Genomic DNA, 138,866 nt, shown 5'->3' with positions numbered 1-138,866 from the left:
TCATCGTCCACTTTGTCAGTCGTCCCGACGTGTCCGGTCGGTGCAATATCGCCCTCAGGGGCTGGTTGGTGAGAACCACTATGGCATGAGCCTGGAAGTATGGACGGAGTCGTTGTGCGGAGACGGTCAGGGTGAAAATCATCTTTTCCGTCTCCGAATATCGGACTTCGGCGTCGTGGAGTACCTTGCTGGTATAGTAGATAGGCTGATGGGTTCGGCTCTCGTTTTCTCGGACGAGCACCGAACTGACCGCCTCAGAGGATGTGGCCAAATAGAGATACAAGGTCTCCCCAACCTGCGGCTTCACGAGCAGCGGTGGGGAAGCCAAGTACTTCTTCAGATCTTCGAAAGCCCGTTGGCACTCATCCGACCAAGAAAAACCATTTGCCTGCCGCAAAGTTTTGAAAAACGGGAGGCACCTTTCAGCTGATCGAGAAATGAACCGGCTGAGAGCGACGACTTTTTTGTTCAGCTGTTGGACCTCCTTCTTGGTGTTCGGATGACGCATGTTGATGATCGCCTTTATTTTCTCAGGGTTTGCCTCGATCCCTCTCTGAGAAACGAGGAATCCGAGGAACTTCTCCGAAGTTACCCCAAAAGCGCACTTGGTCGGATTGAGCTTCATTCGATGTCGTCGTAGAGTGCGGAAGGTCTCCTCGAGATCCCGAACATGATCCGGGATCTGCGCACTTTTCACCAGCATGTCGTCCACGTATACCTCCATGTTGCGCCCGATCTGATCTTTGAAGACCTTATTGACAAGTCGCTGGTAGGTGGCACCGGCGTTCTTCAGCCCGAAGGGCATCACCCGATAACAGTAGAGGCCCTTAGGGGTCACGAAGGCAGTGTGCTCCTCGTCTTCAGGCGCCATCCGGATCTGGTTGTATCCGACGAAGACGTCCATGAAGCTGAGCAGTCGAAATCCGGACGTCGCATCCACCAGCTGGTCGATCTTTGGAAGTGGAAAGCTATCTTTTGGGCAGGCCCGATTCAGGTCGGTATAGTCGATGCAGATCCTCCACTTCCCGTTGGCTTTTTTGACCATGACAACATTGGCGAGCCAATCGGGATACGTGGATTCTCGGATGAAGCCCGCCTCGAGCAGCTTGTCTACTTCTTCGTCGATGGCCCTCTGTCTCTCTGGAGCGAAGGACCTTTTCTTCTGCCTCACCGGCCTCATCGTCGGGTCGACGTTGAGTCGGTGGGTTATTGTCTCTGGGGGGATGCCCGACATATCCGCTGCCGACCAAGCGAATACGTCGGTATTGGTTCTCAGCAGCTCCACCAGCCGTCGTCGGTCTGGGTCGGGTAGTTGAGAACCGACCCATACCTTTCGGTCGGGATCCCCGGCCATCGGGATGGGGACGAGCCGCTCAGCCGGTTCGCCCCGTTCTCCCTCCTCCCGTGGGTCCAGCTTGTCGATCGCCAGGGAGCCCTTCGACTTGTCGTTTTGGGCGAAGATCTGGAAGCATCGTCGGGCGAGCTGTTGATCCCCGCGCATCTCCCCGACCCCATTTTTGGTCGGGAATCGAACGAGGAGATGGTACGTCGAGACGATTGCCTTGAGGACGTTAAGTCCGGGTCTCCCAAGTATGGCGTTGTAGGCCGAAGGCACTGGACGATCGCAAAAGTTAAGGGGACCGTGCTTTGTCGTGATTCGGTGCCGGCCGTCACGGGCAGGGTAATTTCTCCTTCCATCGCGACAGCGTCCCCGACAAAGCCGATCAAGGGCATAGAGACCCTCTTAAGTCGGTCGGTTGATAGTTGCATCCGGGAGAAGGTCGAGTAAAACAAAACATTTGTCGAACTCCCATTATCTACAAAAAAAATTTTACATCATAGTTTGCTATTGTTGCCGAAACAACAACAGCATCGTCGTGGGAAGTTTGGATGCCCCGAACGTCTTCCTCTGTAAAAGTGATCAGGTTGTCCGGGCGCGGCTTTTTCGTTGGCTCCCCTCCCGCAGATGTCTCCGGGCCCAGTCGCTTGGAGATCATATTGATGACCCCGACCGTCGGCTGATTAGTCATCGCTTCTTCGGTCGGCTGGGGTCGTCGGTCGGCAACTGGTTGGGTCGGTGGGTTCTTCCGAAATTTACCGAGATACCCCCGACGGATGAGGGCTTCGATCTCATCCTTAAGCTGGTGCATTGCTCGGTGTTGTGGCGTGGCCTCGATGGAATCGACAGTACTTCCGTCGGTCGAGGCCTTTTGCCTTCAGAGGCGGAGGCCGTCGCAGGTATTCTTTCCCCTCGATCTCCATCAAAATCTGCGCACGGGGGGTAGAGAGAGGAGTGTAGGAATCATACCTGGAGCGTGTCGGCCTTGGAGTCTGCCGCTGGGGTGACTTTTGGTTCTGTCGCGGTGTTGATACCCGACTATCGATCGGGGGCCTGCTGGGTGCAGCGGGTTCCCGACCCTTCCTCCGCTTCTCCTTCGGGCCCCTGGGTTCGGCCAAACGTCGGTCGGAAGCTCCTTCATCAGCGCGCATGTACTTGTATGCGCGCTCCAGCAGCTCGGCGTACATCCGGGGGAGGGTCTTGTCCAGGGAGTAGGTAAATCGGGACGCCCTCAGCCCCCGTTTCATGGCTGAGATAGCCATGTCTTCGTTGAGGTCCCGGACCTCAAGCGTGGCCGTATTGAATTGCGCCACGAAGTGTCGGAGCGTCTCATTTTCTCTCTGTTTGAGGGAGAAAAGGCTATCCGATATTCGCGGCGGCTTCCGGCTGGTGCTGAAGTGAGCCACGAAAGAGTGCTCGAGCTGTCCGAAGGAGTGGATACTTCCCGATCGAAGATCGGAGTACCAGGCCCTGGCAGCCTTACGGAGTGTGGTGGGGAAGCCGATGCAAAAGAGAGCGTCGGTTGCCCCCTGAATCGTCATGAGAGCTTTGTAGCTCTCGAGGTGGTCGATTGGGTCGGTGGAACCGTCGTAGGGCTCCACATGCGGCATCTTGAACCGACTTGGGATCAGTTCGTCGAGAACGAGTCGGGAGAGAGGCTGGGCGGTCTGGAAGTCGACGTCGTTCGAAGACTTCTGGCCGTCCACCTGCAACTGTGCAAGCCGACGGTCGATTTCCTCGAACCTGCGTTCGTAGTCGTCCGCCCGTCGGTGCTGGGAGACCCCAGGAGTGGAGTCTCCGGAAGATTCCGAGAGGGAGGCGGACGGCATTCGCGGTCGCTTCTCCTTCCTCGCCCGTTCCAGCAGGGAAGGAGAGAGCTGCTGGGACTGTCGGGCATCGCGCCGTGGCCGTCCCTCCTCCTCTCCGTGGGAGCGCTGTTGCGGGCGCTCGCACGGAGACGACGGGATCAGCACGGGCGTCGGCGGCTGCTCCTGGAGGGCATCGGACGGGCCGCCGGTTGTTGCTGGAGGCTCTTGACTGCGTCCGTCAGTACGGTCATTTGCCGTACGATGGCCGCGATCTGCGCCTCCGTGGTCACCGCGGGGTGTGGAGAGCTGGGCTCCGCCGCCGAGGGTGGCGGGGAGGCCTCTTCCCGGCGGGAAGAGCGTCTCGCCGACCCGGTGACCCTCGATCTTTGGGCTCTTGTCTTTGTCATTAATATCTTCTGCTTGGGGAGGCTTGGTGCCGTGTCGCTGCCCCCCTTCCTGGTGCGCCAATCTGTTGCGGCCAATCCCCTCGTCGTCTGATCGTCGGGAGACGAGCGCCTGCAAAAAAGGAAGTCCACACTGACCGAAGGCGACTCCGGCGGGGACCCTCCGACGGTCAAGTCAGAGAGGTGACTGGGCAACAGTGAAATGAAGACAGAGAGCTCGATCGAGAGAGAGAGAGGGAGCCAGCCTGTGGTTTCGAAGTCGAAGTCGAGGTCGAAGTCCAGCCCCTTTGCACTGTTGCCTTCTCCGATTTATATAGTGGAGCGTGGTATGGCGCCGTCATTAATGGCGCGGACAATTGAGGAATTGTCAACTCACTGTAGACTGCCAGAGTCGCCGTAAAAGTGTCACATCACCGTGGGGCTGTCAAATCACTAGGGTTGACAATGCCCCTAGGCGGCAGTGCCGCATGTCGTTGTCAGAGCTGACAGTTTGTGGCAGTCGTACGGCGATCGGAAGAGTCGACCGACCCTAGGTCAGTGGCCAGCTGTGTGGCATCGGGTGGAGATTGGGGTTCCTCCAAAGGCCAGTCGGACGTGTTGCGAGAGTCGGCCATCAGACTTCCAGGTTCAGTCGGTCGGGAGAACGAAAAAAGTATGCCCGACCGACACATCCTCGTCGGTTAAGGGCCGTTAATTGGCCGGTGATGGCGTTCGGTCGGTCGGTCGAACGGTCGGTCGGTCGGTCGGTCAGTCGGTCGGCCGGCCGTCGGTTCGATTATAAGTCGATACGGGCGGGGTCGGTCGGTATTCCCCAACAAGAAAATATATAGTTGCCAAGAATACACCAAAGTATACCTATTATGAAATTCATATACATACAAATTGATGAAAAATATGTATATCTAAATCTTATAGATCCAGAAAATGTTTCATGTATAAATCAAATAGCACTGCCATATACATATCATGCAATATGAGCATGAATGCTCTAGTTCAAAATACCTATAAACCAATTAGCATTTCCTATATATGTGCGAGCGCGCGTGCACACACACGTATCACTTGAATCACCAGAGCAACAGTTCCATCCAACAATAATCTTGATTAGATTATTCATTATCATCTAATTAACATAGGTTGGCTTTGACATCTTATTTCCAATATCTTGACTAGCCACAGCCACATTTCAGCCGTGCCACACTTCAGCCTATAGTTGGCAACCAAAGTGCCATCTTTCAGCTCATGACCAACAACCGTAATGAAAGTGCTACACTCCAACTCATGACTAACAACCCTCATCATGGTAAGTATAGATTCTTACCTTTCTCCATCTCATTATTTTATCATAATTATCTTAATTATATTTTGACATTGGACTTGATCATGCAGGGGCGGCTGAAGGGCAAGGCCACCGAAGCTCTTGCCTTAGGCCTCCGCCCCCAGGAGGCCCCCCGCTCGCGTGCATCCGGCATCGCGGCCCAGTCTCCGCCTCCCGCCTCCGGCGTCCTGGTCCACCCCCCGACCTCCACCGGTAAGTTTCTTCATTTTTTTTTGTTTTTCGACACTCCCCCTCCGCCCCGGTTGTGTGCCGGGCCGACGGCCCGCCGGTCCGCCTTCGTTTCTCGAAAGCCGGAGTCCGGAAGAAGGCCCCTCCCTGGCCCCGCCTTCGTTTTTAGCTTTAGGCCTCCAAAGATGTTGAGCCGCCCCTGTGATCATGGCCACCCTCCAGCTCATGGCATATAGTTCTTAGTTCTCACGTCACCCATGCTACAATTAGTTTGTGGCTGGTTGTCATATTTTGGTCCATTACTGGCAACCGTAAGATTGTCATGCTTCAGCCTGGAACCCTCATTGCTATAGGTCTAATGGCCCCACCCTATTTTAATTATAATTTATTTACCATTATGTATTCAAAACATGCACACATAATTAATGTATAATGAACTTTATGTGGAGATAAAATATATTATATCGATCAGCATATAAAATATATATAACCACGAGAGCTATTATATACCAACTCTCACTTCAACCAGTGGTGAAACTAGTTGGACATGCTAATCTTGGTCCATAGGCATGCCTGTTCGGTTTGACGTCTCGAATTCGACCTTGATTGGTTAATAGAAGTCCAAGACTCAAGGATATGTGGAGAAATCACAAGACTGAGCTCAATTGGATACGAATCGAAGGTGAACTGACTAATTTGAAGGTGAACCGATGAAGAATCAACAATAAACTGGCTGAACCATTAAAGAACTGGCTAAAAACCAACTAAACCAACCCTTAATCGGGCTGAACCAGCTCGAATTGATACTGAACCGGTCGCTGGATCAATTATGGCACCTTGAATAAACTGCTGGACCAACATTTATGGTGGGAGGCTTCTGGACTGTCTGATTGATGCGATCGAACGACTAGCAATTAGAGTGCGCTAGGGCTACTGTGGAGACATGGATTCAATGTGCAAACCAGCAGAAAAAATGCTGCGATCAACGGTGCATCAGAATGGCGATCAGATGGTGGAGAGTTATTTCGGTTCAAATGAGCGTAACTTAGTAGTTTCTTATCCATTTTAGGTGTTCTTAGGCTCTATAAAAAGCTTGCGACGAGCTCTATGAGTTGGTGGTAGAGTTTGTAGTTACCAAAGTATTTATTTAAGGATTTTGAGAGTTTTTGTAAGAGATGTGTACTTCTTATTGAGAGATTGGTGTATAAGAGTTGAGAGTTTGTGATGCCCTTTTGTATTTGTGGATTTCTCTCGTAGTGAGATTTGCATGCTTTATGGAGGTAGGCTTTGAGCCAATCCATGTGATTTGATTGTGTTTTATACTTCTTTCTTCATCCTTCCTCTTGTGGTATCGACATCATCATTGGTGTTGCGTTCTTGGGTAGGGATCTATATTCTGCACTCGTGAGAGATTTCTCAACAAGTGATATCAGAACACGGGGTTGTCTGAATTGTAACGATATTGATCGAGATTAGAGAAGATGAAGAAGATAAGCTCAATCAAGATAGAGATCAATTGATTTGATGGGAAGAGTAATTTCTCCCTATGATAAGTGAGAGTGAAGGATGTGCCCATCCAATAAAAATTGATTGATGCTCTCTTGTGCGAAGAGAAGCCGACTATCATGGAAGAGAAAGATTGAAAACGGCTCTAAATGCGGGCAGTGAATACGATCCGCTTTTACTTGATGGATGATGCGGTGATTCATGTGCTTAGTGTGACTTCTCTGATGACGATGTGGTCGAAGCTTCAAGACATGTACATAGCGAAGACTCTCACCCACATTCTCTTCCTTTGGAAGCCGTTCTATCAGCTACGGATGAGTGAGAGGCAGACCATATAGGAGTATCTCAGTAACTTTCAGAAGATCCTCACTGATCTCCTCAGTGTTGGTGAGAAAGTTGAGGAGAATATCAGAGCGTTGGTTTTGCTTTCGTCACTTCCCCCTTCATTTGAGTCTTTGGTGACTACTCTTCTTATAAAAAAAGGTACTATCAAAATGGATGAGGTCACTTTTGTATTTCTCCAGAATGAGGTTCTCAAGCGAAAGAATCAAGTCTCGAGTTCAGGCAATGACTTGACTTTAGCGTGACTAAAGGTGATGGTGGCAGAGGATGAAGTGGCAAAAGATCGCATGGTGGGCGGTCCAAATCCAAGTCAAGGAATTCGAGTAAGATCAAATGCTATCGGTGTGATGAATTGGAGCATCGAGTCAAAGATTGTCCATAGCTCAAAGATCAGATGAAGGCTACCATAATGGTGGTTCATGATAGCAATACTGATGAGACTGATGATTTATATATGATCTCTGATGAGTATCTACTTTTTCTCTTTAGTGAATTTTAGATTTGGCTTGCTCGCATCATGTTTGTTGTAGAGAAGAACTGTTTGACTCTCTAAAAAGTAGTGAGAATACTATTTATTTATCGGATGGATCGAGCTGTGCAATCAAGAGCATTGGGATAGTTAGCTTGCAAACATATGATAGAGCAATGAGGAAGTTGGATGAGGTCTGATACATACATAGTTTTAGGAGTAATCTGATTTCATTGAGTAGACTAAATTCAAGTAGCTACAGATGGAGAGCTGATGTTGGAATCCTGAAGGTTGTGCATGGCAATAGGGTTGTCTTGAAGGAAAAAAAATGTTGAGGATACTATCTCTTGGTAAGGAGCTCAGTGAAAGGTGGAGCTCCAGGTATAGGTGGATCGAGCACGAGATGGAAGACTCAAAAGAATGACAGATGACGTTATAGAGTGAAGTTCTTATTGCCGTACGAGGCTATCCGAAATAGGTCTTAGGTTAGGCAAGTCACAGCACATGATGGAAATGAGATTGAACGGCCTAGCTCAACTTTCATGTCTGTCCATCTATAAGCAGCCAGGCATTTGTCCTAAGGCATGGGAGTGAGATCATTTACAAGCTCTCAAATCTGTATGGAGGCCAAAAATTGAGTTGAGGTAGAGAATTGTTGGGTTTGATACCTCAAATTCGATCTTGATTGGTTAATAGAAGCCCAAGACTCAAAATGGAGTAATCACAAAATTGAGCTCAATTGAGTTTGAACCAAAGGTGAACCAACCAATTTGGAGGTGAACCAGTGAAGAACCAGTAGTAAACTAGCTTAACTAGTAGAGAACTGGTTGAAAACCAATTGAACCGACCCTGAACTAGGCTGAATCGGGCTGAACTAGCCTGAATTGGTGCTAAACCAGCCACTGGATCGGTTATGGCGCCTTGAACCGATCGCTGGACCAACATTTATGGTGGAAGGCTTCTGGACCGCCCGATCGATGCAATCGGACAGCTGGTGATTGGAGCACGCTAGAGCTACTATGGAGACATGGATCTAATGCATGGGCCAGTGGAAAAAAATGCGGCGATCAATGGTATCTGTGCATCAGAACAAGGATCAGATGGTTGAGATTTATTTTGGTTCAAATGAGCGTAATTTCGTGGTTTCTTATCTGTTTTAGGTGTCTTAGGCTCTATAAAAAGCTTGCGACGAGCTCTACGACTTGATAGTGGGATTTATGATAACTGAAGTATCTCTTTGAGGATTTTGAGAGTTTTTATGAGGAATGTGTGCTTCTTATTAAGAGATTAGTATATGAGAATTGAGAGTTTATGATCTCTTCTTGTATTTATGGATTTCTCTCATAGTAAAGTTTGCATGCCCCGTGAAGATAGACCTTAAGCCAATCCATGTTATTTGGTTATATTTTATATTTCTTTATTCATCCTTTCTCTTGTGGTATCAACATCGTCATCGATATTGCATTCTTGGATGGAGATCCGTATTCCGCACTCTTGAGGAATTCCCCAACAATACCTAAAGAATCGAGTTAATTTAAAATCAATATTGGCAAATCAAGATCCAAAAAGTAATCTCCTTGCTAATTTTAAATAATTGATCATAAATTTTTAATTTTTTAAATTTCAAAATCTAGCTTTTCAACCCTAATTCTAGTTCTAGGCTTTTTATGGCCCACACAAATAATTATTTTTTATTCAAAAAAATGAAGGATTAGAATTTTATCTCGATTATCGAGCTGGGATAGCTCCTATGTTGGTCCTCTTCCAAGTCTAAGCTACTGATCACCTATACAAGTTTATATCAAATTCAATTAGCGAGATGACTTAAGATGAAAGTGGGGGTCCAAGGATGTTGGTCACAAATCAAGGGTGGCGATCATGGTCCCATATGCTGAGGGTTAGGCTGGATGGGCAAGTGTGAGCTGGATTCTATCCAATTCAAAGGTTAGAGAGAGAACTAGAGAGAGAAAAAAAAAGATGCGGGGAGAGAGGGAGGAGAGAGATTTGGAAAGAGAATGAAAGGCAGAGAGAGAGATTGAGGATGAGAGAAAGGGATCTGGATAGAGAAGGAGAGAGAAATAAAGAGATATAGAGAGGATGAGAGAGGGGTCTATAGAGAAAATAAGAGAAAGAGAGGGGAAGAGAAAGATCTAGATCTAGAGAGAATGAGAGAAACATAGAGAGAAATAAAAGTGAGGAGAGATAGCGGAAGGGGGAAAATAGGGCCTTGGGCCAATCTGCATGGGGAAAGAGAGAGTAGGGGTGCAAATAAGTGGAATCAGACTGGGATATGTAACCGCAATCCAATCTACTTTCTTATTCAGATACTAATGTTAGACCTAGATCTAACCTATTAAAAGAATAGGTTGGGTCAGATTGGATCTGTGATTAAAATTTTTGATCCGGTGAGTCATTTGAGTTGGGTCAAATCTATGTATAACCCAATCTCAACCCAAAAGGCTTGGATCTAGATCAGTCCACACCAGGTTCAGGTCAGGACCAACTTTTTTATAATCCATAAATCATGAATTGTAATATTTTCTATTTTAACCAGCTAAAAGAAAAATCAGATCATTCTAACATGGAACATGAAGAACCAGTTTTCTTTGTAGCCGGACGTAGCGTTGCCACGTCTAGGGAGGCCACGTGGAAGCACATGACCAAGTATGTTAATATACAGGTGTTGAGAAAACAAATTTCCAAATTACTGCCACTAGATTCTATAGGATCTTTTTGCACCAACTGTTTAATTCCTTATAGTGGCTATAACAATTTTCTATTATCAAGTGCCAATAGCTTCCAAATCTATCTCCATGCAAGGTCATCAATGGAGAACCATAAATTAAAAAGGTCTAGCATCATCCCTTTTGTTTGGAAATGCGTAAATAAGCCTGCTACTCTATGAGATCATGGAAGCAATAAATTCATCTAATGACAAATCCCTTATGATGAAAATAAACTAGTTTATAATAGACCAGTTCCATCGCATCACTAAATGCATTCTTCTCTTTAACAGTTTGGGAAGACGGTATACCAATCCATAAATCTATTATGATACCATATTTCTTGCAAACTACTGAGTTTTTTTAATGAACACAAACTTAGTGGTCCTACAGGCTCCTCAATCTTAAAAGCTTAGTGTGATGGCCCAAACCCAGGGCCCAACTATCAAGAATCCCAGCCCATGTAACAAAGCCCAAAAAAAAAAAAAAAAAAATAGAAAACAGGGGAGAAGACTCCCGAAGGGAGTCTTCTTCCTCCTCTCGCCGGCTCCCAATCGGAGTCGAGACGAGCTCCCTCTGGCCCTATTTAAGGAGGAGATCCCTCCTCTCTTCTTTCCACCGAAAATTTTAAGCTCAATCGACGGCAATCGCCGGAAAAATCCTGCGGAAGACCGTCCCTGTGCCATCCAATTTCTCACTGGAAAAGCTTCGCCGGCGACGGAGGTAAGCCTCCTCCCCTTCCTCTCTTCTCCCCCTTCCTTCCCGTGCCGATGTGCATGCTCACCGACGACCGGAGTCACCGGATTTTATTGCGGAAGTAACCTTCATTTTTACCGTTTCTTTTTGATTCCGACGCCGGTGGTCACCGCCGACCACCGGGTTCGGCCTCCTCTTGCCGCCAGGTCGCCTCTCCTCCTACCGACGGCCGCCCCATGCCGGCTGCGCCGCCGGCCGGCCAACCAATGAGGGGACCTCACGGTCCCCTGTTTTGGCCCAAAAGAAACCCACGGGAAAGAAGAAAAGAAGAAGAAGGAAAAGAAAAAAAGAAAAAGAAAAGAAGAAGAAGGAAAAGAAAAGAAAAAGAAAAGAAAAAGAAGAAAAAGATAAAAAAAAGAAAAATAAAAAGAAAAATAAAATAATAATAATATAATAATATTAAATAGGATTTTCTCCTCTCTCTTCCGTGAAGAAAAAGAAAAAGAGAGAGAGAGAAAAGAAAAGAAAAAAAAATTATTAAATTAATTAATAAAAAATTATATAAATAATAAAATATGAGAAAGAGAGTTTCTCTCTCTTCCCTCTCTCCCTTCAACTTGAACTAGTATTTTATCTCTCTAGAATTGGACTTCTCTCTCTACTTTCTCTCTCTAGAATCCTTTCTCTAGATTATTTCTCTCTCCTAAGATTTCTAAAATTTTGAGAAGAATGATGATGAATTTAAATGATCATAATGATGAATTTTTGATCTGTGATCGTCGGACGGTATGTCGACATCCACTTTGATCAGATCAGGTATTTTTAGATTTTATTTCTCATGATTTTATTAAATTATCCACATGATAATCTTAGCATGATTTGATCTGATCAATCAGATTTGTTGAATCATATTGTCTGAAAAATTCAAGATGAATTTTCTCTCTCTAGAATTTTCTCTCTCTAAAATTTTCTCTCTCTAAAATATTCTCTCTCTTGATTGATTCTCTCTCTAAAAAGATTAGTAAATGAAGAAATTTCTTTTAATAGTCCTGATCTGATTCTAATAAAGAATCCTGATCCATGATTGTCAGACAGCGTACTGACACCCACCTTGATCAGACCATGAATCTTTAGATTTGATCATCCATGATTTCAATCTAGCCATGACTTGATTTGATCGTGTTGATTTCACCAATTGAAATATTGGACCAATCGTAATGTTGGATTGTGTCACCTGATCAATTCGAATTGTACCTCATGAATTCTCTCTCCTCTGATTTTCTCTCTCTACTTTATTTTATGAAATCGATGAAGAAACCTCGGTCCTATCACTTCTTATTCGACTTGATCTGATAGTCAAACTTTAGATCGTTTAGGTCCTAATTAGATTTTGATTAGATAAAATTAGATGATCGGACCCAATCTAAACCGTTGAAATATTGTGTTCGTATTCTTTCTAATTATTGAAATTGATTCTGTATAGGATTGTGGATGTTTGATCATGGGATATCGCGATATGATCTACGAATAGAATTTTTGGAAGAAAATTTATAGAATTATATGGATTTATTGGAATGCGTTCGAGGTAAGTAATGTTTCACTTTTTCTAGATTTATTGGTAAATTATAATGTATTTTTCTGACATGATTGGTGAAACGATGTATGAATTGGATGAAAGATATTTTGTTATGAAAATATCTTATTTGAAATGTTATGATGAAGTATGATTGAACATATTGATTCCATGATGCATTATATTGATTTATTTTGATACTACATGATTATATGTTTTATTATCGAAATTAGAATATGAAATATGATTTATGAAGAATTATGATATAAGAAACATTATGAATTGACAACCTGACTATGTAAAGGACCCTGCCAATGGGGGCATATACGTTGGCAATTGATTGTCCTGAGGGTTTATGTCGCCAGTGAAACCAACGACATGTCGCCAGAGAGATCAGTGACAAACCGCCAGTGAGACCAGCGGTTCCAAAGGACATGGCTGCCAGATGATTCGCAGCCTACCGCAAGCAGATACGCGGTATTATGACCCTGCCACAGAAAAAATATGGTCATAGCTCATGGTTGACGAAAAGAATTGAAGAACAAAAGAAATTGAAATCTGGAAAGAAACTTGAATTTTCGAAAAAGAAATGAATTTGGCATGAATTATATTGCATAATTGAAATTGATTTCGAATTGATGAACTCTATATGCTTATTTTCTATAAATGATTATTTACTTAAATGCCTGATGAAATCTGTTGAAAAGTGATCATTGCTTATTGGGCTGTCTAGCTCATTACCTCCTATTTTACTGTTTTTACAGATGTTGAGAAATTAAGATGATACAAAATATGAATGGAAGAGTGATCAGAAGCAGAATCTTCATACTTTTATTTTAGGTTGAAAGGCTTATTGAATTTGATGTAAAGTCTATGAATCGTTGTTGAATTTGTTGAGATATTAAAGAAAAAAAATTTAGATCGTTATATTTTGAATTTGAATTATTGACTAATTATTCCGCTGTTGTTTTAAAATAGCATGATAAGATGCCTTGCATGCTTATAGGAAGAGTTTTCTATGAGTATGCGGCGGTTGCCATGACCCTCGATTTACAATCTCGGATCGGGAGCGTGACACTTAGTACAATAGATTAGCCCCATTGTAGACTTCAATCTCAAAGACTAAGACCTAGTTAAGTCCACTTCCCCATGCTGGATATCCATTAGGTCGATAAGCATAATATGGCCAGCACTACAGCTATATTATTCTATGTCTGCAAAATCTATAAGAGAATGCTTGATTATAGGGAATGGAGGTCTAGAACGATGGAGGTCTAGAATGAGAATCGGAATGGATGACTTTCATTCCAGCTGCTTAATTAGAGGAAATCTCATTTCAATTTCGATTCTAAGATGGCATGAGAACAGCTCAATCTATTTAAAATTCAATCTCTATTCTTTCTTATGGATTCAAATTTTCATTCTGATTTCGATTGCAATCATAAACCAAGCACGTCAGGGGATTTGGTCATTCCGATTCTCATTTCAATCCATTCGCTGACTTCGATTCCTGTCGCAAACTAAGCCCTCCCTAAATGCAAGAAAAATACACTAAATGAAAAATAATTGAGTTAGATTGGATTAGATCGGGTAAGAGGTTAGAAGATCCAAATTAGACACAAATATCAATCAAGTTGGATCAGGTCGTGCCCAATGTAGAATAGGGAAAAAAGAGGGCGAAGCCTCGGCCATCGATTGGCGATGTCCGGATGACTTTGGTGGTGGCTGGGACAGGGATGGAGATGAGCGGAGTTGGCAGGGCTCACCAGCAAGCCTGAATCTACATTGGTTGATTCATGTTGGGTCCAATTCATGTTTGTTCCAACGCATGTGCACGAAGGGCCTAAAAAATTGGGTACAACATGAATCCAGTATAGGCCTAGGTTAAGCCCAATTTATAAGTTATATCACCAAGCTTCTTGAAACCCTCTCCCTCGATTTTTCTTCTGATAGATACCAAGAAGAATATCCCATCACATACGAGGCGTGCACCTTACTAAAATCAGCTCTTCCATTGACAAACCTCCCTCCTCCCTCAACTAGTCCACTACCCTTTAGCTCATGCACTCCCACGTAGCCCTTCCATTGGCACACCAGTTTACTATTGTACAAATGTGCTCCTCCTCCAATGCCTTTATGTCTTCCATTAATCCCTACACATTCTTCAAGCAAAAAGGTTGGGTATCCTCTTAAGAAACACCGCCTGCAACTCTTCGAGGTAAATTATTTCCCCCAGGGGTAGTTGGTGTGGTCCATCATTTCCTACTTCCTTGCTACCTTCTACTTCCATTGCCACTTGATATTGGCTAATTAAGTGGCAGACCATCACCCACCACACTTGTGTGCACTATAAGATGCTTCCCATCTTTAAGAGCAGGAAAGGCATTCATAAAATTGCAATCAAAACAGCCATAAATTATTGCAACAGGCATTTCTCACTACGTTCCCTATCTTAATACCTTGATTCAACTACCACTTGAAAAAAATGTTGGATCCGTGTCTAGAATCCCATTCTTCCATCTACCAAAATGATAATTCATGTTCTTTACATAACCACTATGTTACGTTCCCTATCTTAATACCTTGATTCAACTACCACTTGAAAAAAATGTTGGATCCGTGTCTAGAATCCCATTCTTCCATCTACCAAAATGATAATTCATGTTCTTTACATAACCACTATGTCCCTGATCCGCAACCCACCAAGCTGTCCTTCAGTACTACACATACCAAATTCACATAGCACGACCATACAACGCTACTACTATATATGAGATTCGAGCAAACCCATTTTTAGTGTCGCTCAACTAAACTACCAAGCAGACATGGGACAAAGCTTTAAAATTGACATAGAGGTGTTGAACTGCGGAGCATTCTTGGAAAGAATCTATGTTATAACACGAAGAAAGCTGCGGAGCATTCTTGAAAAAAATCTATGTTATAGCACGAAAGTGCGCAAGAACATTGCAATTGATCTGAAGGTCGAATTGCTTATGGACACTTGAGGTGTCATCTGTACTCAGTACAACAGTGTTGCCACGTAAAGACATAGTGGTGCAAACTTGACTGTGTGGTTGGATTACTGTGTACTTATTGATATATCCGAAAAAAAAACTCAAGAGGACTGGCCTTGGTGTGTGGCATGTTGAGTTAGAAAACACTCACCCCGTGAGAGTTTTTTACTTGCTCAACATACCGGCATATTTCAAAATCAGCCTTTTCTCTAAATCAGTGGCAGTCTATTCGTTGAAGGATCAGAAACCATAGACAGTAGGGTATACAACATACCAGCACATTTCAAAGCACATTTCAAAGTCAGCCTTTTCTCTAAATCAGTGGCAGTCTATTCGTTGAAGGATCAGACACCATATACAATAGGGTATAAAACATGGTCTGATTCACTACATTGGAAACCTACACCACACTGAATTTGATTCAATAATTGGCAAGTTTAAACATCTGACTTAAAAATTGAGACTCAAGTTTGATGCTTGAAGTGTGGTTTAAGATTAGACATATTGCTCTAGGCGTCAAACTTTACATAAACTTGGCTACAATTCTCTAATTACAGCTGACCAAGCTTATCATAAACACTCTTCTGGTTACAATTAGCTTAAATTGGTGGATCAGCCATAAAAGAAAAGCATATAATCCTATGAAGCAACACATCACATAGGACGAGAGATTAGCATGAACACAGAAACTAGCATAAAAGAAAAGAACAACCGAAGAAAATACATGACACTGAAGAACTAAGAATACATTTCAACCACTCAAGAAGTTCAGTAAAGTCATCACAAAAAGTGATTCTAATAACACATCCTCTGTCCGAGTTTGGAATGCATCCAAAATAAATAAATATATAAATAATAAAGTTTTAGTCACTAAAGCTAGCTATTGGAAACTAAAATACAAGACACAGAATATAAAAACTAAATTAACATTTTTATATAATTCTAACTTGGCATAGACTATAACTAACATCCTAATTACTAAAGGGAGCTATTAACTTCTGAAGCCAGGTAATACAGAGTAAACAAATAATTTGAAAAAAAAAAAGAATATACTACGACGAACGTTTTGCCATAATGTGACACCAGAACCACCTCCTCTCTTCAAATATAAAGCATAACATCTTTAATACCAAAGATAGCTGACACAGAGAAGCACAAATATATAAGTTTACAAATAGATTGCAAATAACAATGACAAGATAGAAGGCTCAGCATCCTAATTACATTTTCAGTGCCGAAGAAGCAAGCAATGTACAAATATAATATCTTAAATGAGGCAAAAAGAGACCAAATGTTATGATAGCCATTTCCCACTGCCCCACTTGAGTCCCACAGACAATCAATCCTTCATTGAGCTCTGAGATTCCAAGCACGAGAAAGAGGAAAAGTTGTGGTTTCAAGCATTTAGAGGAGATGGTGAGGGTTCAGAGGGATCCCCAACACACACACACACACACACAGAGAAGGCATTCTGGGGTTCAAGATTTCTAGTTCATCAATGAAGTTTGAGTTCGAGAATTATTTAAAAAGAAAAAAGAAATAGACGAGCAGGAATTACTGGTTATAGATCAATGGTGACATGTAGTTGTAAAAATACCCTTGACCAAAGAAAACTCAATAGCTAACAAGGATGTTCCAATTATCTGACACAATAAATTCCCATTAACAGCAATATCAATCAATTTCGATAACATCAAGTTATAAGCCTGATGACAAAAAAATTATCCACAGTAAGATGAGAGGAACATATGAAACTATCATCTTTTGGGGTTTAACTTTGAAGTTAGCCATAACTCAAGATAAATCTATGCAAATGGTCTACAAAACTTTGAAAAACCACATTGAAATTGTCCCTGCAGGTGTGATAAATGCAGTTTGAAATGGTGAAGCTCAAAACTGCCAACTAGATAACTTATCAGTGTCATGACATAATTGAAAGGGGAATCACTATATCTAAGCTACGCTACTATACAATAGTCTTTTAAGCTTACTAAATTGTCAACCACCTAAATATTTCCAAACATTCGATCCACATCCTACATCACCAGGGCTCACCATTAAATATCCCATTCTCTGCAAATTCTTCAGCAATTTGATCCAACTCTGGCAGATCTACGCTTTGAGGCAAGTCTGCTCTAGAATTCAGGCTGTTGCCACTCATAGCAGGACTGCCGGCAACAGATTTGAAACTGTTGCTCCAGCTCTGTGCTGGTGCCAAGGCATTACTGGACATTTTGGCAGGGGCACTGCCCAAACCAATTCCATTTTTGACTGACCCAGTGTTCATCCTGACCGGCAAACTTCCCATGCCACCAATGCTACTGCCAACACCTCCAGTCAGCATGTTTCCATTTGCATCAGGGACACTAGGAGCCTGTTGTAGTGCTCCTCCATTATTAATAAACTCTTGCAACAACTGCTGAATTACACGTTGCTGCACGTGCTGGCTCACCTGTGAAGGCTGTAGATTACTCTGCTGATACAAGGTATCATTCAACACAGATTGCTGTTGATGCGAACCAGGTACACCACTCACAGATGCATTTGTCAGAAGCGAGGAAACAGAGCCCTGAAATTGCCCACACTTTGCATGGTTGGGGCCACTTATGGTACTTAATGCTTCCTGCTGAAATACATTTAGATTTGCATTCCCATGATTCTTCAGTAAGTTCTGATGGTTATTCACCGCCACAGCACTCTGTGGGACATTACTAAGGACTTGGCTAGCTGCAACGTTATTGCTCGTGTTGCTTCTTATTCCAGGATGAATGCCCATGGTTTTATTCAAGGCTGTCTGACCAGCTGGCAGACCATGAGCAGTAATCGGTTGCTTCTGTTCCTGCATCTTATGGTTTTCTAGCTTCCCAGCAGCATGTTGAGGATAATTCTTCAAGCTCTCTGCAAATAGAACTCAATCTCAATCTCAAGCTATTTTCTTGATCCGAGAGATATATATATATATATATATATAAGGAGTGCAGTTCATGAAAACTGTAAATTAATATTGGAATCCCCAGGGCTACTAGATCTGCTTTATGATTTGGAGTGTCAAAAAATAAAAAAGCCAGAACAAACGTGTTGAAAGTTTTCACATGTAACATATAATATCCAGGCTCATTACAACATATATCAATGTGCCAGAACTGTGTTGATAACTTCAGAATCCAGTATACTTCAGAATATAAATGCCCTACCAAACATCAACAAAAACAGACATGCTTTGGTGTCAAACAGTTGCATGGAGCACCATATGTAACTACTGAGTAATAGAGAGAAACATCATTACTTTTAATGACAAGATCAAGATCATATGGTGGAGATATCTTCCCCAGTCTATAATCATTTAAGCATTTAAACATGACTTATAACCTCTACTATGGGAATGCAAAATTGCAAACCCTTTTTCTCCCGCCCCACCTCCCTCTCCCCCCTGCAAACCCCAACAACCTGCCCCTCCCCCCGCCCTCCTCCACTGCCAGAAAAACAAAAAGGGAAGCAAACCAATCCAAAAATGGAAGCGCGTTTATCAAGTGTTATATATAATAATAATAGTAAAAATTTTTAAGCAAATAGATGGTTGTAGCCATTCATACTTCTTTAATGTGCATCCTATGTACCTAAAAAACAACCTGAATGACATTGTAATGTAGCGCATGCACCATTGTTCAGTCAACAAAAAGCCATTGGAACTTCAGATGTAGCTTAGCTGTGTACAACAAGCACTTTGTTTATATCCCAGAGTTCTAATGACATTTTACATGGTTATGAAGAGCTGAAGGGAACCAGCATACATCAGAGTAACAGCACTGGAGTAAAAGCATTATTCTTCAATTCTTTTGTGCTTACATAAAATTTAGGTTAGATTTTACAATAGACATTTCACATGCAAAGATATATCTATAGGTTAGGTCCTCTATAAGAAAGAAAAAGGAAGCATATCTGACACCATTTATACGAGTATGAGAACATTAGCTAAAAATTACTTAACAAACATTTTTAAAGACAATATCTCAAACAAGAACCTAGCTTATTCCATGCTAATCAAGTGAAAGGAAAGGAAATCATTTAAATATATTCAGCGAATGATAGAAAAGGAAGGAAGAAAAAGTGTACTCTTGGAAAGATAAACTGCAAGAGAAGAGGTTCAAAAAAGTCTATAAAGGGTAATTTAGATTTTCCATTACAATAATTTGATATCTATTAAATTTTAGTACAGCTCTTTCACATGACTTGCAATATGCTTGTTACTTTACATTCATTTTGTTTAGATAAGTGGTTCATATGGTAATTTAGAGCTTCGGAGTAAGGTTAAGTGAGTCTGAATACATGAGCCATAATGGATGTACTCATCAACCATACACTCACTATGAAACATGATTAGTAAATCCCTTCTATCTTCCTCTTAAAAGCATAAATACCCTCACTTTTTGAACCTGAAAATTCACATGTTCAGGATTAGCTCCCTCAGACCTGAACCCGTCTATGCATAACTTAATCTGTAGGGTCACATCCTAACCACTGAATGTGAAAGAGAAACAGTTTTTCATGCTTTACTCTTCATTGCACCCTTAGCATCATGCCGTGCTTCATATTCTGTTAGAACAAACTCTGCAGTCTTTTTACAGGACTAATAAGAAAAAAAAACATGTACTTTGAAATTCACTCTTCAAGTTTCCATTACAACATTTTCAGCTCCTCATAATCAGAAAATTACTTTAACCTATTAGATTTATGTGCAATATGATTCCCAAACAAAATCCCTAACATCTCTTGGCATTCTTGACCTTAGCCAACTTCTGTCTCAATTGTCTGTTTACGATTTATGAACCATAGTTGATCCAAAGGCCTGTCCACTCCATCTTGCAAGGCATACAACATCTATCAACACTAGAATAAAGCATTGGTACAAGTACTACATGTTCTCAAAAAAAATCATGCACTCTTAAGAAAGAAAAGCAATCCATTTCTCATCAACTCAGGATATGAATTATAGATCCTAGCCAGCATGAAAAACTCAGGAGCATCTTATGTTCAACTATATCCACTAACTCTTCTGAGCTCCCTCCCTCCTTTTCTTCAGTCTCACCTGGACACATGGCATGGGTGCAAGTGTTGGCACAGCAGCCTCCAAAAATCTAGGCACATGGATGCAGGATATACACAAACTTACACGCACACATACACACATATTATCTGTGTGTATATGTAACGTAGAATCACCATTTGATGCTTACCCAAAAAAGAGAAACTGAAAAGGAGAAGAAGAGAGATAAATGGTCTAACAAACAAAGTAACAGAATAGCCATGAGTTTGCAAGCTGAAAATAAGATCTTGTAGGTAATATTTAAGATTCCTTCATGCCTTAAGATACTTAAGTTGATAGACAACCACGACACCTTTATACCAAAATCATAATGACACTTAAAATATCCAACACTGAAAATAATATTCCTAGCATGACACTCCAAAAGAAAGTGTCTAGCATTTGCACTTTTTGCTGATGTGATGCAGCGATCATGAAGACTAGCTGCTAAGCCTAGGAATAATGGCTGCAGAAATCAACTCTAAGAACAATCAGAGTGCTGTTCCAACCAGTGTTTGCCGTAATGCCCGGTATGGGACATACTGTATCATACCGGTACTGTACCAAATGACATATCGATACTATAATAGGATGGTACCAGTATAGGATCTAGTATCGAGACAGCGAACTTTGGTTCAGGCCCACAAAGGGCTGAGATTGTGAGATTTCATGGCAATCGAGACATCTTAGGGCCTCATCCTGCTGAAATGGATAAGCATAAAACAGTTACAAAAATATCCTCCTCCAATGGCCACAAATATGTAGCTGACTGATTTTTATTTTTGTTTAATAGTGTCTTCAAATTAACTTTGATTGACAACAAGAGGCCCATTGACATTCATTTTACTGTCGCACGAACAGTATATGCCACAGTAGCCAGACATTCTAGGAGTTCCAAAAAGAGCTAATGGGATATGTTTCTAGAACACTCAAAAGAAAAACTAGAAACTTCCTAGGAGATTGGTCGAGTCTAAAGAGAATCCAGAAAGGCTGGCTGAAAGGTATGTACATGCTGCATATTTTTTATGAGGAAATAAAGAGAGCTTTTGGCCAAGGTTTGGCCCTCTACCTTCGTTCTTTCTTGCAGCTTATTCTTCTCATCTTTCTCTTGATATTATTCTGCTTTATATCATAAATTTGCTGCTCATATCTACTTTTCTGTGAATTGATCATATTGCTGCCTTGAACAGTTTTTCGATAAAAGCTTTTAAGGTTCAAGTTGCTTGCAATATCACTTGGAAATCAATTTTAAACATCAAGGAATCATCAAATCTTGTTTATTTCCCTCTTCTCCCTGAAGATCAGAAATCAGGACACCATTCACAACAACCAGTCATCAAACAGTGAGTCTTGACTTCCAGCTGGCACCTTCTTTCAATTCCCTGTTATTATCCTTTATTGCACATGTGATAGCTCATATAGTTGATCTCCCAAGTCTGTCTTACATGAAAAATTCCAATTCTATTATGGAATTTTGCAAATCATTTCACAATTAAATTTTATTTAGCATTCATTGCACATGTAATTAGCTCAGACTTTGAATCAGTGGATTGCCATAAAACTTTTATTTGGGGTTTCAAGAATCAAGCTAGATTCCTCTAACAATTATTGCAGGCTTTAACTCAGCTTTTAATAGCAAGAAAACCTTAATCGACAGAGTCTGTCTTGTTTTCTGAAACTGGACAGCCAGCACATATAGGAACATAAACCTTAGGATTTCTCCACTTTTAGGTCCTCCATGTATTGCAGGCCTTTCCTATCAGGTCCTGCAGCACGATGTCAGCAGGAGGCTTCGAGGTGAATTCTCCATCAGTGTTGTGACATGTCATGTCCCACCATCCCCAGGTGCTATAAAATGCTGACAAGTCTAGAAATGTAAAAAACGGAGTCTCAAATTAACACAACTTTCTGACTGTTTCAACTAAGTAATAAGATGCTCCTCCTAGAAACCATCTATGTACGTTGCATGTGCGATCATCTCAAGCTTGTTTATATTCTGTTTTGTTCATTATTTATTATCCTAAAAGCCTTAACACGTCAACCTCAAAATTGTCATTTTTACAACATAACAAGTTGTAAAAAGCTAATGTTAAAACAATTTTAAGAATCACTAAAAAAAAAAAAAAAGGAAATAGACATAATCACTTAGCCGACTTGATAAATGGACCATAGCATGTCTTCATGACATTTAGGTATCTCCCACACTGAGGATAAACACTTGCCCTCAAAAGACAGATCTCCTTGGCATATTACATCCAGGCCGCATTAGCAAGTAATTGAACATTTAGATCATGGTTCAGTGAGAAATGGACATGAGACTAAAATTAAGGTCTTGAGGTCAAAGATATGCTTCGACCCTGATACCTTACATGTCTACAATTTGTGCATCAAATCAGTCTCCTCTAACCAAAAGATATTACGGTCCACAAGAACCACTGAAACTGCGAAGTGTTTTCTCCGCTAGACATAATTTTCAAGGAACTAAGATCTGAAATGCTTATAATGACAATGGTGATATTATCCACAGAGAGCAAATCTGTGAGATAACCTACCAAAATGACTAGACTTATTTATATTCATCAACTTTCTTCCATGGACAAGTTGCACCTTTTTGTCCTCTCCATCTTCAGACATCACGAATCTACTGGTATTGAGCCCACTGATGATCAAGAAAGGAAAACTGTGTATTCCTCATGCTATGGTGTCACTTGTTTGTAGTTGTAAAATATCAATCATGATATTATTTTGTAGTTTCATGCACAAACCATGCTACGGTTAACATACATTATCAATACCTATATCATCTTGAACCAATAACATATGACAACAACAGTTTTCAAATTTTTTTATTCAAAACATAGTATTAAGTTATAATTTGAAGACTCTACAGTCTACCATAAGTGTTTAAAATATCTTGTGATAATATTTTTATCTCAATTAACAATGATTTAAGCAACTTTTTTATGACAAAAGCAATTTCATGGGTTTTATCTTGGGCTGAAATCTTGTTTTCATTCTTCCCAAACCATTTCAATCCCTAATCTGAAACTGAATCTAGATTTCCATGTAACTTCTTGTAGAAAGAAAGCATTTCTGAACTTTTTAGCTTTCTATGCCAAAATTGGCTATACTATTTTTGAGGGGAGGAAAAAGCTTGGAACTTAAAAGGCAAATTTAATTAAGCATTCTGAATTCCAAAACTCCAACACTAGGATGCTTTAAATTGTTTTTTAACTAGATTTATGGAATCGAAACTTAATTTTCTCCAATCATAAACTTATGTAAGCATGGTGTGCGTAGGCCGTAGATTCTATCTTCTGTTGTTCTACCAAAAAGCAGAGACTCTCCCATCTTCTATGGAATACCAGAATAGAATCAGCGTGTCTTTTATAAGATCTAGTACCTGCATTAATCCCATGCACTGCCAGTTCAAAGGAGTCCAGGGAACAGGGGAAAAAAAATCATAACTTAAAAAATTTGACACCTAAAATCCTATCTTGTAAGTTTGTGGTTTATGTCAATGTTCTAGATCTTTGACGCATACTGGTAGAACATAATACTGATGATCCATTAATCACCAGCAAAATTATAAAGTTTAAATTTTAAAGAGGTTTCACTCATGATACCTTAGCATGAGGCTTATCGTATGTCACAAACTACACATTACTGTTCAGAAAGCAAGTTTCATCCAAGATATGCGACAACCGAAATAGCACCAGAAACATATTACATGAAGCAAAGCAAAGAAAACATCCCAAACTTTTTATGTCTAAACTTGTAAGGATCATACCTATGGGTCCAATCTTGTGCTTCTGGCTAAAATCAATTAAGTCCTTCATGCTATTTACCACCTCAGATATCTGTTGACAATGGACAAGAGTACAATAAATGAACATGCATGCATATGAGCATACTGGACCATAATGCATTTCTCGATAATGAAACAAACTGCCAGAACTACATGTTACCTACCTGCAAGCATCGCACAAATCTTTTTGAAAATCCTAAATCATTTAAGGACTGTAATTCCAGCTTTTTTGCCAGCTGACAACTTGTTTGAACAATTCTACAAAAAAGAACGGATCAGAAGAGGAAGCCCACAATGCAACTCAGAATAATCATTGCCCAACAACGCAAACAAGTCTATAGATATATATCTTGTAACGAAAAAAGCATTAAAAAATTGTATAATGTTCATCTGCTAATGTAACATCTGAATGAGCGCACAAGCTACATATTGTAATGAGAAAGTGGTAAGAGGCCATAACATATTTTGCTGATATGTGCCTAACATGGAGTACCCATTCTTGATTTGAATATCGGTTGTTGCTGAACCTATGGGTCAATTGCAAGCACATTTTAACCTAGCGCATAACCTGTGCAATGCGCAGGATACAAATTTTTTATCTTTTTCCAAACTGTTATTTTAATGTCACATAGTAGTGCCAAAATTATATTTAAAATATTATGTAGCTCTATGAAAACCATCATGGTGCTATTACAACATTGAAACAGATGTTAGAAAACATCTGTTTTCTAACATATTTTGAGAAATAAAGAACCCTATTAAATAAGAGCCCTACTTATAACTGATAAACTGAGCCTCATTGAGTATTAATGCTGATTGCTGTCAGTATACTAAACTAATAATGATTATCCATTAAGCTCATTGACTATATCATAAAATCTATATCACAATATGGACATGACTATGATAATTTAATATTAATAAGTGTTTTTCACCCAATAATTAATATTATTAATATTGTTGTACACTAAGCTTTGAACTTGTTTCATGTTATTTATCATCTTAACTTGCATATAATAAGAATTATAAAAGTATTGCATTTAGGGGATATTTAAATACAATATAGTGGGGTCATTAGTGATTGTACTTTCACTTTTACATATGATCATGATCACAAAAATCCAATAAAAATTAATAAAATATTAGCATAATCCAATGAGCCATGTAGGATATGGATAGGGTACAGTACTAATAAAAAGTGTTATTCATTAATATGCACAAACATTAAGCAAATATGGTAATTAATAATGTCATTAATTTCTATATTAATTTAGTAATACTAAAGAAAAGTTCCTCATTGAATATGTTTTAATAAGCTCATAAGCTTCTTAAATGATATTATATTGTTATATTTTGATAAAGAATTGTATTATACAAGAGCCCTACTTATTATCCCAAATAAAGAGCTTTGTTAATTGTTGGGTGTAAAACCTCCCCCAGCCGAAGTTCGTGTTCGAAGGGACCCCTCGGGGATACTACAGGCAAGCTTCGTCCGGACCCCGTCTTCTACTTCGACTGCAGACAAGCTTCGTCCGGACTCCTACGGGAGCTGGACTCCGTCTTCTACTCCGACCGCAGACAAGCTTCGTCCGGACTCCTACGGGAGCCGGACTCCGTCTTCTACTTCGACTGCAGACAAGCTTCGTCCGGACTCCTACGGGAGCCAGACTCTGTCTTCCACTTCGACTGCAGACAAGCTTCGTCTGGACTCCTACGGGAGCCGGACTCCGTCTTCTACTCCGACTGCAGACAAGCTTCGTCCGGACTCCGTCTTCTACTTCGACTGCAGACAAGCTTCATCCGGGCTCCTACGGGAGCCGGACTCCGTCTTCTACTCCGACTGCAGACAGGCTTCGTCCGGACTCCTACGGGAGCCGGACTCCGTCTTCTACTCCGACTGCAGACAAGCTTCGTCCGGACTCCTTCGGGAGCCGGACTCCATCTTCTACTTCGACTGCAGACAAGCTTCATCCGGACTCCTACAGGAGCCGGACTCCGTCTTCTACTCCGACTGCAGACAAGCTTCGTCCGGACTCCTACGGGAGCCGGACTCCGTCTTCTACTTCGACTGCAGACAGGCTTCGTCCGGACACCTACGGGAGCCGGACTCCATCTTCTACTTCGACTGCAGACAAGCTTCGTCCGGACTCCTACGGGAGCCGGACTCCGTCTTCTACTCCGACTGCAGACAAGCTTCGTCCGGACTCCTTCGGGAGCAGGACTCCGTCTTCTACTTCGACTACAGACAAGCTTCATCCGGACTCCTACGGGAGCCGGACTCCGTTTTCTACTTCGACCGCAGACAGGCTTCGTCCGGACTCCTACGGAAGCCGGACTTCGTCCCCAACCTCAATTGCTGGAAGGCTTCGCCCGGACTCCGGTGGGAGCCGGGCTCCGTCCTCGACCTCGACTGCTGGTAAGCTTCGTCCGGACTTCTACGGAAGCCGGACTTCGCCCTCGACTTTGATCGAATGAAGTCTCCGTCCGGACTCCTACAGGAGCCGGACTTCGTCCTCGACCTCGAACGATGGTAAGTTCCGTCCGGACTCCTACAAGAGCCGGATTTCGTCTCCAACCCCAGCTACGGACAAACTTCGTCCGAGCTCCTACGGGAGCCGGACTTCGTCTCCAACTTCGACTGCAGGAAGACCTCGTCCGAGCTCCTACAGGTGCCGAACTTCGCTTCCGACTCCAGCTACAGACTCCAACCAAACTTCGACCGACAAGTCTGGACCCCCTGGCAGGCCGCAGTAACGGACAACACTGCTCCACTTCCTGCGACGGATTCCACGTGGCTCCATCACTCCCTGGCAGGCTACAATAATGGCCACGATTCTGCTCCACTCCCTGCGGCGGACCCTACGCGGCTCCATTACTCCCTGGTAGGCCGTAATAACGGCCACAATTCTGCTCCACTCCCTGCGGCGGATCCTGTGCGGTCCCACCACTCCCTGGCGAGTCACGACAACAGACGCCGCTCCACTCCCCGCAACTGATTCCACGTGGCGAGCCATGGTGGCAGCCACGACTCCACCCCATTACTCTTCATGATAAATTCCTCCTGGCCCCGTATGGCTCACGACGAGGCGATCATAAACAGTCGCTATCAATCCGCTGCTCCCCCCGTCTATAAAAGAAGACCCCAGATACGTTATTCTCTATACTCTCATTTTTACTTAGAAACTCTGCTAAAATTTTCGTTCGAGCACTCCATTCTTGTTGAGGTAGAGAACTGACTTGAGCGTCGGAGGGTCTTGCCGGAGCAACCCCACCTCCGGTTTAGACTTCTTTTGCAGGTCCCGGCGGCGACCGCGACCCCCACAACTCCAGCTTCTCCGGTGCAGGCGGATTTTTGCATCAACAGGATTGGCGCTAGAGGAAGGGGGCGTGTCTTCGCAGTACCCTTGTTCTTAAAGGAGCGCTCAACGGAATCGCCCCCGGGCATCTTTTTCGACGTCCTCTCCTCCCTCCATTAGATCCTCACCCGATGCCTTCTCGCGAAGCATCCACACGGCGACCCACGGCCTCCGCGGCCGGATCTCAGGCTCCGACCTCGCCTCCAGTTTCCTAGGCCCCGCATCCTCCGGCAACGGTGGCCGACATGGAGCGGTCGGACAATCGGCCTCCGACGGATTTCGCCAACACCATCTCGGGAGGATCCCGGCAGGAAGCAACCAACGTACTAGCCGTACCCCCCAAGCGACAAAAGATTGAGGAGCCCATAACCTTTACTGAAGAAGATGCTCAAGGAATCCAATTTCCTCATAACGACGTGGTTGTAGTTTCCTTGAATATAGCAAATTACGACGTCCGCCGCATTCTCGTCGACAATGGAAGTTCGGCCGACATTTTGTTCTACGACGCCTTCTCAAGAATGTCCATCCTTGACGGCCATTTAAGGCTGATTAGCTCCCCTCTAGTAGGATTTACCGACGACGCTGTACCGATGGAGGGAATGATAACTTTGACTGTGGCCGCAGGTCGATATCCGAGGCAATCCAGGACTCTGGTGAATTTCCTGGTGGTGAAGGCGCCGTCAGCCTACAACGCAATCCTCGGCCGACCTGGCCTCAATGCTCTCCGAGCCATCGTGTCAACCTACCATTTGAAGTTGAAATTCCCCACCAACCAGGGGATCGGAGAGGTCCGAGGAGACCAAGCCCTGGCCAGACACTGCTACAACATAGCCTTGCAAAGAAGCGACCAATTCGACCCCTGTCCAGTTGATGGGCTGGATGCTCGCGACGACCTCGCTGAAGAGAGGGGCGGCCCAATCGAAGATCTGATACCTATCCCTTTGAATGACGGGAATGCTGAGCATGTGGCGATGATCGGCTCCAATCTGGGGGAAGAGGGTCATGCCTTTCGGTCTCAAAAATGCAGGTGCAACCTACCAGCGGTTGGTGAACAAAATCTTCAAGGAGCAGATCGGCCGCAACATGGAGGTCTACGTGGACGACATGCTCGTAAAAAGCAAATCTTCCATGGACCACGTCGCCGACCTCGAGGAGACCTTCGACGCCCTCCGAAAATATAAAATGAAGCTGAACCCGACTAAATGCACTTTCGGAGTGACCTCGGGAAAGTTCCTGGGCTTCATGGTGTCGGGGCGCGGGATCGAGGCCAATCCAGAGAAAATTCGTGCCATCCAGGAAATGGCCGCCCCAAAGTCGATAAAAGAGGTTCAGCACCTTACAGGGAGGGTAGCAGCCCTGAATCGCTTCGTCGCGAGGTCGGCCGAACGGTGCTTACCCTTCTTTCAAACCCTCAAGCAGCTGAAGAACTTCTGTTGGACCCCTGAGTGCCAACAGACGTTCGAAGAACTAAGGAGCTACCTCGGCTCACCCCCGCTGTTGGCAAAGCCAGAGCCTGGGGAGGAACTGTTTTTATACCTGGCGGTCTCTCCCATGGCTCTCACGGCAGTCCTTGTTAAAAAAGCGAAAGTCCAACGGCCGATCTACTACGTCAGTCGCACGTTGAGAGACGCCGAGACCAGGTATATCAAATTAGAAAAACTGACTTACGCCCTGTTGATTGCAGTCCGGAGGCTCCGACCCTACTTTCAAGGGCACACCGTAACGCTGCTCACCGACCAACCGATCAAGACGATTCTACACCGGGCAGATGCCTCCGGGAGGATGGCAAAATGGGCGATCGAGCTCACAGAATTCGACATCAACTATCGACCCAGGCCAGCAGTGAAAGCCCAGATATTGGCAGATTTCATAATGGAGTGTACTATCCCAGAGGAGGCCAAACCTAAATAAGGTGAAATTGACGGCCTGGAGTCCCGACCGAACTCCCCCGAAGAAGAAGCAGGTCCCTCTGGTTGCTTTTGGACCCTCTACGTGGATGGGTCTTCCAACATGTCAGGCGCAGGCGCGGGCCTGACCTTGATCAGTCCAGAAGGAGTCGGCGCGGAGTACGCTCTGCGCTTCGAGTTCTCCGCAACAAACAATAGAGTAGAATATAAAGCTCTGATCGCAGGACTGAGGATCGCCAAAGAGCTAGGGATAGATCGGCTCCAGATCCACAGCGACTCTCAACTAGTAGTTGGACAAGTCAACGAAAACTACGAAGCGCGGGAGGACAGCATGGCTAAATACCTTGAAAAGGTAAGGGAGCTCGTCCCCGCCTGCAGCAGCTTCAACATCAGACAGATTCCGAGGTTGGAAAATACCAGGGCCGACCTTCTCTCCAAGTTGGCAATGCTGGCTCCAGCCGAATTGCCCAAGGGCGTTCTCTTTGAAGTTCTAAAATGCCCGAGTATGGAAGAATCGTGGCCCGTGATGAAAATTGACCACGAACCCAGCTGGATCAATCCACTGATAACCTATCTCAGAGACGGGGTTCTCCCCCAGGACGCAAAAGAGGCTCGGAAGCTCAGAAATCAAGCCTCCCGATACATCCTTTATGAGGGCAAGTAGTACAAGAGATCATACTCTTTGCCCCTTTTAAAATATCTCCGGCCTTCGGAAGCTGACTACGCCCTGTGGGAGGTGCATGAAGGAATCTGTGGAAGCCATCTGGGGGCTAGATCTTTATCTCACAAGTTGCTCCGCCAAGGATATTACTGGCCGACGATGCATCATGACTCGATTGAATACGTCAGAAAGTGTGACCGATGTTAGAGATATGCCAACATCTAGAGACAGCCCGCCACCGAGCTTACACCCTTGAGCGCCCCATGGCCTTTTGCGCAATGGGGGATGGACATCCTTGGACCCTTTTCCATGGCGTCGGGGCAGAGGAAGTTCCTCCTGGTAGCGATTGATTACTTCACCAAATGGGTCGAAGCCGAACCACTGGCGAAAATCACAGAAGCTAAAGTGCAAAATTTCGTCTGGAAGTCAATCGTTTGCAGGTTCGGTCTGCCAAGGACCCTAATCACTGATAACGGACAGCAGTTCGCGGGAGCAAGATTCGCCAAATTCTGTGAAGATTTAAACATCTCCCACAACTTCACATCAGTAGCCCATCCTCAGGCGAACGACGAAGCTGAAGTGACCAACAGGACCCTTCTGCAGAGGATCAAGACAAGACTTGAAAAGACGAAGGAAACTTGGGCAGACGAACTTTATCATGTGTTGTGGGCATATCGAACTACCCAAAACTACCCACAGGGGAGACCCCCTTTGCTTTAGCCTTCGAAACGGAGGCCGTCATCCCAATTGAGCTTAAACTCCTGTCGGCACGAGTCGTGGCATTCAACGAACATCAAAATTCGCAAGGTCTTAAAGCCAACCTTGACTTGCTGGAAGAAAAGCGGGAGGTAGCTCAAGTTCGGATGGCAGCCTACAGACAGAAAGTCGCCCGCTATTACAATTCCCGGGTCAAGAATAAAGCCTTTAGAGCAGGAGATCTAGTGCTTCGACGAGCCGCTGTCTCGCAACCTCAGGATTGAGGGAAGCTCGCCCCAAACTGGGAAGGCCCGTATGAGATCAAAGAAGTAGTCCGACCCGAAACTTATTACCTCAAGGAGCTCGGAGGAGCAGACCTCCCGCGACCATGGAGCTCGAAAAACTTACGAATGTATTACCGATAACTCTATCTTAAATAAAAGTTGCATATCTACATATCTCCCCTCTTGGCGCTAGCTTATATCGACAGGACAATCAAAACAAACTGTGTCGGAAGCAGGAGGGGAACTTCGTCTCGACAAAGTCGAAGGCACGGTTCTCTTTAGACCGGATGGGGGGAGAGGCCCTGCAACGCCCATATGCGCCCCCACAGCCCTGTTAGGGACAGGAGGAGAACCTCGCCCTAACTTGAGCAAAGTCGAAGGCCCGGTTCTCTTTAGACCGGATGGGGGAAGAGACCTTGCAACGCCCATATGTGCCCCCACAGCCCTGTTAGGAACAGGAGGAGAACCTCGTCCTAACTTGAGCAAAGTCGAAGGCCCGGTTCTCTTTAGACCGGATGGAGGGAAAGGCCTTGCAACGCCCATATGCGCCCCCACAGCCCTGTTAGGGACAGGAGGAGAACCTCGCCCTAACTTGAGCAAAGTCGAAGGCCCGATTCTCTTTAGACCGGATGGGGGGAGAGGCCTTACAACACCCATATGCGCCCCCACAGCCCTGTTAGGGACAGGAGGAGAACCTCGCCCTAACTTGAGCAAAGTCGAAGGTCCGGTTCTCTTTAGACCGGATGGGGGGAGAGGCCCTGCAACGCCTATATGCACCCCCACAGCCCTGTTAGGGACAGGAGGAGAACTTCGCCTTAACTTGAGCATAGTCGAAGGTCCGGTTCTCTTTAGACCGGACAGAGGGAAGGGGCCCAGCAACGCCCATATGTGCCCCTACAGCCGCGTTAAAGACAAGAGGCGAACCTCGTCCTAACCAGAGCTGAAACTTGTTACGACAGAAATAGGGAAAGAACCTCGCCCCGACATCAATTAAGGTCTGATCATTCAAGACCAGATGAGAAAAAGGGGGACTTTCTCCAGCGGCCCCTTCACAATAAAACTTCGTCCGGACTCCTACGAGAGCCGGACTTCGCCCTCGACTTTGATCGAAGGAAGACTCCGTCTCCAACTTCAACTGCAGACAAGCTCCGTCCGGACTCCTACGGGAGCCGGACTCTGTCTCCAACTTCAACTGCAGACAAGCTTCGTCCGGACTCCTACGGGAGCCGGACTCTGTCTCCAACTTCAACTGCAGACAAGCTTCGTCCGGACTCCTACGGGAGCCGGACTCCGTCTCCAACTTCAACTACAGGTAAACTTCATCCGGACTCCTACGGGAGCCGGACTTCGTCCCCAACTTCGACTGCTGGTAAGCTCCGCCCGGACTCCTACGGGAGCCAAATTTCGTCTCTGACTTCAATTGCAGGTAGACTCCGTTCGGACTCCCACGGGAGCCGGACCTCGCCCCGACTTCACCTACGGGAGTCGGACTCCCGCAGCCCCACCAAGAGCGAAGGAAAAAATCCCACTCGAAAAAGAAAAAGGGGAGAGGAGTTAAAAGGAAAAGCGATGGACTACGTCAGCGACGAATGAAAAACAAACAGCGTCAAAGATGCAGAGAACCCCGTCTCAGCAAGGGTTGGAGTTCTTATCAAGAACCCCAGCTTTCAAGGAAGCTTGCAACGCAAGCCCGAGATGAGATGACTTCCTCAGGGTGACGGAAGCTCAGACCTCCGAGCTCGAGCCCTGATGGGGGGCGCCAAACCCGAGCGGCTCCAAACGAATCTGCGGCCACGGATGAAAAAGACGAGTCGATATGATGGCAATCGGGTACCTCCGAACGACGCAAAGATCGAAAAGAAGCTCGGCAAGCGACAATTCAACACATGAGTAAAAGAGGTAGCAGAAAATTCCCTTCTCATATTATTCATCAAATATACATCATAGAGCCATTGAGGTTGAGGGAGGACAACTGAAAGGCGAGCCGACATGACAACTACCGGCAACCTACGGACGACGTCAAAAAAAAAAAAAAAGAGAGAGAAAGAAGAAGAAAAGGAAGAAAAGAAGAGAAGTAGAGAGAAGGAAATACAACAACAACAATGGTAAAGGAAAGAAGTTCAGCAGACAATAATTTAACGCAAAGTGCGGACGAAGTAACAAAATCTCCTTCTCATTTTTCGATTAACAAGATGTACGTTACAAGACCCGGAGGGCCAGAAAAGAAAACATTATTACAAGGCTCGGAAGGGATACACCGGATGCCACTTCAAGCTGTAGACTTCTCTTCCCGGTTCTGTCCTTCCCAACCGCATTTTTCAGTACGTGTGATAAACCTCTCGGCTCTCTCCCCCCGCCTCGTTCCGCTCCATCTCCGAAATCCCAATCCTATGGGGAAAAGGATGGGATAGAATTCAGGGGGCAGCAAAGGCAACGGCAACGACGACCTGTTTCAAGAAGAACCGGAGTTACCCCGGAGGCAGCGATGGCGCCAGAGACATGCGCCACCACCGTGTGCTCCACGACAACCACCGTCCTAGGTGTTCCGGTAAGGTCGGCATGCGCTACTTCCACCATCCCTGCAACAAGTTCTACTGCCCCACCGTCGGCGCCGACCGCTTCTGATCCCTCGGCCTCGACGACATCAAGGATCCCGCCACGACTTGTGACGAAAGCTCTGCCCCCTTGACCGGTGTCGTCCCGTTCAGCTACTCCGAAATTCTCAGGCGGAACGCCTTCACCGATTGTCTCCGTTATTAAACCCCTGTTAGTGAAGGAATTCTCCCTCGAGCCCCCTTTAAGGCGACGGAAACCCTCAGCGGCAGTTTGACAACCGGAGAACTCACAGACTGCTGTTCTCCTCCTCGCACTCTTCCTAGTCCGAGGCATCCTCTTGAGATTGGCCTCCGGGGCGGAGGCCCCGGCGGGGGAACCCCTCGGAGAGACTCGGGGGACTGGAGACGGCGGAGAGCCGGCGAAGATGGCAAAGACTGGCGCGAGGGACGCTCGGAGTTGGAAGGGACACCGATGAAGTGGCTGAGTGGCTAAGCTCTCAGGCGAAAGAAAGGCGTCGACCCTCAGGCGAAGTGAAGCCCCTGGAGGAAAGGTGGGGGCTTAAATAGGCAACGGAGCCTGGCGCAGTAATGGTGGCGGATGTCCCTAGGCCAATCAGTGCCCACCACGTGTCCCCCTCACCGCGGCATAGGGTTGACCGTTCGCGGATTTTTATGGCGTGACGCTTAGGATCATGTCCTGGTGGAAATTCCGAAAAGACTTTTCGAGTCGCCCTAATTGGAAAAATGCTCCAGCATGCGCGCATTAAATGCCAAGATTTCCGAGGACGGTCGTGGGCAGACTTCAAGGAAACGACTTCGACTGTGAAAATTTTCTGTACTTCCTCCGATCGAAACTCGAACTCGAAAGTAGGGGGACTGGTGTTGGGTGTAAAACCTCCCCCAGCCGAAGTTCGTGTTCGAAGGGACCCCTCGGAGATACTACAGGCAAGCTTTGTCCGGACCCCGTCTTCTACTTCGACTGCAGACAAGCTTCGTCCGGACTCCTACGGGAGCCGGACTATGGGAGCCGGACTCCATCTTCTACTCCGACTGCAGACAGGCTTCGTCCGGACTCCTACGGGAGCCGGACTCCGTCTTCTACTCCGACTGCAGACAGGCTTCGTCCGGACTCCTACGGAAGCTGGACTCCGTCTTCTACTTCGACTGCAGACAAGCTTCGTCCGGACTCCTACGGAAGCCAGACTCCATCTTCTACTCCGACTGCAGACAGGCTTCGTCCGGACTCCTACGGAAGCCGGACTCCGTCTTCTACTTCGACTGCAGACAAGCTTCGTCCGGAAGACAAGCTTCGTCCGGACTCCTACGGGAGCCGGACTCCATCTTCTACTCCGACTGCAGACAAGCTTCGTCCAGACTCCTTCGGGAGCCGGACTCCATCTTCTACTTCGACTGCGGACAAGCTTCGTCCGGACTCCTACGGGAGCCGGACGCCTACGGGAGCCGGACTCCGTCTTCTACTTCGACTGCAGACAGGCTTCGTCCGGACTCCTACGGGAGCCGGACTCCGTCTTCTACTTCGACTGCAGACAAGCTTCGTCCGGACTCCTACGGGAGCCGGACTCCGTTTTCTACTCCGACTACAGACAAGCTTCGTCCGGACTCCTTCGGGAGCCGGACTCCGTCTTCTACTTCGACTGCAGACAAGCTTCATCCGGACTCCTACGGGAGCCGGACTCCGTCTTCTACTGCGACTGCAGACAGGCTTCGTCCGGACTCCTACGGGAGCCGGATTCCGTCTTCTGCTCCGACTGCAGACAGGCTTCGTCCGGACTCCTACGGGAGCCGGATTCCGTCTTCTGCTCCGACTGCAGACAAGCTTCGTCCGGACTCCTACGGGAGTCGGACTCCGTCTTCTACTCCGACTGCAGACAAGCTTCGTCCGGACTCCTTCGGGAGCCGGACTCCGTCTTCTACTTCGACTGCAGACAAGCTTCATCCGGACTCCTACGGGAGCCGGACTCCGTCTTCTACTTCGACCGCAGACAGGCTTCGTCCGGATTCCTACGGAAGCCGGACTTCGTCCCCAACCTCAATTGCTGGAAGGCTTCGCCCGGACTCCCGTAGGAGCCGGACTCCGTCCTCGACCTCGACTGCTGGTAAGCTTCGTCCGGACTCCTACGGAAGCCGGACTTCGCCCTCGACTTTGATCGAATGAAGACTCCGTCCGGACTCCTACAGGAGCCAGACTTCGTCCTTAACCTCGAACGATGGTAAGTTCCGTCCGGACTCCTACAAGAGCCGGATTCCGTCTCCAACCCCGACTACGGACAAACTTCGTCCGAGCTCCTACGAGAGCCGGACTTCCGTCTCCAACTTCGACTGCAGGAAGACCTCGTCCGAGCTCCTACAGGTGCCGGATTTCGCTTCCGACTCCAGCTACAAACTCCAACCGAACTTCGGCCGACAAGTCTGGACCCCCTGGCAGGCCGCAGTAACGGACAGCACTGCTTCACTTCCTGCGACGGATTCCACGCGGCTCCATCACTCCCTGGCAGGCCACAATAATGGCCACGATTCTGCTCCACTCCCTGCGGCGGATCCTACGCGGCTCCATTACTCCCTGGCAGGCCGTAATAACGGCCACGATTCTGCTCCACTCTCTGCGGCGGATCCTGTGCGGTCCCACCACTCCCTGACGAGTCACGACAATGGACGCCGCTCCACTCCCCGCAACTGATTCCACGTGGCGAGCCATGATGGCAGCCATGACTCCACCCCATTACTCTTCATGATAAATTCCTCCTGGCCCCGTACGGCCCACGACGAGGCGATCATAAACAGTCGCTATCAATCCGCTGCTCCCCCCGTCTATAAAAGAAGACCCCAGATACGTTATTCTCTAAGCTCTCATTTTTACCTAGAAACTCTGCTAAAATTTTCGTTCGAGCACTCCATTCTTGTTGAGGCAGAGAACTGACTTGAGCGTCGGAGGGTCTTGCCGGAGCAACCCCACCTCCGGTTTAGACTTCTTTTGCAGGTCCCGGCGGCGACCGCGACCCCCACAACTCTAGCTTCTCCGGCGCAGGCGGATTTTTGCACCAAATAGCTCTATGAAAACCATCATGGTGCTATTACAACATTGAAACAGATGTTAGAAAACATCTGTTTTCTAACATATTTTGAGAAATAAAGAACCCTATTAAATAAGAGCCCTACTTATAACTGATAAACTGAGCCTCCTTGAGTATTAATGCTGATTGCTGTCAGTATACTAAACTAATAATGATTATCCATTAAGCTCATTGACTATATCATAAAATCTATATCACAATATGGACATGACTATGATAATTTAATATTAATAAGTGTTTTTCACCCAATAATTAATATTATTAATATTGTTGTACACTAAGCTTTGAACTTGTTTCATGTTATTTATCATCTTAACTTGCATATAATAAGAATTATAAAAGTATTGCATTTAGGGGATATTTAAATACAATATAGTGGGGTCATTAGTGATTGTACTTTCACTTTTACATATGATCATGATCACAAAAATCCAATAAAAATTAATAAAATATTAGCATAATGCAATGAGCCATGTAGGATATGGATAGGGTACAGTACTAATAAAAAGTGTTATTCATTAATATGCACAAACATTAAGCAAATATGGTAATTAATAATGTCATTAATTTCTATATTAATTTAGTAATACTAAAGAAAAGTTCCTTATTGAATATGTTTTAATAAGCTCATAAGCTTCTTAAATGATATTATATTGTTATATTTTGATAAAGAATTGTATTATACAAGAGCCCTACTTATTATCCCAAATAAAGAGCTTTGTTAATAATGTTATTAATGTGGGAATCCACATGAAGAATAGAGAGATCTGCACAAGCAAAGCCTCCATTTTATTATGTATATATTAGACATCTTTATTTTTGTCTGTCACCTAAGAACATCCTTAACCATGCTTTACAAACACAACTAAAGCTCCTCTAGTTATATGACATTCTTGTTATTGTTTATACTTTATAATATGCAGGCATGTGGTTATCACATAACGCTCGCAAGATAGTGTGTTCTTTCTGTGTTTATAACACTACAATCCTACGTTCCAATGATACAAATTCTCAAACAAATGATTTAACAAATTTTCTTGTAATTTCTATCTATAAAACATCAAAACGTTCAGAAACCTGTAATTTCTATCTATTAAACATCAAAACTATCAAAGAGATCTTACAAGTAGAATTGCCAATTATTAGGCTGAACTCTTAGTATTGCATGAAGATTATTCCACTAATAGAAGCTAGGTGGTGGAGCAGAAATGAGATTGGATGGAGATAACAATGAACTCTATTGGAAACAAATCTAAGTGGCTGATATAGGTGTTGTAGCATGATCAAGTATGGGCTCAATATATATATTAGTGATCTCTGCTTTTGAAGTTTTGCCTACTTAAATAATGGATTTACTGAAACAAATAAGACTCTTTCAGATTATTTTTCAGGCCTTGGGAGGATGCCTTCTAGGCATTATATGGACTTGATTGAATCTTAAGACCTTACTTGTTCATCATAAGGTTGATCTTCGATCATACGCCCAGAGGCCAAATGTCCCACTAAGTACCTGTTTGGGAAAATCCTGCCAGATCTGGCAAGTTGGGTGGGATAGAGGGAAGGGGGACAGTGCAATGGTGGGAGCGAAGTGTGGGAAGGCGGCGGTTTCTAGACTCCACGGGAAGTAAAAAAAGACCTTGCAAGGTCTTTTCCTCTTTCCTAGAGGTTACAGGTTGAGGGAAGATGGGTTCATGCCGGCCAGGCCAAAATGGTTGTCCAATCCATGATCCAGTGGAATTGGTCGGGCTATTCCCCCTGGTTACTGAAATAGGTCCTAAAAGAAATTTTAATGCTTGTGGAGCAAGTCCAGTCTAATATGGCAATCATTTGGCTTAAACTAAACTTAAAAGGAGCAGTACCATGACAAAATAAACAAAAATGAACTAAGATGCATTCAATATTTAGTTGTTTTCCATGCTTGTTAAGATAAGCAAGCAAAACATGGTAGTCAAATCACATGTTACATAAACTTTTAACCAACATGTAAGTCATCCAGTCATTGAATTACATTGCATAGTTTCCATTCTAATGTGGAACTCAACATCTTCATCCACACAGATGAGAAAATTAAGTTCCATTTTAAAGATATTGTGCATGACATCAGTAAGCACCTACATGTTGCATGCAGCTTGCAAATCTTGGTGTGAGACTCCAGCAGAACCACTGTCAGTTACAGCAGTTGGATATTTCTGTGCAATGTGTAACAACTGGCTCACCTGGAAAAATAAAAATGTGTCACTCAACTACCAGATATGAATCTGACCAACAAATTTAGAGCAATTATGTAGCTTCGTTCAGCAATATATACATTTGACTATTTGAACAATTGAAAGCAATGGTGGAAGATGTCAGGCAAGCATGTTTAGAAAGAAATTTAATTGGTTAAACATTTAGTTTGGAAATTAAAAGTCACAGTTGGTATAGAATGCCACACCAAAAAAAAAAAAAAAACAGAAGCAAAGTTAAGCAAAGTTGGGTATAGATTACCAAATTGATGAAGATATTGGTGACAGTCAGCCATTGAGTGAACAAAAATCTAGATGACAAGTACTTCAGCAAATTTTCAAACACAAGGGCCAAATATGAGAAATATTCCAAAAAGCAGCTAAGGGGCTGAACAAAGTTGAAGCTTTAAGATCATATTAAATGTGCAGATGATAGCTAGAAATCAAGTGCGAGGACATATTAACATTTACAGGCCTATCCTGATCCATACTTGCCTTTTTGAATACTACCATACCTTCATCCATCCACTATGGGACTGGACCCTTGCATTTAAGCAGCATAAGCATTAACCATGATCTGGTTTACTTGGGAATTGGGACAAGGTTTGATCGTTATATTACCAATATGGCATGAACATCTGGATGGGTTGCAGACTGAAAAACAAATGAACCACTATAGCATCCGATCTCATTTATATTTGTGTGGGGTCAAATATTTCTAACTTGTTAGACTGCAGAGGCCATCCAGGTACTACAGCAGCTAGGCTAGCCTTCATAGAGTCTTAGCCAGACTAGAAATAGTTGAAAAGATAAAGAAGGATTAGGTGGCTACTAAATAAGTTTGTATGGTTATTTAGTCCCTTTTTTGCCAATTTGGAGGATATCTTTTCAGCAATACACAAGGTTAAATAAATGGCAATTTAGCTACCTAATAGTAAAGCCAGATTGTGTGAAACAGTTATATTTTACTCTATCTACAATTCTACATTCATTTATCCTTTTCTGATTACTGCACTATTGTGGTTTTAGAGTGGAAAACAGCAAGTTTCTGGAGAAATCAAGCAATCAATGAAATCAAAGTAGCAGAACCCTTGGTATAGTCTCATTGAAATGTAAAGACTCCGAGTTTTAGCTCCAAGTTAACTTGATATTAAGTTCTTAATTATCTTATCAACCCATGATTCCTTTCACTCTGCTGTGGTAGCAAACAACATTAAAAGTATTTTTAGTCTGCTGCTGACAGAGAAACAACAGCAGAAACTCGGATCTGTTTAACAGAGATGTTCAGTTTTATCACAGCAAGCAAAAAACTCAACTGAGAAGTAGTAGTAGTAGTATGGGAATAAGAGGAATTAGAAGGAAGAAACAGGAGGGGCAAGAATTGATAGGCTTAGCCAGTTAAATGTGGTATTGCTACTATAATCAGGACATTTTGTTAAGGAAATAAATCTAAGACAAATCAGCAACTAAAACCAGTTGTTAACATAACCAATCAGCTATTCCTGCCACTTTTAGACATCCTAATATAGAAAGTAGCTGTCAATTCCATCTAATAAGTGATCTGTCATCCTCTCAAAACCCTACTTCCACCACTTAGGACTCTCCATTTGGGCAAATATCACTGCAGTTTTCAAACCTACAAACAGGTAATCTTTTGGACCTAAATTCTGAAATAAAACAAAATCAAGATAAGGCCTCTAAGAGCATCTAAAGCCAAGAAAAAAAATGCCAGTCAAGTCATTAAGTGTTTCATTCAGGCACCTTCTCTTGCACATAGCAGCACCAATCCTACTAATTACGAATAAGCTAAGATTGAAAAGATAAGAATTTAATTTTATATGCAAATTTTATAAGAAAACTTGATAATGGAAAAGAACCTTGTGCATTAACTAAGCTTGTGAACCATAAAAGATACCTCTCTCTAAGTTGAGTTCATCCATGTTAATGTTCCAACAGTGAATATCTATAACAAAAAATTCCGTACCGGCCCGAACTGGCCGGCACACCCCATGCCGAGCCAGACTGATGGGGAACTAGAATGGTTCGGCGGGAGAAAGCGATATACTGAAGGAGGGAGAGGGAAAGAGAGGAAGAGGAAGAGAGAGAGGAGGAGAGGGAGAGAGAGTAGATGCCGCCGGAGGCCAACAATGGCCCGCTGAGGCCACCGGAGGGCCGCGGAAGCCTCCGTGGCTTGATTGTCACCCGATAAGGCTTTTAAAAGAGCAAGAAAGAGAAAGGGGGGAGCGATGTACCGGAAGGAGTCACAGCCAGCGGAGGGGCCGTCGGAGTTTGTCGGGTGGCCTTTGTGGCCACCGAGGGGCGGAAACCACGCGGGCGGAGACGCGGCCATGAGATAGGGGCTAAACCCCTGTTCCTTCATTGCATTTTTTAAAAACGGCAATAAATAGTGAAGCCAACAATCGGTTTGCCGACTTCACTTTTTGAATTTTTAAAAAAAATCAAAAACAGTGAAGCCAGCAAAAACAGTGAAGCCGGCAAACCAATTGCTGACTTCATGCTTTTCCATATTTAAAAAAAAAAATACCTATGAAATAGGGGCATCACCCCTATTTCATGCCCGCAACGCCGCACGCGTGGAGTGCACCGTCCGGTGGCCATCACAGCCAGCCAAAGGCTGTCCAACGGCCTCTCCAATGGCTTCCCCTCCCTCCTTTTCTTTCTTCCCCCCTCTCTCTATTTCTCTCTCTTTTCCTCCTCCCGATTCACTTCCTTTGCTTGTGTCAGTTCACGCCAGTCTGATCCAGTACGGTACGGACCCATACTGGCCCCTACTACCAACCGGCTAGCACAAGTTCCGGTATCGAGTCCACGAACCTTGATCTATAAATTTCCATAGTAAATATAAAAATGACAGTATTAGAATAACGGAATATCCTCCCTTGATTCTGTCGGTTGTTTTTCACATCAAAAATTCCCCAGCACATTTTTATGACATATAACTTGTTCCCCTCTTATTAGTTCTGGATGTCAAGAAAGAAAAACTAGGGAAAAAATTTGGATTGATTTGACCTACCTAATAAAAAATATGGAGTCTCCCAAGTCAAATCATATTTAGGGATAACTACTTTTTGAAACAAATTTTGGAAAAACATTCTCAACGAAAATATAAAAGATTTTGAAGTGCTTCTAGAAATAAAATTTGATAATTTAAAAAAAAAAACTCCAAAAGCAAACCCCATTTACTGATAATTATTGTTAAAATATTGTATTAATTATCTCAATAAATCTTTTAGTTTATATATTAATATTTATTTTTATTTTTTCTCAAAGGTGCATTCCACACACTTAGTTGCCAACATATTAAAAAATGGGGAATATATCAAATAGATTCCATTTACCAAAATTTATTGCCATATTACCTTTATTTTCTCATAAAAACTTATTACATATATTTTTTCTAAAGGACTATTATGTAAATGTTCAAGAAAAAAAAAAAGCCTTCCCCATTCTATCTCAAAGCATAATCTCTCCTAAAATTTTAAAATGGGAACCACAAAATCTCTCCCCATAACCACATGTTTTCACCTATAGGGCCAGTTTGGATACACCAAGTTTCTATAGTATTACATGGAACTAGGCATTTTATGGGGATTTTCAAATCACAAGAGGCTAAATTCCCAAGTACATCTTTGAATAGAATTTCAACAGATCATAGTACCCAAAAAATCAGCTATGCCAGCAAAGAAAGAAAATAACTAATTCTGAATTTTTGTCCCGCACTTTGCTTGAGAAACATCAGTTATGATGTCACCTCAAAAATACTTAGCACGCTCATTCCGTTTCTTATCATAGCAGCAACTTTTTTTCACTGTCTTGGGCTTCTCCAGCCAACAGTTCCAAGCTCCACCTTTTCCTTCTACAGCAGATCTTGAACTCTAACCCAATTACACAAATTATTAACCAGGCAGCCACCATTCCAAACTTGCTGTCTGTACCTTCAAGCCCACCATGACCATGTCCCTCTGTCCCTCTCTTCTTGTTTTGCATCCAAGCAAATGCTAAACTCAATCCCAGACCCCCATGGTCGCTTGAGTATAGACATGGAATTGAAATCAAAACTGTGTGATAGAGAGAGAAGGGAGAATTTATTTTTTAATAAAATACTGTAGAATTTTTCTTAATTTTCTTATTACTTGGGTACTTTTGGTTTTGTTGCAGCTAAACAGTAAATATCAGAAAAATCCCAGAAATAAATTTTGCCCATAGAATTCTATCGCAATTTGCAACACTGTTCCATATACAGTTTTTGTTGCAATTCTTTTGCAATTTTCCTCTAAACGTCCAAACATCCCCTAAATCTCGATAACTTTCACATAACCATGGATTTTTTTGTCAAGAGTCTTAACCCCCACAAACCCCCCACCCCCCAGGCAACAACCCCTCCCCCCCAACCCCAAAGAAAAAAAAAGAAACACGCATCTCCACCCATCCCGCAAAGCTGATGCTTCCTTTCTCTAGAAATTTTCCCTAATTTCTCTCTATGAGCTCGAGTTGGAGTACACAGCACTGATGATTGGGGTTGTAAATTGGGGATCTAAAGAGAGATCTCTTTCTCAATATTCACACCCACCCTCCCTCTCTCTAAATCCCAATATGTTCTCTCAGCCCATCCCCTTTCGCTGCCTTCATAGACCACCAATGTCTCAGCCCTTCTCCTTTGGCATCCCACCGCTGATGTTTTATTGATTGTTTATATTCTCTTGAATATTTTGCAATTTTTTCTTAATCATGTCTATATTTTTTCCCATCTTATTTTCTATATTCTCATTTCATATTCTTCTGGTGCTTTTAATTGATTCATAGTTTAATGCACAGCTTCTAAAATTTGATTTTGATTTTAAAATATATTTTTCATATTCAATTTATTTTTATTCCTGTTTGACTTTTTATCTAACATTTGTATTCTTATTTCATAATTTTTTGTACTTTGGTATACAGTTTTCTTAACATTTTTCTATTTTGTTTACTGATTTTATATTTACATTTGCTTCGTAATTTTTTTATTTACTTCTTTTTGAAGTTAATATATCTCCATGACATAATTGTGTTCTTATTTTTTTACCACTTCTTTCTCAAATATACATTATACATATCCTGATTTTCTCTGATTCAGCCATCTTATATCTTGGTTTTTTATTGTTTATGGTTTTGTTCTTTCTGGTTTTTACGAAGAATTTGTTATAAGTATTTTATCCAGGATTTCTTATTTTACTTGCGCTTTTTATTTTCTATTTATATTTCAATTTAATTTTTTTTTTGTTTCCGTGTATACAATTTATTTCCTTTTTATATTTGATTTCTTATACAAATGGGATAAAGGACAAATCCGGGACAGGCTGGACAATGAAAACCATACGAAAGGAACAGGGGTACAGGTATGGATGAAGGAAAGAACCATGAAAAGCAGACCTGTACAAAAGTGGACCTGAGGAAGTCTAAAAGTGGCATATATATAGGATAGCATGTCAAGGAATTCAAAAATCATGGACAAACATGTGGTCTGCAATGTCTGTAATAATTTTATTGAGATGACAAAAGTATCTTAATTACTAGATGTACTAGGAAAAAAGAGGACTAGCAACGGAATATGGAAGTTCTCTAAAACAAAAGCCTGAAGGTGAACTTAACAGTATAGATAAGATCCTACGATAAGTTAATGTTAAGTGATCCAGCGTCCAGGCCCACATTCACCAACATACTAAACTTTATACTTTTTTCATCAAAGAACCAATGAATTCACTTGCTCCAAATAACACAACTTGGACCAAATAAGACTACATTGAAGACTATGAAGGATGAGAAATAGTGAAGCAGAAGGAAAATCACAGTTTTGACTGGTACTGAAAGAAAGCCAAGAATAAATACTATAAGGTTCATTGTGACGACTGGCACCAAATTACACTAGAGTATGTATATAATAAGAAACTCCACACTTTTATGTGGTAAGCAAGAATCCAATTTACTTAAATCATACAATAGAAAACATTCTCAAAATACTTTCATGCATAAGAATTTTTGTGGGCCTTTGAAGGCATCATGGGCATCATCTCTCTTGGGACTCCTTTTTCATGGCAGGTTCTGCCACACGTGCAACATCTTAATTCAGATGCCATCAGTTAAAGTTTAAAAAGCTAAATGAATGCCAGTAAGAATGATGACATTATGTGTGATGAACACAAGTGTCTTAGGTCAGAGAACCTCTATATATTGGATCTCTCCATAATAGCTTTAAGGCTGCATTTGGTTTCGCATAAGTGGAATAAGGACCCAGTTTAGCCCACATTAAACCTCCAAACAATCTTTAGCAACCAATTTTGTTCCAAGCACAAGTAAATATTTACGAAAGATTGGCAGAGCTACATGTTTTCTAACGTAACCCAAAACAAACTATTTCACCCTATAGGGAGGTGTAGTAGTTTCCTTCAAATGAAAGTGGGTTTTGGAGCAACCCATTTACTCCAGGCTAACTTACAATGCTACCCCAGAAGGCCTAAGTATTAATCTAATATGAACAAAAAATGATATAGACCCCTATTAAGTTTATATTGTCACTTGTCCTGAAATAAGTGACACCATGGACATGCTATAATTTTCTCATTTCGAGGTATTTATAGTAAATAAAAACAGCATGCATGTAGACATACATGTGCATACAAGTGAAAATAGATACCTGAGGTGCTAATAGTCTACGAGGGGCAAACTCTTCATGATGCCGTACACAAAACTCCCAATACAAAATCTGAAACATAGAATAACTGAAATAAGTTAAATGCATGTGCACTAATTGCTATATAAAGGTGAAAAACAACATTGTAAAATCTAAGACCGTGGGCAACTTTCCAGTGCCAACGGGGGCATATTAGTTGCATACTTTTAATTCCGGTGTGAATATGATTCGTAGTTGTCCCTCACGAACAACACGTAGATGTTCATAAACACTCTCTTGAACAGCCTTCGCATATTCGAAGACCATTTCTCCTGAGGATAACTGACATTCATGAGGCATGTTGAGAAATAGTAGCTCATCAATAACCCCACGATCAAATTTAATTTGATAAAGCCTTGGAAGTATTTCGAAAGTTGCCTCTGTGGGAAACCCATACAACAAACAAAAAAAAAATCATATCAGAAAGAAATAACACAAAATATCCATTAAAAGAAAAAAGAAACTAGGCGCTAAAAATCATAGAGAAGTAGGGCAGAGATAATGAATTGAACATCTTTTTACAAATACTTCACAATCAGATCACAATGAAATAAAACACAATTTACAAAAACCACTTTCTAATCTACTGAAAGCAAACTTGTATGGATGTTGGTCAGTTATACAATATCTAAGATTTTAAATGTGCACTTTTTTTTTTTTGGTAATCTACAGTCGCAAGCAATGTTTAAAGTCTCAATACTGGACTGCCTACAGGAAAATTATGCATACAGCCACTGTTATCAAATTGCCTAGGTCCTAGGTAAATTATTACTAAAAACGTAATAATAGTTGTTATGGTTCATAAAGAGCACATTATAGTTCATCATATTGATACAGCAAGGTTAATCTTTGATTTAATTTATTCCTGATTTTTTTTTTCTATTAAGTGATTTGAAGTATTTAAAGCTACTTAAAAGCAGAAAATGTTTTGAGTATCAACTAATGTCGAAGTGAACACTTTAATTAACGGACATAACTTTCTCCCTTGAAGTAAATACAAATAAATAACAAAGGCAATCACCAAAGACAAAGATGGCCCCTAAGCTCCTAGCCACCCATCCAAGCGCTTGAAAGACCACCTTACTTGAAGGCCTAGAAAGCACCAGACTCCTAGGCAGTTCAGTAAGCCAAGTGCCTATTGAGGGACTGGCTAGGCACCTTGGCAGCAGACTGTAACAAACCTTGACTACAGAATGGCATCATACTAACCAATACATGGTAGTATATGTCGTAGTAGAAAAAAGAGGGGAGAGGGGGCATGCAAGGAGCATATTGATCCCCATATACTCCTGTTGGTACTCTATCGGGTCAGCACAATACACCCAGTATGATATGATACTTAAAATGTTGGTGGTAAGTGTCAACAAGAAAACAACTTATATAAAGTAACACTGACGTCTAGATTTAGAGAATGAAAGAGTACAAATCTCACCACAGTGATGCAAGTAATCTAGTAGTTGAACAGACAATGGACTGTAGTTGAACATATTTCATAATCAAAAATTGTTGATGGGGATACGAACAGATGGAAGAAACAGATAGATCACATACTATATAAAGTTGTTGAATGAGGATTTCATATGCTTCACGAGGCTCTAAAGATAGAAGAAAAAAATTCTAACATCCAAAAAGAGAAAGTTCTTAGAAACAGATTGTGGTTTGAAGTTTGAACTTTGAAGTTTCCAGCTGAAATGCCTCTTGAACTCTATTGGTGAAATGAGCCTCGCATGAAACATCTTATATATATATATATATATATATATATATATATATATATATATAGCAATTGGATATGCTTCAGCTATAACTTCCATGATATCATGAATCTCAGATGATCAAGACTTGCTCAAGACATATCTAACATGGTGAGGCTTGGTGGAACACTAAAGTCACTCTATTGTGACCAGAGGTCATGAGATTGAAATATGGAAATAGCCTCTTCACATGCAGAAGGCTACATACATCTGACCCTTCCCAAACCTTGCAATGGTGGGCTATATACATTTGACCCTCCCCAAACCCAACAATGGTGGATGCCTCATGAACTGGGATGCACTTTTATAGCTTTCATTGGTTCATTCCAACAAACAAAATCACGTAATAAGTCAAATGCACAGTAAATATTTAGCATTTTTAAGTCAGAGAAATCAGGAAGTGATTGTTCACAAGAAATTCTAAAGTCCAAAAAATATGCGATCTTAATAACTGTTTGCATATGTAATCATCTGCAATACATGCATGCTTGGTATATCAAAATCCTTTTATATTAGGCCAAAAAATACAAAAAAATATCATATCACATTTTCTTTTTCTACTTTCATCTTATTTCCTCTAATTTCACAAGAATAGAAAAGATTCCTCAATGAAATTCATTTTAAAAATAATGAGAAGATCCAAGTAACAACGTACATTAATCAAAGGCCTCCAACTGAATGTGCACAAAGACTAAGGCCCTATTTGACAAAATTTTTGGAGTGCTATAAAGTACTTTCTGTCCCTCTAAAAGCACTTGAGGATAGTTAAATCCCAAACCTTGAATTATACCATCCACATAAATATAAACCCTAAAAGAACTACAAGGGGCCTACATGATCAATCCTTCTTTATAAAATCTTTTTTGGGGCTTTATTACTATAAAGTTCTTTCTTGCAGACTTTAAATAAATCCTATGTTACACGGTCTCAATCTGTCGCAAGCATCTATTTTAAGTATTGGATCCTACCAATATCTAAGAATTTCTTATATGGACTTGAATGCAAGTGTCACAAAAACCCATGCCTACGTATTGGTAGCAAATACTTAAATGTAAACTAAAGGATCCAGGTAATATTAGCTTAAATTATATAATCTTTCTTCATCCCTCAAAGCAAGTCCAAAAGCTTAGTACCGGATCCCCAAATTACATGATTTTTTTTTTTTTGATGGTAAGAAGTTTTGAAATAGTAGATCACACCCAATGGCTGGAATCATCAATGCTAGGCCCCTGCTTAGGACTAGAAAGTGAGGGGCATCCTTCTACCTATGAGAAAGTATCACTATATGATATGCGATAATCTCTGCATTTAAATTGGCTCCCCCCCCAACAAAACTCCCCCTTCTCCTTTTCATTATTTTACTTACAAGTTCCTCTTGTGTCAATTCGGTACACAAATTAATAAGAAATGACATGTCCATATTGTCTACAATATGCATTTTCTCCCATCATTTTAACCATTGGACATCCTAAACCTAGATACAATATATTAATTTTATCCCTTTTTCATTTTTATAGTAATCAGCTACTTTGTGTTTGATCCGAAAGCAAATGCCTCCACGTTTTATCAATAACATATTTTGTATTACCATATTGAATTATCTAAATTCTTTCAAAGCACATCAATCCACAACTCAAAAAGACTTATTTACTTCAAAAATTGCTCCTGTACACCATCTTAAAGTCATTTGTCATTGTATCATATTATAACTTACGCAATTACAAAACTCTACAAATGTTAATTAATATTTCATAATTCAAATAGAAGTGATTTTGATGAGGCACCTTAGGGAAAGAACTATTCTACAAGTAAAAGCAAAGATTAAACATTCACTCCCTCATGTGAAAATACTGAGAGATATCAAAAGATATATCCACTTTGGAACCAAATATTTGGGTAGGAAGCAATGGTAAAGTAAGATTCATAAAACACAACCTGAAACAGACAGGTTGGGTTAATCATTACTCATGAAATTTCCACTTATATTCCCTTTTATCTAAATTTCTTGTGACAACATTAGACATAAACTTCAGTTTGTTTCAAATAAACAATGCTAAGTTTACATTGGCTACGACAGGAGTTTCACTATAAGCAAGCAACAGTACCATGTAGCATCTGAAGTCCATGTGTTTATTGGTGCATAATAAAGTCACTAAAAGGAAACAAGCAATAATAGACATGCAAAAGCTAAGTGTACAAATATGGACATGTATAGGAATTGAAAGAATTTCCATAATCAGCAAGATGATGACCATTTCAGTGTTAACTACCCTGCTAACAGAATTTAACAGTAATGAATCTACTAACCAAATCCTTTTCCTGCTCTAGAACCACAGATGTTGCATTGCCATGGATCCTGCAACAAGTTTAATTATATGGGTTTGCAAAACAGATAGATAGATATATCAGCATATATTTAACAAGGATACCTTTAAGCATTTCTACCTTCGAACATGATACTACTCCATAGTGAAACTTCACTTACAAACAAGGACAATGACGACAATGGTGGAATCAAAGATCCAAATTCTAAGTGATAATGACCTAACTAATGTGGTGGCCATATCGTAGATTTGAGTGAAATAAGCATCACAATTATTGGATTAGCATAACATTATATCTGAGTTAGTGGAGAAGTAAAAACTCTTATTTTAAGTGGGAATTTTCTTCACGAGACTTATTTTAGGTCTGCTTTAGATCAGGGTTATTGGGAAATGGGTTAACATTCTCACAAGAGTTTCCAAGGAAACCACGTCCAGAAATGGATTCAAAGCACTAGAGGTACGCTCTCCAAAGTGCCCTTTAAAATTTTATGGAAACATCGATAAAGAAAAAGTTTATGCAAATGTAGGAATTTTAGAAAGAAAAAGTCTGGAAGACCCAGGTTCCTAGTAGAAGAGGAGTTTGATTTGGTTAATATACTTGATAAAATCACCCACCAATGTGGCATACCAAAGACAGAATACATATACAAATTATGAAAGAGAGGTTTCCATATATGGTTTTTTTTTGTGAAAGATTGATGGTGATCATTAAATCAACTCATGTTTGAGAAATTGATGATAATTCCATGAAAACTTTTTTTAACTGATTTTTCCATAACTATTTTATATTTTTCACATATTTTTAATATTCTTACTTGTTTTGGAATAAATTAGATACTATTTTTTTTACCATCATTTCAAGTTCCACACTCTATTAATGTCGATTACCCTTATGGCAATTATGCTTTAGATTAGGCAAACTCTAGCTAACAGAGATTATTGTAATTCTGTTGATGATAATTTACAGTGAACTAGGATATCAAAATTATTTTCTTCGTTTGGGGAAAGCACAAGTTGACGAGTCTCACTAGTGGTCGAGAGCTTGATACAAAGGGCTGGAAAAGTGTCATCTTAATTATTGACTTCTACTTCAGCCAGCAGGCTGCTTAAAATGTTGCACCTTCCAAAACCCTAATTTCCATTAGAACTCCATCTTTGAAGTAGGAAGGCATTTCACAGGCTAAGTCAGAAACAATTGCAGATTTTATGAAGCAAAAAAAAAATATAAAGAAGAAGAAGAAATAAAGAAAGAGATAAGAGTCAAATGATATGGACCAGTGTTTGTCGTACTCCCCCCCAAACTGCCCAGTTTGGGGCATACGAACCAGTACCGGACCAAAACCAGCATGAAAACACCATTCAGGTTAGTAGAGGGCCTAGAGTCCCCAAACCAGCCCGTACCCAATTGAACCATAACGTACTGCCTGATACTGCCTAAAACTGGGGCATACCACACTGCACCTACACAAACAGCCCAGTTATGAGCCAACCAGTGATAAAAGTGAGAAAAAGGGGTCAGGCAGTACCGAGATTTAGAGTAGTTTTTCAAAAGTTAATACCATTTGGAACTGTTATTTTAATTTTGTATAAGGCATAATTCTATCTTTTATGTTAATCTTCCCCTGCACCTGCATTTCATGCATACCTTTACTAGTTTTAGCACAGGTTCTAGATGTTTCTTTAAAGTACAAAAACATCGACAAACTCTTACCATATATCATTCAAAACATGGAATTAAAACATAAGAAAAAGAAAAAAAAATGGATGCAAAAATAGACTATATGGTGCACATCATACACATCCTTGGACAATACAAGTTAAAACTGAACATTTTTTTAACTTTGCTTCTTATAAACTACATGGTTTTCCATTCAACTTCTCAAATTTTTTCACAAATTATTTGAGAAATTTTGTCATATATCGTAATCAGTTTTTCGCCATGTAATCTCCCCAATAAGATCCGCATACGTCATGATGCATACAAAGTGGAGAGCATGAAAAGTTAAAAACACTATTAAAAAGGTCAAAAGCATTTAATATATCAACGTCAGGCCTCACCGACATATTTATGCAAAGGAAATTTAAAAAAACTCAAAGTTCAAATATAAAAATAATGACTTACTATGTGTGCACAAACATAAAAATAATGACTTAATAGGCTTCACCCAAATAACAAAGAATTTGCATTTTTCATAAATAACATCGAATATAGAAAATGCTCTCTCTGCTCTTTCTTGCAAGAATAATTACCTAGCAACACTTACAAGGTACAACGGTGAGAGAAAACTCATTTTGTCTATTAGAAACATTGGAGAAATCACTCAAATAAAAGAAACATGGGATAAACTAGAAGAAAGGTGAGGAGGAGGATGTCCTCCCATGTATCCATAGTCTTTCTCACTCTGTTTTTTCCTTAGCTCCCTATGCCTTGACTGCATCCACCTTTCTCTCTATCACCCAAAGATAGCAACCTCATGATTGTCTAGGGATAAATCCTAGGACTACTCCTTTATGTTAGTTCGTAAGAAGGCACATTGCAAGGAATGACCATGTGTATTAAGTAATATTATATTGTTTCCTAGATTTTCAGAGGGGCATGCTAAGCGGGCACCCAACCTTCCCCATAAAAAATAAAAATAAAAATAATAAAAAAAAGCCCCTGCTGGTTCTACCCCTTGAATAGAAGAATGAAGTAAAGAAGAAGGTTAGAATTTATTAGAAAATCACAATGTTGTAGAAGATTATATGCGAGAAAGAGAAGGCAAAGAGGACTCCAAGAATTCGGCTGCATCAACCCTCCACCCTTCCATATTCTTAAAGCTCTAAATCCAATTTGCTCTAGTTCAAGCACACATCAGTAGAAAAATGCAGATATAGACATCAAAATATCTTTTATAAAATGATGCCACCCTTAGAACACACCATAGACACATGTTGTGATATCATCATGTTTAAACACATGCATTGGGAAGAAATGTGCATGGATACTCACCATGCATCGTATGCTGTTCATGTGGTTGAGGGTTTCAGCTATAATTCAGCATGCAGGATATATCAGGTGCAACAGGTATTGCAAGGATATGCATGAAGGCGATAAAATAAGAAATACAGGAAACAATAGTTTGACAGCGCAGACACTAACCGTAGTAGCTTGTGGGAAAACACCTAAGGCATGGTTGCTTATATTGTCATGCAAAGACAAGCACCATCTTTTCTTAGCTCGTGGTGCAAAATACTCTGCCACAAATTTCTTCCAGTATTTTATAGAATTATCCTGCAATTGGAACATATACTGTTAGACAAGCTTGATATTAGAATAACAGCATCACAAGCATCAACCCAACAAACATGTCACATTAGCAGCGGATATGAAAGAATCAACTAACAGGCGGACGATGACGCTGATGATACAAGTATTGCATAAGACGGCGAGCACATATCCCATTATCCAGGGGCCATTTAGCAGGGGTACTTGGCTGCATAGTCTGCTGCTGCATATAGTGTCTCAAGTTCTGTTGTTGTTGGTGCGCTATCTGGGCTCGCTGCATCTGTGGAAAGGATTGCAGCAATTGCTGCTGTTGAGCTTGACGCTGTGCTAACCTCTGCTGTTGTATTAAAGCCTGTAGCTGTGGACTCTGATGCCTCTGCAGAAGCTGCTGGATCACCTGATTCTGAGAAGCATTATCTGGCCTCATATCAACCGGTGGTTTCTTCTGGGGATTTGATGAATCACCCAGCTCCTGTGCTGTCAGCTGAGACGTGGCACTGGAGGCCACTTGCTTCTGCACCTGGTCATGATGCGGGCTCTGCTGCACAATGGAGGAACCATCCATCACTGAGGAACCAGACACATTGTTGGATGAGAAGGACATAGGTGAAGCAGGCAGACGCATGTAGGACTCAGTGTTGATGCTGGTGCTGCGCTGTAGTTGATGCCCTCCGGAGAGCGCCGAATTGGCATCTGTAACCAGCGAGCTTGCGCCAACACTAGGCCCGGAGGAGTTTGCAGCACTGCTGAGGATCCCACGGTTCATGTCACCGGAGGCTGGACTGAGACCAGCTCGCCCAGTGACTGACATGGAGTTTACTTGGGCTGGGTTTTGGCCGTCGCCTTGGAAGAAGATGCCAGAGGCTGAGGAAGACTGGGACTGACCTCCACCACCAGCGACTCGTGACGGGGCCACCAAGGGGGTGGCTCCCAGCTGGCGGCTGGAATCCAGGTCGCTATCCAGCACTAGCGCTCCCTAAAATACCCCCTCCACTGAAAGAATTCAACCCCTAATCTTGGCGCATTCAACAAAATTCACGTCTTTCCTCTGCCAATTCCATCAGAAATTGAGGTAAGATCAAACCCAAACAAAATTAACTGCCAGTGCCAATCAACCAACGAAGTGAGCAAATGTAACAACACCTGGCAATCTTAGCAAGAAAAATCGACCCCGAATCACCTGAAAACCCGCTATTTCTAGCTGCTAAAAGGTGAGACAGGACAAAATAACAATGGAAAAAAAAAAAACTAAACAATTACATGCAGCAATCACCAAAAACAAGAAAGAAAAACCCTGATCTACCTCCAATTCATATTTTTTATAGAAATTAACAGAACCAATTATCTCGGGTAGGGTTTTATAGAACAAAACAAAGTTCATCGAACAAAATCCCTCAATCACAATAATAAGAAACAGCAACAGTTAAGTATCTTCAATTTCAGAAACTCACAAAAAGATACGAAGTATAGCTCAAACAATCTAAGCGATCGAAGTTTTTACTGCTCGACGTGATCAAAAAACAGATTTTTTTTAAAAAAAATCTTAAACAATATATCTACAAAATTAAAGAACTAATTCCTATGCTTACCGTTCGAATTCGAGCCAGAACTGGCCACAAAAGAAGACCGAAAAGAGAAAAATTAGAGAGATGCCACGCCTCTTCTTTCGCTCTTCTCGCCCCTCTCCGTGACCCAGCACCGACGAGCTGTCCTTTATATGGCGTCGGGCAGTGAAGCGAACCGGGGACGAGGTGACCGCCTGACCGGCTGCGACTGCCTCACCTTCCTATGGCCAGGCTGTCACGGATCACCCCGCTGCACACGTGCGGAGAACTCATGACGTCAGCCCGCGATGACAAGTGCACCATGGATTGGACACCTGGACTTTAATAGTTGGATAAAAGTGGAAAACCGGCGAGTGAGAAACACCTGAGCGCGGTATGCTGCACTGACACTCGCTTTGTGACTTGGTTAACAACTCTGGAGCTGAACTGCGGGGCCCACATTAGCGGGGGTAGTAGTGGAAGTTCGAGGGTGCAAATTTGGGGACGTTTCCTTGCGTCTTTTTGATTACGTATTTCTCCGCACTTGGAGATGTAGTTTCATTTTTAAATACTGGGAGTTTGGATATTAGCTGTTTCATTATATTATATTTATTGTCCTCGGGATATGCTTCGGTAGGATGGTTGGAGGATATCTTAATTTATTTTGTTCAGTAAATAATGGTTTGTGTGAACAGAGGATGATAACAGGCCTTTAAAATAACTATCTTTTATCCCTTCATATGATGGAAAATTTTAATATTTAAAGGACTAAACAGCTGCTTATAAAAGCCTTTCCTTTTAAATTCTTTTTTTTTTTTTTATTATTTGGAGGGACCCATTTTGTGGCCCATTGGAACTTTCTGCTACATAAAGCAAGTATTAATCTGTTCCATCTTTAAAATAGGATGTCATTAGAAAACGCATTGATGCTTTCCTGGGCTATCATCAGACATGATGACCGATAAATTCAGTAACGCTTTTATCTTCCAAAGGATATGCTATATTTTTCTGGTGTGTGTTTAGGAAGTGCCCTTTGTGATATCTCTTCCCCAGAATATCCTACAAAACACAGCAACTGGGTGCTACAAAATGGAAGTACTACTAAGATTTAATTGTTATTAATGATGAGGGCATATTGGAAAGAAATGCATGTTCATCAAACATGAGTTAAAATTTAGGGATTGTTTCAATAAAATTTCGAAAGATGCCACTTTCACTGGACCAAGCATTTTTTTTTTTCATCTTTGCCCTCATTTTCATGATCAAAAAAAATTAAAAGACCAGCCAGTCTCTACCTAGTTAATTAGGTAAGCAACTAGATTAACCCAAAAGCTAAATCCTAGAAACTAGAATTCCAGATAATAAAGATAGCTTGAGAGCAAATGTTAGTGCCTGCTTCCATCAACATCCTATGGTCAAGAGACCACAAGATTGAGCATGACTAGTAGATGTGTAGGCTTATCACCAATATTTGAGTAATCAAAAAGAGGATAATCAAAGAAAAAATAATGAAAGTAGCATGGATCCAAGGATCTTGAACTTTAAGAATTTTTACTATTATCATACCACCATTCGAAAGATGAATAAGATTAAATTGGATCTAGTTGGAGCTATAGCAAAAGAAAACTACATTACAACTATTACTATTAGAAAGTCCCGTCAACAATCTAAGTTCAGGATAAAATAAAGATAAAAATAAAAATAATTAAAATAAAATAAGATTGTTTGATATATTGAAGATTCATTTTCAGTATTACAATTCAATATTTATAAATGACTCTTCAAAAGATGCCGTTGCTCTTTTGGGACACTTATTTTTGTTATTATTTGTCATATGATCCATTACATAAGTAGTGCTATTCTTCCTCTCACATCCTAGATAGTAGGAAGATAAGTGTAACAATCCTATCCCTCCCATATTAAGAATAGTGAGAAGATAATATAATTACCCTCCTTGAATTCCACTCTATTAAATCCTTATTATAGATAGATAACTCTTAATCCATTGAATCTACACCATATTCATTCTGTTTGCACTCTTAACATTTCGGCCTACATCTCTCTTGCTATGATTGTAAAAAATAGATAAATGAAAAAAATGATTTCCCCACTCTCACTTCTGTAAGCTCGCTCATCTGCACAGCATCATGATTAGACAAATCACTATGAACATGCAGAAATTCCGTGAATTAGTACAAAATATTGCTGAGAGAGGAGGAAGCATTCTATGCGGGCCTCGTTTTCTCATCTAGTTGATATAGGATTTAAACTTGGGAGGGCTGCCAGAATAAAACAATTTCCCCTTATCCATTATATATATATATATATTTATATGTTATGCAAGGGCAAATAAATCTCAAGAAATTCTCATGAAATTATCAAAACTTTCAAAAGTTTAATCAATGCCCTACAAAGCGCTCAAATATAGAAGTACAATTTAAGGTAATTTATACTGCACATAAGGTAATTTATGCTGCGTATTTAGAATAAATGTCTTTCAGACTTGAATCTATGCTTAAAATTGACTGCATCCATTTGAAAGATCCACAATAAACTCGGCCTAGAACAAAGTTCTACAAATAAATTTCTACAAGCAACGATGAAAATATGGGCTAGCATTGTCACGTTGCGTTTGGTTGGGGAATAAGAAGAAATAAATGCCTTTTAACCCTCTTATTTCATTCATTTTCCGCCAAACACTAACTTAAGCCCCTAGCTAAATCACTTTCTACACAAGAATAATTTACTTATTCTCGCAAGAACAATTTACTTCTACAAGAAGGTAGAATAGTTTAAGCCGCTCTTCTCCCCTCCAGTTTACTCCACTTGACCCATTTGATCCGAATTCTGTATTCTTAAACCAAATGTTACCCATGCATTTGCACAACAAATTTCATATAGGCGAGTCCTTCAAGGACTACAAATTATGAGCACCACCATCATACTGATGGGAAAGGGACTTCTCCAAAATTAATGCTCTACCAAGTTACATGTTGTTGGCTTGTCCCTGGCATCGAACCCTTCATGCAATCCCTCGTCATAAGGGATGAATCATACCACAAATGACTCCCTTATAGACCACCCCTCGATGATCCATCGAACCCAGCCCCAAGTGTAACATCAAGTTAGTTCATAATTTTTTCTCATGACCATCACTATCTAATGATTTTGCATCTCCTAAAACTAGAATTTTTAATATCTGATACTTTGCACAACAAATCCAGATTTAGCTTGACATGTTTGCAGTCGCGATTTCCAAACTTTATCCAAGCTATCTATATATATGTTGCATTTTTATCAGGCATTTGAACTAATTAACTTGTCAGAATTTCAAAATATCAAGCACTAGGACTAACTAGCTTGCATAAGATTTTTCTAGTATCAAGGCAGAGATGCAATAAAAACATATTGCTAGCTTCTATTTCTGTAATTAATTGTCTTCTCTCTCCTTCAGACTCCTCAATCCACAGCCAAGAGAACAAGGCCCTCACATCAGTCACCCATTGGAACAACAAAGAAAGACCAAGGAGAGATGATCTGAGATCTGGATTAGATAGAACAAGGAAATTACTGTCCTCATCTCTAAAGGTACTCTAGTTCATTGCCGTGCACCATCATTTGATCTCCGGTAAGGCATATAGCGATGATCTTTAGATGCATTCTTCTTCCTCCTCTTCTCAATGTAGGAGTCAAGCTTTCCTTCTGCCTGTAGAGCAAATAGAGGAATGAAGAAAATAATAAATAGACTATCCTCATGAGGTACAAATCACAATGTTTCATGGGCTGATGCAAACCTTTAGTTCATCATACTTCTTTATCAGCTTCCTTTTTCGAATTTCCGCTGTCCAACCAAAATTAAGTTAAATTTTGCATACGCACAAGATGGGTATGACAATGCAGTTTGCTTGGGCGCATGCATGTGTTTTTTTGTGCAAGTGCTTGTGCCTTTTTGTGTGTCAAGATGTAAAGAAGGGAGTATGCAGACAGACATTTTTTGAGATAATATGGCCGTTTGCCTCGCTTTGCTGCTTCTCTTTCTTTCTTTATATGATCCGACAGAATTTCAGATTCAGCAGTCTTTTGGGGGCCTGACTTTAGCTGCTTATCCTGAAGACATAAAATTGTGTTAACAAAAGATGATCAGCATATTGTAGTACATCAAAGCACAAGATACGATGTATACAAGACAAACAATTTAACAAACTTCATCAGTTTCAAGTTGAAGTATCCATCAAATAACTATAAGACAATAATCCTACTCAAATTAGCATTTCTAAAGCATCCCTTAACATAGTCGCAGAATTGAATGCAACATCAAATCCAAAAATACTAATAGATCCAATGAACATTCTTGCATCACAAGTGCTCCTGAAGGTTAACTACTTGTGCAATGTTTTCTACATCCAATTGTGATGGTAACAGTCATTAATCTTCAAATGTTCAGTGTACAAATAGTCAAGCCTATCTTGATGCAGGACCAAATAGTCTGCATCAATGTTTGCTGCATCACTATTCCAAAGCACCTCATTTTACTTCCCACTCATATTGGTTAGAACTTTTAAACGGCTTATGAGCTTTGGTCAATGCATCAGTTTCTAGAGTTTTCATTAATTTTGATGGACCAACTTATTTTATTCATGCCCATGAACAATTACAAATCTGGCATCATTTAAAACACCTTGTTTAAATAAATCGTATGCTGTGTTTAGCAAGATCTGCTCTAGTTAATTGACAATCGAATAAGAATTGAACAGATGCAGCATCATTATAGCTTGATCTTCTAGCTTGAAATACAATATCTATGGAATCCAGTCACTGCTAATATAACTGAATCCAGATTGAACAAATATTATAAGCCAAGATCAGCGGCATGTCCAGAGCCATCTGATCCAGATGCCTAACTTCATTCACAGAACAAACAAGACAAACAGGCAGGCTTCTTCGCCTCAAACAAGCTTGCTCCAGGAAAAGACAGATGGTCATCACAACGAAGATTGCCTAAATAGATCTTTGTAAGCCCATATTGGACCAAACATGCTTATTCCATGCTGATAAGTCAATTTGGAGATATCTTCCAAAGTTTAAGCAGCAGAGCTATGGGGAAGGATCTGACAAACATCCATGAAACATATAATCCCATATTGGACCAAACGTGCTCATTCCATGCTGATAAGTCCATTTGGAGATATCTTCCAAAGTTTAAGCAGTAGAGCTATGGGGAAGGATCAGACAAACATCCATGCAAACATAAATACCATATATCTATATGTGTATATGTACATATGCAGATGCATATGCATGGTATATATGTTTGCTTGTTCGCACACATAAATATGTAGACATGATTGCAAAATTAGACTTGTCTGGTCAAAAAATAATGGGAATGTCTAGATGAAGCAGTTGCAGTTACAAAATATACTACAAGATGCATGCATCAAAAGCACTATATTTAAGAGGAATATTATTTGTACAAAGAAGAACCATGTTCTAATTTATTTGCCACATACAAATTGTTTATAGGAGAGAGAGGGGAGAATATAGTAATGTATTATAATATTAAAATGTAGCCGCTACACCATCATAGTGCCAGTGATTTAAAAAGATGCCTCAAATCAATGAGACAAGATTGAGCTTCATTTTTACGGACAAAAAAGTGGAAGGCAAATGATTGAAAAGATAAGAGGACCAAAATCTAATAATCAACCAATTCCTCTCTAAGTGTTTCAACTTTCAACTAAAACAAGGGATATGAAACACAAACATATTAACCAAGACCTTGCCTAGTGGTTGAAGAAAGAAAAATCGGGCCTATTTGGTCAACCACATATCAATCTCACCCTGGTGAGACTCACACTGCCCAAGATCATATCTCAATCTCTCTATACATGACATGATGGTAATGGTGCACCATTTTCTCCAAAAAGAAAGAAACAAAAGGGTCTCAGAGGGCAGCCATGTAAACACTGCATCACAACCACTTTTCTTCTTGACTTCTGGGTCACATGCCCCATATGATGCAGGTCTGGACAGCCATGTTTGTCTTTCTTTTTGTCCTATCATCCATTCTCTTCCTCCTCTGATCATGGTCATCCATTAAATATTCCCCCTCTAGTCATGGCCATTCATCAAATATTCTTCCTTTAGGTGTCCATGTGCATCATGCATGCTGAATTCTAGTTAGTACATACATATATAAATGTGCATAGTTCAGTACATGCAGCATAGTGCCCTGTCTTGTTTAAGAAAAGTGATGATTTATGCCCGATACAGAACAGCAGTGTGCAACAATTATAGGTTAAGCTCAACATAGTCGTTCAATAACATCATTAAAAGGTAAACTGTGAGAGATCTAGCAAATTCTGTGGCTACCTCCGCCATTGGAGGTCTTCATGCAGCCATTTTAGTTGTCATGCCTTGGCCTCACTTGCCCATAAGATATTCAAATCTGATCACCTTTAGGTAACTATGTTTGCCTCCTAACATCTACTTCAGTCATTCGTGAGATCACTGGGATTTGGTCCCCTGCCAAACTCATAAAAGCCTAATTTGGTAATTGTGGCCCCAAACTATTCATTCTGATTTAAGGATCATTGGTTCACCTCCATGTTGCTTTCAGATTCCTGTTACATTCTCCCTACAAAAGTACCGCTGTAAGTGCTAGTTCCATTTTCTTTGGATTTTGGAGGACTTTGATTGCCTTACATATCCTCCAACAACTTTCTAAGTAAATTTCTTTCACCAAGCATATTAGATCTGATTTGAGTTACTACTCGCTTTAATTTTATTCATTTTGGGGACTTCCATTCTTCCTCCTATAGGACCACCAAATGTTCAGTACACCTCATTGCAGCTTTCTATAATTCTTTCGTAAAGAATCATTCTTTCAAATCACTTGGTTGACCATTCATTTGTGAAATATTGGGATCTGGGGTGATTATGCATTTTGAAACCAAAATTTAAGCCGTCTCCTAATGTTTACACATTGGTAAGGGTACTCTATGATTCTACATATCTGAGCATGTCTCATGCATTTTTGCAACTCCTGCTCCTAAGACTTTGTACAGTTAAGAAACAAAATCGTCAACCTGCAGACATTGTAGGTGCAGAATAGAAAAGTGCATACATCTAAAGACCTCATAAACCATTGGGCAGATATTGAAGAGAAAAACCTAACAATATGTTTCCTTTCAGCACCCTAAACTGAATAATTTCCACTTCAGCATTTGATCATATATGCAATTATAGACAATGCTCTAATAGCTAGTAAGATTGCTAATCAAGGAACACCGAACTAATCTGAACCTGGTTGTTCAGCTTGTACCGAATTGTACCAACATTGGCCTAGGATGGTTCAGCTGGTTGAGTCAATTCATTTAAAAAACCCTCTGGAAGGCTTCAAACTCACTTCGCAATGTTTGGAGCAAGATCTGCGGAACCGGTACCGGTGGCCGGATCGGCCGACCGATGGTACGGTTCAGCACGCCTCCGTTCCGTTCCGAACCGAGGCGAACCGACGAAGAAAAACGAAGCCGAATCGGAGAAGAAAAAGAGAGAGAAATAGAGAGAGAGAAGAAGAAAGAAAAAGAGGGAGGGCGGTCCACCGGAGGGGCCGTCGGAGGGCCTCCGGCAGGCCGTCGTGGCCCACAGGGGATGTTTACGGCCCCTGCGACTTAGCGGCGTGAAACAGGGGCGATCTGCCCCTGTTTCCATGTTTTTTTTTAAAAAGATTTTTTAAAATGAAGCCGGCATTGGGTTTGCCGGCATCACTTAAGTGAAGCCGGCAAACCCCATGCCGACTTCATTTAAAAAAATATTTTTTAAAAAAATACGGAAAACAGGGGCCGATCGCCCCTATTTCACGCCGCGGAGCCGCGGGAGGCGTTTACGCCACCCAACGGCACGCCCCCTGTGGCTTCGCGGCATGAAACAGGGGCGATCCGCCCCTGTTTCTGTGTTTTTTTTTTAAAAAAAAATTTAAATGAAGCCGGCACTGGGTTTGCCGACATCACTGGCTTCATTTTAAAAAAATCTTTTTTAAAAAAAATACGAAAATAGGGGCAGATCGCCCCTGTTTCACGCCGTGGAGCCGCGGGAGGCATTTACGCCGCCCGACGGCCGCGACGGCCCACCGACGGCCCCTCCGACAGACCCCCCTCCCTCTTTTTCTTCCTCTCTCTTTCTCTTCCTCTCTTTTCCTCTCTTTTCTTCCCCGGCACCGGCATGTGCCGTTTTCCATGCCGGAACCATCTCGATTTCCCGTTGGGATAGTTCGGCAAGCCCTGTATCGGGCGGTTCGGCCCGGTACGGCATTCTTTGGTTTGGAGGCAAACTTTTTTCATCTTTTTAACACCTTTGTGGGCATTTTGGAGCATTTCCGATGCTTTCCTAGAGGTGGTGGTGGCAACAACTTTCTCAAATGCGGCTTCATCTAAGCCTCGATAAATGATGCAGAGGGCCTTTTTGTCCTTCTTTCTTAAGTCTCTTAAAACCTCCCTTTGATTTACCGTTAGAATGGTCTCATCTTCAGGCTCCACAAAGCCTCTATCAACCACCTCTCAAATGTCTTGTGAGCCAAACAATACCTTTATTTGGATACTTCAATTCTCAAAGTTGTTGGTAAGACAAGGGATTGGAAAACTTCCGCTTGCCATTTTCTTGAGTTCTTATATGGCTTTGATAGCACTATGTTGGTAACAGCGGAAGCACAATAGAATATAAGATCACTCCCTTTTATAGTTAAGATAGAAATTAGAGGTGATAAAAGAGAACACTGATATTTTTCATTTATCACTTGATCATGCCAAAATAGTGGAGTATAAAGGTTTATATAGATACATATGAACCTTCAAATATCCTTACATGAGTTACATATGATTTGGCAATTTTCCTACACTATTTCCTTCATAAAATATGAAGTTGTCACCTCTTACTAGGGGTCAAAGAATCAATCTAAGAATTAACTTCCTTACACCTCTTAGGAATTGAATCCATATATATATTTCATTTATTGTGACTTAATTCTCTTATCACACCAAAATATAACTTATGAAATTAAGTGTAGCTATTCAACACCCCCCCAAAAAAAAACTTAATTTTCTTCTATCAATCCCTCGAATAAGAGTCTTGAGCTTGTAGAAGTGATTCACCTTGAGAGATTTGGTGAAGATATTAGCCACCTAATCATGAGACTTGACATATACAACTTCAATTTCCTTTTCCCTCATATATTCCCCCATAAAATGACAGCAAATATCAATATACTTGTTTCTTTCATGGTAGACTGGATTCTTAGCCAAATTAATAATAGACTTGTTAACAATATAAATCTAAGTAGCTTCATATCGTGGAACTTGAATCTCTTTGAGTAGCTTTTTTAGTCAAATAGAATGAGCAACACAAGATGATCCTGCCACATACTCAACTTCACAAGTAGAGAGAACAACAATTGATTGCTTTTTAGAATATCATGTGAATGTCATATCTCTTATATAAAAATAAAATCCCGTGGTGCTCTTTGTATCAACCAAATCTACTCCTCAATCACTATCCGAATAACCAACAAGATGAAAGTTATTCAAAGATGTATAAAATAAACCATGATTAATTGAACCTTGGATGTAATGGAGAATTCTTTTGCAGCCTTCTAATGAGTAGATTTTGGTTCTTGTATAGAGCGGCTCACAAGCCCAACTCTATAAAAAATATTTGGCCTTATGTATGTCAAGTATCTTAAACTTCCAATCAAGCTCTTGTAGAGAGTAGAGTTGACCATTGTTCCTTCATCATACTTAGATAATTTGATGCCACAATCTATTGGTGCACCGATCACCTTGGAATCTTCATTTTTCAAGAAGCTTATGTAAAGGAGGTTCTCAAAAAATCTTCCAATCCCTCATCTCACCAACAATTTTGAAAATTAGAGTATCCACATGAAAGCATCGCTTGCATCACAGGACATTTGGGAGACGGTTGATAGAGGCTTTGTGGACCCTCAAGGTGAGACTGCTCAAACGACAAACCAAAGAGAGGCATTAAGAGACCCAAAGAAGAAGGGCGAGAAGGCCCTCTACATCATTTACCAAGGCTTATATGAAGCCACATTTGAGAAAGTTGCTACCACCACCACCTCCACGCAAACATAGGATATGCTCCAAAATGCCTACAAAGGTGTTGAGAAGGTGAAAAAAATTCACCTCCAAACATTGCGAGGTGTTTGAAGCCTTGCGAATGAAGGACTTGGAGTCTATCTCAATGTACTTCATAAGGGTATTAGTTATTGTAAACCAATTGAGAAGAAATGGTGAGACAGTGAATGATACTCGAGTTGTAAAGAAAATTATATGCTTCTTATATGCCAAGTTTGATTATACTTTGGTGGCCATTGAAGAGTCGAAGATCGTGCATAAACTCATGGGATCTCTCTAAGCTCATAAGCAAAGACTTCATAAAAAGAAGCAAGACCTGGTAGAGCATGTCCTTCAAAGCAAATTCTCTTTAAAAGAAGGACAAGAAGTCACAAGAGGTAAAAAGAGCAATAGAGGCTGTGGCCGAAGTCATGGTTGAGGTGGAGCTCAGGCCCTAGTCGAGTACAAGGTGGATATAATAACTATGATGATGAAGATGACTCCAAAAGAGATCGAGGAAGAGGTTCTTTTAAAAGATATGACAACTCTAAAGTTCGTTGCTACAATTGCAAGAAGTTTAGTCACTTTGTATTGGAATGTTATATGATGATTCTAACCAAGAGAGTTAGCTGAGTTATGAAAAATAAAGAAAAAGAGCCATTTCTTTTGCTAGCACACGCTGAGAATGAGTCCGGCGAGCAAGATGTATGGTTCCTAGACACCGGTGCAAGCAACCACATGCATGGTAAAAGAAACATGCTCATAGAGCTAGATGAAATAGTGGGCAGCCAAGTTACTTCCGAAGACATCAAAAGTTCCCATAAAAGAAAAAGGTAAAATCCAAATTCGCTTGAAGAATGGAAACCACCAATTTATCTGTAATGTCTTATGTGCTGGATATGAAAATAATATTTTGAAAATGGGACAACTATTAAAAAAAATATGCTATAATGTACATATGAAAAATCATAGTCTTTTGATAAGAAATCAAAGAAACAAATTGATTGCAAATATTGACATGGCAAAATTAGAATGTTTATGCTAAACATCAAGCATGAAGTCACTATGTGCTTAAATGCATGCATGAAAGATATTAGTTGGCTTTGACATTTGAGATTTGGACATCTCAATTTTGGTAGTCTCAAGTTGTTATCAAGTAAGAAGAGGGTGAAAGGCTTGCCCTATATAGATCATTTGGAACATTTTTGCAAAGGTTGTGTTCTTAGCAAATATCCACGAAGAAGCTTTCCAAAGGAGGCATCTTGTCGTGCAAAGAGGCCACTTGAACTTACCCATACTGATATGTGTGGACCTACCATGCCTTCTTCTTTTGGTAAGCACCACTATTTCCTTATCTTTATTGATGATTATCCTAGAAAGACATGAGTCTACTTTTTAAAGGAAAAGTTCACGGTGTTTGGTGCTTTCAAAACGTTCAAAACAACATAGAGAACCAAAGTGACGGCTCCATCAAAGCCATGAGATCTAATCAAGGTGGCGAGTTCACATCCAAAGCCTTTGAAGATTTTTGTGAAGAGCATGGTCTCTAGCATCTCTTGACAACTCATTATCCCCTCAACCAAACTGGTGCCACCAAGAGGAAGAACAAAACTCTACTTGATATGGTCCAAAGTATGTTGAAGAGTACAAAATTACCTAAAGCATTATAGGCTGAGGCAGTGGATTGGATGCCTCACAAGAAGCTTAGAAAAGAAGACTCCACAATATGAGGCAACCAAGATTTATGCTGATAACAAGTCCACTATTGATTTGGCTAAGAATTTAGTTTGCTATGAAAGGAGTAAGCATATTGATGTTCGCTTTCATTCTATGCGAGAACATGTGAAGAAAAAAGAATTTAAAATTGTACATATAAACTCTCATGATCAGGTGACTGATGTCTTCATCAAATCTCTCAAGGTGGATCACTTCTACAAACTCAACACTCTCCTTAGAGTGATTGATGAAAAAATTTAAGTTTGAGGCGGGGGGGGGTAGTTTGAATTAAGTCACAATAAATGAAATAAATATATGGAGTCAATTCTCATAAGGTGTGAGAAAGTTAATCCTTGGATGGATACTTTAACCCCGAGTAAAAGGTGCCATAACTTCATATTTTATGAAGGAAATAGTGGAGAGAAATTGCTAAATCATATGTAACTCATGTAAGGATATTTGGAGGGTCATATGTATCTATATGAATCCTTGTACTCCACCATTTTGGTATGGCCAAGAGATGAATGAAAAATATTAGTGTTCTCTTTACCACCTCTTATTTTCACCTCAAATATGAAGTAAAGTGATCTAGTATTCTATTGCGCTTCCATTGTTACCAACACCCACTAGGTTTATAAAAGTCCTGCTCGTTAGGTCAATGTCAAACCAGCATTCTCTCTATCTCTCTCTCTCATGTTTGAGAGAGTTCAATGCTTCTCTTGCCTCCGTTCCTTTGACATCATCCACACCTCTCTCCCCTCTTCAATGTTGGTGCCTCTCTCCCCTCTTCGATGTTGGTCAATGGAGTGCTTAGAGGCCTTGCCCTCCCTTCTCAGCTAAGGTTTCTTCATCTGTCATCGATAAGCCCTCCTCTCTCTTCCTCCCTCTATACCTCTCCCTATCCCTCCCTCCTCCTCTCTCTTCCTCCCTCTCCTTCTCCCCCTTCCTCCCTCCCCCTCCTTTCCTCCCCCCCTCTCTATTCCTCCCTCTCCCTCTCTCCTTTCCTCTCTCCCCTTCTCTCTCTCCCCCTCCCTCTCTCTCTCTACTCCTTGGAATGGTACCATATGAACACGTACTATACCGAACCAACCACCATCCAATACAGCCTCCAGCACCAGTTTGACGAACTTTGCTGCTAATATAATAAAGAGAAAATATACCATAAAATGCCCATCATTGTTTAGTAAACAAGCACTCAGCTTACCAATCCATGTATCATAACATGCATTTATGCATTCATTTAGTTCTTGCCAATTGTACCAATCATCAATGAAACATAAGGCAATAATAAGGAAACCAATAAAACAAACTTTCTATAGGAAAGATTTCTAAATGTAAGACTTACTATCCAAGAAATATGGTTCTTCAACTCCTCAACAACAGTTGGGTCTTTCGACTTCTTAATCAATTTATGAAGCTTCTGTAGACATCTAACATTGTCAGTGCAGCTAAAATTTATAATAATTCAAAACTTCCTCTTAGTTAAGGCATCTAACATAATCACATGAATACTAAAAGAAGAATCACCTCTTTTTCTGCAGGAAGTTCAACCTCAAATAGGAAATTGTATCTCTTTCTAAACCTGGCTTCCAACCAAAACAAGCAAAGCATAATAACATTAGCACATGTTCCAGGAGGAAACAAATGCCATATTAAATCACATGAAGAAGAAAATGCACCAACATAACCGAAAACTTTATCTGTTTAAAGATTAAGTTATACAAGTAGCCCAAAAAGAACACCAAAAAGGGAGGCCCAACTTGCAGATGCAAGGCCTAACTGTATTACAGTGCTTGAACCAACTACAGCATCCCCTCTTTTTGAGCTAAGTTCATGGGATGTCATTCTTTGTAAAAAAAAAAAAAAAAAGGCAGATGGCTTTATAATGACCAATGGGCAGAAAATGTAAGATGAAATTGAAACAAAAAATATTATCATAAAGCAAAAATAAAAGAGAACTTTTCATTGAGTGCAGAAAATATTAGGTTTAACGGCTGTTCATTTCTCAGTTGTGTCCTGTCAGTTACTTGATTCAATATATTGATGGTGGCAAAATTTAGAGCAAAAATATATCCAGACTGCAGAGCCTTATAACAGCAAACAGGGTGAGCTTTATGAATCATACTCCATCCAAATCGTTGACATTGGAAGCAAGGAAGAACTTTATGATTGACCGGCCTAATTGAGTTCAAAGATCAAATATGAGAAACAAAGTCAGGGGAAAAAGGACATGAAAATGTGGAAAATAGAATAATATGTACTACTTCAACAAGAAAGAGGCATAAGAAAATAATGTGGACGTTCAAATACTGTTCAGAAAGGTGCAAACAGAGATAGCATCTAACATGTGGCATAAAGTTAGATTATAGAAGATGATCACTTCTCATAACCACCAACTATTGATTTTCTACCAGATGATCAAACACAAGGCAGAAAATCCAAAGCTAAATTTTAAAAAGAAAGGCAACAATAATCACACTAACATCAGACAAACAGCTGGTTGCAGAAACAATGGACAAAATTATGATGAGCTCAAAGGGAGAAGAGTCTAACCCTCAATAGTTCATTATTCAGAGCTATACTGATTTTCAAGACCGGAGCTATCAACCACTCGGCCATACTGGACAGGTTTAAAATCACTACATGTATCTTACTAGTGGGATTTTTTTAACATCCACTGCTTCAGCTACTTATACAAGTTCTTAAGTAGCTCTACAGCAGCCATCTGGTAGCATTTTCTGCACTATCCAAAAAGAAGAGAGTTGGGGCGGGGGCGGGGGTTGCAAAACCTTAAGCATCATATGTGGATACCCCACTCATTATATTTTTTCAAACAAACAAAGTGGACCTTTTTTCTTTTAATCTCTTTACTAATTCCGGTTTCATTAGAATGGATGCTGAACAGTGAGAGATAAATGCATACAGATGCAGATAAAAGTTCTTTGCCTGGTGGCTGCACAACTTGATTAAATAATGAGCCTTGGACAACCCTAAATAACTTTTCGAGCTATGCATCAAAAGCAATAGAAGCATATGTCATTTAGCATCTGATGTAAAAGCCACATATACAACAAAAACAGAAGCAACTAAGAGACAAAGCTTACCCGTCTGTATCAAGAGTTCCACATAATGATTCAAAACGTGGATCTCTGACAACCTGGAAGAGAGAGTTGGAACAAAGAAAGAGTGTAAATGTGGAGACAATAGTGCTGCTGTGAATATTCAAGTAAATTATATGCACTATTGACCAAGTGGATTCTTATATATAAAAAAATAAGAAAATGTTATTTTCACTCACAATGATTTATCACTAGCATATATCCATATCTAAGATATGTTTTCCATAAAATCATGATCTAAATATATTTCCAATGCATTAGAAGAGAAATAATTCTTAATGTAGCATCCTTGATCATGTGCAAAGCAACACACAAAACTAAAAATCATCACCAACATAATCTGCACTAAAGGCTATTAACTGAAAAAAAAAATATAATAAAAAAAAACATTGTCTCATGTGATGGATGGAAGACATGGCATTAAAAGTTATTCTAGACAATTTGCACAACGTGGTTGTAGACAATGAAAAGAACACCAAATTATAAAATTAGAAATTTAGAATGTTAGATCAAATAGTCAAGGACTTAAATTCGTGCAGATCTGTAAGTTCTTAAAAAAAGAAGCCTGACCAAAATTAAGAAAAGGGCACAAGGGTGTCATAACATCAATCACTAACGAATGCATCCTTGCCCATTTACAAAGACATCAATTAAGTTGCTAACTTCTTGATTGATATGTTGGAGGAAACTACAAAGTTCAGCAGAAACTTAGAAACCATAGCCAAGGAAGGCCACTAATAGGAGAGATATGTCACAACATTACCAGTATGGGAGCCTATCAAGGCCTATACACATGCACCACCTAAGAAAGGCCCATTAGCTAGAGGAAGACTGTTGCCCAACAAGACTGTGTATGATGCAAATTGGTTCTAAGCAAGATTGGAGAATGGTGAGTGGAAATAACAATAGAGGCCCAAGAACAAGCTTGCAGCATACCTTACCACCCTCGTGAAGTTGAAAGCTTAAGACCAAGGTTGCAGTCTGCCTTACCACCCACATGAAGTTGAAAGCTCACAAATGAGGTGTTTATCCCCAAGTGTCAGAATAAGTTGAACCAATGCATCAATAATGCAAATAACACCTTATTTTTGGAATTAATATCCCAGATAAAATTCATAGTCACGTCTGCAAGTGCTTAATAACCTTTACAAAATTCAATCAAATCAATCAAGAATCTCACCATCTGTTTGGTGGGCAATCAACCAGGAAGATAGATTTTGCAGCAACAAATAGCTATTATTAGCAAAAGCACCACTACTGGCAACCTCAAAACATCTTGTAAAGCAGGATTTCAATTTGACAAATAATGAGGTCTCATGCCATCTTGGTTGCTTCTTTTGGTTGGTCTAGCAAAGATGCATTAGCTAAGGTCAATTAATTAGCTAATCCAAGGACATGCCACTAGCATGAAAAGCACAAAAGGACAATGTTAAGGGAAACATATAAGATCAAAGAAACATATGAAGTAGAGTGGGATTGGGCTATCAGCAACAAGGCATCTTCATCTTAATCATGTGGAACCTACTTAGTTGCTACAGGAGCATCAAGTATGCAATCACTTTGCCCGTCAAAGTTAGCAAACATCCTCTAGTTCTGCTTGCAGTTTGCAATCACAAAAATAATTAACCGCCCAAAAATGTGAATCCGCAACTATATCCTTCAAATAGCCTAGAAAGCTATCGAAGGTGCCTGACAAAACCACCTCCTTCAGAAAATAAAGAAAGAATATTATAAGCTAACAAGAAAAATAAAAACACAGCCATAAGCTAAAAAGAACGATTCCCCCTAAAATTATTTTTTTTATTTATTGCTAGGAAACCAAAGTTCCATCCCATACCAATGACACAATCGTATATCTCAAATTTAGTATCAGATACAAGAACACACCCATCTCCTCATGCTCTCTTAAAATCATACAGTTTCTTAATTCATTGGTTAGCTAACACGGTAAACTTAATCTCAAACCAATCCACCAATCATACATCTACGATTCATTATCAAATACAAGATACCCAGAAACCATATCAACACCCAGATCAAACATCCATACCAGAAAGCATAATTTTTTCTCCTTTCAATCTACCTCTAAAGGAGATCAAGAATACATATATAACAACAAGCAGATTAATCCAACATCAAAAAAAAAAAAAAAAAACTCACCCTTTTGGGCGCCTGGATGACCTCCCTAAACCTCCCCACACGCACCTTGCTGCTCATCTCCATCGGCCTTCCGGACCATAAACCACAACAACAACCCTCATCAACAAGAAGAAAATAAACCACAAGAAGCTTTAAATCAGCAAAAAAAAAAAAAAAATCAAAAAATCTTGGAAACCTGTTCTTGTTGGCGCGGCCGGGCTTCGATTTGGGGGCGGACCTGGGGGCGCGGGATACGTGGGAGCCATCGGCCCGGGCCTTCTGGAGCTCCTCGAAGGGCACGTCGGCGAGCTCCCGTTCCAACTCCTCCTCCTCCTCCTGGCCATAAAAAAAGAAGAGGATTAGAAGATTTGGAGAGGAAATAGTTCGAGGGGTTGTAGAGAAACCGGGCTCCGACGGTGGGTTTTCTCCCCAGACCTCTTCCGAGGAGAGATCTATCTCCTCGTCGCTCTCGGCGGCGGCGGCGGCGGCGCTTCCGCTGGGTTTGCTGCTTGCCATGCTATCGAACACACCGGAGGAGAGGAGCCCAGAGCTTTGGTCGTTGAGTCCAGAGTTTGAGGCGAAGACAGAAAGGTCTAGAGGCCCGGCCAAGACCCGAACACTCAGGACAATCGGATTTATCCAAGCCAAACAGATCCAGGGCCAACCCAACCACGCTAGAATTTCCCAGACCAAACACTTGAGTGCACCTAGAGTTGTGCCAATCAAATCCGATCAAATAAGATACGGATCAAAAGGGATATGCAATCTTAAGACTCGTTTGATTCATGAAAAAAAAAAAAAAAATCCATGAGATAATTTTTTGAAAATATAATTTTAATATATTTAATTAATTATAAAAAAATAATTAATTACAGAATAACTTATATTTGATTTATTATTTTTTTAAAAAAACTATATAAAATAACTATTATATTTTTACTAAATATAAGATCATATATTTTTCTCCCAAACTTTATATAATTAATAATATTATACTATATTAACATAATTTATTATATTAATATAATACTAATATATATATATTAATATTATATTAATATCATATTAGTATCTTAACATAACAAATTCAGTACTATCAATATAAATATAATATTATATTAATATATTAAGATAAATACTATATTAACATTAATAAAATATTATATTAGTATAAATATCAAAATAATATTAATATATTATAAATATTATAATATATTAAAATAAATATTATATTATATTAATATATATTAGGATAGTATTAATACAATATTATATTAATTTACATGGAGGAAAAAATGAAAACCTTAGCATACGTCATTATTTAGTATTTCATTTTAACCATTCATTGATATTTTCGAGAATTTCAGCTGTAAGTCTCAAAAAGATATTTTGGAAAGAAAAAAGGGTCATCAATTTTCATCTTATGTGAAGTCTCAAAATCCATCTCTCCCATGAATTTTTACTTCTCATGAAATATGAAAAATATTTTTTAATAATTTTTTTTTCATTTTCTCTTTTTTTTAAATTCTAATCAAACAAAAAAACTCACCTCTACTTCTCAGAAATTATCTTTTTCCTCTCCATTTTCTGTAAACCAAATAAGCCCTTGTTTTTGTGCAGTGCCTTTGTTTATTTTGCATAATCCTACAAAAGAGTTAAAGGTATTTATGGGGGCATCCTTCGGATGGGAGGGGTCTGCAACGTGGGAATGGGCTTCTTACCTAAAGCTGGGGGAGGGTTGGGTTTATAGTCTTCAGTCCAGTGTAGATATTAGTGTTTAGGTAAATTGGATGCATAGATTGTTTTAGAAACTAGCTCTTTATGGGCACAGCTTTTTATGGCCGGGATCATGGGAAAATTATATCAAGCCAAAAATTTGGAGTAAAATATGTATATAAGGTTGATTAGTTCGATTTCAATTTCAACGCATAGTAGGTACAGGTGAATCTATTAATGTTTTCTTAGATCCTTGGATTCAATTATTCTTTTATATGTTTGGGCTACTTTTATTAAAATGGATTCAGAAGTGTTTGATCTACAAGTGCCCAACTTATTTCTAGCCAAAGAATATGGAAGGTTGACCATTTGCAATGACCATCATTGGGAGAGGTAAGCAGGAGCTCTTACTCGACCAGCCCTTGATTTGATCCTAACTAGCCCCGAAGATTGGAATGACCCTAAATGAGCTCCTTGGCTCAGGGAAGATGAAGTAGGCTGGTTATTTTCTGACGAATTGGTAGCTAACATTTATGTCATGGCTATTGGATAACGTAGATGGCTTGATTTGGTTGGGCCAATACTCAAACTTCCTCACGCGTCCTGTTATGATATGTTTTTTTTTTTTTTTTTAACATGCAGCCTCATCATTCTATCTCAAATTTTAGATGAATCTCGACTTTGAAGATCCCACCTTGGCTAAGAATTTTTTAGCGGTGGTTAATATTAAGATTTGACGCCTCGAGATTCAGCCCATATTGAGCCAACAGCGAGATTCGCGGTGAAAAACGGAGTCCAACGAGACCAAGATCACCTGAAACGGAGCTCGGATGGAGGAGATACGAGTTTTTGAAGTCGGCACGAGATTCGAGACGGCGGAGGACCGCCGGCGATCGGCGGTTGGCGGCAGCGGCGCGGCCGCAGGCGGCAGCGTGCGGGACGCGTGACCCAGGCTCGCGCGGGACGCGCGACCCACGCGGGCGGGCGGCCCAGGCGGGCGCGCGGCCCAGGCGCGCGCAGGCCCGCGTGCGGGAGCGGGCCGGCCCAGGCGGCCTGCTGGCCCCTTTGCCCCGGTCCACCATGGATCGGGCGGTCCACGGTTGGGCCTGTGGACCGCGTGGGCGTTTCCCATGCGTTTCATGCGGTCCACGGCACTATTCCATGGATCGGTCGCGATCGGACGGTCTAGGGAGTTTCCGGTGACGATCCGACGGTTCAGAAGGTTGATTTGGTTTGTTTAAGACTCTTAAACCTAATCTAATTAGGTTTAAACTTTGTTTAACCCTTTAAAAGAGCCCTGTGACGAACAGAGGAAGTAGTGGATCAGTTTTTCGCACCGTACGAAGCCCGTACGGAACCCAAAAGAAGAGAGAGGCGGAAGCGCTGAGAGAGAAGGAGCAGGAGGCTCCTGGACAGCGGTCACCAGGCACTTCAGGGGTTCAGGGGGATCTTCAAGAGAGAGAGAGCTTTTGTGAGGGAAACTTCTAGTGAGAGAGAATTGGGTGTACAAAGATTGAGGGTGAGATCTCCTCTTGTCAAATTTTTTTTCATAGTGAAGTTTGCATGCCCCGTGGAGGCGAGTCGTGTTGGGTATAAAATACCCACGGCCGAAGTTCTCAGCGGGATTGACCCTTGTGGGCTCTGTCCACGATGCCAAGGAAGACTCCGCCCGGACTCCTACGGGAGCCGGGCTCTGTCCACGATGCCAAGGGAGACTCCGCCCGGACTCCTACGGGAGCCGGGCTCCATCCATGACGCCAAGGAAGACTCCGCCCGGACTCCTACGGGAGCCGGGCTCCGTCCACGACTCCAACGAAGACTCCGCCCGGACTCCTACGGGAGCCGGGCTCCGTCCATGACGCCAAGGAAGACTCCGCACGGACTCCTACGGGAGTCGGGCTCCGTCCACGACTCCAAAGGAGACTCCGCCCGGACTCCTACGGGAGACGAACTCCGTCCACGACCCCAAGGGGGACTCCGCTCAGACTCCTACGGGAGCCGGGCTCCGTCCACGACCCCAAGGGGGACTCCGCCCGGGCTCCTACGGGAGCCGGGCTCCACTCACGACTTCAACCGCAAGGAGGACTCCGCCCGGACTCCTATGGGAGCCGGGCTCCGTCGCCAACTTCAACTGCCGGTAAGCCCCGTCCGGACTCCTACGGGAGTCGGACTTCGCACTTAACCTTAATTGCAGGAAGACTCCGTCCGGACTCTGACGGGAGCCGGGCTCCGTCCACGACTCCAAAGGAGACCCCGCTCGGACTCCTACGGGGGCCGGGCTCCGTCCACGACCCCAAGGGGGACTCCGCCCGAACTCCTACGGGAGCCGGGCTCCACCCACGACTTCAACCGCAAGGAAGACTCCGCCCGGACTCCTACGGGAGCCGGGCTCCGTCGCCAACTTCAACTGCCGGTAAGCCCCGTCCGGACTCCTACGGGAGCCAAACTTCGCACCTAACTTTAATTGCAGGAAGACTCCGCCCAGACTCCTACGGAAGCCGAACTCCATCCACGACGCCAAGGGAGACACCGTTCGGACTCCTACGGGAGCCGGGCTCCGTCCACGACTCCAAGGGGGACTCCGTCCGGACTCCTACGGGAACCGGGCTCCACCCACGACTTCAACCGCAAGGAGGACTCTGCCCGGACTCCTACGGGAGCCGGGCTTCGTCGCCAACTTCAACTGCCGGTAAGCCCCGTCCGGACTCCTACGGAAGCCGGACTTCGCACCTAACTTTAATTGCAGGAAGACTCCGCCTGGACTCCTACGGGAGCCGGGCTCCATCCACGACGCCAAGGAAGACCCCGCCCGGGCTCCTACGGGAGCCGGACTCCATCCACGACTCCAAGGGGGACTCCACCCGGACTCCTACGGGAGTCGGGCTCCACCCACGACTTCAACCGCAAGGAGGACTCCGCCCGGACTCCTACGGGAGCCGGGCTCTGTCGCCAACTTCAACTGCCGGTAAGCCCCATCCGGACTCCTACGGGAGCCGGACTTCGCACCTAATTTTAATTGCAGGAAGACTCCGCCCGAACTCCTACGGGAGTCGGGCTCCATCCACGACGCCAAGGGAGACCCCGCCCGGACTCCTACGGGAGCCGGACTCCATCCACGACTCCAAGGGAGACTCCGCCCGGACTCCTACGGGAACCGGGCTCCACCCATGACTTCAACCGCAAGGAGGACTCCGCCCGGACTCCTACGGGAGCCGGGCTCCATCGCCAACTTCAACTGCCGGTAAGCCCCGTCCGGACTCCTATGGGAGCCGGACTTCGCACCTAACTTTAATTGCAGGAAGACTCCGCCCGGACTCCTACGGGAGCCGGACTCCGTCCACGACGCCAAGGGAGACCCCGCCCGGACTCCTATGGGAGCCGGGCTCCGTCCATGACTCCAAAGGAGACTCCGCCCGGACTCCTACGGGAGCCGGGCTCCACCCACGACTTCAACCGCAAGGAGGACTCCGCCCGGACTCCTACGGGAGCCGGGCTCCGTCGCCAACTTCAACTGCCGGTAAGCTCCGTCCGGACTCCTACGGGAGCCGGACTTCGCACCTAACTACAGGAAAATTCCGCACGGACTCCTACGGGAGCCGGGCTCCGTCCCTGGCTGTGACTAAAGGAAGACTCCGTCCGAACCCCTGCGAAAGCCGGATTTCGAGCTCTTCTTGCCAGACACTCCAGCCGGACTTCAGCCGACAGACCTCCGCCCCCTGGCGCGCTGCAGTAACAACCGTGATTCTGCTCCATTCCCTACGACAGATCCCATGTAGCTTCATCACTCCACGACTCTGCCCCACTCCCTGCGGCAGATCCCACGCAGCTCTATCACTCCACGACTCTGCCCCACTCCCTGCGGCAGATCCCACGCGGCTCCAGCATTTCACGACCCTGCTCCACCTCCTGCGATGGATTCTGTGAGGCTCCATCTCTCCTTGGCAGGCTGCAATAATGGCCACGGTCCTGCTCCACTTCCTGCGATGGATACCGCGCGATTCTCCTATCCTCTGGCAAGTCACGACAACGGACGCCGCTCCGCTTCTCGTGGTCGACTCCACGTGGCACGCCCCGGTAATGGCCACGGATCCACCCCACTACCCTTCGCAATAAATTTCTCCTGACTCTGGACGGCCCACTACCAGACGGTTACAGGCGTCGCTATCAATTTGTTGCCCCCTCCGTCTATAAAAGGGGAACCCCAGATACGTTATTCTATAAGCTCTTGTTTTTACCTAAAAACTCTGCTAAAATTTCTGTTCGAGCACTCCATTCTTGTTGAGGCAAAGAACTGACTTGAGCGTCGGAGGATCTTGCCGGAGCAACCCCACCTCCGGTTTAGACTTCTTTTGCAGGTCCCGACGGTGACCGCAACTCCCTCGACTCCAGCTTCTCCGGCGCAAGCGGATTTTTACACTAATAGGATTGGCGCTAGAGGAAGGGCCTGTGTCTTCGCAGTATCCTTGTTCTTAAAGGAGCGCTCAACGGGACCGCCCCCGGATATCTCTTCCGACGTCCCCTCCCCCCTCCTTTCTCCACTTTGTCCTTGCTCGATGCCTCCCCGCAAGGCGTCCACGCGACGATCCACGGCCTCTGCGGCCATATCTCAGGCTCCGACCTCCCCTCCTGTTTCTCAACCTCCTCCTCCTCCTCCGGCGACGGCGGTCGGTGCGGAGCAGTTTGATCTGCTAGCGCAGCGGGTCAGAGGCCTCACAGAAGCTGTGCAGGCTATGCAGCAGCAGCAGCCGCAGGCATCAGTGCGCCTGGAAAGGGTGTCCCCGGAACACCAGAATCCGGTGGCGGGGCGGGCCACTTGGGCCAGCCGCCCCATCCTTCCTGGGAAAACGAATCCGAGGGTGGAGAGCCCTCAATCGGACCACGACTCCACCCCTGGAAGATTCCTGCCCCCATTCTGCCAGAGGACCCTCGAGACTCGAAGTCGGGAGGATTTTCTAGACCGGAGACTCCAAGAGATGAACCGGCGGATCGAAGAACTCCGCCATGCTCCCCCCGCTTATGGTGAGGATATTTGTACTGACCCTCCCTTCTCTCAAATGATCATGCAGGAACCGATCCCGCCAAACTTCAAGCTCCCCCAGTTCGAAAGCTACGACGGGACTTCGGACCCGGTTGATCATCTGGAAGCCTTCCGGATGATGATGCTGCTTCACGGCGCTCCTGACGCCATTCTATGCCGGGCCTTCCCATCCACCTTAAAGGGAGCGACGAGAAACTGATACTCGACTCTGAAATTGGGTACCATCTTTTCCTTCGATCAAATGAGCTACCAATTTGTGGCCCATTTTGTCAGCAGCCGGCGCCCCTGGAAGGGTTCGGAGTCCCTCATCAATATCAAGCAGAGGGAAGGGGAGTCCATTCGGGCCTACATTAACCGTTTCAACGTCGCGGCGTTGGAGGTCTGGAACTTGGACCAATCAGTCGCAATGGCCGCTCTGAAGGGCGGCCTCAGAAGAATGACCTTTTGTTCTCCCTGGAGAAGAAGTACCCCAGGGATTTTGCTGATTTGTTGGCTCGGGCTGAAGGATACGCCCGAGCAGAAGAAGCCTTCAAAATGAAGGATGAAGAGATAGCGAGAGAGCGGCAGGCGAGAGACTCGAGTAAGTCCGCAGTCGAAAAAAGGTCGAGAGAAGCCCGGCCGCGTTCTCGATCCCCTCCTGGGCACAAGCATGCCCATACTCCACCCCGGGTGCGCAGGCAGAGAAGTCCGGATCACGGGGTTCGGCGGGGTTCTCCACCGAGAAGGTTCCGCAACTACGTCCCCCTCAATGCCTCGAAGACCCAGGTACTGATGGAGGTCAGGGAGCAGCTCCTTAGGCCGGAGAGGATGCGCACACACCCCAGGAAGCGCAACCCCAACAAGTTCTGTCTCTACCACCGCGACCACGGCCACGACACGGAGGAATGCATCTAGCTCCGAGACGAGATCGAGGAGCTCATCCGGCGAGGTCGACTCGACAGGTTCATCCGACGCCGGTCTGAGGGTAGAGGAGATCGGCCAAGGGCCCTTCCGCAACCTGAACCGCCAAGAAGGGAGGAGCAGCCCAGAGATCGGCCTCTCATCGGGACCATCGACTCCATCACCGGAGGGCCTCAAGGAGGAGCAAACCTCCCGCAATCGTGGAACTCGGGAAACCTGTAAATGTATCGCTTACGATTTCACCTTGAATCTAAACTCCTCTCTACTTGACATGCCCTTCCCATTTGGCATGGATTTGTCACGACTGGATATAACCCCTTCAAACGCCTAAAACAAAGTTATGTTAGGAACGGAAGGAGAACCTCATCCTAACATACCTAAAATGAAAGTCCGATTATCTCGAGATCGGATTGGGGGAGAGGCCTTACAACGCCCTAATGCGCCCCCACAGCCATGTCGGGAACAGGAGGAGAACCTCGTCCTGGCATAAGCAAAGTCAAAGGCCCGGTTCTTTTAGGCCGGATGGGGGGAGAGGCCTTACAGCGCCCCAATGTGCCCCCACAGCCATGTCAGGAACAGGAGGAGGACCTCGTCCTGGCATGAGCAAAGTCAAAGGCCCGATTCTTTTAGACCGGATGGGGGAGAGGCCTTACAGCACCCTAATGTGCCCCCACAGCCGTGTCAGGAACAGGAGGAGGACCTCGTCCTGACATGAGCAAAGTTGAAGGTCCGGTTCTTTTAGACCGGATGGGGGGAGAGGCCTTACAGCGCCCTAATGTGCCCCCACAGCCGTGTCAGGAACAGGAGGAGGACCTCGTCCTGACATGAGCAAAGTCAAAGGCCCGATTCTTTTAGATCAGATGGGGGGAGAGGCCTTACAGCGCCCTAACGTGCCCCCACAGCTATGTCAGGAACAGGAGGAGAACCTTATCCTGATATGAGCAAAGTCAAAGGCCCGATTCTTTTAGACTGGATGGGGGGAGAGGCCTTACAGCGCCCTAACGTGCCCCCACAGCCATGTCAGGAACAGGAGGAGAACCTCATCCTGACATGAGCAAAGTCGAAGGTCCGGTTCTTAGACCGGATTGGGGGGAGAGACCCTGGCGATGGCCCTTACGTGCCCCCGCGGGAATGGGAGGAGAACCTCGTCCTGATGGTGACGAAACCCGACCGCCCGACAAGATCGGGTGAAGGGAAAAGGCCCCTCAGCGGCACCTCCACACTCCTATGCAACCCCGCAAAAAGTGAGGGGAGGGCCCTCACTCTGGAAAGAGGAGAAAAATTAAAGAGGACGAGCGACGAGCTACGACGGAAATAGATAAAGGACGAACCACACCAAAGACCTAAAGAACCTCGTCTCAACAAAGATGGGGAGTTTCCACCAAACCCCCCCGACCTCTAAGAAGGCTCTCGACACAGGTCAAGAAGACAGCGACGTCCCCAAAGTAATGCGGAGTTCGGACCGCCAAGCTCGAGCTTACGGCTATGAACGACGAAGAAGGCAAGCCAACGTATCGACGACTGGGCGCCTCCCAACGACGTCAACATCAGACAAGTCGAACGACAAGAAAAATTCAGTGGACGATAATTTAATACAATGCGTGGACGAGGTAACACAAAATTCTCTTTTTCATTCCATTTTCGAAATACACACTACAAAGCCCGGAAGGCCAAGGAAAGAAAAGCAAAACGACAAAAGCGGGACGAAACAACAAAAGGGAAAAATATATACATGAAAGGACAGAAGGACAAAAAGAGCCCTAGGGAAGCTCTGCTCCCTCCGACCTAGAATTATCTGCTCCACCCCTCATCCAGGACTGCCTTAGATTCTCAATTTCTTCTTCTAGCTCTCTCCTTCTCTGCAGCGCGTCCTGGAGCACCCGATGAAGTCGCTGGCTCTCGGTCTCCGCCTCTCGACGCCTCTTTCTCAGGACCTCAGATTCCACCTCTGCATCCACAACGGACTGCTGCTCGTATGCCAGCTGGATCTTCAATTGCTGCAGCTCAGCCGTCCTTTTCCTGAGGGCAACAGAAAGCCCTTCGACGGTTCCTCTCAGGGACTGGAGTTCATTGGAATCCCGGGCAGAAGTCAGCTGAGCCCTGTCAGCCAGCTGTCTCTGAAGACGGGCGACTTCGTCGGTCGCCGCCCTGAGTCTCCCTTTATATTCCTCTACCTGCCTGCGCCAACCGGCCCGATGCACGTCGTAGCTCACCTCGGCGTCCTGAAGCTGCTGCTGAAGGTCGGAGACCTTCTTCGACCACTCCCGATCGCCATCGGCCCGAGCCAAGAGCCAGGACGAACTTCCTCCCAGCTGGCCGATCTTCTCCATCGCAGCCGACAGTTCCACCTTGAGGGCGCTAATCTTGGCGGCTTGAGCCCAAATTCGGTCGCTGGCGCTCTTCTTGCATTCCTCAAGCTCCTTCGTAAAATCCGCCTTCCTCCGGCTATACTCCATGATCTCCTTCACGTGGAGATTCTGAAAGAGGGTGGCCTCCACGGTGGCTTCAGAATGACCTTCTCTCAATCTGCGAAGCTCGCCTTCCATCTTCTTTGATTTTTTTGTCAAGTGAAGGACTTCCTTCTTCAGCCGCTGGATCGTCGACTTCAGCGGGATCCCCAGGGGCAGGGGAAGTGCTTCTGCAGGACACTGCCATCGAAAGGCAAAAGCGTCAAAACACGACTCATCACAGGAAGAAAAGCAGAGAGAAGAAGGGGAGGAGGGAGAAGCCACCCACGACAAGAAATTCAACTTTATTGATTGGATGATTCTTGAAGACAAAAAGGAAAAGAAAAATTGCGATGAAATAAAAATACAAGGTCGGAGGTCTCAGACCTCAGGGGCAGGGGTTGGAGAACTCGGCGTCCCCGGCAAGGGGGCTGCGATAGCAGTGGTAGCGGGCGAGGGACCGGCCTCGTCTTCAGACTCCTCACCTAGGAAGCTAAGGTCTAGCTCCAAAAATTTTCTGGCCACCTTCTCTTGGCAGAGCTCGAACCCCTTGATGAACGCCTCCTGGCCGAATTGGACACTCAGATCCCTCATCTCCGTAGAGGTCTTGAATTCCTCTACCGCAAGGACCCTGGCCTCCGAGACCAGGACTGGAATCTGCTCAGCCAAATTGGCGACCTCGGCCTCCGCCTTTCTCGCTGACTCCTCCAAGGTCTGCTTCTCCTCCTCTCGGGCTTGTTTCTCTCTTTTCAGGGCCTCTTGGAGGGCGACTACTTCCGCTGCCTTTTCTTTAAGGCAGGCGACCTCGGCCCGGCAGTGCTCCTCCACCTGGACGGCGTCTCTCCTCGCTCGATTTGTCGCCTCGATATTGGCGAGGAGCTGGTGCCCAATCTGCAAGGGCGACAAAGGGGTCAGAACAGGGGTCGAATAGTCGGTTAAATAGAGATTTGTTTACCTCGAGGAAGGACCCTAGGGAGTCTCAGACCCGCTGCTCAGGATCGGCACGGTCGATCCTCTCGACGACCTCCGGCAGGATGCAGCCGTCGATTAACTGCCTGATCAAGTTCCTGTCATTGAAGGGATTCTCCGGCTCCTCCTCGGAATAGAGGGACTCGTCAGCGGTGGCTCAGCGGTTACTCACCCTGCGGGCCACCGACTTCCTTCTCTTCCCCCTCTCGGCTACGGACACCTCCATGGGGCGGACCCCCGAAGCGGGAGCCCCAGTCGGTGGACTCCTCGAAGAGGCCCGGGGGGCAGTAGGTTCGGCGTCCGAGGGAATGTCGATCGCTGGAGCCGTCTGGACGAGCGCGGCCAAGCTCGACTCCTCCGCCCTGGCCCTCTTTGCCGATCCGACGGCCGCAGCACCTTTTCTTTTGTGGGCCTTGAGGCCCCTGGCAAGCATCCGTGCTGCTTCAGCGTCCATCCCTTAAAAAAAAAAAAAAAGAGAAAAGAAAAAAAGAAAGAGGAGAGAAATCAGAGATCAAAAAAAAAAAAGAAGAAAGAAAAAAAAAGAGAAAAAGAAAAAGAGAGAAGAAAGAAGAAGGACAGAAGAAAAGAAGAGAAAGAAAAAGATGAAGTACTCGCAGGATTCTGGGGGCTCAGGCCAATGTTGAACAGAAATTGCTCCCTCAGAAGATTGGGAAGGGAAGGAGCAGAATAGGCGAGAAGCTTTTCGGGCAGCCTGGAGGTCATCCTATCCCAGGCTGGGGGCCCGACGGACAGAATCCCTCAGAGAGCCCTAAGGGGGCAGGCCCAGCCTCAGGGTCGGGCAGTGGACGAAGAGGTATTTTCCCTTCCAATTGTGGATTGAAGAAGGGGCACCTTTCAGCAACCCCTTCTTGCCGAACTGAGGAGAGAAGTACCACCAATCCTTCGCCGAAAGATGACGCTTGAAGGTATAGAAGTGCCTAAATAGGGAGAGAAACGGTTGGATCTCGACTACGTGGCAAAGGGAGAGAAACCCTATCAAAAATCTAAAAGAATTCGGAGCAACAGAAGCCAAGGAGATGTCTAGGAAGCAGAAGAGGGCGACAACAAAGGACGGAAGCGGAAGCCAGAGTCCGGCACGGAACGCCTCCTGATACAGGCAAAAATGATCGGGTGGGGGAGTGCTAGCTCGATCAGAGGGGCCAGACAGCTCCAGGTCGTACTCTGGAGGAACTCCATACTGAATCCTTATCAGAAGGAGTTTCTCCAGAGTCAGGGAACATGGAATGGCACCCGACGCAAAAATCGGGCGGAGCCCAGCTCCAGATGCGGGTTCATCTACAGAGCGAGGGACCTGGAGGTTTGAGGCGGAAGAACTCCCGGAACCATTGGGAGCGGAAGAGCCGGACGACATTTCGAATAACTTCGAATGAGGACTCTAAAGATCCCGAAGAAGACGGACAGGATAAGGGGTGAGAGGTCACAGGAAACTAACTCGGAGGAATACAAAAAAATAATGGCGAAGAAGAGGCCCCTAAGTGGCGGGAAGAAAGATGAAGGTGCTGGGACTAACCTAGATCGCTCTGAGGGATGTAGAGGGGCGAGGACAGGGACGACTTGAAGGGCGCCTATGGCCCGAGAAGACGTCAACAGAAACAGGACTCTCGAAGGAAGGACAGATACTGGTAGAATTCTGGAACGGAATAGGGCCCCTAAAGGTGGAAGGACGGGTTTAAATAGACACTGGGATCCAGTGTCATAATGATCGCGAATCCCCCCAGGCCAGCCCGTGCCCGACACGTGTCCCACTCCCCCCGGCAGGCGGTTAAAAGCGGCTGACGGATTGGCAGGGCCATTATGGCACCGTACCTGGGCCAGTGTACCGGCGGGAATTTCGAAGGGTCCCTTCGTATCGCCCCGATTCGAAAAGACTCCAGCACGCGCACATTTAATGCCAAAATATCTGGGGGCGATCGTGAACAGGATTCGAGGAGATAACTTCGGCTATGCCAATCTCTCTGTACTTCCTTCATTCGAAATTCAAACTCGAAAGTAGGGGGACTGGTGTTGGGTATAAAATACCCACGGCCGAAGTTCTCAGCAGGATTGACCCTTGCGGGCTCTGTCCACGACGCCAAGGAAGACTCCGCCCGGACTCCTACGGGAGCCGGGCTCCGTCCACAACGCCAAGGGAGACTCCGCCCGGACTCCTACGGGAGCCGGGCTCCGTCCACGACGCCAAGGAAGACTCTGCCCGGACTCCTACGGGAGCCGGACTCCGTCCACGATGCCAAGGAAGACTCCGTCCGGACTCCTACGGGAGCCGGGCTCCGTCCATGACTCCAAGGGAGACTCCGCCCGGACTCCTACGGGAGTCGGACTCCGTCCACGACCCCAAGGGGGGCTCCGCTCGGACTCCTACGGGAGCCGGGCTCCGTCCACGACCCTAAGGGGGACTCCGCCCGGGCTCCTACGGGAGCCGGGCTCCACCCACGACTTCAACCGCAAGGAGGACTCCGCCCGAACTCCTACGGGAGCCGGGCTCCGTCGCCAACTTCAACTGCCGGTAAGCCCTGTCCGGACTCCTACAGGAGCCGGACTTCGCACCTAACCTTAATTGCAGGAAGACTCCGCCCGGACTCCTACGGGAGCCGGGCTCCACCCACGACTTCAACCGCAAGGAGGACTCCGTTCGGACTCCTACGGGAGTCGGGCTCCGTCGCCAACTTCAACTGCCGGTCAGCCCCGTCTGGACTTTTACGGGAGCTGGACTTTGCACCTAACTTTAATTGCAGGAAGACTCCGCCCGGACTCCTACGGGAGCCGGACTCCGTCCACGATGCCAAGGGAGACCCCGCCCGGACTCCTACGGGAGCCGGGCTCCGTCCACGACTCCAAGGGGGACTCCGCCCGGACTCCTACGGGAATCGGGCTCCACCCACGACTTCAACCACAAGGAGGACTCCGCCCGGACTCCTACGGGAGCCGGGCTCCGTCGCCAACTTCAGTTGCCGGTAAGCCCCGTCCGGACTCCTACGGGAGCCGGACTTCGCACCTAACTTTAATTGCAGGAAGACTTCGCACGGACTCCTATGGGAGCTGGGCTCCGTCCACGACGCCAAGGGAGACCCCGCCCGGGCTCCTACGGGAGCCGGGCTCCGTCCACGACTCCAAGGGGGACTCCGCCCGGACTCCTACGGGAGCCGGGCTCCACCCACAACTTCAACCGCAAGGAGGACTCCGCCCGAACTCCTACGGGAGCCGGGCTCCGTCGCCAACTTCAACTGCCGGTAAGCCCCGTCTGGACTCCTACGGAAGCCGGACTTTGCACCTAACTTTAATTGCAGGAAGACTCCGTCCGGACTCCTACGGGAGCCGGGCTCCGTCCACGACGCCAAGGAAGACCCCGCCCGGACTCCTACGGGAGCCGGACTCCGTCCACGACTCCAAGGGGGACTCCGCCCGGACTCTTACGGAAACCGGGCTCCACCTACGACTTCAATCGCAAGGAGGACTCCGCCCAGACTCCTACGGGAGCCGGGCTCCGTCGCCAACTTCAACTGCCGGTAAGCCTCGTCCGGACTCCTACGGGAGCCGGACTTCGTACCTAACTTTAATTGCAGGAAGACTCCGCCCAGACTCCTACGGGAGCCGGGCTCCGTCCACGACGCCAAGGGAGACCCCGCCCGGACTCCTATGGGAGCCGGACTCCGTCCACGACTCCAAGGGAGACTCCGCCCGGACTCCTACGGGAGCCAGGTTCCACCCACGACTTCAACCGCAAGGAGGACTCCGCCCGGACTCCTACGGGAGCCGGGCTCCGTCGCCAACTTCAACTGCCGGTAAGCTCTGTCCGGACTCCTACGGGAGTCGGACTTCGCACCTAACTACAGAAAGATTCCGCTCGGACTCCTACAAGAGCCGGGCTCCGTCCCCGGCTGTGACTAAAGGAAGACTCCATCCGAACCCCTGCGAAAGCCGGATTCCGAGCTCCTCTTGCCAGACACTCCAGCCGGACTTCAGCCGACAGACCTCCGCCCCCTGGCGCGCTGCAGTAACAGCCGCGATTCTGCTCCATTCCCTGCGACAGATCTCACGCAGCTCCATCACTCCACGACTCTGCCCCACTCCCTGCGGCAGATCCCATGCAGCTCCATCACTCCACGACTCTGCCCCACTCCCTGCGGCAGATCCCACGCGGCTCCAGCATTCCACGACCCTGCTCCACCTCCTACGACGGATTCCGCGAGGCTCCATCTCTCCTTGGCAGGCCGCAATAATGGCCACGGTCCTGCTCTACTTCCTGCGACGGATACCGCGCGATTCTCCTATCCTCTGGCAAGTCGCGACAACGGACGCCGCTCCGCTTCTCGTGGTCGACTCCACATGGCACGCCCCGGTAATGGCCACGGATCCACCCCACTACCCTCCGCAATAAATTTCTCCTGACTCTGGGCGGCCCACTACCAAACGGTTACAGGCGTCGCTATCAATTTGTTGTCTCCTCCGTCTATAAAAGGGGAACCCCAGATACGTTATTCTATAAGCTCTCGTTTTTACCTAAAAACTCTGCTAAAATTTTCGTTCGAGCACTCCATTCTTGTTGAGGCAGAGAACTGACTTGAGCGTCGGAGAGTCTTGCCGGAGCAACCCCACCTCCGGTTTAGACTTCTTTTGCAGGTTCCGGCGGCGACCGCAACTCCCTCGACTCCAGTTTCTCTGGCGCAAGCGGATTTTTGCACTAACAAGTCCTTTTGTGGCTGATTCACGTATTTTGATTGTTTTTCTTTTGTTTTGTTTCTTCTTTCTTCCTGCTGCATCGCGTGGTACTGAAAGGATCTTGGGACGTGGTGTCCTGGCCAGACATCGACCCAACAGTTAAGATGGGAAAGGATTCCTTCTAAGGCAATGCATGCGCACCAAGACATCGTTGCAGCAGCGACGCAGGCTTGTGATTTCTGTTCACAAGAACCGAAAGATTGTGCTCATATTATTAACTAGATTGTTATCATATTATTATTAAAGATCTCTTTGCCAAGGCTTGTCGGCAACAGTTAGGTCATATACACCAGGTGCATTTATGTCCAGATTCTTTGCCGGTATTGCTCGAATTCTTACCAGATACTTTGGTTGAGGACATGCAGAGAAAGCATTTGTGGCATAGGTAGCCTAGTTGCTTTGGCAAACCCGTAATGAAAGGATCTTTGATCGAGTCAGTTCCACCCCGTTTCAACTTATTAAATGACTGCAGATGCTGTTTGACTATTTCATCTAAGGTGCAGTTGGTTGGTGCCCTGTCTAGGTACCCGGGTGGTTCTATCATTCTTCTCTCTTTGGAGTCCTTAAAATCAATTTTGATGCTCATGTTTTGTCAAATCACGTGATTGCTGGGTATGTGATTACGGACCATAATACTACAATCCTACAAGTTGGAGGTGAATTGTTGCTATTGTCACTTGTCTTTTTTGCAGAACTGATAGCTGTCTGGTTTGGAGCATGGCTAATGTGCATGAGCTCAAGGTCGCTAATGTTTGGTTAGAAGGTGATTCCTCCATCGTTATTTTCTAGATTTCTAATCCGTACATGAGAGGATTTGTTGCACGTTAAGGATTTCTAGAGATGGATGGCTTCTTTTGTATATTTTAAAGTTTCTCTTGCTCCTCATGAAGCAAATCAGGTGGCCAATTAAATAGCAACCATGGCCTTGCAAGGTCACTTTAAGTGGACTACTCTGGATGGTGCAACTTCTTCAGCTTCTTCAAGTAGATGAGTATGGACTTAAGTTTTTGTGCCACTAATATAATAATTATTCGATCAAGAGGTTCGATGGTCGCATTGGACTTCTTCTCCTTTAGGTTATATTTAGTAGCTGGCAATATATTCAGATTATCAGTAATTTAAAGTGGATCTACTGGATTCTATATTTGGTATACTTTTTGAGTGGCAATCCAAATTATCTTGATAATCTACATTGCTTTCCATAAGGCAATCTAGATTGCTTTGGGAAAAGGTGGCTATCTAGATTATCACTTCTTTGGCAATATTGTAATAAAAATTTTGGACAAAATTATCTCCAAAAAAATCATACAAAACTCATCACCCAACCCTCCCCCTCACCCCCAACCCCCTCCCCTGGCGCCACCCACAACTCCTCCACATGCACCCCTCGCCCATGGCTCTTCCATCTTCCCACCTACTGTGGCTCCCCCCCCACCCCCCTCCCTTCGACGTGCCCGCGGCTCCTTCGCCCTACTGCATATCTGTGGCTCCTCCACACTCATCCCCACCATCCTCACACTCGCCCCTACCACCCCTACGGCTCCTTTGCGCATGCATGCCCCCTCGGGACCCGCAGCTACTCTGTCCTCCTGCCCCACCACCGTGTGGCTCTTCCATGCTCGTCCCTACTACCTCCGTGCTCATCCCCACCACTCCTATGGCTCCCCTACGCACGTCGCCCTTGCCGCCCCCCCTCCGCAACTCATGGTTCCTCTGCCCTCATCCCCCACCACCCTCCCGACTCCTCCATGCTCATCCCACCACCCCCATGGCTCCTTCTTGCGTGCCCACCCCCTCCCCTCTGTGCCTGTGGTTCCCCACACCTCTAATTCGCCGCATCACCACACCTACACCACTCCCACCGCTCTTCCTCAGGGAGAAAGAAGAGCATCAAAATAAAATTATTGGAGATATTTTAGAAATTTAATTTCATATTACTGGTAATCTGATTGTCATATCAAATATATCAGTCAAGATTCTCAATAATTTTACTGTAATATTATCTATATATATCAAACATAATAATCAATATTATTGACAATTTAATGATGTCAATCTATCTTAAAGGCAATCCATATTATCTTCTAAAATTGTCTGGCGATGAACCAAATGCAACTTTAGCGCCATCCTATCTTGTATATACATTTTACTTTACATCTTGATGACATGTTTGGAAGAATGCCTAAGTTTGTTATTTATATTTTTTTTCTGATGTTGTTTCTTACGGCACAAATCTTCTATTATCTTCTTCAGTCATGTAAATTCAGTAGCTACAAATTCTGTGGTCTTATCCAATATCAAACTTTATAGAGTACTTACTGTTGTAAGGACACCATTTGACCTCAACCTTTTCTTTTCGAATTACCACTAAACACCCACTTCGGTCCCCGAAATGAAAATCGGATGGCTATAGGGGAATTAACAAATTTCCTTGATCGTAACCTGACGACTTGCTCAAGCTCATATTGATCTCATGATCAGATCTGAGCGGACAACTTACAGAGAACTTTGAGATGTTGGACTATTTCAGGGGAGAATGTGGGTTGATTGGAACTCCCTCAAATCTAAGGTGGTTACAAAGAAATATGGCATGTAAGTTAATATCACTTATTACCCATTACCCATAATTAATATAATTATGGGTCCTAATTCTCTATGGTGGTTAGAGATTAATGAGGTAACATACTGCTTTCCCCTTTCTATAGAAGAGGATATAAAGGACCCACTGGTGAGCTCTTTGGGACTATCAAAAAATCATAAACACCTATTCACTCATTCTTTCTTTAAGTACCGTTCTCAAAGCTCTGTCTAACTTAAGCATCGGAAGATCTTTCATCGAAAAATTTTTGATGACCGAACTTCTTTTTCAGGGTTTAGAAGCCATCATCCATCCTTGGATCTCCATGGATCATCGAGCCCTGGAACGGACAGGCACCGACCACAGCCACTCTCTTCTCGTACAGGAGCCTTGCGGCAATACTTTAGTTGGGTTTCATTCTTTTGTACTCTCTCAGATTCTGTTGTTTCCTCCATTGGTTTACATGGATATTGTTCATACTCTGTTATTATGGTGTACACCGGTTCAATCAATTTTTCTTTCCTTATTGCATTTGATCCCCACCGGTATGTTACCATTTTATGCTGGAGGACTGTATGTGGGCCATTTATTTCATGTATCAGGGCATTGTTAATTATATTTCAATTTCGAGGAAGATTTAACTGTGTTTTGGCATTAGCTGGCTTCCCGGCTCATCTACTTCTATGCTTTTGCTCAGAGTGCTGGGCTCTGACTTCCTCCAGACTAATACATTCCACTAGTTGCTGTTATCTGATGCTTTTTCTTGTTTTCTTGGGACTATGGTGCATGCTTCTTTATAGGTTCTATGGACTTCTCATTCTATCTTGTGCTTTCAGCTGACAATTTGTATTTTAACCAAGTTTAGAGTTATGTTTGTCCATGGGGACTTCCAATGCAAGTTATCATAGTGGATTTCATGGTTTTATCTCATTTGCTGTAGCATATGGGTTAACAGCTATCCATTTCATCAGATTCCCCACTGCTTTCTTATGCATCTTATAGATTTCACAGCAGTTATATTTCGATATAACAATTACAACTTTTGGACATACAACAATACTGTTGGCAACCATGTTCTTATATTTGCTGAATTGCTATGACTAAATCTTATTTGATACATGTATCATGGGAGGTAGTTATTGTGAACACAAACTTGCTGTGTTTGTTAGAATCTTCACATTGTTTGCACTGTTTCACTCTGGATCTCTGTTATTACTACTGCCCGGTGCTACTCTATGCTCTTTATATAATGCTCTTAGCTAGTCTGAGGCTACAAGGTTCAAGTATGCTATATAATGGCTTGATCAACAGCAAATTACTCTCATGGTTTCAACCTCTAGTGGCTTCTTATCACTATATGGAACTTCATGGTTTTATTATTCAAACTGTTGGTACATGTAATTTAATCTCATCATTTGAACATGTGGTAATAGATTATTATCTGAATCATAAATATTCTTTTAGATCACATCTACCGTTTACCGATCTGTTTCTTCAGTCTAACATTTGACCAACTTAATTCACTCAGAGCTATTCTTAAAGTATGATACTCAATTTGGCTTGTGGCCAATCTTCGGTGAATTATGTCAGTTTTTGATCGATGTGATTATTAAGTACTAAAGGGATACATGATACTCAGTGCAGCCGGCTGTTGATCTAATCTTTGTCACATCGATATAATGCCGATGTACTCCCATAATGTTGATGGTTATCTGGCAGCTGTCATCCAGTTCGGCATTAGCTATTTTCTAGCTATATTACAGACAATTACCACATGGGCAAAAGTCCCACGATCTTTATACAGCTGGCCATTCTGTTATAACAAACTAACAGTCTAACAAACTCTCTTAATGGTCTAATAATCTGAACAGATCTCCTAATCCTTTCTATATAAAGAGGAGCGAGATACTTTCCAGAAAGTAAGTCTGGATTGATAGAGCTGAGATTCTACTGAATTATTTTTAGCTCTCCCACTGAAAGAAACGAGTCCTCTCTCTATTTATCTACGATTTCTTCTTTCATCTTTCTATTCTCTCATTTCCATAATCTGTTCTCAAGACTTTATCTGACTTAACCATCGAATGATCTTGAACCGGAGGATATCCCATGGGTTTCGGGACTTTCTTTGTAGGAATCATCGTAGAGTTTGTCAGATTCAACCAAGAAGCCATATAGTTTGGTCCAAGACCGATCTCGTTATCTATCTTCTGAAGCTTTGTGGCAACACAAACAATTGCTGTTTGGTTATTATTAATTACTGTAAATCTGTTGTTTCACCACTTCAAAGTGGTTTACTCTTTGAGAGAGTTTCATATATTATTTCTTCTCTATGGTTCTACTTTTCGTCTTATTGGATTCTCTTTGGTTCTGTATGATTTGGCAACTTCCATGGCATTCTCTCTATAACTTCTTCTCAATGGTTCTCTATGGTTCCAGGGAGTTCTATCTGCAATTTCTTTGCAATGGCTCTATAGTTCTATTATTCTTATTATTTCAATTCTTCTTGCTGCCTCTATGGTTCTGCATCAATAAGGAAAGTAAACTCTATTACTTAACTACTGTTTCTATTCTTCAAGATATCATCACTGTTTATAAGCTCCTTACCGTGCTTCTTGCTTTAAGCTCTTCAACTTCTGCATCCTATCTCTCCATATGCTGCTCTAACCTACTTTATTTATTTTACAACATGCATTCATCATGTTTCATGTGTTATTTAGGTGCAATTTTTTCTTTTTTTTTTGATTCAATGGGAGGCAAGTATCACCCCTGGCATTAAATAAAAGGAGAGTACAAAGTGGTCACACTGTAGCGACCTCAATTACAGTAACGCCTTGGACTAGCGGAGACTGCCCTTAGCCTTGGGAGTACATCAAAGTTCGGACTCTAGGATGCCAGCCCATTCAAATACCGTGCAAGGTGGGTTACATAGGTGGATAGAAGAAGTGGGCCCCCTCATTTAAAAACTATGAATATCGTAGGGTGTAAACGAGTTATGCTTCATTAGTTCCTCTTCATTGTTGACATTTTTTTTTAGCTTTGTCTATCACAGTTCTCAGACCAACATCCTTCCCGGGTACCGACCATCTCAGTTGTAATTTTCAGCTTTCAGTAGTGATATAGCTTTGGTCAGATTTTGTTTGTGAGGGCCTTGGCAACCAAGCATCCGCTCTTGGGTTGTAGATATGAAGTGGTTGTATGTGGCATTGGGGAGGAAGGCTTCAAAATGGAATATCCGTCTATTCCTCTCCTTCCATAAGGCCCAGCAAAGAGATCCTATAATGAAATTTCATGCTTTTGGTGTGATTAGATTTGAAAGGGATTTTCTTTGTTCTTATTGAAGTTTTACGATTTCATATATGCAAAAATTTCAAAAAGAGTATGCAGCGAAATTTAAAATTTTTAAATTAAATCAAATTTAATCTAAGCATGCATAAGATCAAATCTTAAAATCATAAATAGGATCGACATATGTGAGATAGGATTCAGATACAGAAATTAAATAGAAAAAAATAAATAAGAAACATACTTTGACACGGATCAATCTTCACCATGAACTGATAAATATGGATGTCTTCTGAAGGTCCCTTGAAGCCACATTAGTATCCGACCTCTACGGGTATCCATACGAGACTTCGATTTGATCAGAAGTATATTGATCTTACCGGAGTGCTAGCTCTCTTGTAGAGATCGCATCTTGACGGTTGAAATTTTTTTTTTCTCTCAAAACACTCTTAGAGAAGAAGAAGTAGGAGGATATTGATCTCTACACAAAAGATCATGAGAAGAACCATTTCTTCTCTTTTCTTCCTATAACCCATGCACCAAATCTCTACACTAGAGATGTAAGAATTTTATCCAACTTTTGGACAAAGAAGAGAGGAGAAACCCATGTCCAAATATGGACAAAAGAAAGAGAGGAGAGTCTCCAACAACCAACCTTTGGTTGTTGGTAAGAAAGAAGGGATATCACCTCACCTACCTCACACCATGAAGCACCATGCTGTCCCCTTCTCTCTCTTGATTTTTCACGCACATATCTGCTCTCCTTTTGGTATCAAAATCTAATCCATATCAAGTCACAAGCCGTCCCTCGTGTCCCATGTTTAAATAGGCTAAGAGAAGATTGAATTTGGGTAGGAGATTAGAGTCCAACTCTACTTGGACTCTATCTTTTTATGCTACCCAACCCAACTCCTTTTGCGCCCAGGTTTCCCATGGTAAAGAAGGGATTAAAAGAGGTTATTACATGCACAAGAAAAGAGAGGGGACATGAAAAAATTGGCATCCAAAATTTAGTTGGCGTGGGACTTGGTTGTGGCGCATGGAAGGGAGGAGTTTTAGGAACATTGGACTCTTCTTAAAGATGGCTGATTTAAACCAATTTAAATTCTAATCAATCTTAATCATATTAATAATTGATTAAATCTAAATAGATAAAAATTTAAATCTGATTTAAAGTCCAAACTATTTAGATTAGGTGTCACCTAATTAGAGAAGGAGTCTTAATCCTTTTAGACTGTCTTTTGGTGCTTGAGTCAAACTCAATTTAATCCTAATCCAATTAGGATTTGATACACCCATGAAAATGAGAATTCTTAGTCCAAATAAAAATTCAAACATTCTTTTTTAGATCCAAGTCTAATTAGAGATTAAGTCAAATCCAAATCCTAATTCAATTAGGAACCATTCTTTCATGCAATTTGGTTATCTCATAACCCAATCAGATTTGATCAAATCAAATCCATATCAAGTCAAATTAAATTTAATTTAATTAAACTTGATGCAAGCCCCATAGCTCAATCAAATTGAGCCAATTAGCAATCCAATTGCTTATTAATCCTCCTATAACTCACTAACTCTTCAGTGAGTTACTTAATGCAACTTTTGCATTGGATCAATCATCAATCAAATTGATAATCAAATCCTGTCATGATTCATAATCATAATTCAATCATCTGATCAATCAAAAGTCTCTTTGTGTGTAACCCCATAGGTTCTATTCTATTTGGTAGTAAGATATATTGTGATCTCTACCACAATATCATTGAAACTCTTTTTAATGGGTTGGAACCATTCCAACTCTGTCCATCAATGATCATCGATTATCAAGATGATGCTTGTGGGTCTCACAATCCATCAGTGACACCTAACAGTATGTAGTGGTAATCCAGCAGAATAAAAGGTGATGAACCTCTAAGTGCAGTTAACGTATGATGCAGTCCCTCTATTGTGAGTCCCGACCAGATGGTAGGTCATGGATGAATCGTCAAACCTGATCATCGGTCATATGATAAATTCAATCAGCTCGAGTCTATATATAATTCTCATGAAAATTCTTTTCCATTAATCACACTGCTATGGTCATAGACTTAAGGACTCAGCTTCTTAAATCCTATAGGACTAAGCTTCTTAAATCCTATAGGACTACTCCCTTCTGCTAGAATCGATAGATTTCATCTAAGTGTACATCCTACTCCTACAGTGGACCAACTATCGTCAACATCCACTACAAAGGCTCATTGAGATTCATGTTTATGTGTAGTCAAACTCCAGCAGTCTCACTGCGAGCAGCTGTAGTACTGCAGGTCAAAGTACCAGTCATACAACTGCAATATCGAGAAAGTCACTAACGAGTGAGCAGACATCTATGTGACTTATCGTGTTGGTCATGCTCAGTGCTAGTTGTTCTCTAACAACCACCTACACTCTCGCTCCAGTGTCACTATACCGTAGATTTGAGACCTATCTGTCTGAAGAAAATGATCCATGCACTGATCTATCTGGATCAATCACCATTCCCATGATGATCTTATGACCAGAAGTAATTTAAAAATGAACCATCAATGACACATGTCTCAAATTTTCAACTCTTTGAGAATATGTGTCATCATCTTTTAATCCCTTGAAAGATTTATGGACACATAAAACATGAATGGTAATATAAATATCCATAAAGTACAAAATTATGTCCTAAAAATATAATATGCGTTAGTCAAGATTGACTTCTAGAACATACATCCAACAGTTCTCTTTAGAGCTCAGATATCATTCTAGAGTTAAAGTGAATATGGAGCCTGCAAGTGATTTGATTCCATAAAAATTTTGTATAGCTACATGTGATGAAGAGGTGATTTGTTGTTTCCTCTTGATCTACATAGAGTGGGCATTTGGTCTGCACCCTTATCCTTCTTTTTTCTAGATTCTTTGCAGTCAATAGTCTATCATGAACTAGAAGCCAGCAAAATATTTTAACTTTGGTCGGTAATGGTGAAGAACATATTAAAGCTGAAAAGTCTGATATTACTCCTCCATGTGAAAGCAGGTTGTAGCAATTCTTTGTTGAGAAATTTTCTTTATCATCTCATTTTTAGATGAGCTTATCTGGAATATCCAATATCTTGATGTTATCAACAAGGTTCAGCAAAAGAGCAAACCTGACTTCCCTATTTCTGTTTAAAGCTTCTCTAAAAAGAGATCTCTTATCTCTATTTTTACAGAAGCTTGCTACAGAGATGTTCGGTTTCCGCGAGAGGATGAAGAGGTCAGGGAAAAGATCCATAAGTGGTGAAGCAACCAGCCATTGATCCCTCCAAAATGAGATTGATGTGCCATTGCCAACCTCAAACCGACAACTTTGATGGAAGAATTCTCGCACTTTCATAATACTCCACATTGCAGAGCCGCGTGAACTACTTCAGAATTCCAGACTGTTTGGTAGGTTACCATTAAAGTATAGTTTTAATATCAGGTCCCTCAAAGGATTTGCACCAGTTGTGTATAAGCGCCACCATTTTTTTGTCAATAGGCACTGATTAAAAATTTTTAAATTGATGATTCCAAGCCTCCCAAGGTATTTAGGCTGGCAAACCTTCTCCCAACTCATCAAATAGTAGGTACCAAAGTAAGGCTTCTCACCTCTCCAAAGAAATTATCTTGCTTTTCTATCTATCTTTTGGATCACCTCTTGGGGTAGTATGAATGAGAACATCCAATATATTGGAATTGAGCTTAGTACGGCATTGATTAATGTCAGCCTTCCACCCATGGAAAGCAATCTCCCTTTCCAAGATTGGAGTTTTTTATCAATCTTATCCATTAGAAAAGCCTAGTCAGAATTCTTAGGCTTAAAGTAGTGAAGTGAGAGGCCAAGATAGGTCGGTGGGAAGGTAGAGGGCAGGCATCCAAGAAGTTTTGCAAGAGAAGGATAGTGGTGTTCTTGCAAATTAATGCCAATCAGCAAGCTCTTTTCAAAGTTAATCTTCAGCCCTATGATGAATTCATAAGAGTAAAGAATAAATTTAATGATAGAGATGTGTACCTTTGAAGCTTTACTAAGAATGTGGATGCATCTAGAGCTTTGAGGGGGACCAATCCTAGAAATGAGTGCATTAGATGCGGCTGTTCGGAGAATTCATGCAAACACATCTGAGACTAGGATGAATAGAAATGGAGAAAGATGATCTCCTTGCTTCAGACCTCGTTTAGCTTTAATCTAGTTCAGTGGAGCACCATTAACAAATGGGGCAACTTTGCTTGTTAGAAGAATTTTTTTGATCTGTCAGCACCAATTGGATCCAAAACCTCTTTCTTTTAGCATTGATAGAAGAAAATCCCATCTTATATTATTAAATGCCTTCTCAAAATCTATCTTCAAAATGACTCCATTTTATTTAGATTTTTTTCAATAGTTCATCAGTTCTAAAGCTAAGGTGAAACTATCAGAGATTTGTCTTCTCTGAATGGAAGCAGATTGAGAGTCTGAAATTAGGGATGAAATATGTTTAGATAGCCTTTTGGCAAGAACTTTCGTCAAGATTTTCATCACTCCATTAACTAGGCTTATTGGTCCAAAGTCCCTTACGATTGTGCAATTGTGCTTCTTCAGGATCAAAACCATGTAGGTACAGTTAAGCTTATCAAGGTTAGTAGAATTTGAGTGTAACGAGCTCAAACAGTCTGCACAAGTCCCCTTTGATGATGAACCAGAATTTTTGGAAGAAGGGAGAGGGAAAGCCATCTGGACCTGGTGATTTATTTTTCAGTAGGTCAAAGACCGCTTCCCTGATCCCTATTCCGAAAATGGAGATTCTAGGTCACTTAGATCAATGTTTCCTTCTTGATAGATTTTCCTCCAGTCGATATCCAGTTTGCTTTCAGAAGAAGTTCCTAAGATATCTGTATAATAATCAGAAAAAGCTTGTTTTATGATATTAGGGTCATACGTTAATTTTCCTTGGTACTCAAGGTAAGTGATTGTATTTTTTCTTTTTCTCATACTTGCCATGACATGGAAGAATCTAGTGTTTTGATCTCCATGCTTCAATCAAGAGATTCTAGATATTTATTTCTAGATGATTTCTTCTTGGAATAGAATGTCATGAAGTTGGGTTTTTAGTCTGGTTCTTTTTTTAATCTCTGTTGTTTGGAGGGGCGTAGCTTCTTCTCTACTATCCAGATGTTGAACTCCATGTTTGATCTCTTCTTTTTTTTTTTTTTAATTATATTGCCATTTACTGCTTTGTTCCACTGTTTGAGCTTTTGTCTCAAGAAATGAAGTTTTGCGACAAGATTTTTTGCAGCATCCTTATCGGATGGTGCTTTTTTCCACTAGCTAGCAACCTGATCCGAGAAGCCATTCACTATGAACCAGAAGTCCTCGAATCGAAAAGGCTTACTAGTATTTTTTTGCATGATGGTCTCGAGCAGTACGGGGCGATAATCCGAGGTGGTCTTTGTAAGAGATCTCAACATATGAGATGGGAAGGCTGCTACCCACTTCATCGAGACTAAGCATCTATCCAACTTAACTAGGATAGGATTTTCTCTATGATTAGACCAGGTAAATGAGAACTAATTAAGCTTTATATCCATAAGCTATAGATCATCGATAAGGTCATTTAGTTCTGCAGACGGTATGCTACTTTCTGCCAAGTCTTTTCTTTCAGAACAAAAATGGGTTAGATTGAAGTCTCCTATGATAACCCACAGATCCTTCCATTTTTTTTTGATGCAGTGAATTTTTTGTAAAAAGTTTTGATGAAACTTTTTATCATTTGGTCCGTAAACATTGGTAAGCAGCCAGGTTGTGTTGGAAATAGGTAGTTCAAGCATATATATTTTTAAAATTTTTATAATGAAAGTAGTAGATTAAACTATTTAATCTCCTATATACATTTTAGATCAGATCTAAACTACCTTCTTAAGGATTTATGACATAAAAATATTGTACAAAAAAAATTTGATCTGAAAGAAAATATTGCATCGATCATATCGATGATCTAACGATTAGATCTGATCCGATGAGTTCAGAACCCATTATCTGATCTTGGGTTGACGATCACCACTGTTGATAGATGTGATAGGAGATCCTTTCTGATGTTGAGCAGTCGCACAGCGGGTCGAGTCTCTACAGGTGATCTACTCAAAGCCCCAATAGATCATCCTTCTCGGGAGTACTAGCTCACGACGAAGGTTCTGTATGGCTGATGGAGACTCTTTTCTTCAGATCAAATGGATACCTCCAGATCAGAAAGAAGAGCTTTTTAAGGAGGAGATGGTGTAGAAAAAGAAAAATAATATTTTTTTTTATGTTTCTCTCTCACAAAATTGAAACTAAGAAACCCTGGAACTAGAAAATCCTAGAACCCCCATCCTGAATCTCACACCCCAAAGAGGATCTTCTTTCTCTTTTTCTCATGCATGGATGCCCACCCCTCTCTCTCAGATTTCTCATGCACTCTCTAAGGTTTTCTCCAAATCTAAAGTAGTTTGGCACACAAAAAATCACCTTTCTTAAAGATGGCGTCCCATGTAGAGTTTGGATAATCTGGTCCAGCTTTAAAATAGCCTTTGATCTTATCATAGATTCAAATCAAATTTGAACTCCTTTTTAAACTAAATTTAATCCACACATAAGGGACTTAGAAAGGAGGGTGACACAACTCAGATTGGTATAAAAACCATCATGCAAAAAATCATTTGTGCATGAGAAAGAAGGCTGGTCGGCAGCAATGAAGAGTCCCACAAAATTTAGACTCTTGATTTAAGTTTGATTTCAAATCAATTTGAACTCAAACTTAATCCAACGAAATTCTAATCTAAAGAAGATCAGAAGAAGGCATCACACACCTTTTAAGCACAAAAAATTCCATGTGAAAACCATTCTCATGCGTGAAGAAAGGATGGGCGCAGGTAGAGGTGGCGCAAGGGGTGTTTTGATTCCATTTGAATTTGAACTTGTGTTCTTATCTAATTAGGTTCTTGATCAAATCAAATTAGATTAGATCCAATTAAATTATGTAATCTAATTAGATAACAAGTGATCTTGATTAAATCTTAATCAGATTAAAAATTAATCAAGCTCAAATCAGGAATCGAATACCTTTAGCGATTAAGTTATCTCATAACCTAATCGGATCAAACTAAATTGAATCCTATTTAATTAGATTTAATCCAAACTTTAATGCTCAATCAAATTGAGTTAATTAGCAATCTAATCACTAATCAATCTTTTTATAATTTTTTAATAATTAATAAATTAATTTATTATAATTTTTATACAAAGTTAATCATCAATCGAATTGATGATTAAATCTTAGAACGATTCTCAATCGTTAATCAGTCACATGAGTAGTCAAAATTTTTTTTTGAGTATGACCCTATAGGTTTGAGTCTAAGTCAGTAGTACAGAAATCATTTTCTGTACTAACTGAAGTGACCGTCTAGTAATGATTTTGGACGTCCGGATAGGTTGAAAGATTGCAAAGCATCATTCATGAATCTATTGGCATATGGTTACCGTATAATTCATCTCTTTAACCTTAATGCTCAAGATGACCTAGAGTTTAACTGTCAAAACTGGATATGTCAACCACATTATGTTTCAACCTTTCAAATCCATCATACGAATTACCTTGACCAAGGTATTACTAAATTGAAATATACTGATGCATTAACTCCTACTTATTCGGAGGGATTAATTTTATCTGGACTCACACACCAACTTCATAAGTACTTGACTGTGCTCAAAAATCTTTCATCACTGAATTAAAAATTCAGATAGTCTAATATCAAAGTACAGTAAATTACTTGCAAGTCACCGTGATGATCTCAGATCGGAGGGATACTTATACCCATATTCTTTGCGAGCTACTCTTGACAGCAGAATGCCCAGTAGTTGGTCAAGTTTAATGAGATGTACTTCTACATCTCACTTGTATATCATATCAATATTTTCACACCACTTGGTTACGAGGACAACCGACGCATATGACACACAATGACCTATATTCGATAAATCTTATCGTTCTACTAATAGCGTATCATTTGATCGTGAACTTATTTTAAGGACTAAATGATATATCCTCCTATATCGATTAGGATGGTCCTAAGGACTTTCATCACAACAATTGGAGTTCATTAAGAAGATGTACATTACTTGTGATGAAAAAGTCAAATAATAATTTTATTAATTTATCAATTCATATACATTTGCATAATTTAGCACAATCGTCAACAACTAATGATTGACTTTGGAACACAATTCCCAATAGGTTAATTGTCTGTCCTTATCTAGAAAACTATGTAAGGTCGATATAGAGAACATGCCCTCGATAAAGAGGTCGTCTGAGATAAAATTTGAGTTCCAACATATCAAAATGCCACCTGAAGCCCCTATGGAGTTTTTTATTTTTCAGGAGTCAAAGGCATGCCCATAAATTTCTGAAATGTCTTTCTGAATTACTTGCTGAAGTTTTGTTTCTTGCAGGTAGATTATTTGACACTGGGAGGATAAGATTGTGTTGCGAACTATCCTTTTCTTTTTCCTAAGTCCTAGCCCTTTAACATTCCACGAGAGAGTTGTCATCTTTTTATCTTTTCACAACCTATTTTTGAAAATGAAGCCTCTCTGCTATTAAGAAAAAGTGTGACTGAAGTTGTCTCGAGTGCCCCATAGCTGCTACTAACTACATCAAAAGCATCCCAGTTGCAGATGACAACTATTTTATTTAATACAGAGAGTTCTACATTTCTATGGCTCTGTGGCTTTAGAAGAGCCAGATACAAGAGTTCCATAGAATCCATTCAACTTCTAGACTTGGCAAAATAAACTAAAATCTTGATACAACAGTAATTTAACCTTCACGAACGAGACCCAACTTCGAACCACGGCGGGCCTTTTTCATATCCTTCAGTTTGTTGATATCAATGTCATCAGAAGTTGGGAATAAGATTTCACATTTGTGCCCGAGGTTGCACATGTCCTCAGCAGTAAGTGAGTTCAGAAAAAGTGCAATTTTATTTGCAACCTTTTTCTCTCTTACTGTTTGCTTCATCACAAGGGGGCATTTTTTGATATCTGTAATTGTTTTCTTATAGAACCTGTTGTAATACCTTGGGATTCCTCTTTCTGAGTATATGTCACTCTACGTAGTCTTCTAGTAGTTGGACCCTTATATTGTTACTGGGTCCTATAGTAGTTTTGGCTGTAAGCATAAATATATTTGTATACACTTTATATTGTTATATTAATCTAACTTTCTTTTTACCCAATAAAAAAAGCCACAAATGATTAGCCTCTCTAAGGACCCACCGTATGGGCGAGCCCTTGCTAAACTAATTAATGATGGAGTCTCTTTGTAGTTTCGATTATTTTGTATCCTAAATGTGTGGTTTTTGAGGTCCAGGCCATCAATCTCTCTCTTCAATCTGTTCTTCTATCCTTTGTTGGTCCTTGCCCTCTCTTCTTTTTGAGGTGTTGATCTTTCTGGTCCCGAGCTTTTTTTATCCCTCTTGGGTTTTAATTTCTTGTCGGAATATTTCTTCTTTTTTCTATTGTATTTTCAATATTTTCTTGTGATTTTAGATCGTAATTGGAGGTCTTGGAAGGTGAGATGCAGGTACTTTGATTTGGTTAATTCCTAGCTTACACATGAATAACTTCTATAGAAGCTCCTAGGGCAAATGATTTGATCATGTATCCATGATTCATGTTGAAAGTTGCCATTTTGCATAGCTTAAAGAAAAAGAGAGAAAAGAGTTGCTACTTGCTGCTGCCAAAATCCAATTTGAAGGGGTGAGATTGGATCAAGCACCAAGTTAATGAGGTCAGGCATAATCCAAGGTGAAAAGATGAGTTGAAGGGCGATTGTGGCTGAGCTCGAATAGAGTCTAGCACTAGCAATCCAACCTGAAACTAAAAAAAGAAAGTTTATTTGCTGGAGTTTATCCGATTGGAGGTTCTTCGATGCCTAAATCAGACAAGGATTTAAAAAAAAATAATGGAGGTTTGAGAGTGTTGTAATTGATGGAGTTTGTCCGACTAAAAATCCTCCGATGTCTAAGTCAGACAAGAATTTGGGGAGAAACAATGGACATCCGATAGCATTGTAGAGTGGGAGAAAAATATTAGAAGCAAAGCGGAAGATCCTTCTGGACACTGTTTATGTAGAGTAAGAGTTCATTCATTATTGGGTTAGATGGTAGTAGGCTTCAAGAAAAGAACTATTTTTCTATGAATAACAATACCATCATGCAATAACCATTCAACCATACAGGATGAGCTGTAGCCCTTCCACAATGTGCCCCATGAAAGGCAAAATCATAATCATATTTTTAACAGGCTTTAATTACCTTTAATATACTTTGAATTGGAGACATATGGCTCGGCAGTGGTCGGCCAATCTGCTCAGATTAGTAACTCCACCGATGTCGAGATCGTCATGGTCGTTTGCCAAGATCAAACTAACAAATATACACCATTTCACATATCCCCCTTCTGAGTCTAACGAGCTCAAACACAAGGAGAAAAGAGAGGAAGAAATAATACCCAACTAATTGACTGACATAAAGCTTCAACATAATGCCATGGAGGGGCTCTTGCTCATACGTACATCCACATATATCTCTTCTACATCAAGTCCATGCATGATTTCAGATGCTTGAAACAATTTAAAAATGTTCTAACTTATACAAACGAGAGATGGGGCCTTATTCCCTTTTTTTTTTTTTTGTAAACCACGTTTTCATCAATTTTATCAAAGAAAATCGAGCATTGGACATTTGGAGGACAAAGTGCTTTATTAATTTAAGCCAATTTGAAGCTTGCAAGATGAATCTAAGCATTTTAGGAATCCATGAAAGTTGGATTGTAAGCAAGAAAAAAAATGTAACCTTCATTTAGAAATAACGAATAAAATTGCCGAAGTCATACATGAAGAAACCATGAAAGTTGATCTTGAGTGAGAAGAACTGTCTCAACATTCCAAATAAATAATGAAAACAATCAGCCAGCTCATACATTGAAGGGTATTTAATTTCATTTTTCCTTTTAAAGGATGCATCTTCTAAAATTTGAATGTAGAACCTTGATCATTCAATTAATTGAAAAGTAGCAGCAGTTAGTGCTTGGTTATTGTCATGATAGATGAGATTCTTTTTATACTTTGAAAGACATACATTCCCTATCAAGAAAAAAAAAGGCATACATTAATTTTAACTAATTTAGCGAAGGCATGGCCATCTGTATCTCTTGCATATAGCTATTGCTGTCAATGCTATAAGGAAATGGAGGAGGAAACTCTCCTATCAATTACCCATAGTTGCTCTGGTTGGACTTTAATCGATAGATACACAACCTACCATTGATAGGATGTTTTTTCTGAGGGGACCATGAATAAGATCTTTCTTGTACAACCAATCAACCTTTAGTTAGCCTCAAACTACCCATGAGTAACAATAACCACTAAGCAGTCCAACATCAATTTATATATGTCCATCAACCAAGCAATAAAGTTTGAACAATTAAGGTCCAACCCCATGCAACTAGATGTTTTGCTGTTATATAGCATTTAAGACTCATTTGGCTCACAAGAATAAATTTTTCTTATTGGAATATTTTTTCCAGCTAGAAAGCTAATGCTTGAATATATAATACATAGAAAAAATAGATTTTGCATATTTGATTGACCATAAAAAAGTGATATATTTCAAAATAGCTTATCTTTGGTAAAACATTAATTTTTCTGAAAATTATGTAAAATATCTATTATACCCTTAATACATGGAAAGATCTAATCCCATTCTATCTAAATGCCTAAGGACATATTTGAAAAAAAAATATAAATTTTCAATTGGTGGAAATTAGACTTTTTCATGTCCCATATGAGTTTTTTTTTTCATAAAATATGAGAATTTTATTCTTGCAAAAATGCTACATCTTCATTTCTCACCTTTGAAAACTCCAACTACATATGAGGGTTTTTTTACCGAAATAATGTCAACTTTAAAAAAAAGTTATCAAAAGAATATCTTTCCAAAATTATTTATAAAAATACTGTCCAAAATAAAGTCATTTTATGATAGAATGATTTTTTATGCTGACTCATCAATCTTGCCGCCAGCTGGAGAATAGGTGGTTATAGTATGAGTCCCTCTGCCATAGGATGCTTATATTGGTCGCCTTATTATAGGACGACTTTATAAGTTACCCTACGATAGGACGACTCTATAAGTCGCTCTATTATAGGGTAACTTTGAAACATCCTTCACAGACCTTTTTGTTCTAGCATGTGGCACAGCATCGACTTGGCATGGGTCGACCCATGAGTCGACCGCTACCATGCTACAAATCAAAACAAAAAAAATTATTTTCACAGGTATAGCAAAGGTCGACTCATGGGTCGCCCTCCGGCATAGGGGTTGTCCCATGGGTCGTTTCCTTTTGCATGACAGTCCGAAAACTCTATGCCAACACCCCATCCAAAAAGGGACGACCTAGTAGACATGGCCAATGGGTCGGGCTGAGCCAGGCTGGGCCCGTTTATTCATGGGTTGGGCCTGGCCCGACCCATTTAGTAAAATACCCTTCTAGGCCCGGCCTAACGCCCTAATTTAGGCCCAACCTGGGCCCGTCTAGGCCCGTGCGGGCCTGGGCTGTGTTAAGCCCGTCAGGCCCATTTTTATTTTTTATTTAATATTAAATTTAAAAAAAAAGATTTTTAACTTTTAAGGTTAATGTTTAATTTTTTAGCCTTTAGTTTTGAAAAAAAATAAAAAAAAGGTTTATTATTGAAATATACATATAGAAAAATTATGAAAAAATATCTCAAAATTTTTATTGATAATTGAATTGCTTATTGTTCAAATTACAGAGAATGTAAAGTTTCCAAAAAGAATAATTAAAAAAATACATCATAATTTTTATTCATATTGAAAAATGAAACTTGATATATTTACAAATTACAATTATTAAAATTCTATCTCGATAATAGAGGTTATGGATTCATTGGTGGTGGTTGTGTTTGTATCATCTTCAGAATTTGTTAGATGTTCACCAATGTCTTAGAGTCGGCTCTCCACATCTAGCCAATCCTTGAAGCAAACACACATCTCTATAGATTCTTTGTTCATTCTGCTTCTTTTCTCGTCCAAGACTCATCCACCAGTGCTGAATGCAGATGCTGAAGTGATAGTAGACATTAGCATGGTCAAAATATCTCGTGCCCTAGTAGCAAGCATCGAAAAAATATTTTGCTATGATTTTCACCATTGCAGTACATCAAAATTATCTAGCTGATTGAGATTGAGGACAGCGGTGATATCATTGGTGAGGTAAAAGTTTAATTCTGATGATAGGGACGATAAAGATGAACTACCACCTAATTGTAGTTGCTGTTAGACTATCTGCTATAATATGTTGTGCTTCCCACTGCTCCTTGTACTTGCTTGTTTAGATGTGATTACACCAGCTCTACTACCTCCAAACTTGGCATCATACAAACTATACATGGCATGCAAATAATGTTCAACTATTTCTTTATCATCAATTGAATCGGTCAGCATATACTCATGATATTCATCAAGTAAATAAAGAATACCATTTAATTTAATTCTAGAACCAAAAATAGTAGCAATGGAGTGTATAATACTTAATCTAGGCCAATATTCTCTCCACTTGGCCTCCATTGCATGAACTAGAGGGGCCAAAGTTTCATCATTTCTATATAAATTTTTTTTTCGACATTCTAAATAATATATATCAAAAATTCATAGAAGGTAGAATAATATATACCAAAAAAAATTTATTGTATTCAAAAATATTCTTCAAAAATTTTGTAAAATTTTGGCAACATGCCAATCCTTAGAAGTTAGAGGTTCCTCAAAAGACAATCGAGAATTTATAAAAATATTTATCAACTCAAAATATTAAAATACACTACTTAACATAAGATATGTGGAATTCTACCTATACACAACATCAAGTTTAAATTTTTTGTATGTCTTACCATGGGAGTTATATAGTTGCTTGAAATCTTATTTTCTCGAAGGAGAATGCTCGATAAATCGGATGACATTTCTAATGCGAGTGATCAAATGATTTAAAATATCTAATCTATCTTGCATACATAAGTTAAGTATATGGCATACACATCTAATATGTAAACACTCACCATCCAAAATTGGATTTAATGATTGTTTCAATAAAGAAATAGCAGCAATATTATTAGATGCATTATCAAAAGTAATAGATAATATCTTATTTTGAATACCATAATATATTGTAGTTGCCATTATAGCATTCAAAATTACAAGTGCAGTGTGTGAAAATTCAAGTAGTTTAAAACTTATAATTCTTTTATTTATGTTCCATTCATCGTCTATAAAATGTACAGTGCAATAAATATAACTAACAAATTAGTAATTAGCAGTCCAAATATCATAGGTCATTGATACTCTACAATTTAAAGATTCTAATAATTTTTGAAGCTTAATTCTCATTTCAATATATTGCTTCATTGCTTCTCTATAAATTATTTTCTTATTAATTCGTTTATATTGGGGCTGTAGACCCCATTGGATATATCGCTCTAATTTTTCTGACTCAACTCTTATAAATAGTTCTTTCTCATGAATTATCCATCTAGCAAGCTCTCTACATTGTATTTCTTGACTATATTTTTCAGAACTAAGACCACCCCCAGCTAAATTCAATTGGGCTTGGATTTTTGCATCATGTGTCCTATGTTGTTTTATGTGGCATTTCAAGTGGCCAGTGCCACTAGAGGATTTAGCGATCAGGATGGTTTTGTATTTCTTGCAAACTACCGTAAGTTCATCCTGGGCATTTGTAGATTTATCAAAATTTCTTCATACCTCATTAGTTCTCTTCCTAATCCTACGTACTTAGTACTAATGGTTTCTTCAAGAGTATTCGTCTCCTTATTGAGGGTCATACTAGGATGGCTATCATAATAAGAATCTATTTATGCTAATAAAAAGAAATAAAAATAAAAAGATTATGTTGAGAACAATGTACTCTTCATCGAAGATAGAGGATGAGAGAGCTTAGTAGTCGATGCTAGTAGCTCGATCCTTCAACTTTGAGAAAATTCAAGGACGTTTGAGTAGAACTGATTGTAAGCAAGTAAATAGGAAAAGCTTGTAGAGAGAAGAAGATTGAGAGTGAAAAAAGATTGAGAGAATGAATTAGATTTGGTGTGATAGAAATGGTGAGAATGAACCTCTATTTATAGTTATTAGAAATTTTCATGCTTCCTAAAATAGTTTCACAAACTAGTCATTTTTGATTGTTGATAGAGGGTATATTGGTCTTTTGAAAATTTTTTTTATCAAAAAGTTATGTAAATTATCAAATGACCTCCCTACCCTCAAATATAGCTGTTATATGGCTGTTGGAGAGGATAAAAGTAATATTTTTCTAAAATTTTATCATTTTAAATTAAAAAAAAAATTTACTCGTTATGTTACCGTTACCGTAATGGCTCTAATTGTGCCAGGCCCGATAGGCTGGGCCTAGCCTAGCCTGTCGTGGGCAGTCAAGTGGGCCGGGCCTAGCTCGGCTTGCCATGGGTGGCCTATCGTGCCGGGTTGGGCACAGGCCGTGGGTCGGGTCGGGCGTAGTCCTTATCGGGCTCATGCCGAGCTCGGGCCTGGGCTCGTGAACCCCAAACTTAGCCCGGCTTGGAGGAACGAGCTAGGCAGGTCCAGCCCATTACTATTTATTGGTGCAAAAATCCATCGGCGTCGGAGAAGCTGGAGTCGAGGGAGTCGCATTCGCCATCGGGACCTGCAAAGAAAGTCTAAACTGGAGTTGGGGGTGCTCCGGTAAGATCTTCCGACGCTCAAGTCAGTTTTCTGCCTCAACAAGAATGGAGTGCTCGAACGAAAATTTTAGCAGAGTTTTGAGATAGAGATTAGAGCTTAGAGAATAATATATCTGGGGGTCCCCTTTTTATAAGCAGAGGGCATAACAGATTGACAGCGACATCTGTAACCGCCTGGGGGTGGGCTGTTCGGGGCCATAAGGAGTTTGTTACGAAGAGTAGTGGAGTGGCGTCGTGGCCATCGCCGTGGCCTGCCACATAGATCCTGTTGTGGAGAGTGGAGTGATGTTCGTTGTCGTGACTTGCCAGAGCATGATGGAGCCGTGTGGGATCTATCATAGGAAGTGGAGTAGAGTCGCGGCCATTACTGTGGCCTGCCAGGGAGTCCAGGCCTATCAGCCGAAGCTCAGTTGGGGGGTCTGGTGGAGAGGGGTAGCTCTCCGTCTAAGAGGAGCTCGGGTGTTGCTGGCGAGCCTTCCACCGTTGGGTGCCCTGGGCATTAGTACTGCGGGCGAAGGTCATCTACTGTAGAAGCTCGGTCAGGGGCTTTCTGTGGATGAAGTTCGATTTCATGCAGAATTCGACAGAAGGTCGACCGACAGTGGATGTCGGATGTCGCTGGAGAGGTTCACCTGCTGGAGGGGTCCGACTGCTGGAGCCCGTGTGTCGTAGGAGTTCGTCCGGAATCTATCCGCTACAGAAGTTCGGTCGGAGTCTGGTTCCTGTAGAAGTCCGGATGGGGATCATTTGTTGAGGAAGCTCAGTCGAAGCCTACCTGCAATAGAAGTTCGGAAGAAATTCGTTCACAATAGAAGCTCAGGTGGAGGCTTATAGTAGAAATCCGACGCGGACCGCTCGTAGTAGAAATTTGAAGTAGACCGCTAGTAGTAGTGGCTCAGAGTAGATCGCTTGTAGCAGAAGCTCGGAGTAGATCGCTTATGGTGAGGGCTCGGAGTCCGGCCCTTGTAAGAATTCGGATGAGGTCTACCTGCAATGGGAGCCCAGGGCTGATGTCTGGCTCCCGTAGGAGCTCGGGTAAAATCTAGAAGGCGGTCGACCGCCATAGAAACTTGGATGGAGTCCGCCCGTCATGGAGATCTACTGTTGAAAAAGTTCGGCCACTGACGAACTGACGAAGTTCTGGAAGAAATTTGGATTGGAGTCGATCGAATCCTGTTGGAAAAGATCTGGAAGAGGTCCGGGGAGCGGTTGACCCTTGTAGAAGGTTGGCCGATAGTAGAATCCAGAGAGCACTTGGAGCAGCCTGATGGACGATCGAAGAAGCTTATCGCTGGAGAAGCCCAGGAGATGCGGCAGGAGTTCGTCCGTCGGGAGAACCCGATCGACACTTGTGGAAGAAGCTGTGGGAGTTTATCCGTCGATAGAACTTGAGAATATTGTGGAAGCTCGGCCGCCGGAGAGGTTCGGAAAGATGACGCCCAAGGTTGGACGTCAGCAGAGTCTCGGGAGGGTCACTCCTAGTACAAACTTCGGCTGGGGGGTATTTTGTACCCAACACCAGTCTCCCTACTTTCGAGTTCGAGTTTCGAATGAAGGAAGTATAGAGAAATTTTCACAGCCGAAGTTGCCCCCTTGAATTCTGCGTGCGACTGCCCTCAGATATCCTGGCATTTAATGCACGCATGCTGGAGTCTTTTCAAATCGGGGCGATCCGAAGAGACTTTTCAAAATTCTCGCTGGAGCGTGGCTTCAGGTACGGTGCAATGATGGCTCTGCCAGCTGTCAGCCATTTTTAGCCGCCTGCTGTGGCGAGTGGGACACATGGTGAATATGGGTCGGCCTGGGAAGATCCACAATCATTATTACGTCGGATCCCAGGGTCTATTTAAACCCACCCTTCCTCCTCCGGGAGTTTCATTCTGCCTGAAAGTTCTGTTGGTGCACGCCTTCTTTCTGAGAGCTCTGACCTTCCTCGGCGTCCGTTTTGGCCCTAGGTGTTCTTCGAGTCATCCCTGTCCCTGCACCTCTGCATCCTTCGGAGTGACTTAGGTTAGTTCCAGAACTTTCGTTCCTTCTCTTGCCATCTAGGTGTTCCTTCTTCTTCATTTTTCTTCTGTCGTATTTCACTTGTTTGGTTCCCTACGAACCTTTCGTCTCTTATTTCTCTTGATTTCTCTGGGTGTTTTAGGGTTCTTGCTTGAAATGTCTTCTGGCACCTCCACCTCTAGCGGTTCCAGGAGTTCGTCTGCCTCAGTCCCTCAGAATCCTCATACTGTAGACGAACCCATATCTAGGACTGGGCCTCGTCCGATTTTTGTGCCGGATGCCATTCCCTGTTCTCTGACTCCGGACGAACTTCTACTGATAAAGGTTCAGTATGGAGTTCCTCCGGAGTACGATCTGGAGCTTTCTGATCCCATCGATCGGGCTAGCACCCCCCCACCAGGCCGTTTCTGCCTGTACCAGGAGGCCTTCCGTGCTGGGCTCCGGCTCCCACTTCCGTCCTTCGTCATCGCTCTTTTTCATTTTCTAGATATTTCTTTAGCTTCAGTCACGCCGAACTCCTTTAGGTTTTTGATAGAGTTCCTCTCCCTTTGCCACGTAGTCGAAGTTCAGCAATCTCTTCCTTTGTTTAGGTATTTTTACACCTTCAACTGCCACCCCTCGGCAAAGGACTGGTGGTACTTCTCCCTCCAGTTCGGCAAGAAGGGGTTGCTGAAAGGTGCTCCCTCTTGTATCCATAACTGGAAGGAGAAGTACCTCTACGTCCAATGTCCGATCTTAAAGCTGGGATTGCCCCCTTGGGGCTCCCTGAGGGACTCCGTCCGCCTGGCTTCTAGCCTGGGGGAGAACGATCTTTGAGCCGCCTGAAAACTTCTTAGTTATCCAACTCCTTCCCTTCCCAACCTTTTGAAGGAGCAATTTCTGTTCAACATCAGCTTGAGTCCCCTGGATCCTGCGAGTATTCCATCTTTCCTTTCTTCTTCTTTTCTTCTTCTCTTCTTCTTCTTCTCTTCCCCCCCCTCCTTTTTTTTTTTAACTATGTGTCACCTCTTCCTTCTTTCACTCCGTTGCTGATCTCTTTTTCTCTCTCTTTTTTTTCTTTCTCATTTCTTTTTTTTTTTTAGGAATGGACGCCGAAGCAGCACGGATGCTTGTCAGGGGCCTCAAGGTTCACAAAAGAAAAGGCGCTGCGGCCTCCGGGTCGGCAAAGAAGGCCAGAACGGAGGAGACGAGCTCAGCCATGCCTGCCCAGGCAGTCCTCACTGTCGATGTTCCTTCAGATGCCGAGCCCCCGGTTCCCCGAGCCTCTTCGAGGAGTTCTCCCGTCGAGGTTTCCGCTTCGGGGGCCCGCTCCGAGGAGGTGCCAGGGGTTGAGAGAGGGAGGAGAAAGAAGACGGTGGCCCGTAGGGTCAGCGGCCATCGAGCCACCATTGAAGAATCCCACGACTCCGAGGAAGAGCCGGTGGAGAATCTCTTTAATGACAGGGACCTGATAAAGTGACTGATCAACGGGTGCATCCTGTCCGAAGTCGTCCAGAGGATCATTCGCACCGATCTCGAACAGTGGGTTTGGGACTCTCTAGGGTCCTTTCTCGAGGTAAGCAGATTCACTTTCCTCCTTCCCCTCGCTCCTTCATTCAATTAACTTCTCAGCTTTTATTCTGACTTTCCGACCGCCCTTGCAGATCGGACACCAGCTCCTTGCCAACATCGAGGCGATGAACAAGACGAGGAGGGATGCTATCCAGGCAGAGGAAGGTCGTCGGACTGAGGCTGTCCGCCTCAAGGAAAAGGCTGTCGAGGTAGCCAACCTCCAAGAGGCACTCAAGAAAGAAAAGCAAGCCTCGGAGGAGATGGTGAGGAAGGCGGAGGCCGAGGTCGCTAATTTGATGGAGCAGATTCTGATCCTGATCTCGGAGGCCAGGGGCCAAGCGGTGGAGGAGTTCAAGGCCTCCACTGAAATGAGGGACCTGAATGTCAAGTTCGGCCAAGATGCATTCATCAAAGGATTCGAGCTCTGCCAAGAGAAGATGGTCAAGAAATTTTCCGAGCTCGACTTCAGCTTCTTGGATGAGGCGTCTAAAGATGAAGCCGGGCCCTCTCCTACTGCCGCTGCCACCGCAGCCCCCCTTCCAAGAACACCGGGCTCCCCAACTCCTGCTTCGGAGGTCTCAGACCTCTGACTTTGTATTTTTCTTTTACTGTGATTTTTCTTTTTTCTTTTGTCTTTAAGAGACATTCAATCAATAAAATTGGGCTCCTCCTTATGGAAAACTTCTCTTCTCTTTTCTTTTTCCTTTCTGCAATGAGCCGCGCCTTGACACTTTTGTCTCCCGATGGTAGTGCCCTGTCGAAGTGCTTCCCTTGCCACAGGGAGTTTCACTGAGGTCCACGATCTGACATCTGAGGAAAAAAGTCTGTCATTTAACAGAAAAGTTAAGGGAGATGGAGGACGAGCTTCGCAGGCTGAGGGAGAGCCACTTAGAGGCCACTGCGGAGGCCACCTACTTCCGAAACCTCCATGTGAAAGGGATCATGGATTACAGCCAGAGGAAGGCAAACTTCGAGAAGGAGCTCGAGGAACATAAGAAGTGCGCCAGCGACCGATCTTGGGCTCAGGCTTCCAAGATCAGCTCTCTTGGAGCGGAGCTGTCAGCTGCACGGGAGAAGATCGGCCAGCTGGAAGGAAGCTCGTCCTGGCTTTCGACCCGGGCCGACCACGATCGAGAATGGTCGAGGAAGTTCTCCGATCTTCAGCAACAGCTCCAGGATGCTGAGGTGAACTACAATGCATACCGGGCCGGCTGGTGCGAGTAGATGGACGACTACAGGAGGAAGCTCAGGATGGCGACCGACGAGATTGCCCGCCTTCAAAGGCAGTTATCTGAAGGAGCCCAGTTCGTCCCTGTTCGAGACCCCGACGAACTCCAATCCCTGAGAAAAATCATAGAAGAGCTATCCGTCACCCTTGGGGAGGGAAAGGCCGAGCTGCAGCAGTTGAAGATCCAGCTGGTATACGAGCAGCAGGCGGTCAAGGATGCGGAGGCAGAATTCGAGGTCCTAAGAAAAAGGCTCTGAGAGGCGGAGAACGAAAGCCAATGGTTTCATCAGAGGTATATGGAGATGCTAATGAGGGAGAAAGAATTGGAAGAAGAAGTCGAAAGCTTAAGGCACTCCCTGATGAGGGTCGAAGCCGAAAGTTCAAAGTCGGAAGAAGTGGGGCCCCCTTAGGGTTCTTTTTGCCTTCTGTCCTTCTATGTGTCTTCTTTTTCTGTTCTTGTCATTTTTCTTTTTTTTTTTTGGGCCTTCTGGGCTCTGTAACGTATACCTTGCTAACGAAATGAAAAAGAGATTTTTGTTACCTTGTCCGCGCGTTGTGTTGAATTATCGTCCGCCGGACTTCTTTCATTTTTTGTCTCGTTCGATGTCGATGTTGTCCGAAGGTTCCTTATTCATTTTTGTATTAGGTCGTTGTTACCGAATTTCTTGTGTCTTTTGATTTGTTCGACATCGACATCATTTGAAGGTTCCCAGCCATTGTCGTGTTGATTTGCCTTTTTGTTTATGACTGTAGATCTCTCTTTCTCCTTCTTCGTGGAGACGAGGTCCTTTGTGTCTTTGGTATAGTTTGGCTTCCATTTTTCACTAGTGTAGTCCGTCGCTTTTCCTTCACATCTCCCTCCTCTTTTTAAGTAAGGGTTCTCCCTAACTTTTTACGGGGTCGCGGGAGCGTAGAGGGGCCGTCGAGAAGGTTCTCTTTTTTCTTATCAGATCTTGAATGATCGGATCTTAGTCGGCATTAGGATGAGGTTCTCCTTTTATTCCTGATGTAGTCGATTTCAGCTCAGATTAGGACGAGATTCTCCTCCTGTTCCTAACAGGACTATGGGGGCACATATGGGCATTGCAGGACCTCTCCCCCCATCCGGTCTAAAAGTAATCGGGCCTTCGACTTTGCTCATGTTAGGGCGAGGTTCTCCTTCTGTCCCTAACAGGGCTGTGGGGGCACATATGGACTTTGCAGGACCTCTCCCCCCATCCGGTCTAAGGAGAACCGGGCCTTCGACTTTGCTCATGTTAGGGCGAGGTTCTCCTCCTGTCCCTAATAGGGCTGTGGGGGCACATATGGGCGTTGCAGGGCCTCTCCCCCCATCGGTCTAAGGAGAATCGGGCCTTCGACTTTGCTCATGTTAGGGCGAGGTTCTCCTCCTGTCCCTAACAGGGCTGTGGGGGCACATATAGGCATTGCAGGGCCTCTTCCCCCATCCGATCTAAGGAGAATCGGGCCTTCGACTTTGCTCATGTTAGGGCGAGGTTCTCCTCCTGTCCCTAACAGGGCTGTGGGGGCACATAAGGGCTGTTATATGGGCCTCGCCCCCCGTCCGGTCTTAAAATAATCGGACTTTCAACTTTGCCCATGTTAAGACAAGGTTCTTCTCCTGTTCCTAACATGGCTTTGTTTTCGTTGTCTGAAGGGGTTATCCCCTGTCGTTACGAGTCCATGCTAAAAGGGAAAGATATGCAAATTTGAAAGGAATCTTGATTTAAAGCAAAGTCGTTAGTAATACATTTACAGATTTTTTAAATCCCATAGTCGTAGAAGGTCTGCTCCCCATCGAGGTCCTTCAGAGATGGAGTTGATGATCCCAATTGGAGGCCAATCTTCGAGCTGCTTTTCCCTCCTCGGTGGCTCAGGTTGTGGCAGGGCCCTTGGCCGATCCTCTCTACTCTCAGGCCGACGTCGAATGAACCTGTCGAGCCGACCTCGTCTGATGAGCTCTCCGATCTCATCTCAAAGTTGAATGCATTCCTCTGTGTGGTGGCCGTGGTCACGATGGTAGAGGCAGAACTTGTTAGGATTGCACTTTTCAGGGTGTGTGCGCATCCTTTCTGGCCTTGGGAGCTGCTCTCTGACCTCCATCAGCACCTAGGTTTTCGATGCGTTGAGGGGGGCATAGCTGCGGAATCTTCCTGGGGGAGAGCCCCACCGAACCCTGCAGTCCGGGCTTCTCTGCTTGCGTGCTCGGGGAGTCTGGGCGTTCTTGTGCCCGGGAGGAGTTCGAGAACGTGGCCGGGCTTCACTCGGCCCTCTTTCAACTGCAGGCTTGCCGGAGTCACCCGCCTGCCGCTCCTTCGCGGCTTCCTCGTCCTTCAGCTTGAAGGCTTCCTCCACTCGGGCATATCCTTTGGCCCGAGCCAGCAGATCGGCAAAGTCTCTAGGATACTTCTTTTCCAGAGAGAAGAGAAGGTCATTCTTTTGAAGGCCGCTCTTTAAGGCGGCCATTGCAACCGATTGATCCAGGTTCCGGACCTCTAGGGCGGCGGCATTGAAGCGGTTGACATAAGCTCGGATGGATTCTCCCTCCTTTTGCTTGATGTTGATGAGGGACTCCGAATCTCACCGGGAACGCCGGCTGCTGACGAAATGAGCCACGAACTGGTGACTCATTTGGTCAAAGGAGAAGATTGTACCTGGCTTCAATTCGAGTACCAATTCCTTGCTGCTCCCTTTAAGATAGACGAGAAAGCTCGACACAAGATGGCGTCGGATGCGCCATGGAGCAGCATCATGGTCCGGAAGGCCTCTAGGTGGTCGATCGTGTCCAAGGTCCCGTCGTAGCTCTCGAATTGGGGGAGCTTGAAGTTCGGCGGGATTGGTTCCTGCATGATCATTTGAGAGAAAGGAGGGTCAGTGCAGATGTCCTCACCGTAAGCAGTGGGAGCACGGTGGAGCTCTTCGATCCGTCGGTTCATCTCTTAGAATCTTTGATCCAGGAGGTCCTCTCGATTGCGGGCCTCAAGGGTTTTCTGGTGGAGCGGAGGCAGGGACTCTCCGGGGGTTGAATCATGATCGGACGGAGGACTCTCTGCCTTCTATTTTTCTTTTTTGGGAAAGATAGGGCGGCTGGCCCATGTGTCCCGCCCAGTCATCGGATTTTGAAACTCCGACGATGCTCTTTCCAGCCGCACCGATGCCTGCGGCTGCTGCAGCTGCTGCTGCATGGCCTGCACTGCTTCGGTGAGGCCTCTGACCTGTTGAACCAGCAGGTCAAACTGCTCCATTCCGATTGCCGTCGCCGGAGGAGGAGGAGCCTGGGAAACCGGAGATGAGGCCGGGGCTTGCGGAGCTCGCTGAGATCTGGCCGTGGAGGTCGTTGACCGCCTGGTGGATGCCCTTCAGGGAGGCATTAGGTGGAGATCAGGCAGACAACCAGAGGAGGAGATGTCAGAGAAGATGACCGGAGGTGGTCCCGTTGAGCACTCCTTTAAGAATAAGGGTACTGCGAAGACATGCCGCCCTTCCTCAAGCGCCAATCCTGTTGGTGCAAAAATTCGCCGGCGTCGGAGAAGCTGGAGTCGAGGGAGTCACGGTTGCCGCCGGGACCTGTAAAGAAAGTCTAAACCGGAGTTGGGGGTGCTCCGGCAAGATCCTTCGATGCTCAAGTCAGTTCTCTGCCTCAACAAGAATGGAGTGCTCGAACGAAAATTTTAGCAGAGTTTTGAGATAGAGATTAGAGCTTAGAGAATAACATATTTAGGGGTCCCCTTTTTATATGCGGAGGGCGTAACAGATTGACAGCGACGTTTGTAACCGCCTGGGGGTGGGCCGTTCGGGGCCATAAGGAGTTTGTTACGGAGAGTAGTGGAGTGGCGTCGTGGCCATCACCGTGGCCTGCCACGTAGAGCCTGTTGTGGAGAGTGGAGTGATGTTCGTTGTCGTGACTTGCCAGAGCATGATGAAGCCGCGTGGGATCCGTCATAGGAAGTGGAGCAGAGTCGCGGCCATTACTGTGGCCTGCCAGGGAGTCCAGGCCTATCGACCGAAGCTCGGTTGGGGGGTCTGGTGGAGAGGGATAGCTCTCCGTTTAAGAGGAGCTCGGGTGTTGCTGGCGAGCCTTCCACCGTTGGGTGCCCTGGGTGCTAGTACTGCGGGCGAAGATCATCTGCTGTAGAAGCTCGGTTAGGGGCTTTCTGTGGATGAAGTTCGATTTCATGCAGAATTCGGTAGAAGGTCGACCGACAGTGGATGTCGGATGTCGCTGGAGAGGTTCACCCGCTGGAGGGGTCCGACTGCTGGAGCCCGTGTGTCATAGGAGTTCGTCCGAAATCTATCCACTACAGAAGTTCGATTGGAGTCTGGTTCCCGTAGAAGTCCGGATGGGGATCATTTGTTGAGGAAGCTCGACCGAAGCCTGCCTGCAATAGAAGTTCAGAAGGAATTCATTCATAATAGAAGCTCAGGTGGAGGCTTACAGTAGAAATCCGATGCGGACCGCTCGTAGTAGAAATTTGAAGTAGACCGCTAGTAGTAGTGGCTCGAAGTAGATCGCTTGTAGCAGAAGCTCAGAGTAGATCGCTTGTGGTGGGGGCTCGGAGTCCGACCCTTGTAAGAATTCGGATGAGGTCTACCTGCAATGGGAGCCCAGGGCTGATGTCCGGCTCCCGTAGGAGTTCGGATAAAATCCAGAAGGTGGTCGATCGTCGTAGAAACTTGGATGGAGTCCGCCCGTCATAGAGATCTACTGTTGGGAAAGTTCGGCCACTGACGAACTGACGAAGTTCTGGAAGAAATTCGGATTGCAGTCGATCGAATCCTGTTGGAAAAGATCTGGAAGAGGTTCGGGGAGCGGTTGACCCTTGTAGGAGGTTGGCCGATAGTAGAATCCAGAGAGCACTTGGAGCAGCCTGATGGACGATCGAAGAAGCTTATTGCTGGAGAAGCCCAGGAGATACGGCAGGAGTTCGTCTGTCGGGGGAACCCGGTCGACACTTGTGGAAGAAGCTGTGGAAGTTTATCCGTCGACAGAACTTGAGAATATTGCAGAAGCTCGGCCACCGGAGAGGTTCGAAAAGATGTCGCCTAAGGTTGGACATCGACAGAGTCCCGGGAGGGTCACTCCTGGTACAAACTTCGGCTGGGGGGTATTTTATATCCAACACTATTCATTACGGGTCGGGCCAAGTCCGTTGGCCACCTCTACAACCTGTGGTTGCCTCTTAATATCCAAAATTGATTTTCTCTCAATTTTAATTTTTGAAACTTTCAAAAAATATTGTTTGCATCTCTAACTTGATGAATTTACAATGTTGACCTTCTCCAAGTATCTTTATCTATTAAATTTTTTTTGACTTTTTCAAGATACAAATTTAAACTTCTCCAACCATATTTATAATTAACATGACAAGATATCTTAGAAATGATGAACCGGTATTACAAAATTCGTTAGAAAAAAAAAATATGTACAAGTATTACAACTATCGAGAGGAGTATATATCAAGATACTAGGGCTTCCTCTGCGTTTGCCTCTCATAAATGCATGTTACCTCTGGCCGCTATCGTGATGGCTCAGGCGTGGCAGTGATCGATGGAGAGGAAGGTGCTAGTGTGCTTGATCTTTCAACATATGTCTGACGTCTATCTAAAAAAACTCTCAGTCGACCCCTGGCTCTGGCCCTCTCATGCGTACAATCGACGTGCTACTCATCGAGCCGGTAAGACATGTCTTCCAGCTCGCTCATCCTCTGTGATATAGATGCATCATCTATGGAGAGGTCGAAGTTCGAGAAGCCAAGATATGAGGTGTACTGGGCATATGATGAGGTACTCGGATCATCTGTCGATAGTACAGTGTGAAGTCATCTATCCTTAGAGATGACTCATATAGTATCGATATGACCATCCATAACATCGACAAGTGCTCGATCCTTGCACCTAATAGTGATCAAATGGAAGCTACTCCTTGTTCGGTGGTGTAGCGACGTGATCTTCTGAAACTGTTAGTATGAAAAGAAAAATAAATATTATTTATAAGTATAACAATAACAACATAATAAAATGAGATGAAAGCAAAATATACTTACCACAATATCTATCATATTGCTCGAAGGACGGAATCTCATCTCGGATCGCTCAGTTATCAATGGCAAGATGAATTGCCTAGTGATGCTCCTATACCACTTCAGATATAGATCATAATAATCTATCATGGGGAGCATGGATGGACCAGCCACAATCAAATCTTCTAGCCACTTTCATATATCAATATGCTCTCGATGCTCTTAAATCCAATCATGACGATGTCGCCCTCATCGATCCAAACTGTGGAGACCGTCACAAGTGTTGCATGGTGGGGGGATGCCCTGATGCATACCAAACTGTCGCATCACGTACTCCACACAATAGATCTCCATGATATCGAAGCAAATGATAGGTGCGCGTGTCCTCCATATATACTGATCTGATCGGTATACTTTGGGCAATGCGGCCAATTTCTCCGGTGTGTAAGATACCCATACCATCTGATCGTTGTGCTACTGATCAAGCTGATCCCTATAGTATATGATTGTGTGCGGTATCGGATTGTTAGCACCAGTCAGTTGAGTCCTCCACCTATTCAAAATAAAGTCAATATATTATTGTGTGAAAATATGTAGTCATTTATCATATAAAATCAGTGCTACTAGTTACATACTTGCATTGCGATGGATCAGCTTGGTCATACTGTATGCCGTCAAATGGGCCCTCAAAATCAAGGACCTAATATGTTATAGGACTCCATCCAATCTTCTAACAGCTCGTCCATAATAAGTTATTTAGCTATCTACATTTTTTTGTAAGATACCTCACACTGCCGTGTATCATGTACATGAGCTTGGCAAATTGATATAGTATGGATATCTCTATCCTAACTGATTCTCTAATGATATCGGTAATTATATGTGCATCAAACAGTGGATGATCTCGCATCACATCTGTATTCAAGCATGTGTGTGGCCTTTTATATATCGTAATCTTTCATCACTGCATATTGATTTGAAGGAATGCACAGAGATGCTAACTGCAAGTATTAGACTGTTCACACATGATGCTCCATTTAACTCTATCTGACTCGACAACTTTGAAAGGATGGTGGGTGCGAATGGCATACTATTTCATGATGTGTTAGATCTATTCTTTCGATCCGAATATCATTTTCTTTTTTAACTCCTCATTTTCATCAAAAAATAGATGTTCTGGCAATGCTCTATGGGATGCAACCTCATCGTTATCAGACGCATCAACAAACCCAAATTCAGGAACAAGGGGCACCTTGTGTGGTGTGACATCCTCTTCCGCACTGGACTCCCCACTATCACTGCCATCAGACTCCACATCATCATCCTCATCTTCATTATGAATAGGATTAGGATCATAACTGACAGTGGTTTTATTTTCAAATAAAGTTGTATCAGTAACTGCGGTTCTTAATCCTCCAACGCGGGCATGGTATGCATGTGGTTGATAAAGTGATATAGAGCCGTTAGATTCATACTCCACATGCTCTATGGTAGCCACTACATAACTAGGACCGGCCCCCGCATCATCAAATATGACGTTACTCTAATATTGATACGCAGTCTCTTCCCCTACCATGCACTGATGACTATCAGTTACGGATCCTGTTGGTCCACCAACCATACATATTAGGGTGCCTCCATACTCATGCTCAATTTCATTGGCCATTAGAGATGCATCAAGTAGAGATTCCTTCATGTCTGACTATACAAGTGGAGCAGATACAAGCTGAGACACACTCATATGTTGTTCATCACCATCCGAAACTCCTACTACTGCTGTCTTGACAAAAATTTCAACTGTCAGAAAAATTTTCTATAATGGGATGCCTAAGATGGTATACAGTGTCTGATCATTTTTAATAGGTACAGCTAAATATTATCCAATCGCATGAATCAAAAATCTACACATTAAAAAAACTCCACATTGATTAGAGTCCCATCTAGTGACAGCATAGCAGACCCGCACAAATTTTTGGTATATTGTGTTATGGTCTACCATGATCATCTAGATCTTTTCATCATTATAATATGCACCGTTAGCATCACGACTGATCCTTCCATTTCAATAGAAGATAACAGTGACAAGTCTTTGATCTATTTTTTGAAAATTATTGTGAGAAATAACTACATAAACATATGAATATATGTTTACTAGGAGGAAGTATTTAACACCAATATTATGATTGGGATCAAATTCTCACATATGTTGAATAAAAGAATAGGCTGAGATTTTCAAAACAACCAAGACCAATCATTGAGTCTCTAAGTTTGAAAGGCAGATCTAGTACAAGTCTCACACCATAGATTTTCAAAACCCAGCGCAAGTCTCACATCATGGATTTGGTATCATTCATATTATCATGAGAATAAAATCCATAATTTGCAAATCTTTGTCGATAAAGAAGAATTCTTTCGATCCAAAATCCCCAAACCCTAAAACTATGTCATGCTTCTAGCAAGATTAAGCTCTCAAAACCTCAAGGAACCAACTCATACCAAATGCCTTGAGAGAAAACCCCAATCGGAACCTAATAAGCCCCTCCGATCTCTCTTAGGAGCTCTCCTTCCCCACATATCTCCGAAAGAAAGGATGAAATAACAAGATTAAGAAGTGAAAAGAATAAAATAAACGATCAATCTATGTGGATAAAGGTCTTACCTTCTAATCAACTGATGGAGAGGAGCTGAGGGAGCCCGCCTATGGATGGGAGATGGGGGCGCTGAGGGAGAGGGAGAGAGACAGAGAGAGAGGCAGAGATCGAGCACCCTTCCACCCGCATGAGAGAGAGAGAGGGAGAGAGACAAAGAAAGAGAGAGAGATTGAGCGCACTTCCACCCGCACGAGGGAGAGAAAGAAGAGTTGAGACTCAATCGCAGTGTTTTAAGGTCGCAAGGTTTTGGAAAAAGAAATAGAGAGCAAGGGGTTTTAAGGACTGATGCTCTCGAGTTTTAGGGGCGTAGGGTGTCTCAATGAATCATCCTACCATAAGGCAACTTTATAAGCATAGGGTGACTTCATACTGGCCATGCTGTCCCCCTATGTCCCTCCAGCTGGCATTGTATGGTTGAGTCAGCATAGAAAATCATCTTATGATAGAACGATTTTATCTGCAAACAATAATTCCATAAATAGTTTGAAAAGAGTATTATTTTGATAATTTATTTTAAAATGGACATTATTTGAGTAAAAAAGCCAAATATAAGCCTTCATTTTTCATTGACAACACTCCATCCCTGCGGCCTCCTCCCCCGGGCTCTTTTTTTATGTTTGAACTGGCTCTATTATATTTTTCATTGACAACACTCTGCCAACCCCCCCACCTTTTTGTGTGTGGACTGGCTCTATTACAATGCTCTAGAATAGATACACCCATAAGCATATGACAAAATCAAATGACGAGCTAACTTTGAAGAGAATTCTTACATTACTTTGCTGGTATGCTCCACCACAAAAGATACTATCCAATCAGCTAGACTGTTGCCCTCCCTATACATTGTGCTCAACAAAACAATAACTGCACCACGTAATGAGAGCTTGAGTATCGACCAATAAGGAGAAATGGACCTCAAGCTGCTCAAATCCAATGCTTAGCTAAGAAACCACAATCTTGGAGTCGTCTTCTACGATAACTCTATTTGCATGCAAGATAAATACGGCATACATCAGACCCTCTCATGTAGTACAAATATGTCAAATAATGACACTCTTCTAGCAGCCATAGGGGATGTCCTCACATCTTGAATGATAAAGCTAGCTCCGCCATGCTGCCTTCTGTTCTTTATACTGCTATCGAAGTTTATTTTGATGAAATTAGAGGGTAGGGGTTCCCAAAGAAAAGTGAATCACCTAAGTTGCACAACCTGCTAAGGTAGGACACCAACTTTCCCTAACGATCAGAGATCCCCCTAAAGTTATGGCCCTTATGAAGTCATTGGCATTAGTCATAGCTCTTAGCATTGTTACATATAGGCTATCAAATGCATTATTTAAAATCCTATTATTTTGAGATATCCAAACATAAAAAGCAATATAGCACAAAGCAACCGTCATCCCTCTGTCTCTCCAGCTTGATCCCCCCCAGATATGCTTAATGAAAGCCTCATGACACCCAGGCTGGATAGAAATAGCCAGGCTACTAAATGCTTGGGTCCAAACAAGATATGCTCTCGGATAGTCAAAAAGGATAAGATCAGCCTTCTTCTTGGAATTGTTGCAGTGGTCACATATAGAATGGGAAAAAAGTAATGCCGCAATGATGCAATATACTCTTGTAAGATAGACGATTCCATGTCACCTTTCAAATGAAAAGAGCCACTCTTGGATGAAGACACAGCCTCCACACCCATTTTAGATCTCTCGGTCTCATCGGAGCCCCTCTGATTAGAGCATACAGTATGTTGACCTTCACTTTCTATGTACTGGTGCCTTCCAAAACTAGTCTATTGAATAATCTTTCGACCGGATCACTCCACCTCTCTCCTCCTCTTCCCACGAACCAAACGGATGCTTGACGACATGTCTGGTTGGGAGAGTGGGGTTTTGAAATGGAAACAAAAATGTGTGACTTTCATTCTTCTAGCTGTTTAGTTGAGAAGAATCATATTTTTATTTCGATTTTGAGAGAAATGAGAATATCTCAATCTCTCAAAATTTCATTCAACTCTTTTATAATATTTAAATTTTATTTCAATTTTGATTTCAATTTCAACCGCTAAGGTCTTTACCGTTTGTCACAAGCACATGGGAGGGGATCCATCGCATTGAACTCGTGGTGATGTAAGCCATAAAAAACTAGTGGGGTTGCTTTGTCGCCACACCCGTTCACTGTAACACCAAAATGGTCCCATGAGTAACTCATCACGAAGGCCCGTCGCACCCTGGCATGAACTGGATGCAATAAGTGCTTGAAGCCTGCCATAAATCGTATATTCCGACCATTTGGATCTTTCGCCAGCATTCCAACCGTACAAATTGTAGCCTACGACCCTTCTACTGTTGCACCATGGATTTGCTAGGTTTTGTGCAGGCATGCTCTACTGGGTGGGCATTTAAGAATGGCACGAGTGCACACGCATTAACATGTACAAGATGACGATCATGGAGAGAAGCTCAGTGCGCAGGCCGGGTAATTCAAACAGACAGGAGAAACAAGCGCTGGGGATACTTATGAAGGTAGGTGCGTTTGGGTGTGTGTATACATGCATACAAACGTATGTACCTATATATATATATATATATATATATATATATATATATATATATATATATATATATATATTATATCTGTATCTCAATTTTGATCTAAACAATCTTGTTATCGTCGAGCAAATTATAGCTAAGCTACATGAGATGGCATTTGCTGAATTAGACAGATACGGTGATTGCCTAATATAACTTATTGGATTAGCAGCAAGTCTTCTTCCTTAGTCTGATTCTTTTTGACCTCAATAACTGACCTACTTCAAATCGATCAACTTCAGATAGCAAGATCCCATATTCCTTGGCTATGGTGACCTACTAGGTCGGCTGTTGCTGAGAAGGACCTACGAGATCGACTGTTGCCTAGGAGGACCTACTAAATCGATTCTTGTTGAACTATTACATCTGTCCACAGACTATTTCTCTCCAAATCTGAAAAGTCTAGATAAGATAGGATTCCTTTGCGATCGAATTTTCCGTAAAAGGAAAATCCTCCTCCAAATCTATTTATCCGACAAATTCAGAAATCATCAGAACTCCAAGTCAAATATATCTCAAACTCTTATCCTATAAATAAAGACTCCAAGACCCTCCAAGATATGCAATCAATCGATTCCTAATTCTCTCCTCTCCTCTCATCATTCTCCATCTCTGGACTTGAGCGTCGGAGGATCTACACCAAAGCCAACCTCCTGATGTGGACTTGTTTTGCAAGTGTTCGGATGAAGCTATAGTAGAAGATCTACATCAGCCGTGACTACTTCGGCATTCGATCTTAGGCTAGGAGATCGGTAGCAACATTTGATGCTAGAGGAAGGAGCTTCTTCGACTAGTCTTGAGATCTTACTTCAAAGCTAGTCCTGAGGTCCTATTTTGAGAGGAGAGGAAGCCTATCACCATTCGTCAATCGCCAATAATATTTCGCCGACCAATGAAATACCACCAGCACAAGAGAATCCTCCATCCATTTCACTAGCAGCACCAGTAGCACCCCCGACACTGACCATGTTCCACAACCAATATAATAGTCTCGTTCAACAAGTACAGACCTTGTCAGCTATAGTGCGGTGGATACAACAAAACATGGAGCCTCCCTTCGTTGAAGAAGACGCATGGCCAGCATGAGAAAGATCACCGAATCGGCTCCCTCGCAGCCCAAGGGCAGGGACTAGTCATCATAGCCAACCTCCGAGTCCTCTTCATTGCCATCATAGGTCTCCTACCCCTATCTCGAGGAGGAATTTGACCCCAAGCCATGCTTCTCTCTGGTGCTGACAAACTAGAGAAGACAAGATGGAAAAGAAACTTCGAAAAATGCAACAATAGCTAGATGCACTTCGGACACCGAAGCAACCAAAAGATGACCTGGGATTCAACATCGATCTGTCTTTCACTCAGAGGTTGATGGATGAATCTTTTCCACCTTGATTTAAAATGCCTCAAATGGAACCCTACAATGGAACAACTGATCTGATGGATCATTTGGAGAATTTTTGTACTTTGATGCTTTTACAAAGAGCCAGTGATGCAACTTTTTGCCGAACTTTTTCTTCTACTTTGAGGAAAGCAGCTCGTCACTAGTACTCCAACCTACAGTCGGGCTCAATAGATTCATTCTACCAGTTAAGCCAACTCTTTATTGCATACTTTGTCAGTAGTCGCCGACAATGGCGTAATTCAGATTTTCTAATAAGTATTAAGTAGAAGGAGAATAAATCTGTTAAAAATTACATAAGTCGGTTCAACACTACTATCCTGAAGGTATGAAATCTAGATCAGTCTATGGCGATGACTGCATTCAAAGCTGGACTTTAGTAGAATGACCTCCTTTACTCTATCAATTTAAATTATCCAAAAGATTTTTCTGAAATGTTGGAGCAAGCTGAGAATTATGCTCATGCCAATAAAGCTTGGGATCGCAAGGAGAAAATCTTGCCCAGGCACCTCATCAAAACTTCGGACAAGAGAAAAAGAAAGACTCCTGATGAGTGCAGCATCGACGTCTTGAACTTAAACCTTGTCATTCTCGGATCCCATCTTATAACAACCGACCTAGATCTGCTGCACCATCTCGTCGATTTATGTCATCTCCTCAGAGATTTCACTATTTCACTTCACTGAATACCCCTCGATCTTAGATCCTAATGGAGATAGGCGACAAGAAGACCTACCTCCTCCAAGGAAGCTAGTTATCTGGGCACACAAGAGAGATCCAAGAAAGTATTATAGATGTCACTGTGATCATGGACATGACATTGAAGAATGCCGACAGCTTTGGGAGGAGATTGAGACATTAATCCGATGTAGATGCCTTCGTCAATATATTGACGAATGATAGATCTCGAGAAATCCGTGCGACAAACCTTCTTGACAAGAAAACCTCTGTAGATATCAACCAATTGCAAGAGAGATTCATATGCTCTCTGGAGGACAGCTTGGTCGACACACCCCAAGTCCTAGCTGAGCTAAACGTAAGGAGGCAAAGAAGCTAAAGGTCGGTGAAGAAGTCACTTTCTCCGATGCCAACCTGGATGGAATAAATTGTCCCCATGATGACCCTATCGTTGTTTCTTTAAATATTGCTAATTATGATGTACATCTAGTTCTAGTTGATAATGAAAGTTCAGTTGGTATTTTATTTTATGATGCTTTTGTTTGTATGAACTTGGAGTCTGAACTATTGACGAAAAGGATTACCCCATTGGTTGGATTCTCGGGTACTACGGTCCCAGTGGAAGGAACCATCCCGTTAATTACCCTAGCCAGATGAGCTCCAAAACAAACGGTTGCATAAATAAACTACTTTATTGTAAAAAGCCCGTTTGTGTACAATGTTATATTAGGTTGACCTAGACTCAATGCACTTAAAGCTATAGTGTCGACCTATCACATAATGGTAAAGTTTTCTACTCCAGAAGAGATCGATGAGCTTCAAGGAATTCAGCCGCTCATGAAGGCATGTTATATGGCAACCCTGCGAGGAGCGGCACTTGTGGAACAATAGACGGATGAGCTAGATGTACGAGATGAGAAAACTAAACAAGGAGGACAACCAGTAGACGACCTGATATCAATACCCATTGGTGAAGATTCGAGTAAAGTGGTCCAAATCGGCTCAAACTTATGTGAAGAAGATCGTCTGCATCTCATCTCTTTTATATAGGTAAACATCAATATATTTGCTTGGTTGGCTCTAGATATACTAGGAGTAGATCCAGAGGTCATGGTACACCGATTCAATGTGGATCAAAAGTATCATCCGGTCAGACAGAAGAAACATCCTTTTGTCTCTGATCGACAGAAGGTTATACAAGAAGAGGTGGACAAACTTTTAAAAGTCGGGTTCATAAGAGAAGTATATTACCAGAGTGGTTAGCCAATGTCGTCCTCATTCCAAAACCAAATGGAAAAAGGTGCATATGCATTGACTACACTAACCTCAACAAGGCATGTCCTAAGGACAGTTACCTCCTACCTCATATTGATCAGCTGGTGGATGTGATCTCGAGATATCCTCTTCTCTCGTTTATGGATGCATTCACTAGATACAATCAGATCCGGATGGCCCCTAAGGATGAGGAGAAAACTGTCTTTATCACTGACCAAGATCTTTCTTATTATAAAGTTATGCCATTCGGTCTCAAAAATATAGGAGCAATCTACCAACGACTTATCAACAAAATCTTCAAGGTGCAAATAGACTGAAATATGAAGGTATATGTCGATGACATGCTTGTTAAAAGTCAGATTGTCGAACATCATATTGTCGATCTTGAGGAATCATTCACAGTGCTGTGGCAATTTCAGATGAAGCTCAATTCCAGCAAGTGTGCATTTGGTGTCACTGCCAGTAAATTTTTTGATTTTATGGTGTCTCAATGAGGGATCGAGGTAAACCCAGAGAAGATTTGAGCTCTTCAGGAGATGAAGTCATCAAGGATGATTAAAGAAATGTAGCACCTGACTGGTAGGATTGCAGCTTTGAATAGATTCCTTTCTAGGTCAGCTGAAAGGAGCCTATCTTTCTTTAAAGCTCTCAAACAGGCGAAAAACTTCTAATGGTCGGAGGAGTGCCAAGCTGCCTCGAAGATCCAAAAAAATATCTTGGCTCACCTCCACTTGTTAGCAAGCCTAAACCTGAGGAAGTGTTATACTCGTACCTTGCCGTCTCTCCCATTGCAATCAGTTCTGTCCTTGTTCGCCAGGAAGCTAAGGTGCAAAAGTTGATTTACTACATCAGCTGGATACTCCATGATGCTGAGACAAGGTATACGAAGCTTGAAAAGATGGCCTATGCTCTCGTGATATCATCTAAGAAGTTGCGACCATACTTCCAAACTCATACTATTGCCATCCTCACTGATCAGCCCATAAAATCAATACTCCATCGGTCGGAGATCTCGGGATGATTAGCCAAATGGACCGTTGAGCTTGATGAATTCAATATTAAGTACCTACCTCGATCGTCTATTAAAGCTCAGGCATTGACTGATTTCATCATAGAATGCACTATCTCAGATGAGTGATGATGCGTAGTCGTTGATAGCACCAAAAATAACTCTACTCACTACGTAGGTAGGATGAGTCGAGATCGTATCCTCAAGGATCTAGGGCTAAGTTGAGATTACAAAATAAAAGAAAGAAGCATTGTTTTGATTTAAAAAATAAATTATTTTAAAATTGATGTAATTAGAAAATAAAGAGCTCAGGAGTTTTGAATTAATTTTGTACTAGCAGAGTTGTATCTCTTTTTTAATTAAATAGATACGATTAATCTTAGAAAAAATATCTATCTTTCCTCGGCACACCCCATACCCGTAGATCACGGTGTGTCTCCGAAAATTACTAGGTAAACAACTCTTCTTTCCTCGACACGCCTCGTACCCGTAGATCACGGTGCATCTCCAAAAAGTAAAAGTTGTTCCTAATATTAATCTAACAGAAAAGCATAAATAGAAGCATATGAAAGAGAGCAAATAAAGAACTCATGACGATTTAAATAAAAAGTATAATCTTTATTGCATATAAAGAAATATAAGAAAGTTTAGAACAATAAATCATCTCTGTGTCGTTACAAAATTTCTTCTTCACTCCCGAAACTGCTAGCCTAGCTGCTCATGGAGTAGTCCCTTTCTATTCCTCTATGCAAAGCTCTAGAAGAATTTCTGGGCTCTCCCTCCAATGGGAGTACAAAAACCTTTTTATAGGTGTTAGGAGGGAGGAACTTTACATGATTTTCCGATGTGGGACTAAAGAAAATACTAATGACTAAAAAATGGATGGATGAGATGGAAAGATCACAAGCAGATAAAGAAAATATAAATTTTTTCTCTTGAAGCATTTCCAAATATATATTTCCTTCCATCTGTTCGTTTGTCCCCATGAACCCCGCGTGCCCGCTTGCCTGCCGTGCCGCACCCACCTCGCACCCGCACTCGATCTCGCCTCGTGCCCGCGCTCGCGCCCATGCTCGCCCGCGCGTCCGACCGCTAATGCCCGCCCGCGTGTCCATGCCGCATGAACACTCATTTTTTATTCCAAAAAGAAACTTTTATTTCTTCTCAATGACGTCTATATCCTTTTTAGATTCCTTACATAGTATCTTCATTTTCTATAATATCGTATGCATCATTCTTTTATTTAAATTTTATTTTAAGTCCAATTTTCTTCAAACTTGAGTCTTTTTGATCTGTGAATTGGACTCTTTGTATCGACGATCATCTTTTCTGTAAAATATAAAAAGAAGCATCAAATTCTTAATAAATAAAATAAATTAAATATAATTTTTTACTTTAAATGACTTAAATTAAGTGTTTATCACACCCCGAACTTGAATTTTACTCATCCTCGAGTAAAATAGATATGTCAACATTGTATACCGACTCGATCTTGAATAAAAAATTAGGTTAGGCATCCCAAAAGGTAGATGATACCTGGTCAGACCATTAAAGAGATATTTCATTGGATTATCAATTTGACCCAATTAGTGGCTGAGTATTAACTAAAGAAATTTCAAGATCTTTTCTTTCACCAACTCCCCACTTTACTCTTTAAATCTTCTAACTTAATGTGAGAAAGATTTATTATCTTCTTGCAATTTAGTCTCCTTATTATCCACTATTTATTTATTTATTTATTTATTTTTAATATTATCCTCCTTTTTATACGAACCACAACGCTTACTTAGGCGAAAGGGCTCGGTTACTCAGTAGGAAATCAACATTTTTTTTTAAAGTAAATTTTAAGAAAAATTTTTGCATACCTCGACCTTTCCACCCAATCTCTCATGAAGCAGAGTCTTTATTGAGATCAGTAAGAAGAGGGTTGTAGAATCACTCCTAAAATTTGGTCTAGTCTAAATCCTACCATTCATTGGATTTTCTTAATAATTTATTCCTCAGTATCTCTAAAATTATCTTGATCGTTAATCATTCATTTATTAGGATGCCTAATTGACTCTTAATCAAAATAAAATTCGGATACACAAAACTAATTATTTCTGATCATACTTGAGGATTTGATTAATTTCTATTTTCTTCTCCCCAACTTAATCTACATTGTCCTCAATGGAGTAGGAAAGCAAAGAAAATAAAAAGAGAGAGTGCACCTGGGATAATTTTACTTCGAAAGTTGAAGATAGCTTCATTGATTAATAGGCTCTTGTTCTAAATTCCTGCAGCTGCGGTAAAGTAAAAAAATATGAAATCGTTAGGTTGCCTCCCAACAAGCGCTAAGTTTTACATCTTCAGTCAGACTGAATTGAGTATTATGGTGGTATTGGATCTACTAAATCGACAGATTCAATTAATTCTCCATCACTAATTCCATCTATGTAAGGTTTCAATTGCTGACTGTTCACTTTAAAAGTGTTCTCCTGTTTAGGATTTTTGAGTTCTATAGCTCCATGAGGAAATACCTGAGTTACAATGAAAGGTCCGTCCCAACGTGAGCGAAGTTTTTCGGGAAACAGACGCAACCTAGAATTGAAGAGCCAAACTTTTTGATTGGGCTCGAACATTTTTCGTGCAATGAATTTATTGTAGTACACTTTAGTTCGAGCCTTATAAATTCTGGCACTCTCATACGCTTCATTGCGTAGCTCTTCAAGTTCATTTAATTGAAGTCTCCTATTGGAACCTGCATTTTTCATATCAAAGTTAAATTACCGTATGGCCCAAAATGCACGATGTTCCAATTCTACCGGCAGATGACAAGCTTTTCTGAATATAAGTCGATAAGGAGACATTCCTATGGGTGTTTTAAAAGCAGTACGGTAAGCCCATAATGCATCATCTAAGCGTGCTGACCAGTCTTTTCTATCGGGTCTTACCATTTTTTCAAGAATATGCTTGATCTCCCTATTGGAGACCTCAACTTGGCCACTTGTCTGGGGGTGATAAGGTGTGGCAACTTTATGAGTTATTCCGTATTTTTTTATTAGCATGTCGAAGTGCTTATTTGTGAAGTGTGTACCCCCATCGCTAATTATGGCTCTTGGGCATCCAAATCGACTAAAGATGTTATGTTGAATGAACTTGATCATGATTTTATGATCATTGGTTTGGGTTGCCATAGCCTCTACCCATTTTGATACGTAGTCCACTGCTACCAAAATATACTCGAATCCAAATGAGGAGGGAAAGGGTCCCATGAAATCAATTCTCCAAACATCAAAAATTTCTACTACAAGTATAGGGGATAGGGCATCATATCTTTTCTCGAAATATTTTCTGTTTGCTGGCATCGCAGGCAATTACGACTGAATTCATGTGCATCTTTGAATAGGGTCGGTCAATAAAATCCACTCTGCAACACCTTTGCTGCAGTTTTCCTTCCACTAAAATGTCCCCCACATGCTAGCTAGTGGCAGAAGTTAAGAATACTTTGGACTTCACACTCAGGAACACAACGTCGGATTACTTGATCTAGACAATATTTGAACAGCTCTGGTTCTTCCCAGAAATAATGTTTAATTTGTGAGAAAAATCGATCCTTTTCTTATTTTGTCCAGTGAGAAGGTACTTATCCTGTTGACAAGTAATTGACAATATGGGCAAACCATAGAGGACGGCTAGAGGAGATTGCGAAAAGTTGTTCGTCAGAAAATTTTTCTTTGACCTCATCTATGCCTATCGTGGGTTCAACTAAGATCCTGGAGATGTGATCAGCTACCACATTCTTGAAACCCTTCTTATCTCGGATTTTCAGATCAAATTCTTGTAAAAGAAGGATCCATCTGATCAAATGCGGTTTAGTATCTTTCTTTGAGAGGAGATGTTTCAGAGCCACATGATCAGAGTAAACTAGAACCTTAGACCCTAACAGATATGAGCAAAATTTTTCAAGAGCGAACACTACTGCTAGTAGCTCTTTTTCTGTTGTGGTGTAGTTTAATTGGGCATCGAAAAGAGTCTTGCTAGCATAATAGATCACATGTGGCTTCTTATTGATTTTTTGGCCTAAGACGGCACCTATTGCAAAGTCAGAGGCATCACACATAATCTCAAATGGAATGGACCAGTCAGGGGGTTTTATTATGGGTGCTGTTGTCAGGACTGTTCGTAATGTGTTGAATGCTTTCAAACAGTCTTCGTCAAAGATAAATGGTGTGTTCTTGGCCAACAGATTGCACAAAGATCTTGAAATCTTGCTAAAGTCTTTGATGAAGCGTTTATAAAATCCGGCATGACCTAAGAAGGATCATATTTGTCGGATCAAAGTAGGGGGTGGTAGTTTTGAAATGACCTCAACTTTGACTTTATCTATCTCGATCCCTCTTTCAGAAATAATATGTCCTAATATAATTTCTTTCCGCACCATAAAATGACTCTTTTTCCAACTTAGGATAAGATTTGTCTCCATACACCGTTTAAGAACTTTGGAAAGATTATGGAGACAATCCTCAAAGGTGGTTCCAAACACAAAAAAATCATCCATAAAAACTTTAAGATATTTGTCCACCATATCCAAAAAAATGGCCAGTATGCACCGTTGAAATGTAGCGGGTGCATTGCAGAGCCCGAATGGCATACGTCGAAAAGCGAAGGTGCCATAGGGGCAGGTGAAGGTAGTCTTTTCTTGGTCATCTGAAAATACAGGTACTTGATTGTACCCTGAATAACTATCAAAAAAATAGAAAAAACTTTATCCTGCTAACCGTTCTAAGATTTGGTCGATGAAGGACAATGAAAAATGGTCCTTCCTAATAACGACATTCAGTTTTCTATAATCTATGCATACTCGCCATCCATATGATATGCGAGTGAGAAGCAGTTCACCTTCTTCATTCTCAACCACAGTAATACCTGATTTCTTAGATACTACTTGAGTGGGACTGACCCATTTACTATCGGATATGGGGTAGATGATTTCAGCATCTAACCACTTTACCACCTCTTTCTTTACTACTTCACGCATGTTTGGGTTCAATCTCCTCTGCATATCTCGATGGGGTTTGGCATTTGTCTCAAAATGAATATGGTGCATGCAAATGGAGGGGTCAGTTCCTTTTAAATCAGCAATGGACCAACCGATAGCCTCTTTGTGTTCCTTTAGAATACCAACCAATTGTGCTTCCTAATTAGGGGTCAAGTCTGATGCAATGATTGCCGGCAGGGTGTCATTGCGTCCTAGAAATACATACTTGAGCGTAGCAGGAAGGGGTTTCAATTCTAACGTAGGTGGTAATTCTAAAGATGGAACTATTGGTGTACTGGCTAATGTGGGCAATGGCTCATACTTGATTGTCCATGGAGGAGTGATTTTATCGTGTGGTGTATCCAACAAGGTTTTAACTTCTTTCATATATCCCTCAAAGTCATACACTCCAAAGTGAGCCAAGCAAGTATCTAAGGGGTCTGGTGCTAAAATTGTGGGTGTTGCATCTTCTATAATATCTTCTAGTGTATCTACTTCAAAGTAACTATCCATTGATGGTCCTTGGGAAGCACCAAACACATTCAGTCTCAGTTTCTTATTCCCAAATGATATGTCCATGACTCCTGTTCTACAATTAATGCATGCATTTGCCGTAGCTCGGAAGGGTCGTCCTAAGATGATAGGAATTTATCTTGGGTTGCCACTTAGTTTCATGTCGAAAATCAAAAAATTAACTAAAAAATAAAACTCATCTACCTTGACCAAGACATCCTCAAGTATTCCATGTGGTTCCTTAATTGATCTATCGGCTAATTGCAGTGTGACTGATGTGGGTTTCAGTTCTCCGAATCCAAAAAGTTCATACACTGAACTAGATAAAACATTCACTCTTGCCCTAAGTCCAGAAGAGCTTTTTCAATGTGATAATCTCCTATAACACAGGAAATGATGGAGGCTCCTGGGTCCTTAAGCTTTGGAGGAGTGGCATGTTGGAAGACAGAACTAGCCTGTTTAGTGAGGTATATTTTCTTTGAGATTTGTGATCTAGATTTACATATTTGGATGCACAAATCCTTCAAAAATTTGGCATAAGCAGGGACCTGTTTGATTGCGTCTAAAAGGGAAAGATTAATTTGGACTTGCTTAAACAATTCTAACATCTCGTCGAGTCTTCCTCCCTTCTTATCTGCAGGAATAGGGGCTTTCAGGGCATCTAGAAATGGGGCTTTAGGCAAGTAAGATGATTTTGGTGCAGTTGGTTCATTCTCTATTTTAAGGTCATCCTTGTTCTTGGGTGATTTGGCTTCGGATAGAGGTTTAGGGTCGGTATCATTGGTTTTACCAGTGTGTTCAATGACCTTCCCACTTCTTAGAGTCATGATTGATTTGGCATGTTCAGAAAAAACTTCTGAGGTATTAGAGCTCTCAATCACAAATTGCCCTCTTGGATTGCTCTCGGGTTGGCTAGGTAATTTTTCTCCTTCCCTCTTACTGAATGCAGTCGCTAGTTGACCTATTTGGATCTCTAGCTTAGCAATGGATTATGTGTGGGAGTTAAGGGTCTGAGTGTTGACTTCTAATCATTGTAGTGCTTTCAAAATTTTTTCCTCAAAAGCTGAGCTATGACCAGTAGTAGACGGTTGAGAAGCATTTGAAATTGATGGTATAGTCCATGCCTATATGTTGGGTCCTAATATTGAGGTCGAGGTGCGGCAGGGCCAACCACTGGTTGTGGTCTCCAGAAAAAATTTGGATGGTTTCTCCAGCCGGGGTTATAAGTGATCAAATATGGATCGTTTCCTAGTCTGCGAGCTTGTTGGACTTGAGCTTGCTGAACCTGCTCGTGCACAAACTCAGAAAATTAAGGTGTGGCTGGGCATTCATTAACAAAATGGTGCGGACTTACACATAATGCACAAACTTCTTGGATTGGGTTAGGTGGAATTGGGGATTATCCAGTATTTAGAAGACGGTCTAATTTTTGGGACAGTTCATCTACCTTACTGTGGATATCCATGACATTTTCAATCTGATAAATTTTACTTCTTTTTTGTTGAAGCATGGGTTGTTCTCTAGAGATGGCAGACATATGATGTAGGAAATTCTCACTAAGTGTTTCAAAAAGCTGCCAGGCTTCATCCTCACTCTTTAGCATGAATGTCCCACCACATGATGTATCAACCATTTATCGGTGTTTCTCTGATAGACCATCATAAAAATACTGACAAAGTTGCCATTTAGGGACAGCATGGTGTGGACATTTACGAATGAGATCCCTTAACCTTTTCCATGTCTTATGAAAAAGTTCACCCTCCAATTGGGAAAAACTGGTGATAGCTTTTCTAATTTGATTTATTTTTCCAATTGAAAAGTATTTCTTGAGAAATTCTCTCTGAAGATGATCCCAAGTTGAAATGGTTATAGAGTCTAAGGAGTTTAACCAATGTTTGGCTTTGTCCTTAAGTGAGAAAGGGAACAGTTTCAACCTAAGGGCATCATCTGAGAAGTTTTGGATTTTTACTGTGGTACAAATTTTTAGAAATTCATCCAAGTGTTTGTATGGGTCCTCGTTACTAAGTTCATAGAATGATGGCAATATTTGAATAATGCTAGACTTAATCTCATATTGGGTAGCTTCTACTGGAGGTGCTTGAATGCATGGAGAGTAGGTATACGAGAATGGAGTGAAGTATTCTCTCAATGAGCGTGGAGGATTAGCCTCACCAGGTGCAGCCATGTTTCTAACTCGGACAGTCCTAAGAGTCTTTTCTAATTCTTCATCTAATGGTTGCAAGTCGGGTTTTAGTGATTGTCGACCTAACATGCAACTTAAAAGGTCTAGTAGGACTATCCTAGTCTGTTAAGGATTTTTTTTTTAAGAAGAGAGGAGAAGAGAGAAAAAAGTTCTAAAGAAGAGATCCTAAGAAGTCCTAAAACTAATAGAAGAATTAGTTGAGGTTAGAATTTAATTACAATCAAGTTAGCACGCAGTGGACTCTCTATCCTAAAGTTACCCTAGTTCTAGACAGCTCCTAACTGTAGTTAGCCTTCAAGCCCTCCAAGTCGGAGCTTGACCAACCAACTGGTCAGGTAAGTGTAAGGTTGGTGGGAGTCCCCCCGTTGCTTTTCTTAGACACCAATTAAATTGGCCAGGTCAGCGAACGGAACCGATTAGAAACCACCTTCCTTCGGGCCCAGTCGTCTCGCAAACTACTTGCCTAGACACTAGCTAGCTGACCAAGTCTAACCCGATTCAACTCTCAGGGTCACTTGAACTAATGAGCTCGAAATCCTTAGGGGTCAATGTCTAATTAATTTTAGATTAAGGTCTAGGTTATGCAAATGCAAGAGAGTGATTTATGGGCCAAGAAAGGATGATCAAATCCCCACCTTATCTGATTAATGGGTTATTGCCCTTAAGATTAATTATGGAGATGAGATGCAAAGAAACAAGGTGTCCAATCAAGTTAGAAATTTTTATATTTGAGGTTATACTATTTTAGTTAAGTGTTATGAAATGTCAGTGGTTTTTTTTTTTAATTTCAACCGTGTCAAGATCCCTGGCAATGGTGCTAAAATTTGATGCGTAGTTGTTGATAGCATCAAAAATAACTTTACTCACTACGTAGGTAGGATGAGTCGAGATCGTATCCTCAGGGACCTTGGGCTAAATTGAGATTACAAAATAAAAGAAAGAAGTATTGTTTTGATTTAAAAAATAAATTATTTTAAAATTGATGTAATTAGAAAATAAAGAGCTCGGGAGTTTTGAATTAATTTTGTACTAGCAGAGTTGTATCTCTTTTTTAATTAAATAGATGCGATTAATCTTAAAAAAAATATCATCTTTTCTCAGCACACCCTGTACCCATAGATCATGGCGTGTCTCCAGAAATTACTAGGTAAACAACTCTTCTTTCTTCAGCACGCCCCGTACCCATAGATCACGGTGCGTCTTCAAAAAGTAAAAGTTATTCCTAATATTAATCTAACAGAAAAGCATAAATAAAAGCATATGAAAGAGAGCAAATAAAGAACTCATGACGATTTAAATAAAAAGCATAATCTTTATTACATATAAAGAAATACAAGAAAGTTTAGAACAATAAACCATCTCTGTGTCGTTACAAAATTTTTTCTCTACTCTCGAAACTGTTAGCCTAGCTGCTCATGGAGTAGTCCATTTCTATTCCTCTATACAAGACTCTAGAAG

The 138,866-nt window shown here is 42.6% G+C and overlaps 2 protein-coding genes and 1 non-coding gene across 3 annotated transcripts; 1 reads left to right on the top strand and 2 right to left on the bottom strand.

Moving 5' to 3' along the window:
* Positions 1–17,208: 17,208 nt before the first annotated feature.
* On the bottom strand, positions 17,209–54,850 carry LOC105059326 (probable transcriptional regulator SLK2). Its single transcript, XM_010942586.4, has 10 exons — positions 54,711–54,850; positions 53,240–54,169; positions 52,996–53,127; positions 49,837–49,885; positions 45,941–46,155; positions 45,740–45,808; positions 38,939–39,039; positions 24,437–24,530; positions 24,255–24,324; positions 17,209–18,279 (listed from the first exon to the last, which is right to left on the bottom strand). The coding sequence occupies exons 2-10, from the start codon at positions 53,930–53,932 to the stop codon at positions 17,423–17,425; spliced, it is 2,280 nt and encodes a 759-aa protein (XP_010940888.1). The 5' UTR covers positions 53,933–54,169; positions 54,711–54,850; the 3' UTR covers positions 17,209–17,422.
* A 3,208-nt stretch (positions 54,851–58,058) lies between these two features.
* LOC105059327 (uncharacterized) lies at positions 58,059–72,386 on the bottom strand. Its single transcript, XM_010942587.4, has 9 exons — positions 72,199–72,386; positions 71,960–72,099; positions 71,785–71,851; positions 69,610–69,662; positions 68,033–68,087; positions 67,851–67,925; positions 58,655–58,772; positions 58,460–58,506; positions 58,059–58,371 (listed from the first exon to the last, which is right to left on the bottom strand). Exons 1-9 carry the CDS (start codon positions 72,277–72,279, stop codon positions 58,264–58,266), a joined length of 744 nt encoding a protein of 247 aa, XP_010940889.1. The 5' UTR covers positions 72,280–72,386; the 3' UTR covers positions 58,059–58,263.
* Positions 72,387–136,896: 64,510 nt separating this feature from the next.
* LOC140854431 (small nucleolar RNA R71) lies at positions 136,897–137,002 on the top strand. Its single transcript, XR_012137646.1, has one exon. It is a non-coding gene; the product is annotated as a small nucleolar RNA R71 (small nucleolar RNA).
* The last annotated feature ends 1,864 nt before the right edge of the window (positions 137,003–138,866 follow it).

Source organism: Elaeis guineensis, chromosome 16, assembly GCF_000442705.2.
Source record: "Elaeis guineensis isolate ETL-2024a chromosome 16, EG11, whole genome shotgun sequence".
NCBI classification, from domain to species: domain Eukaryota; kingdom Viridiplantae; phylum Streptophyta; class Magnoliopsida; order Arecales; family Arecaceae; genus Elaeis; species Elaeis guineensis.
Note: the sequence above shows the minus strand (reverse complement) of the source record. Positions and strands in the feature narration are given on the sequence as shown.

Coding starts and splice junctions, on each gene's coding strand:
- LOC105059327 (XM_010942587.4), bottom strand. CDS start 72,279: ATGGCAAGCAGCAAACCCAGCGGAAGCGCCGCCGCCGCCGCCGCCGAG. Junction 58,773..67,850: donor AGAACCATATTTCTTGGATA/GTAAGTCTTACA, acceptor TTATGTCTTCAG/GATAAGCAGCTAAAGTCAGG. Junction 58,372..58,459: donor AGAAGTATGATGAACTAAAG/GTTTGCATCAGC, acceptor TTTGCTCTACAG/GCAGAAGGAAAGCTTGACTC.
- LOC105059326 (XM_010942586.4), bottom strand. CDS start 53,932: ATGTCAGTCACTGGGCGAGCTGGTCTCAGTCCAGCCTCCGGTGACATG. Junction 45,809..45,940: donor TATTCACACCGGAATTAAAA/GTATGCAACTAA, acceptor TCTATGTTTCAG/ATTTTGTATTGGGAGTTTTG. Junction 24,531..38,938: donor TTGCAAGCTGCATGCAACAT/GTAGGTGCTTAC, acceptor TCTTTTTTGTAG/AATTGTTCAAACAAGTTGTC.